Genomic DNA, 128,764 nt, shown 5'->3' with positions numbered 1-128,764 from the left:
GGACTCTGTCCGTCCTTCACAGGGAAAGCCCAGCGCGGCTGCCGGCTTTAGGGCTTTCTGTTCCTCCTCAGGGGTCGGCTTCCAGTGGTTTCTGCTGGGTCATTTAATTTTTAGAGATGGGATCTCACTCTGTCACCCAGGATGGATTGCAGTGGTGGGATCAGGGCTCAAGGCAGCCTCCACCTCCTGGGCTCAAGCGATCTTCCCACCTCTGCCTCCAGAGTAGCTGAAAGTGCAGTTGTGTGCCACCACACCCAACTAATTTATGTTTTATTTCTTAAGAAATGGTGTCTCACTCTTGCCGAGGCTGGTTGGAACTTCTGGTCTCAAGCAACCCTCAGGCCTTAGCCTCCCATAACACTGGGATTACCGGCGTGAGCCATCACATCGGGCCGCGGGGGTGTCCTTTTGAGCAGGCCTTGTGAGGGGGCCAGCTTCAGCTTCTGGGGGTTACAGGGACTTCTCCTTCCCTGTGGGGGCAGGGCCACCTCACCACACTCCCCAGGACTTCAGGGAACAGGCTCCTGAGACTTGGAAATGAAAAGGGCTCAGCCCCGGCCTGGAGGAACAGTGGCGCTGGCGTCCAAGCCTTGCCCCTTGCCTGCACTTCCACTGAAGATTTGAGACACGCTCAGTGGAAACCGACGGAGAAGCAGCCCGCCCCAGCCTAGCCTCAGCCACCGAAGTTCCCTCCCTCCATGTGGCGCACGGACTCACGGGATTTTCTCTGCCTGGGATCGTGCGTGTCGACACCTGCTGCCCGGGTACAATCGTGAGTCCCCTCGGTCTCTCCGCAGTGTCTCGGGGTGGACGATGAATTACAGTCACCCTCGTGTGAAGCCACGTGACGCCTGGTCCAAAGCAGAGAAGATCCGTCAGCATCACGTTGAATCCCAACCCTGCATCTCCGTGGGCTCCAGGACAATCCTATGAAAACGACACTGTTGGTTCACCGTTCACGTCGGGGAGAAGAATTCCGTCTGAAAATGAGCGTGACATCACTGACACCGTGTCCATGGCACAGCCCAGTGCTGAGCTCCACAGACCTACAGTCCACAGACTTCCCCTCGGAGTGGGCCACGGCTGCCGACAGCGTTGTCCAGGGAGGACACCCTGAGTCGACGAATGGAACAAACTGGAAACTCCAGAAACAAGCCCTTCTGTCCATTTCTGGTCTTTGGCTCTAGTGGAAGGTGGCAAGGCGAGGCAGTGGGGGGAAATGGAAGCATTTTTAATGAACGTGCTGCAGCAGCAGGATGACCAAACTCACACACACACAGCTCAGCTCCTCAGAAAACGGATGCAGAATCCATCACAGACCACATAGTAAGAGAGGATACCAACATTTCTAGAAAAATCATAGAACAGCCTCGGGACTTTCTGTTAGGGAATGTTGTCTTTGCTAGACCGTTAGGGAATGTTGTCTTTGATAGACCGTTAGGGAATGTTGTCTTTGATAGACCGTTAGGGAATGCTGTCTTTGCCGGACCGTTAGGGAATGTTGTCTTTGATAGACCGTTAGGGAATGTTGTCTTTGGTAGACCGTTAGGGAATGCTGTCTTTGCCGGACCGTTCGGGAATGCTGTCTTTGCCGGACCCTTCGGGAATGCTGTCTTTGCCGGACCGTTCGGGAATGCTGTCTTTGCTGGACCGTTCGGGAATGCTGTCTTTGCTGGACCGTTCGGGAATGTTGTCTTTGCTGGACCGTTAGGGAATGCTGTCTTTGCTGGACCGTTCGGGAATGCTGTCTTTGCTGGACCGTTCGGGAATGTTGTCTTTGCCGGACCGTTCGGGAATGTTGTCTTTGCCGGACCGTTCGGGAATGTTGTCTTTGCCGGACCGTTCGGGAATGCTGTCTTTGCCGGACCGTTCGGGAATGCTGTCTTTGCCGGACCGTTCGGGAATGCTGTCTTTGCCGGACCGTTCGGGAATGCTGTCTTTGCTGGACCGTTCGGGAATGTTGTCTTTGCTGGACCGTTCGGGAATGTTGTCTTTGCTGGACCGTTCGGGAATGCTGTCTTTGCTGGACCGTTCGGGAATGCTGTCTTTGCTGGACCGTTCGGGAATGCTGTCTTTGCTGGACCGTTCGGGAATGCTGTCTTTGCTGGACCGTTCGGGAATGTTGTCTTTGCTGGACCGTTCGGGAATGTTGTCTTTGCTGGACCGTTCGGGAATGCTGTCTTTGCTGGACCGTTCGGGAATGCTGTCTTTGCTGGACCGTTCGGGAATGTTGTCTTTGCTGGACCGTTCGGGAATGTTGTCTTTGCTGGACCGTTCGGGAATGCTGTCTTTGCTGGACCGTTCGGGAATGTTGTCTTTGCTGGACCGTTCGGGAATGTTGTCTTTGCTGGACCGTTCGGGAATGTTGTCTTTGCTGGACCGTTCGGGAATGCTGTCTTTGCTGGACCGTTCGGGAATGCTGTCTTTGCTGGACCGTTCGGGAATGCTGTCTTTGCTGGACCGTTCGGGAATGCTGTCTTTGCTGGACCGTTCGGGAATGCTGTCTTTGCTGGACCGTTCGGGAATGCTGTCTTTGCTGGACCGTTCGGGAATGCTGTCTTTGCTGGACCGTTCGGGAATGCTGTCTTTGCTGGACCGTTCGGGAATGCTGTCTTTGCTGGACCGTTCGGGAATGTTGTCTTTGCTGGACCGTTAGGGAATGTTGTCTTTGCTGGACCGTTCGGGAATGTCGTCTTTGCTGGACCGTTAGGGAATGTCGTCTTTGCTGGACCGTTAGGGAATGCTGTCTTTGCTGGACCGTTAGTTAATGTTGTCTTTGCTGGACCGTTAGGGAATGTTGTCTTTGCTGGACCGTTAGGGAATGTTGTCTTTGCTGGACCGTTAGGGAATGTTGTCTTTGCTGGACCGTTATTTAATGTTGTCTTTGCTGGACCGTTAGGGAATGCTGTCTTTGCTGGACCGTTAGGGAATGCTGTCTTTGCTGGACCGTTAGTTAATGTTGTCTTTGCTGGACCGTTAGGGAATGTCGTCTTTGCTGGACCGTTAGGGAATGTCGTCTTTGATAGCCCGTTAGGGAATGTCGTCTTTGATAGACCGTTAGGGAATGTTGTCTTTGATAGACTGTTAGGGAATGTTGTCTTTGCTAGATGCCTAAAACACTTTCAGAAAAAAATGACACATTGACTTTAAGTATTTAAAATTATTCCTTCAGTTGTCACCATGAAGAGAATGAAAATAGAAGCCACCAACTAAAATAAAATATTTGCCAGTCATATCGTTTTATCTGGAATATTTAAAGAATCGTGAAAACTCAGTAATTTTAAAAAACTCAGTTTTTCAATGGATGAAATATTGTAGCACAGTCTTCACCAGGGCAGCAATACTGACACCGGGTAACCCCAGGCCAACCACAGTAGAATGGCTGCAAGAATAAAATTATTAATGATACAATCCAGGCACAAGTTCACACCTGACATCCCAGAGCTTTGGGTGGCCCATGAGGGAGGAGGGTCCCTTGAGGCCAGGAGTTTGAGGCCAGTCTGGGCAACATAGCAAGACCCTGTCTCTAAAAAAAAAATTTAATAAAAGATGATCACTCTCGAGTGTTGGTGAAGAGAAGAGGCGGGAGCACTGGAAGTCTCATTCACTACTAATGGAGGTGAGAGATGATGGCACATCAGCAGTTGGGCAAAGCTTCAGATGCTGAGTGTACACTGATCATACGACCCAGCACTCCCACTCCCAGGTTCTTACCCAAGGGCACGGAAAACCACAGATCTGCATGGAGCAGGTGTTTTCCTTGCTAGAGCTTCTGCATAGGAACCAAACATGAAGGGCTGAAACAAGAAATGCATTTTCTCACATCCCCAGAGGCTGGAGGTCCCAGAGCATGGTGTCTGCAGGGTTGGTTTCTCCCGAGGCCTCTCTCCTCGGCTTGTAGATGGCCGCCTGCTCTCTGTGTCCTCCCACAGTCTTCCCTGTTTGTGTCTCTGTCGTAATCTCCCCTTATGAGGACACCAGTCACTCTGGATGAGGGCTCACCTGAGGCAGGAGAATTCCTTGAACCTGGGAGGCAGAGGTTGCAGTTAGCCAAGATCATGCCACTGCACTCCAGCCAGGGCAACAGGGTGAGACTCCACCTCAAAAAAAAAAGAAAGAAAGAAAAGAAAAGAAAAGAAAGAGTAAATAAAAAGTTGCCAAAAAAAAGTCCAGGAGGAATTCACAGCTGAATTCTAGCAGGCATTCAAAGAAGAATTGCTATTCGAAGAAGAATTCATACCAATCATATGAAAACTATTCCAAAGAAGGAATCCTCCCTAAATCATTCCATGAAGGCAGTAGTACCCTAATACCAAAACCAGAAAGGACATAACAAAAACAGAAAGCTATAGGCCGATATGTCCCATGAATATAGATACAAAAATCCTAAACAAGATACTAGCCAATGGAATCAAATAGCACAACAAAAAGATAATACACCATGACCAAGTGTGTTTCACACCAGGGATGCAAGAATGGTTTAACATATGCAAGTCAATAAATGTGATACTTCACATAAACAGAATTAAAAACAAAAATCATAGATTATCTCAATAGATGCAGAAAAATTATTTGAAAAATCCTGAAACTTAAGTTTCAGGATACAAAATTAGTGTACACAAATCAGTAACACTGCTATATGCCAAAGCTGAGAAGCAAAGAAGGCAATGCTTTTTGTAACGGCTGCAAAAAACAAACAAACAAACAAACAAAACACTTAGGAATATACCTAACCCAAAAGATAAAAGATCTCCACAAGGAAACTATAAAAGCAATCTATGAAATTCCCATCAAAATACCATCATCATTCTTCACAGAACCAGAAAAAACAATCCTAAAATTCATATGGAACCAGAAAAGACCTCACAAGCCAGTTAAGACTAATCAAAAACAACGAATCTGGAGGCTTCAAATTATTCAAATTCAAACTATACTACAAAGCTAGAGTTACCAAAACAACATGGTACTGATGCAGAAATCGGCATGTAGACCAATGGAACAGAATAGAAAACCCATAAATAAAGCCAAATACTTACCGCCAATTGATCCTCAACAAACCAAAAACACATCAAGTGGGGAAAGGACACCCTATTCAACACGTGGTGCTGGGATTACAGGCGTGAGCCACCGCTCCCGGCCTATTACTGTTTCAGTCTCACTATTTGGTGGTGTTGATCTGCTAAGAGTTTCTATTTCTTCCTGATTTAATCTAGGAGGGTTATGTGTTTCCGGATATTTATCCATCTCCTCTAGAATTTCTAGTTTGTGTGCATAAACGTGTTCACAGTAGCCTTAAATACTCTTCTGTATTTCTGTGGTGTCAGTTGTAGTATCTCCCATTTCCTTCCTGATTGAGCTTATTTGCATCTTCTCTCTTCCATTCTTGGTTAATCTCACTAATTGCTGTGTCCTGGAGGTTTTGATAAGTTGTGTCACGGTTATCATTTAGTTCAAATAATTTTTTAATTTCTCTCTTGATTTCATTGTTGACCCAAAGATCATTCACGTGCAGTTATTTAATTTCCATGTATTTGTGTAATGTTGTGGGTTCATTTTGGCGTTAATTACCAATTTGATTCCACTGTGATCTGAAAAGACACTTGATAGAATTTTGATTTTCTTAAATTCATTGAGATTTGTTTTGTGACCTATCATCTGCTCTACCTTGGAGAATGTTCCATGTACTGATGAAAAGAATGTAGATTCTGCAGTTGTTGGGCGGAATGTTCTGTAAATACCCATCAAGTCCATGTGTGCTAGGGTGGAGTTTAAGTCCACTGTTTCTCTGTTGAGCTTCTGTCTTGATGACCTGTCTAGTGCTGTCAGTGGAGTACTGAGTGCCTCACTATTATTGTGTTACCATCTGTCTCATTTCTTATGCCCAGTAATAATTGTTTTTGAATTTGGGAGCTTCCATGTTAGGTGCATTTATGTGTAGGATTGTGATATTTTCCCCTTGGAGTGATGCTTTTATCATTATAAGATGTCGCCATTTGTCTTTTTTAATTGTTGTTGCTTTAAAGTCTGTCTTGTCTGATATAAGAATAATTACTCCTGCTTGCTTTGCTTTTCATCTCCATTTTCATGGAATATCTTTTTCCACCCCTTTACCTTGAGTTTATATGAGTCCTTATGCATTAGGTGAGTCTCTTGAAAACAGAAGATACTTGGTTGGTGAATTTTTCTCCATTCTACCATTCTGTATCTTTTAAGTGGAGCATTTGGGCCATTTATCTTCAATGTTATTTTGAGATGTGAGCTACTATTTTATTGCCTGAATGCCTTGGTTTTTTTTCTTTGCGTTACTGTTTTATAAGCCCCGTAAGATTTACACTTTCAGGGGGTTCTATTTTGGTGCATTCTGAGGTTTAAGACTTAGAACTTTTTTTTTTTTTTTTTAGCACTTCTTATACTACTGGCTTGGTAGTATCTAGTTTTATCAGCATTTGTTTGAATTATTTCTCCTTCATTTACGAAGCTTAGTTTTGCTGAATACAAAATTCTTGGCTGTTAATTATTTTGTTTGAGGAGGTTAAAGATAGGATGCCAATCCCTTCTGGCTTGTAGGGTTTCTGCTGGGAAATCTGCTGCTAATCTGACAGGTTTTCCTTTATAAGTTACCTGATGCTTTTGCCTCACAGCTCTTAAGATTCCTTGCTTTGTCTTGACTTTAGATACCCTGATGGCTATGTGCCTGGGTGGTGATGCTTTTGCAATGAATTTCCCAGGTGTTCTTTGAGCTTCTCGTCTTTGGGTTTCTAGAACTCTGGCAAGGCCAGGGAAGGTTTCCTTCATTATTCCCTCTAATACGTTTTCCAAACTTGTAGATTTCTCTTTTTCCTCAGAAATACTCATTATTTTTAGGTCTGGCCATTTAGCATAATTCCAAATTTGGGGAGGCTTTGTTTTTAAATTATATTTTCTTGCTCTTTGTTTGACAGGGTTAATTCAAAAGCCCTGTTTCTAAGCTCTGAAATTCTTTCTTCTGGTTGTTCCGAGTGAATCAAAACCAAGGCAAGGCTCTGTGCTCATCCTCAGGGCACCACCCGGCTAGCCAAAACGTAGCACCTCACATTTTTTGAGGTCCCTGCTGCTCACTCTGACATCGGCTGCTCCAGGAATGTGGGTTGCTGGCCTTGTAGCACAGCAGGACTAAGAAATGGAGGTGGTAGCTGGCTCATGCACACCACGCACAGAAGACCAGCAGCTCCTCCCTCAAGCATTCTCCCAAACATGTCTGACCAGGTTCCAGAGCTTCAAAATAATTTATTGCAGTTGCTCTTTGTAGCTGAATGGTTCTCCAGTGGAAGGAGAGGCCTCTGTAGCTTTCTACAATACCATTTTGTCCTTAGGTAATGTCCATACTTAGGCACGCTTTTACAGCACAGCTGTCGGGCATCCTTTCCACACCGGCCTGTTTCACAGTCCGTCACACTTTGTCGTGTTTTTATTTTCATTTCAAATTAACTTTTTACTTTCTCCTTGCGCTCAGGAATTTGGGGTTCGTTTGGTGACACCTCACCTCTCCTTTGCTTACTGAGTCCTGTCACTTCCTTCTGTCCAGTTTTTCCTTGCACTTCGCTGTGTCTACCAAGACCACCGCTCCCACTGCAGGAATACGAAGGCAGATGCTCCCACTGTTGCCGACGGTGTGGGAAGTTTTGCAGCAGCAGGCACTGCCTGGTTGCTCAGCCCGCAAGTCCCCCAGCTGATAACCCATGAGGAGCCCCGCCCAGCTGAGCATCCACTGCCCCTCAGTGGCGATTCCTCCGTGGCCTTCTGCGTCGGCTCCCATTTGCATTCTTCCCTTCCAAGAGTCGTCCTTTCTGATCCAACAAAGGTTTCCTTCTTGTTTTCCTTTGATGTCCTGTCTTTACTCATTTATGGATCTGTTTATATCCTGATTATAATTTTTAAGGATTGGATCAGAGAAGGGAGACCGTAGCATGTGAGAGATATGCTGTTTTGATTTAGAAGCCTTCTAGTGACTTTTTTGGCTTGTGGGTCTTTCAAAACCTTTCAAAGAAAAATTTTGCACATTTCTCGTCTCTAATTCCTGATGCATTCAGCACTGCAAGTTAAGATAAGCCCAATCCCCAACCCTTTGGAAAGTCTGGGCAGCAATGCGGTCACCTCTCCCGCCAGCTGGCCAGCACGCATAAACAATAAAGTCATTGGTTGGCTGGGCTAGTGTAGCATCAGGGCAAAGAACAAAACACCTGTACTCAAGATGTGGGTATAAAAACACTTAAGGCTCCCTGGTAGCCAGAACTCACCACAGTCAAGCAAACGTGTGAGAAGAAGGTAGCAGATGGGGGCTGACCCCTTGCGTGCCCCACATTTCCCCACTTTTCATGCTGGAAATCCCCTCCTTGTCTGCCCCAAGACCCTGTTGTTCATCAGGGAAAGCACAGTTTCTCTCTGTATCGGTACACATGCAGCAGAAAACGGCAGCATTCTTTCAGCAGTGCGGTCACATTACTGTCTTCACAGAAATGAGCGTTCTGAAACTCAGAGACGTGAAGCGATTGCCCACGTGACAAGCTGATCTCTAAAGTGTACTCTGTTCACACATTTGGTCCCCTTTGGCCGCGTAACAAATATTACATCATCGTCCTCTGTGGCTTCTCTTTCCGAATATTGCAGAGACTGCAGCAAGAACCAAGCCAGGCTGTGAACACAGGCTGTGCTGGAAATTAAGGCCGAGGTTCAGGTAGGATACATGGCAGTATGGTCACGTTGAAATCTACCCAAGTTTCATTCTCTAGAGAGTGAAGTAGCTTCAGAAAAGTCACCAACGCAAACTCGAGGGCCAGGATGCTTGTCGTGTACTTGCCTCTTCGTGTCAGCAGTGACCCCAGAATGCCCTAGAATGTGGGCCATGTGTCCGTCTTTAGAAGTAGTGCGTTGCAGACGAGCTATGAAGGTATAAATTCATCTTTATTTTCCAGGCAGTGAACGATGTATAGATGTAGACCGCTCATCTTCATACTTGCCTTTAAGTCTAAACTTAGAATTCTTTTTACCCAATTGTACTGATCTAAGACCTTTTAATAACGAACACCTGCCATTCTAAGATGGCTTCTGGTTAGAAGCCTCTGACCCTACCAATCCTAGCTTTCTGCTCAAACATTTAGGATGATCCATAGAATGCAGTGAAATTTAACTGTGAAACAAATGATCATTTACTTCTAGAATCGGGGGAACGTTTACTCCCTAGAAGGCTGAAGGAATTTGCTGTCACACACACAGACACACACACGAGTTGGCAAACCGTCCAGCCGTGCTCCACCATCAAAACAGGAAGTCTGAGTATTTGACAACAGAGGGGCATGCTCCTCATCCCTCGACTCTCTCTTCTCCACTAAGAAGCGTGAGACAGGACTGGACCGGAAAAGACCTCAGCCCTTTCTCTAAGCTGTTACCTTGGCGTTCCCAGGCAAAGCAAGCTCCTTTGCACCCTGAACTCTACCATTCAGTACCTGTCTTCTCATAGGCTTCAGAGAGGCACCTCCCGAAAATCAGCTGGACAGGAAAAGGGTACAGGGTGCACTGTACCCTGAAAGGCATGACCCGTACGAGGGAAGCCCTGGTACCCTCAGAGTCCCTGTGCTCCAGGCAGCTTCCCACAGCCGCTGGGTGCCATCGAGCCCTGAGGCAGGTCACAGTCTCCCAGCAGCACCACCCTGACCAGCACCCTAGAGGAAAAGAGGATGGGACTGATGGCTCTCTGCATATCCGGTGCAAATTCTGCAGAACTGGGAATAGACGTCACCATCGAAGCCCAGAGAGACAGCAAACCTGGGGAAATTGTTCTCCAGAAGACAGTGTTTAAGATGCATAGCACAGGATTTCAACGAGGCAGGGAGCCGAAATCGTAAATGGAGACAAGCTGAGATGAGAAGACAGATCCACTGAGGTTAAAGGGGAGATCAGTGAGATACGGAAAGCTTGCAAGAAACTGACCATGGAATTGCAAAATTGAAGTCTTTCAAGGAAAGAAGTAAATGGTGCCGTAAAAAATTGTCCCAGTGATATGGAGGACAAGCTTAAGAAGCTACAACCTGAGCTCATGTAGAATGTCTCCAGAACGGCACCTGATTTCACGTGCTCCTCCCACCATTCCCTCTGTATGCAACAGTGAAATGGCTGAGGAGACGTAGCGGAGCCCAAGAAGTGGAGCCAGACGCTTGACTAAAGCATCAACTTGCAAATCATCTGCAAACAACGGACAGCTGCCGTGGACATCCTTGCCTGTGAGCGCCGCATGGAGCTGCGGACTCCCTGCTGTGAGCGGCGGTGGCTAACAGCGATGGACAGCTGCCGTGGACATCCTTGCGTGTGAGCGCCACATGGAGCTGCGGACTCCCTGCTGTGAGCGGTGGTGGCTAACAGCGGTGGACAGCTGCCGTGGACATCCTTGCCTGTGAGCGCCACATGGAGCTGCGGACTCCCTGCTGTGAGCGGTGGTGGCTAACAGCGGTGGACAGCTGCCATGGACATCCTTGCCTGTGAGCGCCACATGGAGCTGCGGACTCCCTGCTGTGAGCGGTGGTGGCTAACAGCGGTGGACAGCTGCCGTGGACATCCTTGCCTGTGAGCGCCATATGGAGCTGCGGACTCCCTGCTGTGAGCGGCGGTGGCTACAGAGGTGGACATGAGGAGTGTCTTCGTACAAAGGAGTTCTTAGTGTAAAAGAACACTTAAGCCTAGGTAATTTATAAAGAAAAAAGTATGTTTGGCTTATGATTCTGATGGCTGAAAAGTTCGATTGTGCTTTGCATCTGGCGAGGGTCTCAGGCTTAATAGCAGAAGGTGAAGGGGGCTGACGTGTGCAGAGTCAAGTGCAGAGAGAGGAGGTGAGGGGTGGAGGAGGCCCCAGACTCTTTGCAACAACAAGGTCTCATGGGTTGGTTAGAGCAAGAACTATTAGCGCGTGAACGGCGTTAATTCACTCATGGGGGATGTGCCTCCGTGACACAAACACCTCCTAGGAGGCCCCATCTCCAACACTGGAGATGCCGCTTCAACATGAGGTTAGAAGGGTCTGAACCATAGCAAAGGCGCAGTTCCCATGGCAGAGCTTGATTACTGATTGATGGTTCAAATACTGTCTGCTGAAGTTACAGAAAATCTCAGGTCACATTCTTTGTTGTATGCATGTTCTTTATCATCTGCGTGCTTTTTTGAATGAGGCTAAATCATTCCAGAAGCATCTGGTCTTCCCTGGGTGCTTTTGAAATTATTTAGCTTCATTCAAAAAAAAAATTCACCACTAAGCTTTTAAACAACAAGTATTTGCTCTGATAGCGTCTAACGGTTGTGAGTGACTGTGGAGCACATCACACACTTCTTCGGTATAAGAGGCCTACGGTGAAGGAATCAATCACTCCTATCCCTAGAAAAGGAGATGGTGGCTAAGACAGTTGTTTGATTTTTACATAATCCCAGAAAGGATTTAAGGTAGATATTAAAGATCTTAGAACACAGACCGATGGCGTAAAGGGAGGGGAAAAGAAGGAAGGTGGTGAGATGAAGCTGGGGGTTCCGGCCACGTGGCAGGTCACTTACCAGGATCAGACAGTGCTCTGAAAACCGAGCAACTTAGGGGGTGTGTGTGTGTGTGTGTGTGTGTGTGCGCGCGCGCGTGTGCGCACGTGCCTGTCCACGCCCATGTGAGTGCCAGCATTAAGAATTACTTAAGGAGCTACAGCCTGAGCTCATGTAGAATGTCTACAGAACAGCACCTGAAATTCTGACAGGACATAAGGAATTCTCAGGCCAGGGCTGAAGGCACAGAAGAACCCAAAGAAGAATCCAGAGGGGAGCACAGCTGGCCTTTGCCCTGAGGGCATTTGTGAAAAACCTGGTGAACTTCATTTTCAGCTTTACAAGAGGTACAAAGAGAAGATCCAGCTGAGAGCACAGCCAAACTGGCATGCCAATCAGTAGTCTCTTAAAGTTTGGACCCCTCCAGATGGTTGTACCCTCATTGTAGTGGCAAACTAGAAGCAACTCAGCCACTTGCAAAGGAATCAGGAGTGATCAGTCATCTCAAGCCCTGGAGCCGAAAGAAAAAAAGAAAAATCCCTGCTGAGTATTTGGAGCAACAGGTTGTCCCTAACTAGGTGGGTGACCAGAAATCCCCAAGCTGAGAATTTAATATAGAATGATTCTGAACTGATCATTCCCAGGTGCCCAGCATAATTCCTTCTGAGTAACAATTCTTCATCCTAAGCCTCAAAGATTTCTCACAAATAAAACTACAAAGCAAATTAGCAATTCTTTTTTTTTTTTTTTTTTTGAGACCAAGTTTCACTCTTGTTACCCAGGCTGGAGTGCAATGGCGCAATCTCGGCTCACCACAACCTCCGTCTCCTGGGTTCAGGCAATTCTCCTGCCTCAGCCTCCTGAGTAGTTGGGACTACAGGCATGCGCCACCATGCCCAGCTAAGCAAATTAGCAATTCTAAATGAAAAATAACTAACCACACATGAAAACACAACACTATGAGAGAGAAACAACAGAAACCATACTAGAAACAGACACACAAATACCTCAGTTGTTGAATTTGACAGACCAAAACATCAAGAAATAAAATGCAAAGTCAAAAATATCTGAAGAGAACAGAAAAATACCAAATAAAACGTATAGCTGTAGAAATGAGAAATATCCCTGATTTTTTCAAGAAAGTTAGTGGATGGATTTAACAACAAATTAGACACAATTGAAAAGTGAATTAGAGAACTAGAATCTAGAGCTGAACAAATTTCTGAAATAGACAAAGTGACAGAAACGTAAAATGTGAAAAAAATTAATAAGAATACAGTTTGGAGGCTGTGTTATGTTTAATTAGAGTCCAAGAAATAGGAAAGAGAGAAAGGTGGGAAGGATTTAAGGAGATTTAGCTGAGAATTTGCCAACATTGTTGGAAGAAACCAGCTCACAGATTCATAAATCAGTTCTTTGTCAGGCATGAGTTGCAAATATTTTTCCAATATTTGGTGTAACTTAACTTTTTAATAGTATTGTTTGATAGCCAGGCATTCTTAATTTTAATACAGTCTCATTCATGCATATCTTTTATAACTAGTGCCTTTTAAATAACTTAACAAACCCTTACATACCATGAGATCATAAAGCTGTCATCCAATATCATATTCTGAAAGTTTGTTTATGTGAATCCAAGAAGAGGAAATAAAATTCTAGACATGACATAATTCAATTGATAAATGCCTTAGACAAAGTGTTGCTTAAAATAGCTAGTGAAAAAAAAGATTATCTTTCAAAAATATTAATTAAGCTTCATGCAAATGGAAGCCAGAACAAAGTTGAATCATACCTTTAATGTGATGGAGGTGGGGGTGTAGATCTATGATCCTATTCCTAGATAATGTAACTTTTAGGAATAAGGATAAAATGGACATTTCTGCATATCAGTAAGAAATGTTAGAAAATGAAGAATATGCCATTTACATTAGCATTTTAAAAATGAGTTTCTTAGACATAAACCTAGTGAAGGATGTGCAAGACTTTTGTGGAAAAATATTATAGAACTTAGAGACATTTTAGAAAGACCTAAATAAATGAAGAGATATACAATGTTCATGGACTATAAGAGATGCAGTAAAGATAACACTTTCCCAAATAGAGTCAATATAATCTCAGTAAAAATCCTGACAGATTTTATGTTTGTGTATATGTGTGTTTGTGTATTTATGTGCATCACTTGAAAAGCTGATTACGAAATGTATACTGAATTTGAAAAGGTCAAGAATAACCAAGATATTCCTAAAGAAAAAAGCCTATGTAGGAAGACTTGCCTTACCAGATAGCGACACCTCCTACGAATCTTTATTAAAGACTGTGTGATACATGTGTAGAAATAGAGATCATTGAGATGGATTAGAGATGCCAAGAGAAAACCCATGATCATATGGATATTTAATTTTTGCTAGGATGTGATTGATGAGTTGGGATGGAAAGATTTTTAACTAATTGCTGCTGGAGCTGTTTACTTAAGACTAAAATTAAATTTTACTCATGTGAGAGAAACGTGAGTGAAATCAAACCCCTGTCTTGTACTATGTCCAAAAATCAGTTCCAGTTGGACTAAAGAAACAAATGTAAGGAAAAACTATAAAAACGTATAGAATATAATATTGGATAATAGCTTTATGTTCTCATGGTATATAAGGATTTGTTAAGTTATTTAAAAGGTACTAGCTATAAAAGAAAATACATATGAATTAGACTGTATAAAATTAAGAATGCCTGGCTATCAAACTATATTATTAAAAAGCTGAGTTACATCAAATATTGGAAAAATATATGCAACCCATAACTGATGAAGAACTGTTATCTAGAATTATATACAAAGAATTATGACTCACTAAGAATAAAACAGAAAAATGATTCAATGGGCACGTCACAAAAGAGGAAGCCCAGAAGACGGTGAACACAGCAAAGCGCCTAACTGTATTAGTAATCAGGGAGCTGCAAGTTACAACCCAATGTGATAGCATCATATGCCCGTCACGTGAGCAGCAATGCGAATCTTAACAGCACCACGTCCCGGCAAGGGTGGGAGCACTGGCCACCCTTTCTTGCCACTAGGGGTTTTGACTGGATACAGCCGCCTCGGGAACATGTTGGCATGACCTCATCCAGCCGAGGTGAGTCCACCTGGGCTCATCGGTTCCAACCTAGTTGTACATCTTAGGTTCTTGCCCAAGCACACCGAGAGACACAAAGATTGTTCGTGATAGCCCCACAATTAAAATGCCCGTCACAGAGGTCCGGACAAGAAACTGTAATACAGTCATACATGAAATACGACATCGTGTTAAAATGAGTGAACTGTAGCTTGACATGTCACTAACACAACAGCACATGGAGCAAAATAAGAAAGAGTAGTCTAATTTTATCTGTATAAAGTTAAAAATGGGCAGAATAAAACAGTATCTATTGTTGAGAGGTTCATGTCATGCCTACGTGGGCGTTCGTAAAAAGTGAGGGCATGTTTCCCACATGTGCATCTTGCAGCCACAGAGGTGAGGACGGAGGAAGTGATGTGACTACCTGGGGGAGGAGGGGAGGGATGAGAAGGCTACCAGGGAGTTGTTACATGGGCTTCCACTCTTGCGTTATTTAAAAAGGTGTACGTAAGTGTTCTATCCGCTGTTCTGCATGCAGGATCTATTTCCCAAGAAGAATAATGGAAAATTGCCTGTGTCAGCGGTGCACTGATCTCTCAGCTTTCTGGAAGGATGGGGAGTGCTGGAGCCTTCTTCAGGAGGACTCTCACTAGACCCAGCTGGGGACGGGCCCTGTGTCTAAGCCAAGGTGGTCCTCCCAGAAACCAGCCCGGCCTCTCCAGGAAAGAGAGTGGAGTAGAAGCCACTGGTGGATTTCCATCACAGGTAGAGCTCAGCTCCCTCCCTGGTGGCTGCTCGAAGAGTGACTTTGTTTTGCTCTGCAGGAGATGAGGTGCCCCCGTGTTCCAGGTCCTCTTCCCTGGAACCCTACCTCTCCATCAAGGTTCTGCCTGGGGAGTCTACCTTGTAAAGCCTCCTGCTTTTATACAGCCACCAAAGCCCATCATCTCAGAGACCCCGGATGTCCTTCGAATTTCCATGTTTTAGTGAATTCTGCATTTTTGCCTGTTTAGTAGCTATATTTTAAAGGATAATTATAGCTTTCTAAATATATCTGTAAGTTATTAAGTGCATCGGGCTCTTTTGTGTTTCTGTAAAGAAATACCTGAAGCTGGGTAATTTTAGGTTTAACTGGGTCACAGTTCTGCAGGCTGGAGAGGAAGCATGGTGCTGGCATCTGCTAGGCTTCTGCTGTGGTCTCAGGAAGCTTCCATCATGGCAGAAGGTGGTGAGAGCAGGAGCAAGAGACAGTGGCGGGGTTGGGGGCTGTGCCATCATTTTTAAATGACCAGATCTCAACTGAACTACCAGAGCAGTAACTCACTCATCACCAGGGGGATGGGACTGCGCTATTTATGAGGAGCCTGCTCCGGTGATTCTAACAGCGCCTGTGCTGTGCACCAGTGTCCCCTTCACCTACTCGGACAGTTTTCCTTGTCTGCTTTTAAAATTTCTGTTTATCGGAGGCCGGGCATGGTGGCTCACGCCTGTAATCCCAGCACTTTGGGAGGCCGAGGCGGGTGGATCACGAGGTCAAGAGATCGAGACCATCCTGGTCAACACGGTGAAACCTCGTCTCTACTAAAAAAATACAAAAAATTAGCTGGGCGTGGTGGCGCGTGCCTGTAATCCCAGCTACTCGGGAGGCTGAGGCGGGAGAATTGCCTGAACCCAGGAGGCGGAGGCTGCGGTGAGCCGAGATCACGGCATTGCACTCCAGCCTGGGTAACAAGAGCGAAACTCCGTCTCAAAAAAAAAAAAATTTCTATTTATCACTGGGATCGAGCAATTTGATTATAATGAGCCGTGATAAAATTTTCTTCAATGGCACTTGTGCTCGAGGTGCATTGAACTTCTTGCATCTGTAGATTCATAGCTTACATCAAATTTGGAAAAAAAGTTTGTCATTATTTTTCCAAACCCCTTTTTTAATGTAGTACCGCCATTCCCCGTGTTTTCTTCTCTCTTTCAAGGACTTCAGTTAAACATGTTATGAAGCCACTTGAAGCTGTCTCACAGATCACAGATAATCTGGCTTGTTTTTGAACCCTCTTTTCTTCTGGTTTCATGTTGGGCACTTTATCTGCTGTGGCTTCACAATCTGCCATTAATCCCATGCAGTGCAGTTCTTATTTTATACAATTGCAGCTTTCTCCTCTGGAACAGTGATCCAGAGTGCTGTTATATCTTCTGCGCCTCAGATTGGCTTTTACAGCGTGTGGAACAGGGTTGATGGTGTTTTGATGCCCTTGAGTGGTCAGTTCGGGGTCAGTTTGAATAGACTGAGTTGTCTGCTTCCGGCCCCTATTCCCCTACCTCTTTGTACGCCAAACATTTCTGGTTAGATGTCGAAAATCGTTGCCTTCCCTGGTGGCGGATATTTCTGTATTCCTATGAATATTCCTGAGGACTTCACAGAACTGACAAAGGCATGAATCCACAGGTACAGATGAGTCATTTATGACAAGCTGCATAAACAAAAAGAAGAAATGCACACCTCGGGAAATCATATTCTGGAACGCAGATAAGATAAAATCTTATTCTGAGATGCGGTTATTTAAGAACAGATGTTTAAAGTGTTTACAGATGTAAGAGGTGGAAGTGCCGACTTCTCCCATGCGTATATTGCTCGGTGGTGACTCCTGGGCTTTTAGGGTACCCATCACCTGAACATCGTACTGAATAAGTAATTTTTCCACCCTCACCCCCTTCCACGCTCCCACCTTTTGGAGTGTCCAGTGTCTATTATTCCACTCCATATGTCCATGTGTATTCATTGTTAACTCCCACTTATAAGTGAGAACGTGTGGTATTTAACTTTTGTTTCTGAGTTATTTCAGGATGTAGAATGGCCTTCCACCCGTGTCTCTCAAAAGATTTAATTTCATTCCTTGTTATGCATGGGTGGTGTTACGCTGTGTGTGTACGCTCCGTCTTCTCTAACCAGTCCTCCAGTGATGGACACTTAGATTTCACTCCTTGTTATACCTGGGTGGTGTTACGCTGTGTGTGTACGCTCCGTCTTCTCTAACCAGCCCTCCAGTGATGGACGCTTAGATTTCACTCCTTGTTATGCCTGGGTGGTGTTACGCTGTGTGTGTACGCTCCGTCTTCTCTAAGCAGCCCTCCAGTTATGGACGCTTAGATTTCATTCCTTGTTATGCATGGGTGGTGTTACGCTGTGTGTGTACGCTCCGTCTTCTCTAACCAGCCCTCCACTGATGGACACTTAGATTTCATTCCTTGTTATGCATGGGTGGTGTTACGCTGTGTGTGTACACTCCGTCTTCTCTAACCAGCCCTCCAGTGATGGACGCTTAGATTTCATTCCTTGTTATGCATGGGTGGTGTTACGCTGTGTGTGTACGCTCCGTCTTCTCTAACCAGCCCTCCAGTGATGGACGCTTAGATTTCACTCCTTGTTATACCTGGGTGGTGTTACGCTGTGTGTGTACGCTCCGTCTTCTCTAAGCAGCCCTCCATTGATGGACGCTTAGATTTCATTACTTGTTATGCATGGGTGGTGTTACGCTGTGTGTGTACGCTCCGTCTTCTCTAAGCAGCCCTCCAGTTATGGACGCTTAGATTTCACTCCTTGTTATACCTGGGTGGTGTTACGCTGTGTGTGTACGCTCCGTCTTCTCTAAGCAGCCCTCCAGTTATGGACGCTTAGATTTCATTCCTTGTTATGCATGGGTGGTGTTACGCTGTGTGTGTACGCTCCGTCTTCTCTAAGCAGCCCTCCACTGATGGACACTTAGATTTCATTCCTTGTTATACCTGGGTGGTGTTACGCTGTGTGTGTACGCTCCGTCTTCTCTAAGCAGCCCTCCAGTGATGGACACTTAGATTTCATTCCTTGTTATGCATGGGTGGTGTTACGCTGTGTGTGTACGCTCCGTCTTCTCTAACCAGCCCTCCAGTGATGGACGCTTAGATTTCATTCCTTGTTATGCATGGCTGGTGTTACGCTGTGTGTGTACGCTCCGTCATCTCTAACCAGTCCTCCAGTGATGGACACTTAGATTTCACTCACTGTTATGCCTGGGTGGTGTTACGCTGTGTGTGTACGCTCCGTCTTCTCTAAGCAGCCCTCCAGTTATGGACGCTTAGATTTCACTCCTTGTTATACCTGGGTGGTGTTACGCTGTGTGTGTACGCTCCGTCTTCTCTAAGCAGCCCTCCAGTTATGGACGCTTAGATTTCATTCCTTGTTATGCATGGGTGGTGTTACGCTGTGTGTGTACGCTCCGTCTTCTCTAACCAGTCCTCCAGTGATGGACACTTAGATTTCATTCCTTGTTATGCATGGGTGGTGTTACGCTGTGTGTGTACGCTCCGTCTTCTCTAACCAGCCCTCCAGTGATGGACGCTTAGATTTCACTCCTTGTTATACCTGGGTGGTGTTACGCTGTGTGTGTACGCTCCGTCTTCTCTAAGCAGCCCTCCATTGATGGACGCTTAGATTTCATTACTTGTTATGCATGGGTGGTGTTACGCTGTGTGTGTACGCTCCGTCTTCTCTAAGCAGCCCTCCAGTTATGGACGCTTAGATTTCACTCCTTGTTATACCTGGGTGGTGTTACGCTGTGTGTGTACGCTCCGTCTTCTCTAAGCAGCCCTCCAGTTATGGACGCTTAGATTTCATTCCTTGTTATGCATGGGTGGTGTTACGCTGTGTGTGTACGCTCCGTCTTCTCTAAGCAGCCCTCCACTGATGGACACTTAGATTTCATTCCTTGTTATACCTGGGTGGTGTTACGCTGTGTGTGTACGCTCCGTCTTCTCTAAGCAGCCCTCCAGTGATGGACACTTAGATTTCATTCCTTGTTATGCATGGGTGGTGTTACGCTGTGTGTGTACGCTCCGTCTTCTCTAACCAGCCCTCCAGTGATGGACGCTTAGATTTCATTCCTTGTTATGCATGGCTGGTGTTACGCTGTGTGTGTATGCTCCGTCATCTCTAACCAGTCCTCCAGTGATGGACACTTAGATTTCACTCACTGTTATGCCTGGGTGGTGTTACGCTGTGTGTGTACGCTCCGTCTTCTCTAAGCAGCCCTCCAGTTATGGACGCTTAGATTTCACTCCTTGTTATACCTGGGTGGTGTTACGCTGTGTGTGTACGCTCCGTCTTCTCTAAGCAGCCCTCCAGTTATGGACGCTTAGATTTCATTCCTTGTTATGCATGGGTGGTGTTACGCTGTGTGTGTACGCTCCGTCTTCTCTAACCAGTCCTCCAGTGATGGACACTTAGATTTCATTCCTTGTTATGCATGGGTGGTGTTACGCTGTGTGTGTACGCTCCGTCTTCTCTAACCAGCCCTCCAGTGATGGACGCTTAGATTTCATTCCTTGTTATGCATGGGTGGTGTTACGCTGTGTGTGTACGCTCCGTCTTCTCTAACCAGCCCTCCAGTGATGGACGCTTAGATTTCATTCCTTGTTATGCATGGGTGGTGTTACGCTGTGTGTGTACGCTCCGTCTTCTCTAACCAGCCCTCCAGTGATGGACGCTTAGATTTCATTCCTTGTTATGCATGGGTGGTGTTACGCTGTGTGTGTACGCTCCGTCTTCTCTAACCAGCCCTCCAGTGATGGACGCTTAGATTTCATTCCTTGTTATGCATGGGTGGTGTTACGCTGTGTGTGTACGCTCCGTCTTCTCTAACCAGCCCTCCAGTGATGGACGCTTAGATTTCATTCCTTGTTATGCATGGGTGGTGTTACGCTGTGTGTGTACGCTCCGTCTTCTCTAACCAGCCCTCCAGTGATGGACGCTTAGATTTCATTCCTTGTTATGCATGGCTGGTGTTACGCTGTGTGTGTACGCTCCGTCATCTCTAACCAGTCCTCCAGTGATGGACACTTAGATTTCACTCACTGTTATGCCTGGGTGGTGTTACGCTGTGTGTGTACGCTCCGTCTTCTCTAAGCAGCCCTCCAGTTATGGACGCTTAGATTTCACTCCTTGTTATACCTGGGTGGTGTTACGCTGTGTGTGTACGCTCCGTCTTCTCTAAGCAGCCCTCCAGTTATGGACGCTTAGATTTCATTCCTTGTTATGCATGGGTGGTGTTACGCTGTGTGTGTACGCTCCGTCTTCTCTAACCAGTCCTCCAGTGATGGACACTTAGATTTCATTCCTTGTTATGCATGGGTGGTGTTACGCTGTGTGTGTACGCTCTGTCTTCTCTAACCAGCCCTCCAGTGATGGACGCTTAGATTTCATTCCTTGTTATGCATGGGTGGTGTTACGCTGTGTGTGTACGCTCCGTCTTCTCTAACCAGCCCTCCAGTGATGGACGCTTAGATTTCATTCCTTGTTATGCATGGGTGGTGTTACGCTGTGTGTGTACGCTCCGTCTTCTCTAACCAGCCCTCCAGTGATGGACGCTTAGATTTCATTCCTTGTTATGCATGGCTGGTGTTACGCTGTGTGTGTACGCTCCGTCATCTCTAACCAGTCCTCCAGTGATGGACACTTAGATTTCACTCACTGTTATGCCTGGGTGGTGTTACGCTGTGTGTGTACGCTCCGTCTTCTCTAAGCAGCCCTCCAGTTATGGACGCTTAGATTTCACTCCTTGTTATACCTGGGTGGTGTTACGCTGTGTGTGTACGCTCCGTCTTCTCTAAGCAGCCCTCCAGTTATGGACGCTTAGATTTCATTCCTTGTTATGCATGGGTGGTGTTACGCTGTGTGTGTACGCTGCGTCTTCTCTAACCGGCCCTCCAGTGATGGACGCTTAGATTTCACTCCTTGTTATGCATGGGTGGTGTTACGCTGTGTGTGTACGCTGCGTCTTCTCTAACCAGCCCTCCAGTGATGGACGCTTAGATATCACTCCTTGTTATGCATGCGTGGTGTTACGCTGTGTGTGTACGCTCCGTCTTCTCTAAGCAGCCCTCCAGTTATGGACGCTTAGATTTCATTCCTTGTTATGCATGGGTGGTGTTACGCTGTGTGTGTACGCTGCGTCTTCTCTAACCGGCCCTCCAGTGATGGACGCTTAGATTTCACTCCTTGTTATGCATGGGTGGTGTTACGCTGTGTGTGTACGTTCCGTCTTCTCTAACCAGCCCTCCAGCGATGGACACTTAGATTTCACTCCTTGGCATGGGTGGTGTTACGCTGTGTGTGTACGCTCCGTCTTCTCTAAGCAGCCCTCCAGTTATGGACGCTTAGATTTCATTCCTTGTTATGCATGGGTGGTGTTACGCTGTGTGTGTACGCTCCGTCTTCTCTAACCAGCCCTCCAGTGATGGGCGCTTAGATTTCACTCACTGTTATGCCTGGGTGGTGTTACGCTGTGTGTGTACGCTCCGTCTTCTCTAGCCAGCCCTCCAGTGATGGGCGCTTAGATTTCACTCACTGTTATGCCTGGGTGGTGTTACGCTGTGTGTGTACGCTGCGTCTTCTCTAACCAGCCCTCCAGTGATGGACGCTTAGATTTCACTCCTTGTTATGCCTGGGTGGTGTTACGCTGTGTGTGTACGCTCCGTCTTCTCTAAGCAGCCCTCCAGTGATGGACACTTAGATTTCATTCCTTGTTATGCCTGGGTGGTGTTACGCTGTGTGTGTACGCTCCGTCTTCTCTAACCAGCCCTCCAGTGATGGACGCTTAGATTTCATTCCTTGTTATGCATGGGTGGTGTTACGCTGTGTGTGTACGCTCCGTCTTCTCTAACCAGCCCTCCAGTGATGGACGCTTAGATTTCATTACTTGTTATGCATGGGTGGTGTTACGCTGTGTGTGTACGCTCCGTCTTCTCTAACCAGCCCTCCAGTGATGGACGCTTAGATTTCACTCCTTGTTATGCATGGGTGGTGTTACGCTGTGTGTGTACGCTCCGTCTTCTCTAACCAGCCCTCCAGTGATGGACACTTAGGTTCATCCATTATCTTTTTTGTTGTGAATAGTCTTGTGATAAACATACCAGTGCAGGTGGTTTTTCATGTAAATTACTTCTTTTCCTTTGGGATTTACCCAGTAGTGCAGTTGCTGAATCAAATAGTAGTTCTAATTTTTGTTCTTTGAGAACTCTTCATGCTGTTTTCCATAAAGATTGCATTAATTTACATTCCCACCAACATGCATTCCCCTTTCTCCACGTCTTCACTGAAGTCGCTTGCTTTTAGACTTTAGTAATAGCCATTCTGACTGGTGGAAGATGGTGTCATATGGTGATTTTAATTTCCCTTTCTCTGATAATTAGTGGTGGTGAGCATTTTTTCATATGTTTTTTGACCACTTTTATGTCTTCTTTTTAAAAATGGCTGTTCGTATCCTTTGCCCTCTTTTTAATGGGCTTAAATGGTTTGAGTCACTTGTAGGTCTGGCTGTTAGCCCTTTGTCAGATGCATGGTTAGCAGTATCTTCCCTGTGCAGGTGGTCTGTTCACCCTGTTGATTGTTTTGATTGTTTGTTTCTGGCTGTGCAGAAGCTTTTTAGTTTAAGTTCCATTTGTCTGTTTTTGTTTTTGTTGGAATTGCTTTTGAGGACTTGGTCATAAATTCTTTGCCTAGGCCAATGTCCAGAAGAGTTTTTCCTAAGTTTTCTTCTAGGATTTTCAGTTTTTGGTCTTAATGTTTAGGTCTTCAATCCATCTCGAGTTAACTTTTGTATGTGGTGAGAGGTGTTGGTCCAGTGTCATTCTTCTGCACTTGCCAATCCCGTTTTCCCAGCACCATTTACTGAAAAGGGCGTCATTTCCTCTGTTACATTTTTATTGACCCTGAGTCTTTACTTCTGAGTCCTCTATTCTGTTCCATTCATCTGTATGTCTGTTTTTGTACTAGGATCGTGCTGTTCTGGCTACTATAGCCTTGTGGTATAAGTTGAGGTCAGGTAATGTGATGCCTCCAGCTTTGTTCTTTGAGCTTTGGATTGCTTTAGCTAGTTGGGCTCTTTTTGGGTTCCACGTGAATTTTAGGATTTTTTTGTTTAATTTGATAGAGATTGTGTTGGGTCTGTAGGTTGCTTTGAATAGTATGATAGTTTTTAACAATATTGATTCTTCCCATCCATGAACATGGGATGCTCTTCCATGTGTTCGTGTCGTATGATTTCTTTCATCAGTGTGTTGTAGTTCTCCTTGTAGAGATCTTTCACTTCCTTGGTTAAATAAATATCTGGGTAATTTTTGAAGCTATAATAAATGATATTGCCTTCCCGATTTGGTATTTGGCCAGATTGTTATTGATGTATAAGAATGCTATTGATTTCTGTACATTAATTTTGTATCCTGAAATGTTACTGAATTCATTTATCAAATCTAAGACCTTTTTGGTGGAGTCTTGATTCAGCTTGATTCAGTTTAGCTGTGTCCCCACCCAAATCTTATCTCGAATTGTAGCTCCCATAATTCCCACATGTTGTGGGAGGGACTCGGTAGGCGATAATTGAATCATGGGGCAGTTTTCGCCACGCCGTTCTCATGGTAGTGAGTAAGTCTCTTGAAATACGATGGTTGTATTAGGGGAAAACCCTTTCACTTGGCTCTCAGTCTCTCGCCTGCCACCATGGAAGATGTGCCTTTTACCTTCTGCCATGATTGTGGGGCCTCCCAGTCATGTGGGATCATACAGACATTTTTTTTTTTGTTTGTAAATTACCCAGTCTTGGGCATGTCTTTCCCAGCAGTGTGAAATGGACTAATACAAGTCTTTAGGGCTTTCTATAGAGAAGAAAGAGATAGTTTGGGCTCCCTCTTCTCCTTGTCTCTTGCCTGATTGCTCTGGCCGGGACTTTCAGGACCACGTTGAGTAAGCGTGGTGAAAGCAGGCATCCGTGTCTTACAGCAGTTCTTAGAGGGAATACTTTCAAGGTTTCCCCATTAAGTGTGATGTTGGCGTGGATTTGTCTTATAAGGCTTTTATTATGTTGAGGCATGTTTCTCTTATGCCTGTTTGTTGAAGGTTTTTATCATGAAGGGAGGCTAAATTTAATTGAATGCTTTTTAATCCTTAATTTCGTTCATGTGATGCATCACATTTATTGATTTGCATCCCTGGGATAAATCCCACCTGATTGGGGTGTGTTATCTTTTTGATGTGCGGTTGGATTCTATTTTCTAGTATTTTATTTTGTTGAGGATTTTTGCATCTATATTCACAGGGATATGGATCTGGAGGGTTTTTTTTTTTTGTCTTTAGTTTGGTACCAGAGTGGTACTGGCCTCATAGAATGAGTTAGAGAGAATCCACTTCTTCAATTTCTCTGATTGGTGTTAGTTCTCCATATGTTTGGTGGAATCTGGCTGTGAATCCATCTAGTCCTAGGCTGAGTGCGGGCGTCCGCACAAGTGAAGCCACTTCTGGCAGTGGGGAATCAACTGCAGGGACGGAAGCTGACCAGGCTCCTTGTGCCTCTGCTCGGAGCAGTCTCGGCTTTACAGAGCTCACTGCCCACTGCCTCTGACAGCCACACCCAGGGCCTCGGCCCCTGCCCCTGCCAGCTGGGTGTGTCCTCTCCACTGCAGACGTGAGTGCCTCCCTTCTCTGTGGCCCTCAGCTCTGCGACACCATCCTCTCTCTGGTCCTCCGTGTCTCTGCCAGCCATGGGCTCCTGTCCACATCTCCTGCCCAGCACACTGTCCTGCTGCCACGTCCCCACATCCTTCTTCCCTAATGTCAGCCATGGAACCGTGGTAGCAACGGCTGGCATATTAAGAACACGCTCCAAACAGCTCCGCCTAGGACTGAACACCCACCATGTGGCTTTCCCTCCTCATTAGCATCTGATCAATGACAGCACTGGGGCCACAAGGCTCAGCTGCCATTCTCTGGGTCACAAGTGAGTCATAGTGGAGCCAGAGTCACTCTCTGGTGACAAGACCCCGAGCCTGCACTTTAATTCCACGTTCTACAGCAATTCAAACCCCAAAATTGAACTTGGCTTCTTTAAATAACCAGATGCAGTAATAGCCCAGACACACAGAGGCACGTGCATACACACACACAAACACACGTGCACACACACACACACATGGGCACACAGGTCCAAACACACACACGCATATACACAGACAGGCATGTGCACACACACACAAACACACATGGGCAAACAGGTCCAAACACACACGCGCATATACACAGACAGGCATGTGCACACACACACACAAACACACGGGCACACAGGTCCAAACACACACATGCATATACACAGACAGGCATGTGCACACACACAAAGACATGGGCCACACACAGGTGCAAACATGCATATACACAGGCACATGCACACAGGTGCACACACATGCACACACACAAAGACATGAGCACGTGCAAACAGGTGCAAACACATGCATATACACAGACAGGCAGGTGCACACACACAGGTGCAAACATGCACACATACAAGTGCACACACAGGTGTGCACACACATGCACAGATACAGGCACGTGCACGCACACAGAGGCAAACCAAACACATGCACACACAGGCAGGTGCACACATGCAGGTGTGAACACATGCACACACATACAGAGACAGACATGCACACACACTTGCAAACACAAATACACAGCTGAACACATAACACACATATACTGGCATGCATACTCACACATGTACAGGTGCACATTCACCCACAGGAATGCACAAATGCATGCATGCCTCTGCACACACTCTCACATACTTACATGCACACACACATCCCGGCAGACATTTTGCCCAAGCTGCCAAGGTCCCCAGGTGTTGTAGCTTCAGCACCCCCATGAGCCTTCCCAGGCAGGCACATGGTTGCTGCGGTCGGCAGGTGTCACACTGACCACCCACTCTGACCCCATGCACCCAGGCTGTAGCTTGTCTCCAGCCCCGGGCCCACACAGGAACTACTTAGGGTCCCCAAGGGGTCCTGACTGCTCACCTGCTGTGGGCCACACCCCAACAGGGCCCAAAGAAGCCGTTCAGGCTGTCAAAGGACGTTCAGCTGTGAGGGGTGGGTTCAGCTCCCATGGGTCCTTCTGCAGGCCTGGTGGAAGCAGTCCTGCCTCAGCTGCTGGGACCCGGTATCCCCACACTTGGCCTCGGAGGCCTTTTCGTGTCCGCTGCTGTCCCCACAAAGCCACCTCTTCCCCTAGGCCCCCGTCCTCAGCACAGAGCCTCCCAATGAAGCTGGGCTCCAGCCCTGGTCTCCCACTGGAGACCCGGATGGCCGCAGCATCTCCCGGCATCCCTTCCACCCAGGCCTTCCAGGGCTACCCACCACACTGCCCTTCCCAACCTCCACTGTCAGCCTGAGCCTCTGCCCACAAAACCCAACCCCAGACCCAGGCAGGGGCGGGCAGAAGGTGCTGGGCAGCTGGGGCTTGTCCCTGAGAGCTGGCCTCCTCCTGTGTGACAGCTGCCAGGCCCGGTGCTCCCCACTGTGGACACAGAACCTGTGCAGAGGGCCACGGAGACAGCAGCAGGCAGACAAGCACCCCAGCGAAGGCTCCTGGTCACCGACACGGTGCCACGGGTGGAGCTGGGACAATCATCCGTGCTGGGGGGGGGAGGTTACCACCCAAAAAACTCACATGGACCCAGAACCTCAGAGTAAGACCTTACTTTAAAATAGGATCTTTGTAGATGTAATTCGATTAAAGATTGTGAGATCATCCCGGATCATCCCCGTGGCCCTTAAATCCAGTGACAGTTGTCCTGATAAGCAAAGGAGGAGACAGACACAAACTCGGGGGAGGAGGCCCCATGAGGACAGAGGCGGGGCGGGGCCGTGTGGCCACGCCCAGGGCCGCCTGGAGCCACGGGAGCTGGAAGACGTGGAACCTGCAGGCGCAGGCCTTGGCCTTGCACTTCCGGCCTCCTAGGCCCTGAGAGGAGACCTGTGTTCGGCCCTTTTGTAGTGATTTGCTGCGAACCCCAGGAAACAGCTTACAAGACGCTGCATGGACGACGTCACTGGGTGTGTGGGTCTTCAGTAACTGCAGGGTAAAAGGAGGCTGTCCAGGTCTGGGGCGGAGCAAGAGCTGGGGGCAGGGTCACCCCTGGAAGGGCCACTGGACAGGCAGCCACGGCCAGGTGAGGGGCCCGAGTCCTCGATCAGGATCCACCTGTCCCGGCTGAGCAAGATCCGGTGCCCTTTTCTGGTGATTCTGTAAGGGCCGACTGGGCCGACTGAACCGACTGTCACTATGAAATACACACCCATGACCCAAAACCCAGATTTTGCCCACAGACATGGAAACAGACTCATGAACACATGGATTCCCCACGGGAGAACCAGGGCCAGATGCACACCCAGCCCTGGTCACTCAGAGACCCGGCAGCCCCTCACTGTGTCTCCTGCGCAGAGGCCCAGGCAGCCCGGTCACTGAGTGTCCTGCATAGAGACCCCGGCAGCCCCAGTCACTGTGTCCTGCGCAGAGGCCCCGGCAGCCCCGGTCACTGTGTGTCCTGCATAGAGACCCCGGCAGCCCCGGTCACTGTGTGTCCTTCGCAGCGACCCCAGCAGCCCCGGTCACTGTGTGTCCTTCGCAGCGACCCCAGCAGCCCCGGTCACTGGTGTCCTGTACAGAGACCCCGGCAGCCCCGGTCACTGTGTGTCCTGTACAGAGAGCCCGGCAGCCCCGGTCACTGTGTGTCCTTCGCAGCGACCCCAGCAGCCCCGGTCACTGTGTGTCCTTCGCAGCGACCCCAGCAGCCCCGGTCACTGGTGTCCTGTACAGAGACCCCGGCAGCCCCGGTCACTGTGTGTCCTGTACAGAGACCCCGGCAGCCCCGGTCACTGTGTGTCCTGTACAGAGAGCCCGGCAGCCCCGGTCACTGTGTGTCCTGTACAGAGACCCCGGCAGCCCCGGTCACTGTGTGTCCTGCATAGAGACCCTGGCAGCCCCGGTCACTGTGTCTCCTTCGCAGCGACCCCGGCAGCCCCGGTCACTGTGTGTCCTGTACAGAGACCCCAGCAGCCCCGGTCACTGTGTGTCCTGTACAGAGACCCTGGCAGCCTCGGTCACTGTGTGTCCTGCGCAGAGGCCTGGGCAGCCCTGGTCACTATGGGTCCTGTGCTGACTCCCGGGCAGCCCCAGGCTCAGCTCTGTCCTCTTCTCATCATGGGGGTGGGGTTGCCAGAGCTCCCTCAAGCCCCTAGACCCACTGGCGCCCCTGCCTCACCTCTCCTCCCAAAGGCTCCGGGAAGATGTCTGACTCCGAAGCCTGCCATGACCTCCCACTGCGATTTTATTGTAAAACCACTGCATTTATGTCGAGAGAGTTTGCACAGGTTTTGAAAGATGCACTGACGGTCACCGTGTGCCTCATACGACAGTGCGAGCACAAGGAGAGGTCATCTCATGACTTCCACACCATGAGTACGAACTGCCGGAGGCGAAGGGGAGTCGCTCTGGGCTCTGTGGGACGAGGAGGCAGTGGAGCCCCACCCGAGCCGGAGAAAAGCGGGACCCCAGCGTGGCCGCCGCTCGGCTCCAGGTTCTCCGGACTTCCCTGCTCCGAGTGTGGAATTTCTCAGAAGAGGAATAGACAGAAACTAGAGGGGAGGAGGGGAAGTGCGGGGCGCGGGACCACCGTGGGGTGGGTGGGGTTCAAGGCGGGCTCCGAGACCTCAGCACCTGCTGCCCAGCGCCCAGCGCCCAGAACCCAGCACCCAGTACCCTCTACCTTCCCCTGCTGCCTCTGCAGGGGCCGGGGGTCTGCGGGACACCTGGTGCCGGGACAGAGGCGGGGCTGGGGGAGGTCAGCGTCACCGGAACACAGTCCAGCTGGAAGTCACCTAAGGCGCCCCTTCCTCCCGGGGGCTGCGCCTCGGCCTCCTCCAGGGAAGGGGCCCCTGCGCCCCTGGAGTCCCAGCACCTAGCACCACGGAGCCGCCCAGCCCGCCTGGCCCCAGAACCTCGTGCGGAGCCACCTCCTGCTGAGGCCCGGACCGCCCCGGGCCGAATGCGCCGTCCCGGCAGAGCCTAGCTGGGGGCGCCGGGCAGCAGGTGCCCGAGAAAGACGAGGCTAGAAGAGTGGCCGGGACTGCCGCGCCGCATGCCGGCGACCCGCAGGAAGAGCCAAGGCTGAGGCCGGGGAGAGGGGCGCGCCCTGCGGCTGCGCTCCTGCGGGAAGGGCTCGGGCAGCTGCGCTCGGCGCCCGGCACGGACCCGCTCCCCGCCCAGGCCGACCCCGGCCGCGGTGCCCCCACCTGCGAGCCCCGTCCCCAGCCTGCGCCCCGCCTTGAGGTCCGAGCACCCCCGCAGCCCGACCCTGCCCCTTCCCTGCACGGTCTGCGGCGCCCTAGAGAATGGGACGCGGTCTGGGGTCGCCCAGCACCGTCCCCGCGTCCCCGCCGCCAACCCGCCCCGCCCCAGGAGCCGCGGCCGCGCTCCTCCATCCCGCGCTGCCGCACCGTCCACGCGCGTCCTGCGGGGCGCAGAGATCGGGGTCCGGTCGTCCCCGGGGGGGCCAAGAGCCAGGTGAGGGGCGCCGCAGTCCCTTGCCCAGCGGTTCCCACGGCCCGGCGAGTCGGCCGCGCCCTGCGCCGAGAGGGCCCCGGGTGACCGGCTGGGCCTGCGCGGAGCCGGCCTTGTAAGGCAGAGGCCTCCGTGCGCCCCGCGCGCTCCCCGGGCCGGGTGGGGCGGCGGGGCGGGGCCGCCAATGAGCGCGCGGGGCGGGGCGGGGCGCGGGGAGGGCGCGGGACGCTGGGGGCCGGGGGCGGGCCGGGCCGGGGCGGGGCGGGGCCAGGCTGGCGCGGGGCGGCGGCGCGAGCGCTCCTCTGGGCACCGGGTCGCGCGCGTCCGAGTCGCGGAGGCGCCGCCGCTGCAGTTGCTGCGTCGCGAGGGTAAGTGGGCGCGGGGCTCGGTCCTGCGGGCGCGGCGCGGGGGACGCCTGGGGACGCAGACCCCGCCCGTCATCGCCAGCGGCCACCTGCGCCGCGGCCCCTGCTCCCCCCGCGCTCTCCCGAGCCCCTCGGTGGCCGCCCCGCGCGTCCGTGCGCCCCGCGCCCCCGGGATGCCCGGCGGTCCGCGCTGCGCGCTCGGTGCCCGGAGGCGGCGGGGAGGCTGCGCGGGGGCCGCGGGCGGGGGTCTCCGTCGGTCGCGCCAGGGACAGGTCTGCGCCCGGCGCTGTGGCCTTTCTCCTAGCCACTGACGCCCCTGCAGCCCCTCCCTCCAGGCCCTCCCCAGCCCGGGGCTGGAACCCTGTTTACCGGCTCCCAGGCCTAGGGGCCGCGGGTATGAGGCGTGGGAAATTGGGGCGTAGAGGGGCGGAATGCAGCCGCGACCCTGCGGCAGATCGTGCGAGATTCCTGGACACAGAAAGGGGCCAGAACCAGCCCTTGGCGAGACCGCGGCGCCGGTCTCGGGGTCCTGACACCACCGCGTCCTGGCAGGTGGGGCGGTCAGCCGGCCCCCCACAGAGACGCCGACTTCCCCGGGCCTTGGCTGCCCCCGCGGGCCTGTGGCGATGGAGAGGCGCCTCCAGGACACCTTCCCGCACCCCTGGGAGCAGTGCCCGGGGATCTGAGGAGCCCTTTATTCTGCGGTTTCGGTTACGTAAATGGAGCCGAGGGAGGTGAGAAGCGCGTCCCTCCCCGGCCTTGGCCGGGCTGCTGTTTTGATGAGGGCTGGGGTTGGGGGGCTGCTGTTTTGATGAGGGTTTGCGCCCCCATCAGTGTCACGGCTGACCCACCTGCCATGTTTATTGGCCCTTCTGGGTGCAGGGACCCTGGGGGAGGCGATAGAGGACTGGCCCCCGCCCACCCCCGCTCCGGACGCCCCTCCTGACCTCTCAGGGGTGCTTCCCTGCGCCCAGCAGGTGACCCTGCTCCCCGTGGCCCGGGACCACCTCCGGGGACGCGGACAGGGGCTGGACCGAGGCCGGGAAGGGGCAGGAAGTGGAGGGGAGCGAGGCAGCCGCAGCCTGATGCCTGCGCCGTAAACTGGGCTCCCGCGACCGTCAGCAGCGCGGTGCCAGCGCCTCGTCCCGCCACGTGATCCGCGGAGGGCCCTGGGGGAGGGGCGGGCTCCGGGAGCGGCTGCAGACCGCGCGCTCGGAGGGTGTGCGCGTTGTCCCGGGCGGGGGGGGGGGGTCGGGTCCGCCGCTTTCCTGGTTTCTAAAGCGGTCCCTGGTTCCGGAAGGCGCCCTAGTGTCAGTGCGTGAGGAGCGGGCCCTGCGTCTTCGCGGAGTGAAGTCATGGCGATCCGGCCGCGTGCGCGCGGGGGCAGCTCTGCGGGCCGCATTTCCATGGTCGGTCTTCCCGAAGTCCATGAAGTTGCAATAAATGTTTTAACGGTTATACAGGGTTATAAACGCTCATATAAATGGTCAAAGGCGGCTTCCTTTGGACACACCTCGCCCGAATTTCCCGAGCCTCACGCTGGCAGTGGCTGCGCTAGGCCTGGGAGTCAGTAAATAGGGTTCGAGCGCCGGGCTGGGAGGCTGGGCAGGGCAGGGCCTGGACGGAGGGGCTGCAGGGCCCTCCGTGGGCGAAAAGAAAGGCCCCAGCGCCACACGCAGGGCCCGGGAGGACTCCCTAAAGAATATTAGGGTCACCCATCGCAGATGGGGCCGGAGAGCTCTCCGGAGAGTCAGGCAGTCTGTCCCCTCCCAGCCTGTGGGAGCCACTCCCTGCAGAGGACGCAGAGAATTAAAAGCTTCCTCGGGAGAGGCCGTGCCAGCAGAGCCAAGTCTATTTATAGCCGGTGGTGAGACAGGAGGCTGTGTGAGAGGGATGCTGTCTGGGGCTTCGGGGCCCCCAGGCCAGTGCTGGTCAGCGCCCTGCAGTACCTGGCCCAGCCTGGTGCCCTCAGGCAAAAGCGCCTTCGGGAAGCACTCTGGGTGAGAAAGAGTCGCTCATCGCCTCTGCCTGGGCTGGGGGAGCCAGAAGGCTGCACCCAGGAGGGTCGAGAGCGGGTGTCAAGTCCATCTGAGCCCACAAACCCTCAGCCAGGAGCCGGAATCAGGCAGCAGAGTCTACACACACCCAGTTCCTACTGCTCGAGCAAAAGGTGTTTCCTGGGAAGGAAGGGGTGGAGCTGCCTGGGTCAGGCCCAGCCACATCTGGGGCTCAGACCTGGTCCCGGCACCCACGAGCCAAACCCCAAGCTGCTCCGCGCTGATCCTCCTAGGGAGACCGGCTTCCTCTCGGTGTGTGTGTGAGGAGGGAACAGGGGTGCCACAGGGCCGTAGACCCCCATATCCCCCCAGATGATCTCCCACCCAGGACAGCCCCTACCCAGATGATCCCCCACCCGGGGAAGCTCCCACCCAGGTGATCCCCCACCCAGTAGAACACCCACCCAGGGCAGCCCCCACTTGCTGCTTCTCCCACCCATGGTATCCTCCCCAAGATGATCTGTCACCCAGGTTTCCTTCCTAGGCATCCCCCCACAAGGGTTTCCTCCTAAGGCAACATACCCCTCCCAGGACATCCCCTCCCACAGGATCCCCCAGGTCATTCCTTCCCCAAGGCTCCACCACCCAGGACAGCCCCCACAGGGATTCCCTCACACACGGCATCTCCACCCAGGGTGTCCCTCTCTCCAGGGCCTCCCCCACCCAGGGAATGCCTCTCCCCAGGGAATCCCTCTGACCCAGGACTTCCCCCACCCAGGGCTTCCCCCCACCCAGGGCTCCCCCCACCCAGGGCTTCCCCCCACTCCCACCCAGGGCTCCCCCCACCCAGGGCTTCCCCCCACTCCCACCCAGGGCTTCCCCCCACCCAGGGCTTCCCCCACCCAGGGCTTCCCCCAACTCCCACCCAGGGCTCCCCCCACCCAGGGCTTCCCCCACACATATCATCTCCACCCAGGGCATTCCCCCCAACCCCGCCAGGGCCTCCAGGGCGCATCAGCTCATCAGCACCTCCTCAGTGAGGAACCACGGCCCCAGTGCTGCAGGTTGGTGCCTGCGAATGGCTTTGATTGGCCCTGCGGGGTCCCAGGCGGGGAAGGGAGGGCAGGTGCTGTGGCCTGCAGTCCCCTGGAATCACACCTCGGGGGGGCAGCGCCCCGCAGGAGAGTGGCTCGTGGTTCTCAGGAAAAAGAATAAACAGAAACGTCAGCTGTCCCTAAGTCTTGCTTCCTGATGCTCGAATTAAGACTATTCTGGGTTCCATGCTCCTCCTTTAACTGTGCAAGCACTACTTGTGAATTGCAATTTAACATCTAAATGTCCAAAGGCATGACTTTCTTTGGGGAAGCAAACAACAGCTTTCTGTCTGCGCCGCACCAGCTGCCTCCTGCAGCCCCATCCGCTCGGAAAGCCGGGCTCCTCTTCTCCGTCATGAAGGCTGAGCCTCTCCTCAGAGGGCCCCAGTCGCGCTGACGTTGTTTAAAAGTGAGGTTCTGGAAGGGAAGGGAGATTTCTTTCCTTTCCCTAAGCCCGGCAGTTACGGCCACCAGCAGCCCTTCCCCTGTTGGGTGGGGCTCAGGGAAGGGGTTGGTGCGTTCCTCCGGCATGTTTGGTCTCCCACGTCTGACTTCTTGGTGGCCATCCACGTGGGCTCCGAGTGATTGCTGAGCAAGCATGGGGTCGCAGACCACATTTCTCAGATCCTATAGCCTGTAACCTGACACACTCATTTGTTTACAAATGTCCGTGACCTCTGCCCAGAGAATGTCACCAACAGCCATACCTGCCAGGTGGCCTCACACACCTGCTGCCTCCCTCTGGCCATCAGTCAGTGGGGCCGGGAGCAGCCAGCACCCCATATGGGGCGTGGATGTGGCTTCAAACCCAGGCCTTGGCCCTAGTGCCCTCGCGTCCGACACAGGCGGGCTCCCAGCACCCTTTGCCTTGTCAGGAAGCGTGTGACACGCCCTCCTGGCTCACAGAGGTGCTCGAGCTGTGCTCACCTCACCGTGCCTGCGGCAGGCACTGTGTTCACCCGCTCACGCTGGCTCCCGCCCAGAAACAGACCAGGCCAGTCCCACCCCACTCAAAGTGCTGCTGGTGTCTGAGGGCCGGGGAGCCACGTCCAGGCCCCAGCCAGCCCGGGGGACAGACCCAGCCCCTCCCCCTGAGCCCAGGGCACCTGCCTCTCCCATCCATGGTATCTCACAGGTGACCTGCCCACCGTGGCTGCTTCTGGGGCGTCCACCTTCCCTGCGCACACCGGCCCCCGCTTCTCCTAAGGCTGCCCGAGTGCCGGTTTCCTCTGCCCCTCGTTGGGGTGGCACCGCTGCCTTGTCAGCTCCCGTCCCGCCGGCTGCTTGCTGCCCTCTCAGTGCCCGAGGAACCTGGGTCGTGGACGGAGCCTCTGGGGCGAAGCTCACGTCAGCCTCAGCTCCCAGCAGCCTTGTTCCCGCCGCCTTCCCCAGTGCTACGTGTCCCCAGGCCGCCTGCTGTGAGGGCCCCGCCTGGCACTCGTCACAGTCCATTTGTGGTTCTGGTGCCAGTCACTCTGGGCTGCCTTTTTGTGTTCCAGGAGTGGGACAGGGTCTCACTCACTGTCTCCGTTTTCCCATCGAAGCACAAACCCCTGAGCGCCGTGCTTTGACCTTGGCATTGCCTGTGTTTTTCACGTTTAACCGGCAGCCAGGCAGCAGGCGCTCTGCTGTGCCAGCTCACTGGGTCAGCAGTGTGTGTGAGGGACCCGTCCCCGCTGCATCGAGGAGCCGCATGCACTGGCGCTGAGCGCTGCTCACGCTCCTCTGGGAACGCCCACTGTCCCTCAGACCGCCGGACTGTCGGCAGGCTCCCTTGCTTGGCAACTAGGGACGAAGCTGTCGTGGGCGTTCCCGGGATGTTCTTTGGGGCACATGGGCAGGGGTCTCTGTTGGGTCAGTCTGGAAGTGGAGCCGTTGGGTCCGGGGTCCTCACTGTCCTTACACTCATTAGCTGATGCCAAGCAGCTTCCCAAGGGGTTGACGCCGTTCGCACAGCCCCGCGGTTTCCTGCTGACCCGCGTCCTGGCCGGCACGTGCCACTGTCAGCTTCTCAATGTCAGCCTTTTCTGAGGCTGTGTGGAAGCGTCTGATTTGCATTTCCCTGGTCACACTAACGAAGCTGAGTGCTCTCTGCTGAGCACGGGGCACTGGGATACCCCCGTCCTGAGGGGCCTGTTCAAGCTGGCTGCCATTTGTGTCTTCATTCTTGTTGATCTGTGGACATTCTTTATATTTTCTGAGACAAGCCCGGATCAGCTGTGTGCGGCAGACCTCCTTCCACCCTGGAGCTGGCTTTTCACTCTCTAGATCCTTCTTCAATGAGTGCAAGTGCTTTCTTTGATCTGGTGCCATCTAAGAATCTTTTCCTGCAGGGCAAGTCTTTCTGCGTCCTCGTAACGCGTGTTCCCCATGCCAAGGACTCGCGAAGCTCTTTTGCATCAGCTTCCGAGGCGTCTCGATCTGACCAGCAGGACAGCCCTGCAGCACGCAGCCGCGGCTGAACCTTCTCTTAAATCAACGGATTCCCGTCAAGCAACTTTTCCTCATGCCAGCTGCGTATGCAGCCTGTATTTTCTCCACGGACAAACGGGCATCCGGGGCCGGCTGGGGCTCAGAAGGCAGGTGCCGTCGGCAGCCGTGGCCGAACGCCGTCCTGGCCTAGGCGGACCCCCAGGCCTCTGGATCTCCGTGTGGCCTCAGTGCTACCCGCCGGCCTCCGCAGACTCCTCCCCGTGACGGGTGCTGAGCCTCTGGTCCTGCCCGCTGGGCCGCTGTGTCCAGAGAGAGGCCGCTGGCAGTTGTCACAGACCGGGGTCAACACAACAGGAATACATTCCCACACGGTCCTGGAGACGAAGCCCAGCGTCCAGGCCTCTCAGGGCCCAGTGTCCTTGGGAGGCTTGGGGACCCTCCCCGCGTCTTCCAGCTCCTGGTGGCTCCAGGCTCCTGGGCGTGTGACGGCGTCACCCCAGTCTCAGCCTCACGGCGATTGTCTTGGTCCGTGTGTGCTGGTGTAACTGCAGCACACGTGGTAATTTATGAAATGACGTGTTCACTTCTCACACTTCTGGAGGCTGGAGAGTGCCAGATCAAGGCGCCTGCAGGCTTGGCGTCTGACAAGGGCCCCTTCCCTGCTTCCGAGACAGGGCCCGGCTGCCGCGTCCTCACGCCCCTGCCCTCTGACCAGGCACTCCGTCACTTGCCGGAGCCTGGACCCCGTGGCTTGATCTCATTCCCCCGAGGCTGCAGCTCCCAGTGCCTCCACCACACGGTTAAGTTCCAGCGTGGATTTTGGAGGGGACAGATTCAGCTCATGGCACCGTCTCTTCCCTCTGTGTCTTCTCTCCTGCCTCTTGGAGGCAGAGAAACTTGCCGCTGGATTTAGGGCTCAGCTGTGGATGATCCGGGATGAGCTCACAGATCCTTTTCCAAACAAGGCCGCATTCGCTGCTTCTGGGGATTCAATGGGGCCCCATTTGGCCCAGAGCTGGCCTGGCCCAGCTGCCTGCAGGTGCCCGGGACCTGGAGCCTCAAGGGCGACCAAGGGCAGTGACTGGACTGGGGTGGGGCAGGGTCCTGCATCTGGCGCTCAGTGAAGCTGCAGTGGGTGGACTGGCCCCTGGTTCTGTGGTGGCCTGTAACCCGCTGTGCCCCCCCGTGAGACCCCCAGCTATGCCTTCCTGTAACCCGCTGTGCCCCCCCGTGAGACCCCCCGGCTGTGCCTTCCTGTAACCCGCTGTGCCCCCCCGTGAGACCCCCCGGCTGTGCCTTCCTGTAACCCGCTGTGCCCCCCCGTGAGACCCCCCGGCTGTGCCTTCCTGTAACCCGCTGTGCCCCCGTGAGTCCCCCCGGCTGTGCCTTCCTGTAACGTGCTGTGCCTCCCCGTGAGACCCCCCGGCTGTGCCTTCCTGTAACCCGCTGTGCCCCCCCGTGAGACCCCCCGGCTGTGCCTTCCTGTAACCCGCTGTGCCCCCCCGTGAGACCCCCCGGCTGTGCCTTCCTGTAACGTGCTGTGCCTCCCATTAGACCCCCCCTCTGTGTTCTCCTGTAACCCGCTGTGCCCCCCCGTGAGACCCCCCGGCTGTGCCTTCCTGTAACCCGCTGTGCCCCCCCATGAGACCCCCGGCTGTGCCTTCCTGTAACCCGCTGTGCCCCCCCGTGAGACCCCCCGGCTGTGCCTTCCTGTAACCCGCTGTGCCCCCCGTGAGACCCCCTGGCTGTGCCTTCCTGTAACCCGCTGTGCCCCCCGTGAGACCCCCCCTCTGTGTTCTCCTGTAACCCGCTGTGCCCCCCGAGACCCCGGCTGTCCCCATGGGAGGTGCCTGCAGTGGAAGCAGGTCCCACTGTGTCTGCAGCCACTGGGCGTCCGGCGTGGATGATGGCATGAGCCCGCTGGAATCTCTCTCATTCCCTCTGGGCTGCTCTGTTGGCAGAATGTCCTGTGTGGGGCTTTAGAGAAATGGTGTTGGCCCTGGGTGATGGCACCGCGGATGTGGTTTCGCACTCACGTGGACCTTGGCCAGTCTCTGAGCTGGTGAGTCTCCACTGCGGCGTCCTTTGCAGAGTCCGGGAGCCCCTTGTGCCTCCCTCCCTCCCACGGTAGAGTGGGTGCTCCCGGAGCCCCGGCGTCGGTGGCCTGGACAGTCAGCCTTAGTGCTCTGGAATGTTCCGTCCTCCCGTCTGCATCTCCCGGTCATCCTTAGACCTGAGTCTCCCACTCAGAAGGGATTTGCCGAGGGGACTGGGGCTTTTCTCTGTGGCTGCCCCGCCTTCTCATCCCTAGACCCGTGTGCAGATGGGCTCCGGTGGCTGCCCCCAAAGTGGCCGTGCTGAGAGCTGCGAGGGCCACCCCTGCAGGTGGGGGCAGGGGATGGGGCCAAGATGTGGTTCCCAGAGGCAGAGGACACCAGGTGCTGGGTGCTGGGCCGACCCCTGTTGACCTGAGAAGCCCCTGAGCATCCATCTCTGAGGGCGGAGGGAGGGTGGATGGAGGTGACCAGGGCTGTGCAGCAGCCTGTGTGTGGTCGGCACTTACGGGAAGGCTCCTTCTGCAGGGCCCCTCCCACCCCATGGGCCTTGGGAGAGTGTGAAGCCTGCCCTGTCCTGCCCAGGTCTGGGCCTCCTTCCCTCCTCACTTCCTTGGGGACTGCACTCGGCCTGGGCTTGGCTCTGGACCTCAAAGTCCCTGAAGAGCAGGAGCCCGACCTCAGGTCCTCTCTGGCAGGGCCTTTGCCCTGGCCTGGAGACCCTGTCCTGTTGATCTCTCAGGACCATGACCCCTCAGGACTGTGACCTCTCAGGACAGTGACCCCTCAGGACCGTGACCTCTCTGGACCGTGACCTCTCAGGACCGTGACCTCTCAGGACCGTGACCCCTCAGGACTGTGACCTCTCAGGACCGTGACCCCTCTGGACCGTGACCCCTCAGGACTGTGACCCCTCAGGACAGTGACCTCTCAGGGCCGTGACCTCTCTGGACCGTAACCCCTCAGGACCGTGACCTCTCAGGACCGTGACCCCTCAGGACCGTGACCTCTCTGGACGGTGACCTCTCAGGACCGTGACCCCTCAGGACAGTGACCTCTCAGGGCCGTGACCTCTCAGGACCGTGACCCCTCAGGGCCGTGACCCCTCAGGACCGTGACCTCTCAGGACTGTGACCTCTCAGGGCCGTGACCTCTCAGGGCTGTGACCTCTCTGAATGGTGACCCCTCAGGGCTGTGACCCCTCAGGACCGTGAACCCTCAGGGCTGTGAACCCTCAGGACCGTGACCCCTCAGGGCCGTGGCCTCTCAGGACCGTGACCCCTCAGGACCGTGAACCCTCAGGACTGTGACCTCTCAGGACCATGACCCCTCAGGACCGTGACCTCTCTGGACGCGCATGCTGGGGCGACCCTGGCTGAGTGTGCCTGCCTCGCCTCTGGGTGGGGTGTGCTCTCGAGGCTGTGACGGGGACTGTGCTGAGCTGACACTGGCTGGAGCGGCTCCTCATCCTGCTTCCTGCACTGCAGGGGACGCCTTGGACTCAGAAACTGCCAGCTTCGTCCTGCTTGGGAGCTCTGACCGCCTGACCGGCGGACTGGGCCGAGAAGAGCGGGGCCACTCACGTGGAGAGTGCCACGCGATGGTCGTCAGAAACAGGGACAGTCTGCCGAAGGGCTGCGCCGTGCTCAGATGCGCACTGAAATAGAGGGGCTGGCGGGGGCGGTGCAGGGCCCACCCTGGCATGGCAGGCCCTGAGCCGCCTCGTTCCCCAGCCCTGTTTGCTCGGGCAGCACCCCCTCGGCAGAAGGGGCCCGGTCCTAGGAGGAGCCTCGGTGGGACAGGGTGGGCGGGCGAGCTCCACAGGGCTCTGTCCACCCCTTCCCCTGTGAGGGCGGCTTTTCCTTCTGGGGCTTCGGGTCACTGTGGTCTTTGATGTCGCTGTTCCCTTGACCAGCGAGGGCCCCCGGAGCCGAGAGCCATCCAGGGTGAATGTCCGGTGGGCAGCATGAGGCCAGGACTGCCCTACGGGGGCCCAGCAGGCGCCTTGGAATAGAGGCTTTCCCCTCAGCCTGCGTGGGTCGCTGGCACCTGGCCCCCCTCGGGGCTCTGCCATGGCTGCGCTTCCGATTTACTGGGGGGGCTGCTCCCCCAGGTCCCCGACCCCCTCCCCTACCTCAGTCAACGTCCTGGAGCCAGGCTGTGATGGGGCACTGGGGCCTCCAGAGGGGTCATCCCGGGCCCTCGATGCCCAGGTGGGACGTGCGACTGTGGGACATTGGAGGGGCCATCAGGCCCCCAGGAGCGTTTCCACCTGCAGGCCCGAGAGCGTCCCCTGCCAGCCGCGGGGTCTGGCCCTGCCGTTTCCCAAACAGGAGTGGGGTTTAGCGACAGCCGTGTCCAGGGAATCTGGGAGGGCTGAAGGTGGTGGCGGCTGCCGGCCCGGGGTGGAGGGTGCGCCCCTGGACAGGACTTGGGCGTAAAGGTCCGGCAGCACCACACCCACCTGAGCCTGCAGAGGCTGGGCACCCGCATGGGAACGCACCATGGAGACAGGACCAGGGACCCCTGGGGTGCCTGGCACGCACTCCCACCCACAGGGCCTGAGGCGGCGCCTGTCACCAGCCCACAGATGCCGGAATCCTGCCGCGCACCGTGGGGCCCGCCCGCCTGTTTCCCAATCCGATGGCAGCATGGCGGCCCCTCACACTCCCTGGTGCCAGTGCCCTAAGAAGTGGATGCTTTGCCCTGAGAAGGAAGGGGTTGCTGAGAGGCATCCGAGCCAGCATGGCGCCTGCCAGGGACATCCTGTGGTCATAGCACGCTGGACACCTGGACAGCATCTCCAAGGGCTCAGAAGAGGGAGCGGCCCCCACCCAGACCCCCGGACCTCCAAATCACCAGGGAGGCTGTCGTCATCCACGAACTGGGAGTTCTCCGGGGCACAAGCGCCGGCTCCTGACAGGCGGAAGCACGCCAGGCGCCGGGGACCCGGGTTGCCAGAAGGTTTGGGTTGAGTGTGATGTGGGAGCCTGATACCCCGAGCTGGTCACTTCTGGAGGACTGCTCGCCTCTGGGTTCCGGTGCAGTCCACTCCCTGCCATCAGGAGCATCTATCTCCACGGAGACAGCTTCTCCCTCGGGCCGTGCCTGCACAAGGCCGTCTGGGTGCGAGGGAGATCAGGGGCCGCACCCCTTCAAGGATGAGAAGGCTGAGGCCCAGGCAGCTGACCCACCTTGGGCACCTGCCTGAGAGAGCTCTGGGGCTCAGGGGGTGCAGCCGGAGGCCCCTCTTGCTGGTGGAGCTGTCAGAGGTCACCCCCGGACTGGTCCAGCCCCGCACAGCCCAGGGGGCCTTCTGGAAACCTGTGGCCAGGACAGAGGTTCCTGGGGAGGGCGGGGCCTGAGCAGGGCCGAGGGCCAACTCTGGGGTCTCAGGCCCCAGGGAGGGGTGATGAGCTGAGAGGGCGGTGGCTCCTGCCTCCGCCCCTGACCTGGCACTCCTGCGGATGTGCACAGCCTGTCCACCAGCCTCCTCTGCCAGCAAGGCTCAGCCACCCTCCAGCCATCCACATGGAGAACGGTCGTGTGGACTCTGTCGGCGCTATCCCCACGTGGGCGTGGGCAGTGAACAAGGGGTTGTGGTGGGGGGTAAAGGGGAGGGAGTGAAGGAGGGAGGGGTCCTGGGACGGGAGGGGCATCTGGTCGCTGACAGGCATGGAGGGTTTGTTCCATGGGCATGGTCAGAATTCAGGCAGTGCCTGCAGGCAGAGCCCTGGATTAGAGGCAGAAGAAAAGGGCGGGCATGGTAAGCACCCAGGGAGGCTTTGGGGGAGCCAGGGAGGAAGGGAGCTAACTTGCAGGAGTGGCGGCACTCAGCCCACCTCCATCCTGCTCCGGAGACACCAGCAGAGCGCCACGGCAGTTGGCCCCAGTGAGAGACCCGAGGCCCCAGTGAGAGACCTGAGGCCCGAGTGAGAGACCCGAGGCCCCGGTGAGAGACCCGAGGCCCCAGTGAGAGACCCGAGGCCCTAGTGACAGAGCCCAGGTCCTAGTGACAGAGCCCAGGCCCTCGTGACTGACCCCAGCCCATAGTGACAGAGCCCAGGTTCTAGTGACAGAGCCCAGGCCCTCGTGACTGACCCCAGGCCGTAGTGACAGAACCCAGGCCCTCGTGACAGACCCCAGGCCCTAGTGACAGAGCCCAGGTCCTAGTGACAGAGCCCAGGCCCTCGTGACTGACCCCAGGCCGTAGTGACAGAGCCCAGGTCCTCGTGACAGAGCCCAGGCCCTCGTGACTGACCCCAGGCCCTAGTGACAGAGCCCAGGTCCTAGTGACAGAGCCCAGGCCCTCGTGACAGAGCCCAGGTCCTAGTGACAGAGCCCAGGCCCTAGTGACAGAGCCCAGGCCCTCGTGACTGACCCCAGGCCCTAGTGACAGAGCCCAGGCCCTCGTGACAGAGCCCAGGCCCTCGTGACTGACCCCAGGCCCTAGTGACAGAGCCCAGGCCCTCGTGACAGAGCCCAGGTCCTAGTGACAGAGCCCAGGCCCTCGTGACTGACCCCAGGCCCTCGTGACAGAGCCCAGGTCCTAGTGACAGAGCCCAGGCCCTCGTGACAGAGCCCAGGTCCTAGTGACAGAGCCCAGGCCCTCGTGACTGACCCCAGGCCCTAGTGACTGAGCCCAGGTCCTAGTGACAGAGCCCAGGCCCTCATGACTGACCCCAGGCCGTAGTGACAGAGCCCAGGTCCTAGTGACAGAGCCCAGGTCCTAGTGACAGAGCCCAGGCCCTCGTGACTGACTCCAGGCCCTAGTGACAGAGCCCAGGTCCTAGTGACAGAGCCCAGGCCCTCGTGACTGACCCCAGGCCCTAGTGACAGAGCCCAGGTCCTAGTGACAGAGCCCAGGCCCTCGTGACAGAGCCCAGGCCCTAGTGACAGAGCCCAGGCCCTAGTGACAGAGCCCAGGCCCTCGTGACTGACCCCAGGCCCTAGTGACAGAGCCCAGGCCCTCGTGACAGAGCCCAGGCCCTAGTGATAGAGCCCAGGCCCTCGTGACTGACCCCAGGCCCTCGTGACTGACTCCAGGCCCTAGTGACTGAGCCCAGGTCTTAGTGACAGACCCTAGGCCCTAGTGACAGAGCCCAGGCCCTCGTGACAGAGCCCAGGCCCTAGTGACTGACCCCAGGCCCTAGTGACAGAGCCCAGGTCCTAGTGACAGAGCCCAGGCCCTAGTGACTGAGCCCAGGCCCTAGTGACTGAGCCCAGGTCCTAGTGACAGAGCCCAGGCCCTAGTGACTGACCTCAGGCCCTAGTGACAGAGCCCAGGCCCTAGTGACTGAGCCCAGGCCCTAGTGACAGAGCCCAGGCCCTCGTGACTGACCCCAGGCCGTAGTGACAGAGCCCAGGTCCTAGTGACAGAGCCCAGGCCCTAGTGACTGACCCCAGGCCCTAGTGACAGAGCCCAGGCCCTAGTGACAGAGCCCAGGCCCTCGTGACTGACCCCAGGCCCTAGTGACAGAGCCCAGGTCCTAGTGGCAGACCCTAGGCCCTAGTGACTGAGTCCTGGTCCTGGTGACTGAGCCCTGGTCCTGGTGACAGAGCCCAGGCCCTAGTGACTGAGCCCAGGCCCTAGTGACAGAGCCCAGGCCCTAGTGACAGAGCCCAGGCCCTAGTGACTGAGCCCAGGCCCTAGTGACAGAGCCCAGGCCCTAGTGACTGAGCCCAGGCCCTAGTGACAGAGCCCAGGTCCTAGTGGCAGACCCTAGGCCCTAGTGACTGAGTCCTGGTCCTGGTGACTGAGCCCTGGTCCTGGTGACAGAGCCCAGGCCCTAGTGACTGAGCCCAGGCCCTAGTGACAGAGCCCAGGCCCTAGTGACAGAGCCCAGGCCCTAGTGACTGAGTCCTGGTCCTGGTGACTGAGCCCTGGTCCTGGTGACAGAGCCCAGGCCCTAGTGACTGAGCCCAGGCCCTAGTGACTGACCTCAGGCCCTAGTGACAGAGCCCAGGCCCTAGTGACTGAGCCCAGGCCCTAGTGACAGAGCCCAGGCCCTCGTGACTGACCCCAGGCCCTAGTGACAGAGCCCAGGTCCTAGTGGCAGACCCTAGGCCCTAGTGACTGAGTCCTGGTCCTGGTGACTGAGCCCTGGTCCTGGTGACAGAGCCCAGGCCCTAGTGACTGAGCCCAGGCCCTAGTGACAGAGCCCAGGCCCTAGTGACAGAGCCCAGGCCCTAGTGACAGAGCCCAGGCCCTAGTGACTGAGCCCAGGCCCTAGTGACAGAGCCCAGGCCCTAGTGACTGAGCCCAGGCCCTAGTGACAGAGCCCAGGTCCTAGTGGCAGACCCTAGGCCCTAGTGACTGAGCCCTGGTCCTGGTGACTGAGCCCTGGTCCTGGTGACAGAGCCCAGGCCCTAGTGACTGAGCCCAGGCCCTAGTGACAGAGCCCAGGCCCTAGTGACAGAGCCCAGGCCCTAGTGACTGAGTCCTGGTCCTGGTGACTGAGCCCTGGTCCTGGTGACAGAGCCCAGGCCCTAGTGACTGAGCCCAGGCCCTAGTGACAGAGCCCAGGCCCTAGTGACTGAGCCCTGGTCCTGGTGACAGAGCCCAGGCCCTAGTGACAGAGCCCAGGCCCTAGTGACTGAGCCCAGGCCCTAGTGACTGAGCCCAGGTCCTAGTGACAGAGCCCAGGCCCTAGTGACTGACCTCAGGCCCTAGTGACAGAGCCCAGGCCCTAGTGACTGAGCCCAGGCCCTAGTGACAGAGCCCAGGCCCTCGTGACTGACCCCAGGCCGTAGTGACAGAGCCCAGGTCCTAGTGACAGAGCCCAGGCCCTAGTGACTGACCCCAGGCCCTAGTGACAGAGCCCAGGTCCTAGTGACTGAGCCCAGGCCCTAGTGACAGAGCCCAGGCCCTAGTGACTGAGCCCAGGCCCTAGTGACAGAGCCCAGGCCCTAGTGACAGAGCCCAGGCCCTAGTGACAGAGCCCAGGCCCTAGTGACTGAGCCCAGGCCCTAGTGACAGAGCCCAGGCCCTAGTGACTGACCCCAGGCCCTAGTGACAGAGCCCAGGTCCTAGTGGCAGACCCTAGGCCCTAGTGACTGAGTCCTGGTCCTGGTGACTGAGCCCTGGTCCTGGTGACAGAGCCCAGGCCCTAGTGACTGAGCCCAGGCCCTAGTGACAGAGCCCAGGCCCTAGTGACAGAGCCCAGGCCCTAGTGACTGAGTCCTGGTCCTGGTGACTGAGCCCTGGTCCTGGTGACAGAGCCCAGGCCCTAGTGACTGAGCCCAGGCCCTAGTGACAGAGCCCAGGCCCTAGTGACTGGCCCCAGGCCCTAGTGAGAGACCCCAGGCCCTAGTGACAGAGCCCAGGCCCTAGTGACTGACCTCAGGCCCTAGTGACTGAGCCCAGGCCCTAGTGACAGAGCCCAGGCCCTAGTGACTGAGCCCTGGTCCTAGTGACAGAGCCCAGGCCCTAGTGACTGAGCCCAGGCCCTAGTGACTGGCCCCAGGCCCTAGTGAGAGACCCCAGGCCCTAGTGACAGACCCCAGGCCCTAGTGACTGGCCCCAGGCCCTAGTGAGAGACCCCAGGCCCTAGTGACAGACCCTAGGCCCTAGTGACTGAGCCCTGGTCCTAGTGACAGAGCCCAGGCCCTAGTGACAGAGCCCAGGCCCTAGTGACAGAGCCCAGGCCCTAGTGACAGGCCCCAGGCCCTAGTGAGAGACCCCAGGCCCTAGTGACAGACCCCAGGCCCTAGTGACTGGCCCCAGGCCCTAGTGAGAGACCCCAGGCCCTAGTGACAGACCCTAGGCCCTAGTGACTGAGCCCTGGTCCTAGTGACAGAGCCCAGGCCCTAGTGACAGAGCCCAGGCCCTAGTGACAGAGCCCAGGCCCTAGTGACAGGCCCCAGGCCCTAGTGAGAGACCCCAGGCCCTAGTGACAGAGCCCAGGCCCTAGTGACAGAGCCCAGGCCCTAGTGACAGGCCCCAGGCCCTAGTGAGAGACCCCAGGCCCTAGTGACAGACCCCAGGCCCTAGTGACTGAGCCCTGGTCCTAATGACAGAGCCCAGGCCCTAGTGACTGAGCCCAGGCCCTAGTGACAGGCCCCAGGCCCTAGTGAGAGACCCCAGGCCCTAGTGACTGAGCTCAGGCCCTAGTGACTGGCCCCAGGCCCTAGTGACAGACCCCAGGCCCTAGTGACAGACCCCAGGCCCTAGTGACTGAGCTCAGGCCCTAGCGACAGGCCCCAGGCCCTAGTGACAGACCCCAGGCCCTAGTGACAGAGCCCAGGCCCTAATGACTGGCCCCAGGCCCTCGTGACAGGCCCCAGGCCCTAGCGACAGAGCCTAGGCCCTAGTGACAGACCCCAGGCCCTGCTTGCTCACGCCCCGTTCCCCAGGGCAGCTGCCCTCTGGGGTCCACCTCTGCCTGCCCGGCTGTGAGGTCTGTGATGCTGCCTCTGCCCTCATCTTCTGCCCTCTCCAAGCCCGTTTTGAAAATGCCAGTCGGCAGCGCAGTCTGCCCCACACCTGGGTGAGCCCGTCGGTGCTGTCCTCCTGACTGCTCGGGGAGGCCCTGGGGGTTGCGGTGGGGGCGGGAGTGGGATGGGCTCAGCCTCCAAGCAGGTGCTGGCTGGGGCCCCAGCTCGTGCAAGTGCAGCCAGCCCCATTCGGGCTCCTATGGGGTCTGGCCAGGGAAGGGGCATGTGCTGTGAGCAGGAACCTGGGACAGGGCAGGGCGGGACACGTCCCTCCTACCAGGGAGACATCCAAGGCACCAGCCAGTGGGAGAGGGCGCAGGTGCACACCTGGATGCTAGCCACAGGCCTGGGAGTGCCGGGCACACCTGGATGCAAGCCACAGGCCTGGGAGTGCCGGGCACACCTGGATGCAAGCCACAGGCCTGGGAGTGCCGGGCACACCTGGATGCAAGCCACAGGCCTGGGAGTGCCGGGCACACCTGGATGCAAGCCACAGGCCTGGGAGTGCCGGGCACACCTGGGATGGTGGCTCAGGCCTGGGAGTGCCGGGCACATGTGGGATGTGGCTCAGGCCTGGGAGTGCCAGGCACACGTGGGATGTGGCTCAGGCCTGGGAGTGCAGGACACACGTGGGATGTGGCTCAGGCCTGGGAGTGCCAGGCACACGTGGGATGGTGGCTCAGGCCTGGGAGTGCCGGGCAGACGTGGGATGTGGCTCAGGCCTGGGAGTGCCGGGCACACGTGGGATGTGGCTCAGGCCTGGGAGTGCCGGGCACACATGGGATGGTGGCTCAGGCCTGGGAGTGCCAGGCACACGTGGGATGTGGCTCAGGCCTGGGAGTGCAGGACACACGTGGGATGTGGCTCAGGCCTAGGAGTGCTGGGCGATCTCCTGGGGCTCAGGGCACACACCTGGAGATGGTACCTGGGAGCTTGCCCTTTGACCCCTGGGTGAACAGCTTGTCTTCCTGGAGTCTGTTCTGCTACGTGACGTTCTTTCCCCTTACGGTGGAAGAGCAGCGCCTCCGGGGGAAACAGTGTGAGACCCGCACCCCAGGTCAGTGGTGCTGCGCCCGGAAAGCCCGGGAAAGTGGAGGGTGCCTGGCCTCTGCAGTCTGGGAGAAGCAGCCGCGCAGCCGCGTGCCACGCTCGCTGAAGAGCACCGAGGGTGAGGCGCCCGCCCAGGGTCATTGTCCAAGTTCTGACACCTCCACGTGCTTTTAAAATTAAATGTCTTCTTACTACTGTCATCATGGAAACCGCACATGGGTTTAATGAAGCGATCCAGACAGCGCGGCTCCGTCTCCTCCTCCTGCTCCGGTGTGTGGCCACGCGTCCTGCTCCACCAGACCCCGCGGCAGCCTGGCTCTCTTCCCACAGGGGCACAGCATGCCTAATTCGTTCTGTCATTTTTAGTTTAAAAACCTTTTAAAAATATTTTGTTAAGTGAATGCATGTTTGAGGTGAGCTGCCGGAGGAGCTCCGCTGTCCGTGGTGTGCTGGGGCCCGACCCCTCTGCAGCCCCCGAGGGGTGTTCCGAGCCCCTCCCCACCCACCCGCACCCTCCTGTCCAGACACCCAAGCCTGGGAGCCGGCTCCGAGGCAAGTCCCGTGTGAGAGCCCTCGGCACGCACCCCACGCAGAGCGGGGCTCCGGACGCGTTTCCAGCAGCTGGCGTCTGAGGTCGGCACTACCCCACCCCTCGGTGCAGAAAGGCCCCGGGCTGAGTTGAGATGGGTTCCGCTTTTCCCTCCAGAACCTCCCGGGCTGGCCCTCGGCCCGCCCAAGCGCCCGTGGCCTCACTCCCGCGTGGTGGCCGACCGTGGGTTCCTGCGTCTGCTCCTTCCTGTGGCTGTTGACGGCTGTCACCCGCCTCTTCCTGGGAAGCTGTCACCGCCAAGCACCTCAGCAGGGGGTGTGGCCGTGCCTCGGAGCTCACACGCACTGCGGGTGGCCTCGCTCCCCTCAGCCTGAGTGGGGACAGTCGACGCGGGGATCAGAGTCCCGGCTGGAAGCGACGGCCCGGCCCCCGTTCCCGTCTGCCCTCTTCCCCACGGCCCCACAGTGCTCTCGTGGGCCGTCTCACGCTGCTGGCTGTAATGGGAGGGATTGAGCCCAGCACAGGTGGCGCCTGCCCAGCAGGGACTCAGGGCCACATAGGCGCAGGGGCCGCGTGCCGGGCCGCTCTCGGGCGGCGCCTGCCCAGGTCTGTGCTCCCGTGCGTCCTCTTCCGCCGGCCTCCCTCTGACCTGCCTCAGTTTCTCCTCTTCACTGCCCGATGTTTCATCGCGTATTTGCTTATCACTTGTCCCAGCTGAAGGCCTCATGAGGACAGGACACTCTGTGTCCCGCTCAGCCCTCCAAGGCCAGTCTTCAAGTTTAGTTATTTATTTTTATTACACTTTAAGTTCTGGGGCACATGTGCAGATCACGCAGGATTGTTACATAGGTACGCACGTGCCATGGTGGTTTGCTGCATCCATCCCCCGTCACCTACATTAGGTATTTCTCCTAATGCTCTCCCTCCCCAATCCCCCCACACCCCGCTCTGCATTCCCTAGGCCCCGGTGTGTGATGCTCCCCTCCCTGTGTCCACGTGTTCTCATTGTGGACTCCGCCTATGAGTGAGAACATGTGGTGTTTGGTTTTCTGTTCTCGTGTCAGTTTGCTGAGAATGATGGTTTCCAGCTTCATCCATGTCCCTGCAAAGGACACGAACTCATCCTTTTTTATGGCTGCATAGTATTCCATGGTGTATATGTGCCACATTTTCCTTGTCCAGTCTGTCATCGACGGGCATTTGGGTTGGTTCCAAGTCTTTGCTATTGTAAATAGTGCCTCACTGAACAAACGTGCGTGTATCGTGCAAACCATGGGCTGATGGGCCGGGACGTCCTGCGTGAGCCCAGAAGGCAGCTCCGAGGGGCTCCCCTCATCCCTCTGCTCCCAGCCAGGACCCGCAGGGCAGGTTCTCAGATGACTCGCTGAGGTGTGTGAATATGGGTCTCTGTTCAGGCGCGTCCTCACAGATGAGAACACAGAATGCAGCCCTGAGTCTGAAGCATCTGGAAGGTTCTTTCTCTCTCACCCGCACGCCCACCGCAGTTCTGGGTGCTCACAAAGCCTGTCATCGCTCCCAGTAATTTCCCACTTGGTCCTCCTGCCCAGCGTCCCCTGCTGCTGGAAACACAGGTCAGGCCTGTGAGAAGCTCCTGTTTCAGACAAAGAAATGGTGTCAGCGATAAAACTGGAAACTGTTCCCGGCTTGACACCCGACCCAGCCCTTCCACCCCCGGGATCCTGCCCCCACACGGCCCTGCCCCACCCCCGGGATCCTGCCCCCACACGGCCCTGCCCCACCCCCGGGATCCTGCCCCCACACGGCCCTGCCCCTGACTCGGTCCTACCCTTATGCCCCCTCGGGGTTGGCATCTGCGTTTTCAGTGCCTTTCTGGGAAAGGGGTGAATGGGTGGGACCTGAGGTGCTGAAGGTCCTCGATGTAGGGAGTGCCCCGGGATTTTTTCCAGCTGTTTTGGGGGAATTTGTGGGATCTCAAGGTCATCAGGGGCCACCCACAGGACCCCCACGATGACGGAGCACGCTTTGGCCATGACTGGTGCTGAGAACTGCAGATCTGAGAGGGCATCGTGAGGCCCAGGGTTGGGACACGCACCTGTGTCCTCAGCACCGACCCTCCCACCTGCTGTGTGTGGAGTCCACATTCAGTTCTTGGCGTGGTGCTGACGGGTGACCTGGTGTCCAGGCCCCTCGGGGAAGCGGCTGTGGTGCCCTGGGTCTAATACCACACACTGGGTCCTTCGGGGCCTGACTGGGTCTCACCGGAGGCCACGCGTGGTGGGGAGGCGGCCTCGGCAGCCCACGACCACGCCGCTGCGTAGCCTTGCATCCCTGAGCCCTGCCTGGGCGGCGCCCCTGTCTTTTCAACCCCATGGCCCAGCCGCCTGCTTGGAGGTGGGTGCCTTGCAAAGTCCAGGGAGTGTCCCTGCACCACCCCCCCACCGCCTCAGCCCTGAACATTCACAGTCCCCTCCCCTGGCTGGGGCCACCTCGTGCTCAGCAGGCCCTGGGCTCCTGGGCAGAGCCTCCTCGGGCACCTCCAGGGCCACCATACACCCTCCCCAACCCAAAGCTCCGTCTCCAGTTAGAGGCTCTGCACTGTGGTGATGGCAGCTGTCACATGACTGCTGTGGACCCCCTGGAAGAGGGTGACCCATCATGGACCCTGGAGGAGGGCGTCCCCTCATGGATGCCAGGGAGAGTGTGACCCAAGGTGTCCCCCAGAGCTGCAGAGCTGGCGTCCACAGGAGGGGCAGTGGAACTGTGGCATGGGGGACCCGGAAAGGCAGTGAAACTGTGGCATGAGGACCCAGAAAGGCAGTGGAACTGTGGCATGGGGGACCCGGAAAGGCAGTGGAACTGTGGCATGGGGGACCCGGAAAGGCAGTGGAACTGTGGCATGGGGGACCCGGAAAGGCAGTGGAACTGTGGCATGGGGGACCCGGAAAGGCAGTGGAACTGTGGCATGGGGGACCCGGAAAGGCAGTGGAACTGTGGCATGGGGGACCCGGAAAGGCAGTGGAACTGTGGCATGGGGACCCGGAAAGGCAGTGGAACTGTGGCATGGGGGACCCGGAAAGGCAGTGGAACTGTGGCATGGGGACCCAGAAAGGCAGTGGAACTGTGGCTTGGGGGACCTGGGATAGGCTTTGATGCTGCCAGGTCACACCCTGAGCCTCCTTGGCCTGGAGCCCCTGGGCACCCAGCTCGGCTCCCACGCTGGGCTCTGCTGTGCTGCTGGCTTTATCTGGCTTAGGGGGTCCTTGACCCACTGACGGCGGCAGGCAGGGCCTCGCTCGGCTCAGCTCTGTCCGGCAGCTGGACAGACGTGCCCCAGTTCTGAGCATCTGAGGGGCCTCGCACCCAGCCCCAGGAGGGCCTGTCTGGCTCAGCCCTCGCCACATCCTGGTGGTCTTTGGCATGGTGGGTCTCCCGTGTGCCACCCGGGTCAGCCAGGACATGGCCTGGGTGACACCTTTCTCTTCTTCCTCCACAGCAACATGGCTGACAAGGCCAAGCCCGCCAAAGCTGCCAACAGGACGCCCCCCAAGTCCCCGGGGGACCCCTCGAAGGACAGGGCGGCCAAGAGGCTGTCGCTGGAGTCGGAGGGTGCCGGTGAGGGGGCGGCTGCAGCCCCCGAGCTCAGTGCCCTGGAGGAGGCCTTCCGGCGCTTCGCCGTGCACGGGGACACCAGGGCCACCGGGAGGGAGATGCATGGTAAGAACTGGTCGAAGCTGTGCAAGGACTGCCAGGTGATCGACGGCAGGAACGTGACCGTCACCGACGTGGACATCGTCTTCAGCAAGATCAAGTGAGTGCACTGGCCTTTCGAGGCCAAAACCTCGCTTATGGGGTCTGAGGCTCTCAGTCCCTGGGTGGGTTCTGTGGGGAGCGGGCCATGGGGAGGTGGAGGGGGTCATGCTTCAAGACCCCACCCTTCTCAGAAGTGGCCCAGACACAGGAGCCTGAACATGCCCTCTGGGCATCCGGGGAGCAGGGGTCCTGGCAGTGCTGGACCCCTGGGTGCCATGTCCCGAGCGGCAGCCCCAGCTCCTCCCAACCCCATGGTCTGTGGGGGCTGGGCATGGGAGGTGGCCTATGAGGGGCTGTCTGGCCTCGGAGACAACTTGGGATGAACACTGCACCCTGAAGTCAGGGAGCTGTGGCTGGGATCACTGGGCCACCCCAGGAATGGGGATAGGGCCTGCCTGGAGCCTGGAGAGGCAGGTGGCTGCTGGCGGGCGGAGATCCCGACCCTCCGCGGCTGGCTCAGGGGCTGAGTCTGTGGGGTTGGGCACTTGTGTCCCGTGCATGGAGCTGGCCTCTCGGGTGTCCCCAGCCCCTCCTACAGCTTTTGTGCCACTCTGCTGCTGCCCGGGGACTCCCACGGGCCCCAAAACAGAAAAGGGCACCAAGAGGGCGGCAGTGGCCACCACTGTGAAACCACATATGCTGCTGTGTCAAGCGTGTGCCTGTTTTCTCCTGGACGCTGGGAAGCATGCTGAGGCGCCCGGTGTGGTCGCGCCTGGAGAAAGAGCGGTTCCCCCGAGCCCCGGGTCCAGCCCCGTCCCGTCTCCTGGGTGGAAATGGCTTTATTTCCACGGTTCCCCTGAGCCCTGGGTCCAGCCTCGTCCCGTCTCCTGGGTGGAAACGGCTTTATTTCCACGGTTCCCGTGAGCCCCGGGTCCAGCCTCGTCCCGTCTCCTGGGTGGAAACGGCTTTATTTCCACGGTTCCCCCGAGCCCCGGGTCCAGCCCCGTCCCGTCTCCTGGGTGGAAACGGCTTTATTTCCACGGTTCCCCCGAGCCCCGGGTCCAGCCCCGTTCCGTCTCTTGGGTGGAAATGGCTTTATTTCATTTCGACAGCTTGCTCCTGCATCCACTGCAGCCAGTGTGATCCATCTCGGTTCCGCATCGCTGCAACCCCACCACCTGTTTCACCTCAGAGGTCCTGCCACCTTCCCATCAGCAACCTTGGCTTTTCGAGGGGCCGGGCCATCGGGCAGACACCCCGTGCTGAAGGCGGTGGGGCGGCTCACGTCTGCGGCACCAGCACCCCGTCTGCCAGCTCTGGGTGGGCCCTGTGGCCTTTGCAGCCGCGCCGTCTCTGCTGTGCTCCATGGCGATGTCACGTGTGTCCCCTGGGTCTCGGTTGTCTCCTGGGTCGCGTGTGTGTGTCCTGGTGAGCTTCCTGTTGTGTGTGGCACATTTGAGTGCATCCGAGGGCATTTGGGTTTGGAAAGTTATGCTTGCCAGGCATTGTGGCCCTTGCCTGTAGTCCCAGCTACTCGGGAGGCTGAGGGAGGAGGATCGCTTAAGCCCAGGAGTTCTGGGCTGTAGTGTGCTATGCCGAGCCGGTGTCCGTGCTAAGTTCAGCATCAATATGGTGACCTCCTGGGAGTTGCCTAAGGAAAGTTATGCTGGAAAAGCCATGAAACCACCAGAAGGATGCCTGAACCCAGACTCTCTCCAGCCAACTTACTGCCTTTCAGGCTGCCCCAGCTCTAGGGGATGGTGTGGGGCAGCCGGGGATGGCGTGGGGTGGCCAGACCAGCAAGTCCTGTTCGTCATCCTGATAGCCTGCAGCCTCAGTCCTGGAGAAGCTGGAGGAGAGGCTCCATCAGGGGCCCCAGGAGTGAGCTGGTCTCACCCTTGACCCTGTCCCGACCCAGTGCCCCCAGTTCCCTCCTTTGTGACTCCCCAGCCTCCACGTCCTCATGGCCTCAGGCATCGGCTGGTGTGAGAGGAGGCTGTGTCTGGAGCCTCTGGCAAGGTAGCCATGTGACCTCGCGCTCCCTGGCCTCTGACAGGGCTGCTGTTTGCTGATGCCACAGCGGTCAGAGCCCACGCCCACCCAGGACCACTCATCCCTGGGAACCCTGGAGACCAGGAGGGCACACAGAGCCTGCCCAAGCGAGGGGACCAGCACGGCCCTGACAAAGGCTGGGTCTCAGCCTGTGAGGGTCCATTCAACAGCCCACACCCCCTGTGCTGTGCCCCTGGCCACAGACTCTCCGTGGACCGTCTCGGGCTCGGGGCCCACTGTCCCTGCACCTCCCTCGGGTCTGTGGTGGAGGCGACTCTGCCGTCCAGACCCTGCTTGTGGGCTCCCTGGGGCTCGGCACATCACATGCAGGGCTCGCTGTGCCAGCCGGCACCTGGGGGACAGACCAGCCTGCTGTCCCCTGCTGGAAACCTGCAGCCTCCTGCAGCAGCAGGCCACGCAATGTGGGCTTGTGTGGACGGCCCCAGCCAGCAGCTGGCAGGTCCTGCTGACCAGGGCCACTCTGGTGGGTCAGCAGCCACGGGCAGGCAGCACTGACCTGCGCTGAGCCCGGGAGGTCGGGGGCCAGAGCCTCTGGCACTGGCATTGCCCTTGTCTTGAGCCCAGAACTCACTCTGCCAAGGGGATGTGTCCCGGGCACATGGACCAGGAGAGGGAAACTGGGTCGGCTATATTTAGTGTGTGCAGTGGCCGGCGGAGCTCTCGGGGCGGCCGCCGTGTCTGGAGCCTGCGTGGGCACGGGCAGGGCAGGCTCCTACCCTTGGCCGCCAGGGCCCTTGCTCCCCCCAGGGCTCCTCCTGCGCCCTCAGGTGTCCTTGCTTGGAGGGGCCAGCCCCTTCGCAGATCCCAGCCCATGCTCCCTGGCCCTGACAGCTGCCTCTCAGCAGGCCTGGGTGTGTGGGCGCGTCTAGGACCATTCCGGGCTGCCCTCTGTGCCGTCCAGTGTGTGCCCCAGGATACATAGGAGGGGACCCTGGGCGAAGCAGTGTGGAGGTGGTGCCCATGGATGAAGCTTCTAGGACTGGGCGGGAAGCAGGAAGAGCCTGTCCAGGAGCTGTCAGCCCTGCAGGGCCGCCTTGGCGTCGGCCAGGACACGCTGTACGATTACTTCTGCAGAAAGTTGCGGCACATGCGTGCACATGGTCATGCACGTGCACACACACACCTGCACACACACACCTGCATGCACATACAACTCACACGGCCCCACACGTGCGCACACATGCCTACACACACGCAGAAATCACATGGCTGCACATGTGCACACACATGCCTGCACACATGCACAACTCATCCAGCCCCACACATGCACACACGCCTACACACATGCAGAAATCACACAGCCCGACACCTGCACACACATGCAGAAATCACATGGCTGCACACGTGCACACACATGCCTGCAGACATGCAGAACTAACACAACACGTGCACACACATCTGCACACACAAATCACATGACCGCACACGTGCACACACACACACCTACACAGACATGCAGAACTCGCAGCTGCACACATGCACATACATGCCTACACGCAGAAATCACATGACCTCACACATGCACACACACCTGCACAGACGCAGAAATCACCTCACATGTGCACACACACCTGCACACATGCAGAAATCACATAACTGCACACATGCACACACACGCCTACAAAGACACGAACGAACACAACCACACACATGCACACACACGCCTGCACACGCAGAAATCACACAGCCATACACGTGCACACACACACCTACACACACACAGAACTCACACGGCCCTACACCTGCACACACATGCAGAACTCACACGGCCTCACACGTGCACACATGCAGAACTCACACGGCCCTACACCTGCACATACATGCAGAACTCACACGGCCTCACACGTGCACACACATGCAGAACTCACATGGCCTCACACGTGCACACACATGCAGAACTCACACGGCCTCACACGTGCACACACATGCAGAACTCACACGGCCCCACACGTGCACACACATGCAGAACTCACACAGCCCTACACGTGCACACACGCAGAACTCACACGGCCCTACACCTGCACATACATGCAGAACTCACATGGCCTCACACGTGCACACACGCAGAACTCACACGGCCCTACACCTGCACATACATGCAGAACTCACACGGCCTCACACGTGCACACACATGAACTCACACGGCCTCACACGTGCACACACGCAGAACTCACATGGCCTCACACGTGCACACACATGCAGAACTCACACGGCCTCACACGTGCACACACATGAACTCACATGGCCTCACACGTGCACACACGCAGAACTCACATGGCCTCACACGTGCATACACATGCAGAATTCACATGGCCTCACATGTGCACACACATGAACTCACACGGCCTCACACGTGCACACACATGAACTCACATGGCCTCACACGTGCACACACATGCAGAACTCACACGGCCTCACACGTGCACACACATGAACTCACACGGCCTCACACGTGCACACACGCAGAACTCACATGGCCTCACACGTGCATACACATGAACTCACATGGCCTCACACGTGCACACACATGCAGAACTCACACGGCCTCACACGTGCACACACATGAACTCACGGCCTCACACGTGCACACACACAGAACTCACATGGCCTCACACGTGCACACACATGAACTCACACGGCCTCACACGTGCACACACATGCAGAACTCACACGGCCTCACACGTGCACGCACATGCAGAACTCACACGGCCTCACACGTGCACGCACATGCAGAACTCACATGGCCTCACACGTGCACGCACATGAACTCACACGGCCTCACACGTGCACGCACATGCAGAACTCACATGGCCTCACACGTGCACACACATGAACTCACGGCCTCACACGTGCACACACATGCAGAACTCACACGGCCTCACACGTGCACACACATGAACTCACACGGCCTCACACGTGCACGCACATGCAGAATTCACACGACCTCACACGTGCACGCACATGCAGAACTCACACGGCCTCACACGTGCAAGCACATGCAGAACTCACACGGCGTCACACGTGCACACACATGCAGAACTCGCCCTGTGGTGCGTGGGGCCGTGCTGCTGTGGTTCACTTGGAGGATGATACGAGCCCTTTCCTGCTTGTGGGGGTGCTGGCACCGCAGGAGGCCGGAGGAGCCCCAGCCGGTCCAGGCTCGCTGCCAGAGTCAAGGCTGGAGCTGCCCAGGCACTTGGGAGCTGAGGCTAGGCCCCCCGACTCTAGCATGACCACTTTTCCACTGCAGAGCCCGGAACCAGCGTTGGGGTGTGCCGGTCTGGGCTGACCATGAGGGTCTGAGGCTGAGACCCAGTCCCAGGCAGCCTGGTGGGCGCCGTGGGTGGGCGCTGTGTGGGAGAGCGTCCTGCAGGCAGCAGCTCAGGTGACCCTGGCCTGAGGGGAGGCCAAGGGGTTCTGACTTCCTCGCCTCCCCATTCGCCTGCAGAGGCAGACCCCTGTGACCCCCCGGGGTTCCTCCAGGGCTGCTCCGCCTACTACCCTCCCCCACCCTCAAACTGTCTTTCCCTCCTGCAGCCTGCACTGCCCTCGGGGGTCCCTGTGATCCTGTCGGGTTCCTGACCTCCCAGCTGTGCAGGAGCAAGGGACCTGAACTCACACCCTTGTCTCAGGAAGACAGAGGGGGCGGGGCCACCAGGAGGGGGCGGGGCCACCAGGAGGGGTCTAGGACAACAGCGATTTTCCTTTGATTTCCGGGAAAAGCAAGCAGTGCTGGGGCGGCAGGCCTGAGGGGTGTTGGGGTGCTTTTGTTGTGCATTTCGGGGAGGGGAGGCCCCCTGTCACTTGTGGGAGCCCCCGCCTCCCTCAGGAGCCTGGGGACCGCGAGGAAGTGGCCTTAGGTGCCGCAGAAAGCTGCTGACTCTGACAGGGCTCGGTAGAGAGAAAGTCCAGCGATTGCTGTTTTCGGGGCAGGTTGCCATGGCTCCCCGGCGTGGCGCCAGCTCGGGGTATCTGCGAGCCTTTGTTTGGCGTTGTTGCCATGGCAGCGCTTGTTTGTTTTGATGTTACCATGTGTTAAATCTTAAACAAATTTCTTGCAGCCTGATGCCAGGTTTCTGTTGAAGACTCTACCGCTAACCCAGACAATGACTCCTCCTGCAAGGAGCACACAGGGGCCGCGTTAAAATACTAATTACTGGAGGCGTGGGATGCACAAGCAGGACCGGACCGTGGCGGTGGGAGTGGGGCCCTGCAGGGCCATGGACAGCAGGTCTCCCAGCGCCTCCACGAGCCTGGGGAGGGGCCCATGCCATGGGTGCCTCGGGACCCCTGGGGTCGGGCTCAGCCACTGCCTGCCCACCTGCACCAACCACCACCAGCTCCTGGGCGAGGGTCGGGAAGCCTTGCTCACGGGGCCCCCTGCGGGTCCATCTAGCCCAGGTGGGGGCATCCAGCTGATGAGGCAGAGGAAGGGGGGCTGGGCTGGGGTCTCGGCTCACTGGGAGCGCCGGCCTCCCGGAGGGCCCGCAAGTATGTGTTGGGTGTGGTGTGTTCTCCCAAGTAAATGCACTGATGTTTCCTGTAGCCACCTGACTGGCAGTGGCTTGGCTTGGGGGTTAAAGCTGCCTGGACGCAGATTAGGAGAAAGCCAGGGCCAGCGGGGGCCCAGAGGACAGCAGGGCCGGGCTCCCGGGGTCTGTGGTCACCCCAAGCGTGGAGAGCTGCTCAGAGCCTGGTACACCTGCCCAGCCACCAGGCGGGACACTTTGTCCTGAAGTGCGCGGACTGTTTCCAGCATGGAAGCCGACCCAGGAGCGAGACCCAGGTCTGGAGAGAATCCGGGTCACAGCGTGTTTGGAGGGCAGCCGCCGCAGGGCAGGGGAGGTCCTGAGCGCTGTGTGTGGCGTCCTCCTGTCTGTCCACCCCAGAAATGCAGGTGTCAGCTCCCTGGAAGGGGCCATTGCTCCCCTTTCCCTTTCCCTCCCCCGTGGTTCCCAGCCCTGGGGAAGGGTGGGCCGCGCTCCCTGTGCCTCCTCTGCGTGGGTGCCCACCCCGTCCAGCTGGAGCCCTGGGGCCAGTTCTGTCTTTGGGGAGCCTCTAGTGGCCGCCCCTGGCAGTGCAGGATGACCGCAGCTCCCACTGCGTGGAGCTTCTGGGGTCCTTTGGTGGTGGGCGCTTCTGTGGCTGAGGGTTCACGGGCTCGTGGCCCCACGGCCTCACGGTCAAGGCCTGAGGCTCCTGTGATCTGCGGGCCAGGCGGCACCAGCAGTGGTCCGCGCGCTTCATGGTGACAGGCGTGGTCTCGTCTGCTCTCTGCCAGCGCTGGGTGGGTCCCTGGCTGTCCACTCTGCCCCATGAGCCCCGGCAGGCAGTACAGGTCATTTAAGAGGGTGACCTCCAAACCCAGAAACTGACGGCTGGTGCATTGGCCCAAGCCCTGCCCAGGCTGAGACTAGGGTGGACAGAGGCAGCCCAGCCCCTGCGGCCCCCTAGAGAAGGCTGGGAACCCCTACATCAGCCCAGGGTCCTCTGGGCCCCAAGTCCACGTCCCACTAAGGGCCACCTTTTCTTGGTGACGTCCACAGGGTGGTGACCACACACACACCCCCACCCCTGCCCAGGAAAACAAAGGCTCGTGGCAACGCAAAATTAGGAGGTATCTTGGGGGCCTGCCCAGAGGGAAACAGTGGGTGGCTCACAGGCGGTCCCTCAGGCAGGGCGGGCGCTTCGGCAGCCAAGCCTCTGGAGCTCCAGCAGCCCGCCCCCTGGCTGTGTGGGGGCTTTGCGGTGGGCGTGCCTGGGGCTGGAGCCAGCGCAGCAATAGGAGGGCGCTGTGTCTCAGCTGCCCAGGGCCTGAGCTGCGCGGTCCAGTGGACGTCACCATGCAGCCGCTGAGCCCAAGTGGGGTGCAGGGAGGGCTCTGGTTTCCTGAGATGAGGGGAGAAGCCCTCCCAGGTGGCCAGACGTCACCTCACCTGCCCCAGGAGCTCAGCTGGTGGAGTCACCTGTGAGGGGAGGACGGGCAGGGCCTGGGGAGCTTGTCACTGGCCACCATTGGCCCCAGGAAAGGCTGCTCTAAGTCCTCTGTATCCTGCTGGGGCTCGGGGGAGGCAGGGGCAGCCAGCAGGCACTGGGGACCCAAAGCTGGGTCTTGCTGGACGGGACCACTAGACCCTCCCGGAGCACAAAAGCTGATGTGCAGGGTGGCGGTGCCAGACATGGCTCCCCTAAGGCCAGGTCCCTACTGGGCAGGAGCCTCCTGGAAGCCCCCACTCCCATCGCAGGCCCCACCAGCCAGGGGCTCCTTCCCAGCCTCCTCAAGTCTCAGGAGCTACTGGAAGATCCCAGAGGTTGGTGGCCCGGGGCAGCCACAGCCCCTCACTCCCAGGCTCGCCTCAGCACGTGGGGAGGGGCTGTTTCACAAGGATGTGGACGCACAGTTCCGAGCCCAGCGTGGCCTGTGACATCCGCCCCGGAGGAACAGGCCTTGGTCCTCTGAAGGCTGTGCCGGCCGGATCTCAGCTCCCGGAGGCCCCAGGCCTGGCCCCAGCGTCCCTGAGAGACGGAGCCAGGCCCAGAGGCCAGGGGACTGGAGCCTGGGAAGCAAGTGCAGGCCCCCATGGCATCCTGTGTGAGCCGCTGCCATGACCTGCTGGCTGGGAGCGCATGGGCAGTGAGGATGCCCCTCTAGCACCCTGGGCTCTGGAGAACAGGCGCACTCTGTGTCGAGAGAGCCGGGCAGCTGGACTAAGTGTCTCAGGAAGGGGCAGTCACGGCTGTCCCAGAACTCCTGAGGACTGCTCCAGGCAGGGGGCGCCCATGTCTCCTGGGGAGAGCTCCCCATGAGCACGGGGCAGAGACCCAGGCGCCCTTTCCCCAAGACACTGGGAGCACGGGCAGAGCAGGTGTCCTGCTCTGAATGTCGCCTCTGATGGGGGAACCCTCGGTCATCCCCCTCCCTGCCGAGTGACTCACGCTGGTGGTGCCTGGCTCCGAGGACGTCAGAAAGGGCTGCCTGCCCCGGCACTGGTCACCAGGCTGGCAGTCAGGCCTGGCATCCACATGTCAGCTTGTCAGAGTGTGAATAGAAGACAGGAGAGCCTTTGACGGCCCAGGACAGACAGGCCCTGAGGACCCTGGAGAGCCAACACCCCCGCAGGGCCTGGCGGGCACCGTCAGTTCCAGGCACTGCTGGGCTGAGGGCATGGCTGCTTGGGGTGGCCTGTCTCCTCCAGCCCCACAGGGAATGGTTCGGGTGTCCAGGCTGAGAGCGTCATGGGGCTAAACCCCCCCAGTGCTGTGCACCCCCAAGCCACCAGCCCTTCCTGGGGGACGCTGTTGGCCAGCAGCACCTACAACCGTGGTTCTGGAATGTTCCCTGCGTGGTTGTCCTCAGCAGTCCAGGCCCCTCCCTGGGGCTCTGTCTCCCCAGAGCCCGCCTCGGCACAGCACGAGGCCTCAGCTCCCCTCCCTGGGCCCCTGTGAGGTGTGAGGTCTGAGCTGTGGGCCGCCGAGCCCTTGGTGTTTCTGAGCGGGTTTCCTCTCCCCTGGCTCAGTGCTGTTCCTGCTGGTGCCGTGCTGTGTCTTCAGGACACGCGTGTAAAGTGTGAACCTCAGGTGCTGTTTCGACACAGCATACACCTTGGGGTCTGGGGACCTCCCCACGGCACCTCTGTGGCTGGCTCTGAGCCAGGCCACTCGGCGCCCACCACGTCGGGCACGTATCCCGGGCTTGTTTTCGAGGGTTGGGGTGCCGTCCACATGTGCACGCAGCACAGCACTGGTCTGGCCACTGCTGAGGGGCACTGGCTTGTCTGGGGTTTGGTGACTATGAACGGAGCAGCGGTGAACATTTGTGTTTATGTGTGAGCCTCCCTCATTTCTCTTGAGCAGGGACCCAGGAGCGGGACTGCTGGGCCTTTGGCTGTCCGCAGTGGCTCTGCCACGTTGCATGGCGGCTGTGGGTGGGCATGCCCGCCACCCGCAGCCTGCTCAGCTCGGAGTGCTGGCAGTTCGTTTATGTGATTGTCTGAGCCCCCTGGAGAGTGCACGGGGGCTTCTGTGGTTTCGTCCGCACTTCCCTGACGGCGCCAACGTGTCCGCCTCTCCGTGTGCCTGTCCGCGTGCACGCGTCTTCTCTGGTGGTGTCTGCTTCAAATATCCTGCCTGTCTTTTTACGTGGATTTTCCCTCACTGCTGAGCTGTAAGAGTCCTTCGGGTATCTCAGAGACGAGTCCTTTCTCGGGCGTGTCTCCCGGCTGCGGCCTGCCTTCTCGCTCTCTCGCTGGTGGCTTCTGAGAGCGCAGTTTCCAACGTCGTGATGAGGTCCGGTTCATCCATTTTTTCCATATAGATCATGTTTTGTTGCCATTTCTGAGAAATTGTTGCCTAACCCCTGGTCACAGAGATCTTCGTGCTTCAGAAGCTTTAGTTTCACACTTAGGACTGTCATCTATTTTGAGTTAGTTTTGCATAGAGTGAAGTGCAGGTCAAAGCGCATTGCATTTTGCACGGCGGTCAGCAGCCGCTCCAGCTCCGCTGTGGAAGAGGCAGTCCTTTCTCCCTGGCTTGGCTGTGCACCCGCCACCTCGGCAGGCAGCGTCCGTGTGCTGAGCCGGACTCCAGGCTGTGCGGCCCGCTGTGCGCCTGTGCCCACGCCGCCCCGCTTTGCAGTCAAGTCTTGGAGTTGGGCGGCCAGTGCTCTGTGTTCTCATTTCTCGAAATTGCTTTGGCTGTGCTAGGCCCTCGGCTCATTGAATTCTGCAAATCTTTGCTGGGGTTTTATGGGTCACTTGTCTCCTGAATCACGGTCACTGTGGATTCTGCAGCTGGGAGTGCCTGCGGAATGCTTGGCCTGCTGGGTGTAGCCTTCTCGTGCCGTTCCAGAGGCTTCTCTGGTCAAACGCAGGTGCCCTTTGCAGAGCTGAGCCTCATCCACAGGATCTCGTTTTAAACATTGGAAAACCTCACTTTGGGTCGGTTGTGGTAGATCTGATCAGAGGAGAAAATGTTTTCTAACTAAAATTATTAAAGACCAAGAGTCACTTTAGAACCTGTCTGAAATTGCCCGAATGGCCTGTGGTGGGAGGATGTTGTGGGGTGTGGAGGGTGTGCCCCTCCGGCTCACCAGGCTCTGCAGCTCTGAGGTGGGGGCAGTGCACAGGGGGCCACCTGGTGGGTTGTGGAGCCAGGAGGTCTGAGGTGGGGTCCTGTACCAATGCTGCCAAGTGTCCTGGGGCAGCAGCCCCTCCTAACCCTGTCCCTATGTGGGGGACACCTGCACCTAGGACCCCAACATGCACACACAGAGCTGGGGCCCCAGCAGGTCCCAGGACCCCCAACTGCCCCCACGGCTGGATGGGGCTGTGGTGGCCCTGGGAGGAGGAGGTAGGCGTCGCTCCCTCATGGCTCCCCCACCCTGCCCCAGCAGAGTGCAGCGTCCTGCAGGGCTGTGCCAGCATCCAGCTGTGTATAGAGGACCTGCTTCTGCAAAGCTTTCTTCCAAGACAGTTCGGATTTGCAGCGCTGCCAGGGCGGCTGTGGGTGACCCCCCATAGAGGCACCGAGGAATGAGAGCTAAGCAGAACCCTGGCACAGTTAGGGCCTGAGGAATATCTCACTTTATACTGTGACGACTCAGCTATTTCCTTTTATATAATCCTTTATACAATCATATATTAGTTTATAGAATTAGGGCTTGAAGAATCCCTTTGTATAATCCTCTACATATAATCATATAATAGTTGATAGTACGAGTGCCTAAAGAATATTTCCCTACATATATACCTATAATTATATCTTAGTTCATAATCGGAGGAATGCCTAGAGCAGACACAGTGCAGAGCATGATTTAAGAGAAAACAGTTACACCAGGACAAGAACCCATGGCCCAGGCGGCAGCGTTCAGTATCGTAAAGACACCCGCTGTACGGCAGGCTTGGGGCGAGAGCCACTCCTCCTGATAAAGGAGTTATAGGACCTTGCTCCAGTTCTTGTGGAAGGCTGCCCTCAGAACGGCAATCCACCTTGGTGACTGTGAACTTTATCAGCTCTTGCTACTGTGCTGCTTGAAAAGCATCTTCCCATAGAAGCCACTGGAAGCTGCCAGAAGGTGGCGGTAACTCTGACAGCTCTGTCACTGCTGTGTGACTTAAAGCATCCTCCCATAAATCTTCTTAGAAGTAGTTTGCCCATAGACAGAAGTATTGCACGCTGCACCCTCTTCACTGCGCACGACCCACCTTCAAGCCTCGGTGACCTAATGGGGTGGACCCCTTACTGCACACGGCCCTTGCCTTCATGGGAACCCACCCCTTGCTGCGCACTGTCCACCTCCTGGCCTAGGTGACCTAATGGGGGTGGACCCCATGTTTTATTGTTCACGACCCTATCACTATCCTTAAAGATGATTTCACTCACTGCCCTGCCCCCTAACCTATACACAATAAATACTCAGGCTTCTGGACATTCGGGGCCTCGCCTGACTCCGCTCATAGGTGGCGTGGCCCCCCGAGCCCAGCTGTTTTCCTTGTACTTCTGTGTCCTGTCTCTTTATTTCTCGGATCCTGCGCCTCAGCGCGGCATAAGGCTCACCCCACGACCCTGTGGGGCCCTCAGCCTTACAGGCGGCCGCCTGCGGGCAAAGCCTGTGGGCTGCTGTGCTGTGGCTGCCAGCTCTGCTCGGACCCGCGCGGGGAGGGCACCCTGAGCCGGCCCGGGCCCACCCTAAGTCACCCGTGTCGCTGCAGAGGGAAGTCTTGCCGGACCATCACCTTCGAGCAGTTCCAGGAGGCGCTGGAGGAGCTCGCCAAGAAGCGATTCAAAGATAAGAGCGGCGAGGAGGCGGTTCGCGAGGTGCACAGGCTCATCGAGGGCAAGGCGCCCATCATCTCAGGGGTGACGGTGAGCGGGGCGGGGACGGAAGGCAGGGCGTGGCGGGTGGGCGGTGCCTTGGGCGTGGTCAGGAGGGGGCATGGATTGGGGCGTGGTCTGATGAATGGGCGGTGCCTGTGGAGGCGTGGCCAGGAGGGACAGAGATTGGGGCGTGGCCTGGCGGTTCGTGGGGGGGCGTGGTCAGGAGGGCGTGGCCTGGGGAGGCGTGGTCAGAAGGGGCAAGGATTGGGGGCGTGGCCTGGAGGGTGGGGCCTGGCTGTCCTGACAGCCCCTTCCTTCCCTCCCTCTGAGGGTGCGGGCCATAGGGTCCTCAACCACATAAACAGGTGGAGCTGGGCAATTGTGAGGGCTGTGGCGTCTCACAGGCCCGAGGCTGCCCCAGGGCCAGGTGAAGTAAAAATAAAAATGAAAATTTAAAAGGGCGTAGATCACAGGGTCTATGCCCCTTGTCCACCACCCCGCCGCTGGCAGACCTGCTTAGGGCGCAGCCACCTCACCTGGCTCGCAACTCACCTGCCCACTCCCTCCCACTCCTCTTGCAGAAAGCCATCTCGTCGCCCACCGTGTCGAGGCTCACAGACACCACCAAGTTCACGGGCTCCCACAAGGAGCGCTTCGACCCCTCTGGCAAGGGCAAGGGCAAGGCCGGCCGCGTGGACCTGGTGGACGAGTCGGGCTACGTGTCCGGCTACAAGCACGCGGGCACCTACGACCAGAAGGTGCAAGGGGGCAAGTAGCCCCCCATGCCCGAGGCACTGCGGGTGTCCCCAGAGCAGGGACTCTGTCACCTCACACTTCATTACATTCCTGTGCTCACTCGGGCAGAACTCAAACCAGTGCCCCAGCAGGGGCTGTGGGGAGGCCAGGCCCAGGCCTCCCTCCTGCCCCTCCTCCTGCCAGATGCCCCCAGCACTCCCCTCTCAAACCAGGTTTGGACCCCAGTTCACTGACTCTCCTAATACACCGTCTCGTCCTCAGCTGGGAAGAGGACAGCTGTTTGCAACATGTCTCCCGGATCACGCCACGTTGGGCGCGTTTTGCAGGTCAAAGGGGTGTTTTAAAGGAGCAGGCTGTCGTGGCAACAGGAGGCCATGCTGACCTCCTGACCAGCAGACCCCTTCCAGGAGCTCTGAGGGCGGCAGGCGCTAACACCAACCAGCAGGCAACTAACACAAGTCGGCCCCACCCCAGATGGGGGAGGTGTCTGTGGGGCCGAGGCCTGTCCTGTGTGCAGCGGACACCACAGGGCCTGCCTGCTTTCCTGGGCAGAGGGGAGACTCGGCCCACCAGGCAGGCGAACTGGGCGCCTGGTGCAGGTGTAGGGAGGCTGGCCACACCGACACACATGTGCACACGTGCCTATGGGCCAGCTCTGTGCCCAGGGCGGCCTTGGTAAAAGGAAGGCTGTGGGGAACAGAGGGTGGCTTCCCAGCTGACCACAGTGCCCCAGAGTGTGAGGCTGGAGTCGGCTCCCTCTGCTTTCCAGAGAAGACGCAGTGGCTGCCTGTCATTCTCAGAGTGGGTCTGGGAAGATTCGGAATGTCTGATCCCGCGGGGTCACCAGGCAGGAGACACGAGGTGCCGAGACACTCCTCACCTCACATGTGGCAGGGCCTCTGCCCGGCCTCCCGCTCACCCGGCCTCGTCCTCACTAGCTGCGGTCTGCTTGCTCACAGACCTCTTACCCACAGCCCAAGCACCTCCTTCAGCTCTCCCTAAATGGCCCCACCTAACCTCTCCCAGCCCCTCGCCTCAGAGAGCAGGATACCAGGGAGGACCCCCAGGCCTGCAGCATCTGTGGGGGCTTCTCTGCTAGTGGGCGGCCCAGCAGAGCCTGTCCAGGACCCTCCGCACTGCCAGGACACACCCAGGCTGCCCACCCTTGCCCATCTGCACCTGGGGAGAACCCGGTGCTCCTGCTCCCTCCTGGGGCGGCTGACGGGCGTGGCCACCCACTGTCACAGCGGCCCCACTGCCACTGTCCCTTGGCACTCACACAGCCACAGCCTCTCGTGTGACCTGCTGGGCCGTGGGTCTGGAGCCCACCTGCGGAGGAGCCTGCGGTGGACTCAGGGAAACGCTTCGGAGCCTGTTTGTCCGTGGCCATGGTCGGGCTTTGGCCAAGGCCAGGCTCACAGTACAGGACAGCGAGGTCTCTCCCTCACTGCCATGGCATGCGTGAGCAGCACCCACCTCCCCACTCCCAAGAGTGGACCTGCTGCAGCCACCGCCCCACGGAAGACTCCCCCCACCTGAGCACGGCAGGAGCCCCAGGGCCTGAGCTCCCAGCCAGCATGGTCCGCTGAGACCTGGGGGGTCTCTGAGGCCCACTGGCAGGGAAGCCTGAACCTAGCACGGGGTCCTGGCAGGCAGCTTCCATGACAGGTCCTGGAAGTTCACGGTGCCTGGCAATAAAGACAGAGGAATAATGGATCTCAGGCTTCATGGCTGCTTTAGGACGTCACCTCGCCAGCCTGGGGAGGGCGGAGGGCGGAGGCGCACAAGCCCAGCCCTAAGCCGTCGCTGAACCCGGCCGGACCACGTGTGAAACGCAGAACTTGGGGGAAACGTTTGAAAACAACTCGGAATGTGCGAAGTGTGGAATCTCCCAATCGCAGCCCACCACACCCCAAAAGCCCTTGAAGAGGCCGAGGACAACTGGTCACTCAACAGGGCGGCTCCCCAGGTCCCGAAGCCTGAGACCCGGAGGACCTGGCACCCTCACCCCTCGTGCTCCTGCCCTCTTCAGCCTCCCTGGCCCCAGCGCAGCTCCACCCTGGGCTGCATCTCCTAGTCCGAGGCTGCGTTTCTTTTTCTTCTGTCCATGGGCAGCCCGGTCCCCACAGTCACAGCCAAGTCACGCAGAATGAACGTGACTCCAGAGGACCCCAGCGCTGGAGCGGAGGGCGCTGGGTCAGGACGGAGGGACAGGTGGGCCGTGGGTCCCCACACTGTGCGGCAGGCAGAGGCTCGCCGAGGCCCTGCTGCGGTCTGTGGGGACAGGGGACACTGAGAACAGGTGCTGGGCGCAGGACACTGCCTCCTGGTCCCTGGTTGGCCTTGAGAAAAGAGCTAAGCTGCCTCAGGAGCAACCAGAAACTGGACCTGAGCACGAGAAGTGCCTCCGCCCAGCCCAGGCACCACCAACCTCGCAGGGAGCAGGCCCTGTCACTGCCGGGCCACCTCGTCCACGCCGGGCCACCTCGTCCACGCACCAGCACCGACTCACCACAGCCCTCCCCAGACCTGGCCGCAGTGGCTGCAGCCGCGGGCCCATGGCGTCCATCTTGGCCCTGGAGGTGAGCTCCTTCACAGAAGTGGCCCCTTCACTCCAAGGGACATCGTGGCGTGTGTCCCAAACCCTTGGACACGCCTGTGGGTTCTGTGAAGGAAACCGAGGCTGCCGTGGCACCCTGCCCGTCCTACCTGGAGCACCCTGGGCTCTTGGAGGGAGAGGCCCTATGCCCCCGCTCTCCCTCCACACTCCCAGAGTTGGCGCCCACGAGTCAGAGGGGAGGCCTCCCTGGCGTCCCACCCTCCCCCTGCGCCCCCAGGCTGTCCTCAGACTTGCGGGAGCAAGGAGAGTGCCCTTCTCCACTCAGCTCCAAAGCAAACCTTTGAAAACACCTACCCTGCTCCTGTCTCTGTCACCTAACCAGGAGGGGTGGCAAAAATGAAGTCATGAGGACACAGTGGTCACCACTGTCAGTTAAAAATTGTCTGCGGAATCTGTGATTGTATCTGTCCGCTGCACAAGAGACCCGTGCATCTTCCTGTCGGTTTCTGAATATCGTGAATTCCAGGCAGATGTTTTTTCTCTTCTGCATGTTTTTTTGCACTGCCAATTAGCTTCTACTAACCATGGTTCAACAGAAAATACATGTGTATTTGTGATAAAAGAAACTGCACAGCCTGCAAACCAGGACAGAGGGACAGGTTCTGTCGGAGGTGACACCAGGAGAGAGGGACAGGTTCTGTCGGGGGTGACACCAGGAGAGAGGGACAGGTTCTGTCGGGGGTGACACCAGGAGACAGGGACAGGTTCTGTCGGGGGTGACACCAGGAGACAGGGACAGGTTCTGTCGGGGGTGACACCAGGAGAGAGGGACAGGTTCTGTCGGGGGTGACCCCAGGAGACAGGGACAGGTTCTGTCGGGGGGGGTGATGCCAGGAGACAGGTTCTGTGAGGGTGACACCAGGACACAGGGACAGGTTGTCGGGAGGACGGCACTGATGGCATCTCAGAATCAGGAAGGGAGAAAGGCGGAGAGTGTGTGGAGACTGGTCTCACCAGAGGACTTATTTATTTTTATTTACTGCCATAGGATAAGCAACTAGATAGTGTTCGTAACAGCTTTACCAAAATTAAAGTTCAAATTACATGTTTAAAATATTGTAGCAGAAGATATATATTTATACTGGACTATTTTTACACCTTCTAATATCCTGTCTCAAGTTTGGGCGCAGATGCTGGGACTGGGCGGGCATCATGCCCTGTGGCCTCCCCACCTGCCCATCGGTGCCGCTCCGTCCTGGGCCCCAGTGGTGCCAGCTCAGGGCCGGCCACAACCGCCCTGCGTGGGTGTCACCCCCACCCCGCCACAGGCTGCTTCTGCGAATGGTGTTTATGGGCAGGGGGCCTGTGTGTTCACACACTGCCTGTGGCTCTGTGGCTGGAGCGGGGAAGAGTTGAGACGGAGACGCCTCGGACCTGGACGCTTCTCTGTCCCTCCACGGGGAAAGCGGGCATGCTGGTCCAGCCACCTCCTCCTGCAGGCAGTCATGCGTGCACTGGCCACTCTCCCACCCTGCAGCCTACAGACGAGGGGACAGCACAGGTGACCATGAGGCTGGGCTGTGACATGCCAATAGGCTAGAATGTCTTTCTTTTTTTTTTTTTTTGAGACGGAGTTTCGCTCTTGTTACCCCGGCTGGAGTGCAATGGCGTGTTCTCGGCTCACCGCAACCTCCGCCTCCTGGGTTCAGGCAATTCTCCCGCTTCAGCCTCCTGAGTAGCTGGGATTACAGGCACGCGCCACCACGCCCAGCTAATTTTTTGTATTTTTAGTAGAGACGGGGTTTCACCATGTTGACCAGGATGGTCTCGATCTCTTGACCTCGTGATCCACCCGCCTCGGCCTCCCAAAGTGCTGGGATTACAGGTGTGAGCCACCGTGCCCGGCCGGCTAGAATGTCTGTCAAACACTGAGCCTGCTCCTTTCCCCCTCTTACTACTGAACGCTGTGTGGCCTCGGGTGGTTCAGGGCGTGGCGTTTGTCCGTGGGCTCGTGGCAGGGAGTCAAGGGCACTTGGAGATGCTTTACTTAACTCTTTCTTTCGACCTCTTAAAAAACTAAACCAAGCCAAACCACAAAGGAAACCTGCACAACTTAAGAGAAACTTGAAAGGGATGGTGTAACTACTAGTTTGTACTAAGTTTTTTCAAGAAAGGGAAACAAATTTATATATATATATATGCAATATATTTTTACACTGTCTGATTAACGCTGGGGAGTACTGAGCAAATCACTTTATCAGCGTGACGGGTGATGTCCACGTCCTGGGTGTTGTGGAAGGCACTTCTGCCGCCGTCTGACCCGCACTCACGGGGACGTCTGCGGGGTCCGTGGCCCTGCTGTCCCTCCTGCAGCGCGAGGTGTGGTGTCGCCTGCTGGACTTGCCGTGGAGCCTGGCTTGCAGACCCGTAGTGAAACAGCTCGTGTCTGTGTGCACACTGCCCCTGTGTGTCTGCTGTCGCTAACATTGTGTGTCACATTGGTCAAGTGACGAATAAATGTGTTAAAACATAGACTTCTCTGTTCCTCGGAGTGCATGGCGTCCGTAACAGATAGCGGGGAACGGGTACCAGAAGGGCTCAGGTGGGAGTGTGCAGAGCGCCTCCGCTGGGCTGAAGCTCACAGGGCTGAGAGCCGTGTGTCCCGTCGCCCAAGGGAGTCTCTCGCTTCCTCATTAGACAGGAGGACTGTGAAGAAGGAAAGGGCGGACCAGCCGCCTGTCAGGTATGAGGCCTGGTCTGGTGCAGCCGTGGGTGGGGTGTAGATTGAAGGGGAACGGATGTGAACACTCTGACCACCAACACCGTCGCCCCCAAAACAGGGCGATGTCACCACAGGCTGCTATAAAGACAAATGCCTGAAATACCACCCAGTGAACAGTTTTCCCAAATGAGGACACATAAAGGCATTCTTAGAGTGAAGGGAGGACTTGCCACCAGCAGTCGTTGAGAAATGCCAAATGCAGGAAGCAGAGGTGATCACAGACGGTGTGTCTGCTGTGTGGAGAGAGCGGAGCAAAGAGAATCAATAGGTAAAAACCCCAAGTCAACAGCGACTCTATCAGTACTTTGTGAGACTAAAATGTTCTGTGAAAATACATGGGAACCACCACAGGTAAGCAGAAGGGAGCACGGGGAGGGGCGTGCGCCTCGCGCGGGAGGAACCCGGGGTGGGTGAGAGCGTGGCCCGAACGCACACCTGGCGTAAGCATGGAACAGGCAGAGCACGGTCTCCAAACGAGCAGCGGGGGGCGTGCGGGACGGCAGGAGAGCATCTGAAAATGGCAAACGTGGAGAGGGAAGAACTCATGGAACAGAGCAAACGGCACGAAATGAGATGGCAGATTTAAACCAGTGAGACGCTGGATCAGTCACATTCGCTGGTAAAGCAACACAGAAACACAGAACAGGGACATTGATAAAATACTATTTTAACCCATACTTACTTGTCATTTCTGCCTGGCTAAAGATAGAAAGACCAGATCAGAACTCGAAACGAAACGAAAATGGAGGCAAAGGGTGGTTTTTTGAAAGGACCGAAGAGAAAGTTCAAACAACCAGTAAGAATGGCAAAGAACGGGCTGCGTCCCCGGGCGGCAGGTGCTGAGTTGTAGGGTCCAGCCCTACAGAGTCCTGTGAGCCCCTCTCTGCTGGCGTGGAGATGAGGAACCGTAGAGATAAGACACAAGACACAGAGACAGGGTCACTGCCAACCAAAGCGCGGAGTCCGGCTGTGGCCCGAGTGTCCACACGCACTGACTTTTATTCAGTACACAGCAGGGGGCAGGGTAGGTGGGGTGAGGTGATCGTGGTCAGTGGTAGGGGCAGGTACATCACGTGTCTTAGGGATGGGGGCCCAGGACTTTGGAGTAGCCGAGGTGACGTAAGGAGCATAATGGGTCAGCACTTCTTTCAGACTTGTCAAGAAAGAACAAAGACATTAAGATTTATGTTACTTTTACTGATTATGTCTTCTAAGAAAAAGAGGAACCAGGTGCAGAAGCGGAGCCTGAGAGTGGACAGGGAACGTGACCACTGAAGCACAGCATCACACAGACACAGTTACGCCCCCGATGTCTGCAGGTGTCCTTGACAGTCGTCAGGCCCACCTTAAGAGGTTGGAGGGCGGAGTTTCCTCCAAACTCCCCCAGGAAGGAGACCTCTCCTTCTGCAGCTGGCTAAACAGCAGGAGCTTTCCCAGTGCTGGGGCTGCCGCACAGCCAAGGCGTGCTCCAGCAGCCCTTACCCGGGCGTGACGGAGGGCTTACAGCACCTCGCGTTAGGGTCACTTCTTTCACAGTGTCACCTTAGGTTCACACTTCCCGACCTGAGAGGTATTAGTAAAAGATTATGCTGAGTATATATACATATCTTAATGGTCACCTATGAATAACTAAGATCCCCTGTGAACAACTAAGATCCCCTGTGAGCAACTAAGATCCCCTGTGAGCAACTAAGATCCCCTGTGAGCAACTAAGATCCCCTGTGAGCAACTAAGATCCCCTGTGAGCAACTAAGATCCCCTGTGAGCAACTAAGATCCCCTGTGAGCAACTAAGATCCCCTGTGAGCAACTAAGATCCCCTGTGAGCAACTAAGATCCCCTGTGAGCAACTAAGATCCCCTGTGAGCAACTAAGATCCCCTGTGAGCAACTAAGATCCCCTGTGAGCAACTAAGATCCCCTGTGAGCAACTAAGGTCCCCTGTGAGCAACTAAGGTCCCCTGTGAGCAACTAAGGTCCCCTGTGAGCAACTAAGGTCCCCTGTGAGCAACTAAGATCCCCTGTGAGCAACTAAGATCCCCTGTGAGCAACTAAGATCCCCTGTGAGCAACTAAGATCCCCTGTGAGCAACTAAGATCCCCTGTGAGCAACTAAGATCCCCTGTGAGCAACTAAGATCCCCTGTGAGCAACTAAGATCCCCTGTGAGCAACTAAGATCCCCTGTGAACAACTAAGATCCCCTGTGAACAACTAAGATCCCCTGTGAACAACTAAGATCCCCTCTGAACAACTAAGATCCCCTGTGAACAACTAAGATCCCTTGTGAATAACTAAGATTCCCTGTGAATAACTACTATGGTTCTATCTCTAGTTATTTTCTTCCTCATTATTTATATGGGAACAGGCTGAGGCTTCTGACTCCTGCCTCGGCACTTATGGGGTCTCCCCCCCACACTGAGTGGCCTTTGTCTCACCAGAGGCTCGCTGAACGGCACAGGGGAGGAGACAGGGTGGCCGGGGGGAGGTGGCCTGCTGGCTGGAGATGCCTGGTAGGGAGCCCCTGTGGCTCGCATTAGGGCTGGGCTCTGCTGCTCGGACCGGCTTCAGCTGCCTGGACGTGTGTCCTCAGCTCTGGAGCCCAGGCACAGCCGGACGGCATAGGTGGCTGGAGATGGTCTCTGACCCTGCACTCCTTGCTCTGGATGGCGAGAACTTGCTTGAAGGGACACAACTGTCCTTACATCTCTGCCACAGGAACACAACTTCAAATGCTGAAGCCATTCAAATGTCGTTAATGTGTATTATACCCCCCAAAACTGAAAATTAAGACGATATGGACCAAGTCTTAGAGACACATCACTTATAAAAACTGACTCCAAAAGAAATGGAATGCCTGCTCAGCCCTGTGACTCAGGGTAAGTCACTGCCAGCTACAGTGGAAACGCTGACACCCCAATGGCGGGGCACACAAAACTTACTACTCACAGCATGCCCAGCTTCAGGAGTAACAGGAGGTCTCTTCCAACGAAGACAAGCAGGCTTCCTAACCCTGCGACGCAGCTGCCCCGCCACTGTCAGGGAAGCTCTCCAAGTGGCGCCCCAGCTCCCCACCGCTCTGGCCCCGCGCACAGGCCGTAGCTCAGAAGCAGTCACACGGCCCCAACCCAGCTCAGGGACACGCAGGGCCAGTGAGGGGGACATAGGGATGGTCATGTGAATGGCTGTGACACGTCCGGGAACACTGAGTTCTACTGGATCCGCAGTCAGACCTCATGACACAGAAAGCTGCAGACACAAGTGACTCCACCAGCAAGATCCATCACACATCCATGGAAGGAATAATTATAATCTTAAGTAAACTCTCCTAGAGAATGCAGGAAGAACGCACAACCCAGCTCGTTTTACGGTGGTGCAAAGATGCGGAGCCTGGCAAGAACAGCGTTACGAAGGACAATCGCACGTCTCCGTCAGCCGTGCAGACAGCCACCCCACGCTTGGACGCGCCGAGGCCGTCCGAGACTTCCATTCGCGCCAACTCATTTCACCCTCACAGCAACCCTGTGAGGAAGGCACTATTCCCCGTGTCACAGACGAGGAAATCGGGGCCCAAACACAGGGGGTAAGTGGTACAGCCGGGCCACAAAATGCTAAGTATTCACAAACCAAATACACTAATATGTATGGAGAAGAAAATCCAAAATTACTAAGTTGGATTTATCTCAGAAATTCAAGGTTTTTTTTCACAACAGCAGTTATGGTTGTTAACCACACTGATATATTAAATGAGAAAAATCAGGCGGTATTCTCAATCACTGCAGAAAAAGTGATAAAACGCATCTATTCCTGATGCAAATTATTGATAGAAGCAGCTTTAAAATGACAACAAAAAAATCTATTACAAGTAGGCGGATGAATGGTGAGAATTTATCACCCCTTTGACTATCCGGAACATGATGCCTACTCTGCCACCTCTCATCGGCACTGCACTAGGGCTTCCGACCACTGCAGAAAAGCAACACACAAAACAAAAATAAAAACATAAAGTGAGAATCCAGAGTAGCAGGAAAGGGAAAGAAAACCTGTGGGTGACCCCCCATAGAGGCACCGAGGAATGAGAGCTAAGCAGACCCTGGCACAGTTAGGGCTTGAGGAACATCTCACTTTATAGTGTTACTACTCAGCTATCTCCTTTTATATAATCCTTTACATAATCATGTATTAGTTTATAGAACTAGGGCTTGAAGAATTCCTTTATATAATCCTCTCTATATAATCATATAACAGTTGATAGTATGAGTGCCTAAAGAATATTTCCCTACATATATACCTATAATTACACCTTAGTTCATAATCGGAGGAATGCCTAGAGCAGACACAGTGCAGAGCATGATTTAAGGGAAAACAGTTACACCAGGACAAGAACCCATGGCCGAGGCGGCAGCGTTCAGTATCGTAAAGACACCCGCTGTACGGCAGGCTTGGGGCGAGAGCCACTCCTCCCGATAAAGGAGTTGTAGGACCTTGCTCCAGTTCTTGTGGAAGGCTGCCCTCAGACCGGCAATCCACCTTGGTGACTGTGAACTTTATCAGCTCTTGCTACTGTGCTGCTTGAAAAGCATCTTCCCATAGAACCCACTGGAAGCTGCCAGAAGGTGGCGGTAACCCTGACAGCTCTGTCACTGCTGTGTGACTTAAAGCATCCTCCTATAAATCTTCTTAGAAGTAGTTTGCCCATAGACAGAAGTATTGCACACTGCACCCTCTTCACTGCACACGGCCCACCTTCAAGCCTCGGTGACCTAATGGAGGTGGACCCCTTACTGCACACGGCCCTTGCCTTCATGGGAACCCACCCCTTGCTGCGCACCGTCCACCTCCTGGCCTAGGTGACCCAATGGGGGTGGACCCCATGTTTTATTGTTCACGACCCTATCACTATCCTTAAAGATGACTTCACTCACTGCCCTGCCCCCTAACTATACACAATAAATACTCAGGCTTCTGGACATTCGGGGCCTCGCCTGACTCCGCTCATAGGTGGCGTGGCCCCCCGAGCCCAGCTGTTTTCCTTGTACTTCTGTGTCCTGTCTCTTTATTTCTCGGATCCTGCGCCTCAGCGCGGCATAAGGCTCACCCCACGACCCTGTGGGGCCCTCAGCCCTACAAAAACCATTACTCAAAGGAAACATGACTAATTACTAGACTGCTGGCTACAAACTAATACATGAAAATGGAATTTCCATGAAATGGTAACACATGATTAGGAAAATGAAATCCAAACACATTTTTAAAAACAGCATTGCAAAATAACAAGGACCTAGGATTAAATGTAACAAAAGACATAGCAGACCACTGTGAAAAGTATCCAGCTGTGCTAACATCCTTCCATCCGGGAGAGACCCTGTATTCACAGTCCATATTCACTGTCTGTACAACCCAGTGTCACAAGGGTGTCCATCACTGCCAAGCTGAGAGGCAGGTGCAACCCAAAAAAAAATCCCAGCTCAACCAGCTACTTCTAAAATGCATAAACCCCAAGGGTAAAAGCAGCGAAGACGTCCTAACTTCAGATGGAAGGACGCGCCCCAGAGCGTGGGACTGGCACAGAGACAGACGAGGAGGTGCAGAAACAGACACAGAAATCATCCTGACAGGCCGGGGGCCGTGGCTCACACCTGTAATCCCAGCACGTTGGGAGGCCGAGGTGGGTGGATCACGAGGTCAAGAGATCAAGACCATCCTGACTAACACAGTGAAACCCCGTCTCTACTAAAAAATACAAAAATTAGCTGGGCACGGTGGCGCGTGCCTGTGGTCCCAGCTACTGAGGAGGCTGAGGCAGAATTGCTTGAACTCAGGAGGCGGAGGTTGTGGTTGTAAGGCCGGCTGCCTTGCTGGGAGCTAAATGGACACACTGATCTCTCCCCGTGCCGGATAATGAAGTCATCATTCCAGACACATTACTCCTATCGAGCCTCTCCATGCAGGCTCCACACACCCACTCCTGCATTCCTCACTCGACCCCTTCAAAATTTAAAAAGCCGGCCAAAGATTTGTCCAACGGCAGCTTAACATTGATCTCCCCAGCGGTCAACCCACCAATAGCCCCGCCTGGCTACCAATGGCAGCTCGCCCCATCGGCACCTTGACTTCCCCTCACCAATAAAACTGTCTGCTCTTTGTTCCGCTAATAATCAATCAACCCCCCTCACCAATGAAACTGTTTGCTCTTTTTTCCTCTAATGACCAATCAATTACCTCCACTCCCTATAAAACCCCACGCCCTAAGAAGCCCAGCGCGACTTCTCTGGCCCCTTCCTGGACCACAGAACCTCGCCCGGGAACTGAATAAATTGGATTCTCATTTTCTCACACCGGCCTCAGTTTCCTCATTTTGACTCGGCAATATACCTTACAGCGGTGAGCCGAGATTGTGCCATTGCACTCCAGCCTGGGTAACAAGAGCGAAACTCTGTCTCAAAAAAAAATCATCCTGACGAAGGAGCCTTCGCCTGCCAGGCCTGGGAAGACTGGTCTACGTCCGGAACACCATGAAACGTGACCCTTCACCTTTACCACAGGCACAAAAATTAATTCTGGGTAGAATCTATATCTAAAATCCAAAATATGCAACAGAGCAGAATATCTTTATGACCAAGGCAGAGTAAAGATTATTAAAAATTAGGATCCAAAATGCTTTAATCATAAAAGAAAATATTGATACATTGGGCCACATTGTTTAAAATTTCTCTTCACTAAAAGACACCATTAAAGTAAAAGGAAAAGCTATTTGCAAATGTAACTCACAAAGCACTACTCCCCAGAAGCATAAATAACACCTGCCAATAAATGAGACAGACCATCCAATAGACAAAGAGAGAAAATCCCTGCAAGGCACCAACAGGAAATCCCAGTGAGCCACGGACCCGGGGGAAGGTGCCGGGCAGGGAGAGGCCAGGAGGAGGCCCAGCCCACACCCTCCGGAGCAAGGCGCCAACGCCTCGGCGACGGGTGCGGAAAACACGGGCCAGCAGACGGGATCACACACGACTAGCAGTCGGGCCTGCTGGTGCAACTTACACCTGTGACAGACCCATGGGGGTCTGTGGCCTTTATCCTGGAAGGGGCAGAGCTTGGCTACACATATGACCAGACTGTACATTAACCCAGGTGAGGTGTGGCAGCCTCAGCCGGAGGGGGAGGGACGGAGGGGGGAATGGGGAGGAACAGGAGAGAGAATGGGAGGGGGAAAGGGAGGGAAAAGAAAGGAGAGTGGGGGAAAGGGGGTGAAGGGGGAGGGGGAGGAACCGACCACAGACCAGCCTTCCCTGCTTAGGCCACAGGAACAGGGGTTCACACAACAGCACCCACAAAACCGCCCAGAGCAACCTGTCCTCGCCTCCTCCAGCAGCTCCTCTTCCTCACCGCACCCAGCCTTCAACCACTTCCCAACACACAATTCTTTGAATACAAACTAAGATTCCGCCTTGAGGAACCCCTCACACCCAGCCTCCTTCTCACTACCCTACTGTAGCCAGGGAGTAAAGGTGACATCTCCAAGTTTCTAACTGAACACGAACTGAAGTGAGGAGAAGCAGAGCTGCAGGAGTGCGGCCCAGGGAACCAGGATGTCCCGCCACGCCCAGCCATCTCCACGTGCCTGTCTCCCCGGTCACACTGCAGGCAGAGTCACGCCGCACTGTCCACGCCTCACAGTCCATGCCTCAGTCACACCTCACAGCCCACACCTCACAGTCATACCTCAGTCACCTCACAGTCCACGCCTCATGGTCCACGCCTCACAGTCCACGCCTCAGTCACACCTCACAGTCACATCTCACAGTCCACGCCTCACAGTCACACATCACAGTCCATACCTCACAGTCACACCTCATAATCCACACCTCACAGTCCACACCTCAGTCACACTTAACAGTCCACGCCTCAGTCACACCTCACAGCCCACACCTCACAGTCATACCACAGTCACCTCTCACAGTCCATGCCTCATGGTCCACGCCTCACAGTCCACGCCTCAGTCACACCTCACAGCCCACACCTCACAGTCATACCTCAGTCACATCTCACAGTCCACGCCTCAGTCACACCTCACAGTCACACCTCACAGCCCACATCTCACAGTCCACGCCTCACAGTCACACATCACAGTCCATACCTCACAGTCACACCTCATAATCCACACCTCACAGTCCACACCTCAGTCACACTTAACAGTCACACCTCAGTCACACCTCACAGCCCACACCTCACAGTCATACCACAGTCACCTCTCACAGTCCATGCCTCATGGTCCACGCCTCACAGTCCACGCCTCAGTCACACCTCACAGCCCACACCTCACAGTCACACCTCAGTCACCTCTCACAGTCCACGCCTCATGGTCCACGCCTCACAGTCCACACCTCAGTCACACCTCACAGTCACATCTCACAGTCCACGCCTCACAGTCACACCTCACAGTCCACACCTCACAGTCATACCTCAGTCACATCTCACAGCCCACACCTCACAGTCCACGTCTCACAGTCACACATCACAGTCCACACCTCAGTTACACCTCAGTCACACCTCACAGTCCACACCTCAGTCACACTTAACAGTCACACCTCAGTCATACCTCAGTCACACCTCACAGTCCACACCTCACAGTCCACACCTCAGTCACACTTCAGCCACACCTCAGTCACACCTCACAGTCCACACCTCAGTCACACCTCAGTCACACCTCACAGTCCACACCTCACAGTCCACACCTCAGTTACACCTGTCACACCTCAGTCACACCTCACAGTCCACACCTCAGTTACACCTCAGTCACACCTCACAGTCACACCTCAGTTACACCTCAGTCACACCTCACAGTCCACACCTCAGTCACACCTCACAGTCCACACCTCAGTCACACCTCACAGTCCACACCTCAGTCACACCTCACAGTCCACATCTCACAGTCATACTTCACAGTCATGCCTCATGGTTGACACCTCATGACCCACTCCCCAAGGTCACATACCTCACAGTCCCACCTCCCGGTCCACACTTCACTGTCCATGCCTGATAGTCATGCCTCATGGTCAGACCTCACATCCACACCTCGCGGTCACACTTATTGGGTCACACTTCCTGATCCACACCTCATACCTGCTAGAGCAGGAAAGACCTCAGTTTTCAGAGGAACGTTTATGGAAGTTTCAAGTCAGCAGGGGTCCTGGGTGCCATCCACCAACGCTCATGAACAGCTACTCCTGGTGCCCTCTGGTGCAACCCAGGCCAGCCCCAGCCTCCCTGTGCCTCAGCCTCCTCCCAAGGCCCCGCCAGGCCTCCCGGTGGCACCTGTGGCTCTCCTGCAGCATCTGCGTGAGCTCCTGGATCTTGTCATAGTGGTCCACGTGCTGCTTCAGCTCCACAATCTCACCACACAGCCTCGTCACACTTGTTTGAAGTCCTGAAAAAGAAAAGAAAGTGCTACTTTTTAGTAAAACTCATCCATACATTTGAAAATGAAAACAATTCTAGATTTAAACTGGATCTCGGTTACCAGAAGAAGAATATAGCGGGAAAAGGTCAGTTTTAATGAGACTCAAAGACAGGGTGAGCATGAATGCCACGTCCCCACCTGTGCTGTTTCTACCCCCGCCCTCCCAGGGCTGAAGCTGTGTGGTCTGCCCTCCACAGGCCCCCATGGAGCCACACCCGTGTGAGGGCAGGGGGAGCCGGCACCGGCCGGAGGCCCCGCCACTGGGCCTGTCTGCTGGCTTCTCCTCCGCCAGGAAGCATGCTCTGCCCCTCGCGGGAGAGCCCGTGGGTTTCGGGAAAAGCACCAAGCGGCCGACAGTGGCCACAGGTCTCCCCAGTGCCCTCTGCCTCTGCATCCATCAGCGGCAAAACACACAGCTGGTTTCCATCTACAAACCCCTGCCTGCTTCTGGATTTCCAACGCGAGAGGAGAAGAGAGATATTCCTTAGTGGCTTCCCAAATCCACACATGGGATACAAATAAACGCACATACAGACCCACTCTTACAGAACCACATGGTGACCGAGGCAGTGAGAAAGCCGGGGGGGGAGGAAGGTGGCAGGCAAAGGGTGACAGTGACACCTTCAGCAGGCTCTCCTCACCCACAAGGCAGAGGCGCTGCAGGAGCAGCCACAGTGTTAATGAAGGCCTTACCACACCATGCCATGTGGAGTCCACGTCGACGTATATGTTGACGGAGTGCATGAGTGAAGGAAATGCAGGGCGGCACCATTTTGGGACATTTCACAGTCCACATGGTGATCAGACCAAGAGTCCTTAGATGGCAAAACCATGTAAGCTACAGCAACCTAGAAACAACATGACAGCACCCCAGGGACACTACAGCACCCCAGAAATAACACTACAGCACCCCAGAGACAACACTACAGCACCCCAGAAACACTACAGCACCCCAGGGACATCACTACAGCACCCCAGAAACAACACTACAGCACCCCAGGGACATCACTACAGCACCCCAGGGACATCACTACAGCACCCCAGAAACACTACAGCACCCCAGGGACATCACTACAGCACCCCAGAAACAACACTACAGCACCCCAGGGACATCACTACAGCACCCCAGGGACATCACTACAGCACCCCAGAAACACTACAGCACCCCAGGGACATCACTACAGCACCCCAGAAACAACACTACAGCACCCCAGAAACACTACAGCACCCCAGGGACGTCACTACAGCACCCCAGAAACAACACTACAGCACCCCAGAGACACTACAGCACCCCAGGGACATCACTACAGCACCCCAGAAACACTACAGCACCCCAGGGACATCACTACAGCACCCCAGAAACAACACTACAGCACCCCAGAGACACTACAGCACCCCAGGGACATCACTACAGCACCCCAGAAACACTACAGCACCCCAGGGACATCACTACAGCACCCCAGAAACAACACTACAGCACCCCAGAAACACTACAGCACCCCAGGGACGTCACTACAGCACCCCAGGGACGTCACTACAGCACCCCAGGGACAACACTACAGCACCCCAGAGACAACACTACAGCACCCCAGGGACATCACTACAGCACCCCAGGGACATCACTACAGCACCCCAGGGACATCACTACAGCACCCCAGGGACATCACTACAGCACCCCAGAAACACTACAGCACCCCAGGGACATCACTACAGCACCCCAGAAACACTACAGCACCCCAGGGACAACACTACAGCACCCCAGGGACGTCACTACAGCACCCCAGGGACATCACTACAGCACCCCAGAAACACTACAGCACCCCAGGGACATCACTACAGCACCCCAGGGACATCACTACAGCACCCCAGAAACACTACAGCACCCCAGGGACATCACTACAGCACCCCAGAAACACTACAGCACCCCAGGGACATCACTACAGCACCCCAGGGACGTCACTACAGCACCCCAGGGACATCACTACAGCACCCCAGAAACACTACAGCACCCCAGAAACACTACAGCACCCCAGGGACATCACTACAGCACCCCAGGGACATCACTACAGCACCCCAGAAACACTACAGCACCCCAGGGACAACACTATGGCACCCCAGAAACAACACTACAGCACCCCAGGGACAACACTACAGCACCCCAGGGACGTCACTACAGCACCCCAGGGACATCACTACAGCACCCCAGAAACACTACAGCACCCCAGGGACATCACTACAGCACCCCAGGGACGTCACTACAGCACCCCAGGGACATCACTACAGCACCCCAGAAACACTACAGCACCCCAGAAACACTACAGCACCCCAGGGACATCACTACAGCACCCCAGGGACATCACTACAGCACCCCAGAAACACTACAGCACCCCAGGGACAACACTATGGCACCCCAGAAACAACACTACAGCACCCCAGGGACAACACTACAGCACCCCAGGGACGTCACTACAGCACCCCAGGGACATCACTACAGCACCCCAGAAACACTACAGCACCCCAGGGACATCACTACAGCACCCCAGGGACATCACTACAGCACCCCAGAAACACTACAGCACCCCAGGGACATCACTACAGCACCCCAGGGACGTCACTACAGCACCCCAGGGACATCACTACAGCACCCCAGAAACACTACAGCACCCCAGAAACACTACAGCACCCCAGGGACATCACTACAGCACCCCAGGGACATCACTACAGCACCCCAGAAACACTACAGCACCCCAGGGACAACACTACAGCACCCCAGAAACAACACTACAGCACCCCAGGGACAACACTACAGCACCCCAGAAACAAGGAAGCCTTGGGACCCCAAACACAAGCGCTGGGACAAACCCCCAGCAGCCACATGTCACACACCATGTCCACCTCTGCAGGGGTGAGGCCGCTGTCAGCAGTGGGTAGCTGACAGCTCCCAAGTGTCCTTGCTCCCTTGGGAAACCCAGTGGGCCAACTAGGGAACCACATCCCTGCCCCCCAACCCAAGATGGTGAGGCCAGGGAGCCCCATGTGGTGTGGAAGAGCTGGTGCAGCCCTGTTATCCCTCCAAGCTGACCCACCTGGTCCCTCATAGAACAGAGCCTGCACCAAGAGGAACAGTGTGGGGTCAGGGTCAGGGTCAAGGTCAGGGTCAGGGTCAAGCAGATGACCGCATCAGAGAAGGGTGGAGGAGCGAGCAGGGCCTGAGAATCCCCAGAAGGAGGCTGCCCTGGCCTCAATCCAAGAGGTCAGAACACTGTCCTGACCCTGCCTCCTCCTTGAAGTTCAGAATAAATTTCATGTAAAAAGGAGGAGAAAGTACTGAAGCCAAATCCCACAGTCTCTGTGAGACAAAGGGTCTTACAGAGGGCACAAGAACATCACACGACAAGCCACACCCACAGAATGAACCCACAGAATGAACCCACTTCAAAATGAGCAAAACGCAAAAAGGAAATGACAGAAGAGATGAAAAAACGATGATGGAAACGTCAGAAAAGAGATGCCTGAACTCAGGGAAGAATTAGCAATAAAAGAAAAAATTCACACCGGAAGGAAGCTTAAGGAGCAAAGACAGAGTCCAGAAAGCCCTCGCTCCCCACCGATGGTTCCCAGAAACGGCCACGAAGCAAAGCAACCGCCGTGTAACGAAGCCGACTTCAGCGTCCACACAGGGCGCCCACGGGAGCCAGAGCGACGCTCCCACAGCGTGTAACGAAGCCACCTTCACCGTCCACACAGGGCGCCCACGGGAGCCAGAGCGACGCTCCCACAGCGTGTAACGAAGCCACCTTCACCGTCCACACAGGGCGCCCACGGGAGCCAGAGCGACGCTCCCACAGCGTGTAACGAAGCCACCTTCACCGTCCACACAGGCTGACAGGAGCCAGAGTGACATTCCCACAGCATATAATGAAGCCAACTTCACCGTCCACACAGGCCACCACGCCACATCCACGCCAAGACCTCCCCGACACGTGTCTGTGGCATAAACTCCGGCAGAGGCAGGGGCTCGGCTCTGCACTTACCAACTGCGTCTGTGGCTGCTCCCTCTCTCAGTAAGAATTTAAACAGGTCTACGCAGGCACATCCGAACACTGACATCTCACAACGTTGTCTTACCAAACAAACTTACCAGCGAGCTGCAGATTTAAGGTAGCTGCAGCGTCTGCATTTTTCACCTCCTTTTTCATACTGAACAAAAGCGATTTTAAGCCACTATTCTCTTCCGAAGATGTATCTAAATGTTGTCTCAAATCATTCTGGGGACACAGAAAACACACTTAAAATGCGGAAGTCAAATTCAGTAAAATGCATAAAGAAAACAGAACTGAACCTTTTGAAAATCCCAGAGGGTTCCTTTCACGTAGTCACAATGTGAAGGCAACGATTCCGTTTCTGGCAAAGCTCCCTGCTCCCAGCCCTGAGCCCTGCGCAGCCCCACAGCACCCTTGGGAAGGGGCGGGAAGAGAGGAGGGGACGGAAAGGGGCGCCCCAGCCTGTGAGAGCCCCACTTCCGAGTCTCCCCACACTTCCAGCAGTAAGATATTCTTCAGGCACTAGCTGTTCCGACTATAAACTAATATATGATTATATATACAGGATTATATAAAGAAATAACCGAGCAGTAACACTGTAAGATACTCGTCAGGCACTAATTGTTCCGACTATAAACTAACACATTACTATATATACAGGATTATATAAAGAAATAACTGAGCAGTAAGAAATTCCTCAGGCACTAGCTGTTCCAACTATAAACTAATGTAAGATTATATATAAGAGATTATGTATAAAAGGAAGTAACTGAGTAATAACACTGTAAGCTAAGATATTCTTCAGGCACTCATTGTGCGGGAGATCTGCTTAGCTCTCCTTCCTCAGTGCCCAGAAGAGGGGTTACCCACGGCCCCGCACCCTCCCACCCCGCCTTCACCCGCCCCGCACTAACACACAGCTCACTGTCCACCAAGACTTTGCTGTGCTCCCAAGTCAGTTCCAAATCCCGTTCTCCAAGAACACTTCTCTGGACTGTTCTGTAAATTCTAATGCAGCATGTCCAAAGCCAACCGCAAACTCACCTTCTCCCCAAGCTCACCCCCTCCTGCCAGCGCAGTCTACCCAAACGCTGGCTTCTCCCCAAACGCTGGTTTCACCCCACATGCAGGCCCTTGCTATCTGCCTCCTCCACCACCAAGGCCTTTCCATGACCCACGCATAGCCGAGGACTGAGCCCCTCCGGGAGGCACCATTCAGGCAGCAGGCCATCCCTGGGACCCAGCAGCTCCACGGCTCCGTGGCGCCTCTGAGGCGGGAAGACCCTCACGTTCCTTTTCTGTAAAAACACTAAGATTCTGAATCTAAAACTTGGATGACAGAGGTGACGATTTAGAACTGAAGATTCCAAAAATTACCCATAATAAGGACTGCAGCTTCTGAAACAGAGCCAAACTCAACTGTTAAGGAGTTATTTGGCTAACCAGCCAAATAAACATTACAAAACAGGCACTTATTCCTTGAAAGCCTCTTATAATTGAACAGCAAAATCCTAACTGGGTTTGGAAACAGAGAGTGTCTTGGGGGGTCCATTATTAACGCCCACGGCCCCACCCCAGGGGGAAGAGAGTTGGACCAGCAGCCAGGCTCTCAGGAGGCCAGCGACACGCATGCTCCCAAGGAGGCTCTCCTCGCTGCCAAGAGCCGCAGCGCAGAGCTCTATCCACACTGGTCAGGCTCCGGAAGGCCAGCAGCAGTGCCCAGCACTCGCCGCATGAGTGGGAAAGCCAGGGTCTTCCCTGACAGTGATGCTGGGAGCTGGGTCTCACTCTGGCCACACAGACACCCTGAGTGCCTCCCAGGCCTTGCACAGCAGCGAATGCACCCCAATTGCTGCCCTCCCGCCCGACGCTCCTGTCCCGCCACTCGCCAGCCCCAGTGCCCAGTGCAGCTGAGCTCTTGCAAAGGCAAAGCCCACCGGGAGGCAGGCCTCCCATCAGCTCCTCTAGCCACTTTCAGAAGGTTAGAGAAAAACTGTTTTGATTGTTAGTTACTAAAAAATGGTCAAACTGCGGCAGACTGGGGCATTCTTACAAGAGGACTCCTTTAAACAGATTTCAATCCACACCACTACACCTACACTGTGACCAACGGGGAACGGAGGTGTTGACAGACAGCTCTTTCCAGCATCTCCAGAAACTTCTCCAAGTGGCAAAACAGTGCAGTTTAAAATGTTAGAATCTGGCCAGGCACAGCAGCCCACGCCTGTGGTCCCAGCACTTTGGGAGGTCAGGGCAGACGGATCGCTCAAGGTCAGGAGTTCGAGACCAGTCTGGCCAGCACGACAAAACCCCATCTCTACTAAAACTACAAAAATTAGCTGGGCGTGGTAGCGCACGCCTGTAGTCCCAGCTACTTGGGAGGCCAAGGTAGGAGTAATACTTGAACCTGGGAGGTGGAGGTTGCAGTGGGCCAAGATCACCGCACTGCACTCCAGCCTGGGTGGCAGAGTAAGACTCTGTATCAAATAAAATAAAATAAAAGTGTTAAAATTCCATTTACAAACTCGTGGGTGGTCCCATCATGGTCAGGACATTCCGGTCCTGCCTGTGACGAGGCGACGTCGCCCCGTGTCGCTCCACGATGGCCCCAGACAGCCGGGCCCAGTCCACTCGCCGAGGCCCTCAGAGGCTCATCCACCCGCTTTCCCACCTCCCGCGTGCGGCTTCGCTGACGTCACGTCACGCGGACGTCACAGGGCTGAAGGGCGAGGTCTGCCGGGCGTTCATCTGCTGGGCAGCAAAACCCCGGAGGGTCCTCAGTCCCGACAGTCAGTCCCCGGGGCCAGACACATCACCCGCCGATGTGCTTCCACTGCAGGACCTCCTTCAGCTGCTATTTACTTGAACCTGACATATCAATCTCAACCCTCTGAAAGAACCGACTGCTCCTCACAGCCGTGGAAGCATCTTGTTCAGGGCACTCACGGTGGGGAAAGGGTTCTGTCCTCTGTTGATTCTGCTGGCCTTTTTTTCTAACAAGATAGTCGGGACTCTGTGATTCTGGTTTTGATAATGTCCTAGGTTCAGAAGGAGGGGCAGGTTTTGGACAGCGGCGCATGATAGGTCCGACCCTAACAGCAGAAATAGCCAGTGATGGCCATGCTGGGCAGCCCGGGAGCTTACAGATGTTAACTAGGGTCTCCCCACCACATGTCAACACAGCATTCGTATCCCCCACTTCACACGGGAGGACTGAGGTAAGAGGCCCGCACCCTCTCCTTCCCCCACAGACTCTGGTCAGTGTGCTCCTGGGTTGAGGCCCCAGCTCTCTCTACTGGAGCTGTGACTCAGGGCAGGATCAGCAGAGACACCGCCAGGTGCTCACAGCGACAACGCCTCCGGAGAGGCAGGAGACCGGCGGGAAGGTGACCTGCGGCTGCTCCAACCCAGGGACCCTCCCTGCTGGGCACAGCTGAGGGCCTACAGGACTGCCACGGAAACCTTCTCTTTCAGGATCGTGACCTGAAGGTCACTGCGCCTCATCCCCTCCCGACCCTGTCCCCGTGGCAGGGTGTGGGGGACAAAGAGCTGCCTATCCTGTGTGCTTACAAGTGGGGACAACCAGCCTGCGCCCTGCTGCTTAGCTGCGCCTGAGGTGATGCCCGGTGGCTAGGACGGAAGATGTTCAGGGACGTGCCCACATCCAACAGCCACGCCACAGAGTGCCGGAAAAGGACGGAGCAGCCTGGCCGGGGCTGCACTCCCACAGCCACGGCCCTGCACCCTCCCAGGCCGCTCTCCTCCCAGCCCCATCCTGTACAGACACAGGGCCGCTGGAGCTGTGCGTCTGCAGGGACTCAAGCCATCGGTGTAGAAGATCAACTCCCTGTTCCAGAAGGAATCAAGTGTGTGACGCTGAGAACACAGATGCCACTACCAGTCCCGCGGGGGCGAGCACGGGCGAGGCCCGCCTGACGCCTACCCGGCCGCCGGAGCCTGGGGAGCAGGTGCACGACAAAATGGCGGTAGTCAGACTCGGCCTTCACCACGGGGTTCAGCCGCAAGTCCACGTCCACAAGCTCGGTCAGGGAGTGGGGCCGAAACACTTCTGCCAGCGAGGAGATGCAGCTGTGGTAGAGATTGAGGCTCTCCAGGGCAGTCAGGTACTGAATACCCTGTTAACAGGAAGACACTGAATTTGTTCACACTTTAAACCAACCAACTAATAAACACGTTTGCAATAAATACATGCGTTACCAGGAAAAGCGGTAAAATGAGACGTTCTCATTTGCGAAGTTCTCTGGGCCCCACGCGGTGAGATGACCGTTTAGGGAAGCCCCGTGTGCCGCAGCGTGACGCGACTGGGCACAGCCGGTACCTACTGAGGCCTCTGTGTGCACCACGCTGAGTGATTCACACACACAATTTCACTTAATCCACACACCGCCCTAGCGGGTGAGAACCGTCAGGGTCCCACTTCGCAGATGAGAAAGCTGAGGCCTGGGAAGGGGAATGATGAGGCAGCGCTGGGTGCAGCCCAGCGGCCCACGTCTGACCTGGAGCAGACTCCCGAGCTGGTGTCAGACACAGCCTCCATAATGTTCAGGCCCCACGCTCGGGGCAGGCACCTCCCACAGTCCTGTCAAGGCCAATCAGGCCACGGGCAGGGTGTGCACAGCTCCCCTCACCATCACCTAGGCGTCTCCCACCAGGGCGACCCCGCCAGGGGCCCAGCAGCAGCCCCAGACCCACTGCGCTGCCACTTAGTAAGTCTCTGGGGTCTCATTTCATTTCCTTTAAATACACAACCTTCGTCAGTAGAGGGCTACAACACAATGTAACGTGCTGTGTATGAAATCCAGCCCACGGCAAACACAACCAAACACCACACAGAGAGTCCACTTTACAGGTATAAGCACAGTCACAAAACAGACTCCGTGTCCACTGTAAATGTGCTTTCCACTGATGTTGACGGTTACGAATTTGCTTTTTAGAAAGAGACCTGAAACTCACCTCCAGGCTAACCAAGGAGTTGCGTGAGAGATCGAGAGATTTCAGACCCGTTAAACGCATCAGAGAATGTCCCAGGTGGGTGATCTCTTGGTAAGTTCCAGGGATAGACAATGACCGAAGCTCGGCTAAGAATACAAAAAAATTATGAGACTTTAATCTTTTCTTTTGAAAACAATGATTACAATACAAGTGAGGTCCTTGGTGTTTGGAATACAGTGGATACTGACACAGTCCTGCTTTGACTGAACCTTACTCCAGCTCCTGAATCTCCTCCTAGGCCCTCTGTCCCTTCCTTGTAAGGTCCAGTCCAGCGCAGCCAGAACCCCCACCCTCAGTGTCTGATCAGGTTCCTCATCCCCCAGGTCCCACAGGTGATGCCGGCTCCCCAGCCTGTCTTTCGCAACAGCCCCCTGGGTCGGTTTAGCTAAAATTCCCCTGGCTCCTCCTGTTTGCTCTCAGTCATTTTCCACCCACTGCCCCACCCTGATCCTCGACTATAAACTGCCCTCGGCCCCCACCTCACCTGCAGCTGAGCCCCATCTCTCTCCCCCACGGCAAAATCCCAGCACAGTGGCCCCAGGCCCGCCTCCATGGCTCTGAACAAAGCCTTCCCCACCGTGCCTGGCAAGGGTCATTCAATACATTCCTTCCTCTAACAATACACGTAAAAAGACTGAAAGACAAACGTTAACACACGTGTCCTACTGTGGAATAAATCCCTCTATTATCCCCCTTACACATTTCTGTATTTCCAACTTTTCTTAGATATAGGACCCTCATCATCTGAAAGAGGCACCGAGAAACCCAGTGCGACTCATTCGGAGTTGGAATGTCAGCACTGAGGAGCAGGGACCGTCCCTGGGGTTTTAGCTTGTTATTTCCACAGTACCTCCAAGCCCACGCCCTTCCTTCCACCTTTACTGCCTCTCCCTCCCAAACCGTCTCTCACCAGGAACACCTCACTCATTCACCTCCCGCTTCCACTCTGGCTGCTCAGTTCCGTCACCCCTCGCAGCCATCACCGTCTGAAAGCACCAGCCGGGAAACCTGCCTGCTCTGTCCTCCCCCCACACCTCGGCGGGGCCGTGCGAGCTCTGTGCACCGTGCCTGCCTCCATTAGAGCAACGTCAACTATGAGACGGAAGTCTCCACAGCCAAAAAGAAGGTTAGATCTGAATACGTCAATACAGCAATACTTTCCCAGGAAAATTTAAATGTTAAAATATGTTTTTTTTGTTTTTTGGTGGTTTTTTTTGGAGACAGAGTCTCACTCTGTTGCCCAGGCTGGAGTGCAGTGGTTTGATCTCAGCTCACTGCAACCTCCACCTTCCGGGTACAAGTGATTCTCCCGTCTCAGTCTCTTGAGTAGCTGGGATTACAGGTGCCTGCCACCACATCCAGCTAATTTTTGTATTTTTAGTACAGACCAGGTTTCACCATGTTGGTCGGGCTGGTCTCAAACTCCTGACCTAAAGTGATCCATCTGCCTTGACCTTCCAAAGTACAAGGACTACAGGCGTGAGCCACTGCGCCCGGCCAGAATATGTTTTGATTAAGTTCAAAATTGGGTTGGAGCTCTTCCGATTCCAGGCAAGATGGAGGAGATAAATTTCATCCTACTCCTCCCACATATTAGACCCACCACCCTGGAGGAAAGTATACAAAACAAGCATCGGGAGACTGAAAGGTGGGAACAGACGGCCAACCGGCCAGGGACCTCGGCACTCGAGAAATAACCCAGCACTGAGTCCCTGGGTTGGCTCTGGGGTTTTGTTTATGCCGGTCTACTACACGTCCCACTCCGGGTGCCACACGAGCGAGCACCCCAGACACACCAATGGACCAAAGCCCTCAGCCTGCTCTCCATGGTCAAAGGACCAGGAGGGCCCTTGCAGGCCCCTTCACATAGGCTCTCTTCACATCATCAGCCCTACTGCGACCAAACCACGCACCCACACCCACCCCCTATTGCAGCCAAACCACACACACACACACACACACACACAACCTACTGCAAGCAAGCCTCCCCCCCGCACCCACACGCACCCCCTTCATCCACCTGGCCTCGTGCAGCAGCAAGCACCGGGGTGTGAGAATGGACCCTGACTACTGGCCTGGCCTGGCTGGAACGACGCGGTGCCCTTCACCCTCCCAGCCAGCAGGGTGCGCCAGAGGCCATGGATGACGCAGGAGCCCCACGACCGCCCAGGCAGAGGCGGCACCCAGCAGGCGAGAGTGAGGAGTCCGGTCAAGTAAGGGGATTTAAACACGAAGCAGAGTCTCATGACGTCACACCCAGCATGTCCACAACACGATTTACAAAATGACCGAGAACCAGAGAAACGGCAATTTGAATGAGAAAACAGTCAATCAACAGACATCACCAAGAGGACACAGAAGTCAAGTCTAACAAGGACTATAAAGTGACTGTCATAAAAATACTTCTGTGTGCAATTACAAACCCTTGACACCAAAAACAAATGTCAGCGGCGCTAGTTCAAGATGGCGGCGCCCGTGGCAGCAGGAGCGACGCGGAGGAGCCGGCCCGGGGCTCGGAGCGAAGGCCGCACGGGGCGGTGAAGCCAACGGCCGGCCCTCAGCGGATCCTGTTGACTCCATCCTGAAAGTGCGTCTCTCTGGAGTCCCCGCTTCTCACCAGCTCGATTACTGCAGCCGACCGCGTGCTCCTGCCTTTGCCCCGACAGTCCCGCGCCGCACGGCAGCCAGAGATGTCCTGTGAAAACCCAGGCGCTGCAAACAGCCGGCTGCGACCCTCCCCACCGAGCCCCAAAGGCGGATGAACGCGAGCAAGAGGGCAACGAGCTTCAGCCAGCCCCGAATTCCGGGCCCGCGAAGCCAAGAGGCTGGGAGCGCTGCTGGGCAGCTTCACTACCACCTCGGAAGCAGCAAAGGAGCCAGCGAAAGCTCAGGTACAAAGTCGCTTCAGAGGACGATGCTTTCCGCCTTTTCTCCACGTCTGTCCCTGGAGGCCGTGAGAAGGAAGCGCCCGCCCTGCAGCCGCAGCACTGAGGACGGCAAGGAGGAGAGGCGGCGGTGCCGGGGGTGCCGGGAGGCGGCTGTGTCGGCGTGGGACACCCTGCGGGAGCCAGCCATCCACGGCGCTGGCACGGGGAGGAGGAGGCGCAGAAGAAAAGGAAGTTGAAAAAGAAAGCCAAGCAGGTGGCTACAGTCGCCACCACCCCACCAGCGCGGACACGGTCCGGAAGCAGAAGCCAGGTGAGCTCACCAGGGACCAGGTGTCGCTTGGAACCAAAAAGAAGAAAAAGGCAAAGGCGGCCAGTGAGGCCTCTCCATTCCCACCGGCGAAGAGTGCCACAGCGGGGCCTGCAAACAACCTAGCTCTGCGCACGGGGCTCAGCTCCAACGGCGGCGTGCCCCGGGGACAAGGCATTTCCAAGCCCACCTCCCTCTCCAAGTTCAAGGACTGCGCTGGCAAGTCTAGACTGCCCATAAGACCCTGATGGCGACGAGGGCTTGCCTGAGAGTCGGGCCAAAGAAGTGGCTGTGGGTGAGAAGCCCAAGCACGGCCTGCCCGTCTGCGCTCCCATGGGGGACTGGGGGCCTGTGGTTCCAGAACATCGCATGGCCTCAGGAAAAGGAGCGTTCTGATTGAGACTAGCGGCCAAGTGGTGAAACCTCTATCTCCCTAGAACTGTCTGAGGTGGGCAGGGGAAGGGAGGCCTCCTCAGCCTGGCGTGAGAAACCGTTTTTAGAAAATGAGAGAAGGGATCCCAAGATGCCAAGGCCCAGAGAAACCTCTGTTCTTCTCCCCTTAGCCCGCATAGACGTCACAGCAGTGTCTGAGAAAGGAGAGATTTTTTTCACCCCCAGCTTTCTAGAATTTCCGGAGAGTGAGTTGGATATCGCCTCTGTCGGTGCTGAACCTTACGACGCTTTGAATAAACATCCTCCTCCTCTCTCCACCCCACTCAAGACTTCAGGAAGTGCCACGGCACTCGTGGACTGGGCTTCCTGTGACAGAGGTATTCTGCAAGAAGTAGAAGCTCGCTGCCAAGCGCAGTGGCTCACGCCTGAATTCCCAGCACTTTGGGAGGCCAAGGAGGGTGGATCAATTGAGGCCAAGAGTGAGACCAGTCTGGCCAACGTGGGGAGACCCCGCCTCTACTAAAAATACAAAAATTAGCTGGGCATGTTGGCACACGCCTGTAATCCCAGCTACTTGGGAGGCTGAGGCAGGAGAATCATTTGAACCCAGGAGGTGGAGGTTGCAGTGAGCCGAGATTGCACCACTGCACTCCAGCCTGGGCAACAAAGTGAGATGAGACCCTGTCTCAAAAAAAAAAAGAAGAAGAAGTAGAAGCTCACAGCCACTCACAGCCAGACACTGGCTCACACCTGTAATCCCAGCACCTTGGGAGGCAGAAGCAGGGGGATCACTTGAGGCCAGGAGTTCCAGACCCACCTGGATAACATGGTGAAACCCTGTCTCTATTTAAAAAATTCAAAAATTAAAAAACAAAAAAGTCTTAGCAAAGAAACAGAAGATAAAAAGAAGAAAAATAGAATTTCAAAGAAAATACAGTAACAAAAAATCACAAGAGCAGTTTAATAGCAGAATGGAGATGACAGATGAAAACTATAAAACTATAAAGAAAAACTAAGAGAGCCGGTCACAAGCAGACCTGCCCTGAGACAATCGCTGAAGAAAGTTCTTCAAACGTAAAGACCAAAGAAGCCTGGAACATGGTGGAATGAAGAACAAAGAACAGAGCAGGTAAGCATGCGGATAAATATGTCTCCTCCTGAGTTATTTAAAAGGCTAGGTAGTTTTAAAACTCACATGATTAATATGGTTCTCGAGGTATGCAGAGGAAATGCTTAAGACCACTGAAGTGTAAAGGGGACAGGACAGAGACTAAGTGGTGGTAAGGTTTCGACGTTTCGCTCAGAAGCGGTAAAGTGTCTGTAAAAGTGAACTGTGCTGAATTACATACACATGTTGTGATTTGTGAAGCCCCCACTATGAAAACCATACAAGGAGATACACATCAAAACATAACAGATAAACCAAAATGAGATGCTAAAAATATCTGACTACGTCACAGGAGGCAGGAAAAGGGAAACAGAAGAAAAAACACAGGAAACAATTAAAAAATAAAATGGCGCACTTAAGTCCTAATATTTAACAATTAGATTAAATGTAAATGGCCTAAAACACTACTACAAGACAGAGATTAGCAGAGTGAATAAAAATAATGAACCAAGAAACTAATTTCAAATGTAAAATACAAGTAGGTTAAAAGTTCAAAGTAAATGGATAGCAAAAGATACACCACGCAAAAACCAATCAGAGGACAGCAGCAGCTACTCATATCAAACAAGACACATGTCTCAACAAAGAAAATTACCAGGAATAAATGAGGAACAAGGGCTGGGCACGGTGGCTCCCGCCTGGAATCCCAGCACTTTGGGAGGCTGAGGCGGGTGGATCATCTGAGGTCAGGAGTTTGAGAGTAGCCTGGACAACATGGTGAAACCCTGTCTCTACTAAAAATACAAACATTAGCTGGGTGTGGTGGCGGGGTGCCTGTAATCGTAGCTACTAGGGAGGCTGAGGCAGGAGAGTCGTGTGAACCCAGGAGGCAGAGGTTGCAGTGAGTCCACTTCACGCCACTGCACTCCAGCCTGGGCAACAAGAGCAAAAGTCTGTCTCAAAAAAAAAAAAAAAAAAAAAAAAAAAAAAGAGGAAGACTACATCTATTAAAAGGGTCAGTTCATTAAGAAGACATACAAATTCTAGATATGTAATTCAACAAATAACAGCTTCAAAACACATAAAGTGAAAAAAGAAATAGACAAATCTACAATTATAGTGAAGGGTTCAAGACCCCTCTCTCAGCAAGGATACAGAAGAATTGAACAATACCATCAACCAACAGGATCTAATTGATATTTATGTATTCACATAACACTCCACTCAACAACAGAATACACGTTCAAGTGCACCTGGGGCATTCAAAAATATAGCCCAGATGCTGGACCATAAAGCAAATCTTGACAAATTTAAAAGAATTAAGATCATACAGATTATGTTCTGGCCATAATGGAATCACACAGAAAAATAGCAGGAAAATCTCCAAACGCACGGAAGCTTAAAAACATACTCCTTCAAAATCCACAGGTCAAAGAGGAAGTCTCAAGGGAAATTCTTAAAATATTCTGAACTGGATGAAAATTAAAATACAACATAACAAAACTTGTGAATACAGTGAAAGTAGTGTTTAGGGGGAAATTTGTGGCACTATTTATATTAGAAAAGAAGAAAGTCTCAAATCAATGATCTACATTTTTGCCTCAAGAATCTAGAAAAAGCATAACATAAATGCAAAGCAAGCAGAAAAGGAAATAAAAAGCAGAAATCAGTGAAATTTGAAACTAGAAAAACACTGGAGAAAAACTGATCAAACCCAAAGTTGGTTCTTTGAAAAGATCAGTAACATTAACAAACCTCTAGCAAGACTGAAAAAGAAGACACAGATCATCCATATCAGGAACAGAAGAGGGATATCCCTGGAAACGCTGCAGCACCAAGCAGGGAAGAAGGGGGCTCAGGGCATCCCGAGGTCAGCTGCCCTCTCACTGGATTCCTCAGAGCCCTGTGGCACCTTAGGATCACTCAGACTCTGTCACGAGGTTACAGTTCCCCTTAACTACTCTGTGTATAGTAACGTGGACATTATAAAAAGGTTAAGTTTTCCATTTGAGATATTCTTTCAGGACCTGGGGACTGATGCCAGCTGGTCTAAGGACCCCACAAACAGATTCACCAAAGAATGCAGTTTCCACAGGATGTAACTGATCCTAGATCCATATTGTTGAATGTTCCAGGTGGACTTGATCAATGCAGTTTCCACAGGATCTAATCATCCCGATGATTCCGTGCCCTTTACCGCCAACAACTGACAACCCCAATTTTCCAGCCCCTCACGATTCTGTTCCTTAAAAAAACCGCAGCTCAGATCTCCCTGGGGAGATGGACTGAGGCCTCCTTCCACCTCCCTGCTGGGTTCCTGCCAGGATTAAACTGTTTCTCTGCTGCAAACCGGTCCCCCACCCCCATGTCTCAGTGTATTGGCCTGTGGCCCTGCAGCACCTGACTGAACCTGTCGGCCCAGTAACACCTGCAGACCACACACAGACATCAACAGGCTCATAACAGAACACCAGGAACAACTCTACACACATTCTCGACAAGTCAGCTCAAATGAGCCAACTCCACAAAATCACACACAGGCAAGACTCAAGGTGAACTGATAATATGAACAGTTTCCTAACAACCGGATATAGAATTTGTCATTTAAAAGCTTCAAAAACAGAAATTTACGTGCCCATGTGGTTTCACTGGAAAATTCCAAGAAACATTCAAAGCACACACTCATCAGCACAAACTCTACAAAACCTCTTCTAAATGTCAGAAGAGAAGGCAACACTTCTCAACAGTAAACTCAGCTTCACCCTGACGTCAACACCAGGCGAAAGCAGCCAGGAAGAAGGAGACCGGCCGAGGCCGACATCACCACGGGGTGGGCCCAGGAGAAGCAGGAGAGGGTCCCCGGCGGGACGGCGGGCAGCTCCAGGACAGCAAGGCCGGCTGCCTCTTCTCCGCGACGTAACCCCGTGACGAGCCACAACCACCCGACAGGCGGGCAGGAGCCGGACTCCGGGACACGGACGCGGGCAGGGGCCGCACGTGGGCACGCGGGGGCTGCGCCTGGGCACGCGGGGGCTGCGCCTGGGCACGGGGGGGGTGGGGTCCTCGCCTGGGCACAGCCGCCCCGGGAAGCTCGGCACCCACCCCCCGCCACCCTCGCGCTTGCACCCCCGCCCGCCCGTCCGCCGGCGCACCCAGGTTGCGCTGAGGCCCCAGGCCACTCTTCGACCGGATCGCTTCCTCACTCAGCACCAGCCACGGGGCAGCCCGCGCCATGTTTCAAACGGAGCGCTCACCACGGCGCCTGCGCGGCGGGGCGGGGTGGAGCCTGCGCGACGGGTGGGGCGGGGAGAGGGGCGGGGCCTTGCGGCGGCGGGCGGGGAAGGGGCGGGGCCTGTGCGGACGGAACCCAGAGGATCCTAAGTGGGCGGTTCACCCCTGTACACACCTGGCAGTGACATACCAGGGACGTTGCCAGCGAGCTGGTCTACTCTGCAGTGATGGTATCTGGGTGCCCCTAGTCACCAGGAGGAAGGCGGGGAGAGGACACCCCTGGGGCTCTGGGCTCCGTCCACCAGGTGCTGGGCCACAGTGACACAGTGACACAGTGACACAGCGGATGTCCTGAGCGGGACTGAAGTCTTCCCGCTCAACAGGCTGAACTCTGTCTTCCTTGAAAGCTCTGTGGAAGGACCTCACAGGGTAAACGCAGGGAGACCCTCCAGGGCACAGCCAGCCATGAGCCACGGTGCTGGGCCTGTTCTGGGGTGTGTGCAGGGGGTGTGCAGAGGATGCCACAGGGTCTGTGCAGGGAGGACGTACAGGGGGTGTACACAGGAAGTGTGCAGGGGTTTATACAGGGTGTGTCTGCCAGGGTTAATACAGGGGGTGTGTGCAGGGGTGTGTGCAGAGGATGCCACAGGGTCTGTGCAGGGAGTACGTACAGGGGGTGTATATTGGGAGTATGCAGGAGTTTATACAGGGTATGTGTGCAGGGGTGTGTGCAGGCGGTCTACGGAGGGCGGTGGCAGATGGTGGGTGCGGGGGGTCTACGGGGGCGGTGGCAGATGGTGGGTGCGGGGGGTCTACGGGGGGCGGTAGCAGATGGTGGATGCAGGGCTGCATCTGGTCAGCCCAGGACGGTCTCTTGACCCGCTGGTGTTAGAGTACATTTGGCCGGATTCCCCTCATCTGATATTTGACAAGCTGCAAACCCAAGGGCTTGCTGGTGTTGGAGGGCGCCTCTGTGCTGACCTCAGTGTGTGCAGCAAGAGCCCGGGCACCGTGGCCCGCCTGTCTCAGGCAGTGCTCTGTGGGAGAATGGGTGTCTCCACCGACAACCCAGGGAGGACAGCAGGAGGAGCCCTGAGTTGGGCTCAAGAGCTGTGGGAGCAGATGGCCCTTCTGGTCTCTGCCACAGCCTTAGGCCGTGAGACCCACAGCGCCGTATTTGATCACCGTGTATGGGGACTGCCGAGCACTCAGCATTCCTGAGTGCAGATTGTCAGGTAGCTTTCCAAAACTTGCAAACCCAGAAACAGCTCCACGACCCCTCCTACAAGACGGTTAAGGGGTTCAGGACACAGCGGAGCCTCACACCCCCAGCCCCGCCACTGCCCCGGGTGTGCACTGAGGGAGCGAACAGCATCCCGCTCTTCAGAAGGACACGACAGCAGATAGAAGGCCTCATGGGCCCTCGCCCAACAGCAGTGGCTTTTCTGGCATAACACTGAGCCCCTTCCTCCTGGGCAGGTGCCCACTGGCCAGACAGGGCAGGGCAGAGGCGAGTAGGACCTGAGTGGGCAGCCGGTCCAGGGCAGAGCCACAGGGATGTGACGGAAGTGCCAACAGGAGCTTTGAAAGCAATGCCTCATCTCACCAGCGTATCGCAGCTTCGCTGTGGAAAATATACACACTACAGAAGGGAGCCCAGACGAGAGGTGCCGCCCTGCTGAGAAAACCCGCCGCAGCGTGCCCACGGTCCCGCCAGTGTTCCCTCAGCTCTGTGCGCATTCAGTCATGAGGTTATGCTAAGCATTGCCACGCTTCTGCCACGAAGTAGTCTTTCGTGTCACTTACTAAACAGCATTTTAATGGTCACGTTAGATCAGAAACCAAACCCACTTTATTATCCCGTCTTCAGCAGCTGAACATCGTGTCTGTCTCCACTTTCTCATGGCGGTCACTCTGTTTGGCCACATCGTGAAGATCCGTGGAGGCGTGGCAGCCTTCCAGCCTGGAGGAGGACTGCGAAAGCGCAGAGCGTCGGAGAAGCTGGGAAAGCAGAGGCAGGGGGTGAGGTGCCTGTGGCAGAGGCTCCCACCATGACCCCTCCCCATCCCAGCACACGCTCCCACCATGACCCCTCCCCATCCCAGCACACGCTCCCACCATGACCCCTCCCCATCCCAGCACACGCTCCCACCATGGCCCCTCCCCATCCCAGCACACGCTCCCACCATGACCCCTCCCCATCCCAGCACACGCTCCCACCATGACCCCTCCCCATCCCAGCACAGGCTCCCACCATGACCCCTCCCCATCCCAGCACAGGCTCCCACCATGACCCCTCCCCATCCCAGCACAGGCTCCCACCATGACCCCTCCCCATCCCAGCACAGGCTCCCACCATGACCCCTCCCCATCCCAGCACAGGCTCCCACCATGACCCCTCCCCATCCCAGCACACGCTCCCACCATGACCCCTCCCCATCCCAGCACACGCTCCCACCATGACCCCTCCCCATCCCAGCACACGCTCCCACCATGACCCCTCCCCATCCCAGCACACGCTCCCACCATGACCCCTCCCCATCCCAGCACACGCTCCCACCATGACCCCTCCCCATCCCAGCACACGCTCCCACCATGACCCCTCCCCATCCCAGCACAGGCTCCCACCATGACCCCTCCCCATCCCAGCACAGGCTCCCACCATGACCCCTCCCCATCCCAGCACAGGCTCCCACCATGACCCCTCCCCATCCCAGCACACGCTCCCACCATGACCCCTCCCCATCCCAGCACACGCTCCCACCATGACAACTCCCCATCCCAGCACACGCTCCCACCATGACAACTCCCCATCCCAGCACAGGCTCCCACCATGACCCCTCCCCATCCCAGCACAGGCTCCCACCATGACCCCTCCCCATCCCAGCACACGCTCCCACCATGACCCCTCCCCATCCCAGCACACGCTCCCACCATGACCCCTCCCCATCCCAGCACACGCTCCCACCATGACCCCTCCCCATCCCAGCACACGCTCCCACCATGACCCCTCCCCATCCCAGCACACGCTCCCACCATGACCCCTCCCCATCCCAGCACACGCTCCCACCATGACCCCTCCCCATCCCAGCACAGGCTCCCACCATGACCCCTCCCCATCCCAGCACAGGCTCCCACCATGACCCCTCCCCATCCCAGCACAGGCTCCCACCATGACCCCTCCCCATCCCAGCACAGGCTCCCACCATGACCCCTCCCCATCCCAGCACAGGCTCCCACCATGACCCCTCCCCATCCCAGCACACGCTCCCACCATGACCCCTCCCCATCCCAGCACACGCTCCCACCATGACCCCTCCCCATCCCAGCACACGCTCCCACCATGACCACTCCCCATCCCAGCACACGCTCCCACCATGACCCCTCCCCATCCCAGCACACGCTCCCACCATGACCCCTCCCCATCCCAGCACACGCTCCCACCATGGCCCCTCCCCATCCCAGCACACGCTCCCACCATGACCCCTCCCCATCCCAGCACACGCTCCCACCATGACCCCTCCCCATCCCAGCACACGCTCCCACCATGACCCCTCCCCATCCCAGCACACGCTCCCACCATGACAACTCCCCATCCCAGCACACGCTCCCACCATGACCCCTCCCCATCCCAGCACACGCTCCCACCATGACCCCTCCCCATCCCAGCACACGCTCCCACCATGACCCCTCCCCATCCCAGCACACGCTCCCACCATGACCCCTCCCCATCCCAGCACACGCTCCCACCATGACCCCTCCCCATCCCAGCACACGCTCCCACCATGACCCCTCCCCATCCCAGCACACGCTCCCACCATGACCCCTCCCCATCCCAGCACACGCTCCCACCATGACCCCTCCCCATCCCAGCACACGCTCCCACCATGACCCCTCCCCATCCCAGCACACGCTCCCACCATGACCCCTCCCCATCCCAGCACACGCTCCCACCATGACAACTCCCCATCCCAGCACACGCTCCCACCATGACAACTCCCCATCCCAGCACACGCTCCCACCATGACCCCTCCCCATCCCAGCACACGCTCCCACCATGACCCCTCCCCATCCCAGCACACGCTCCCACCATGACCCCTCCCCATCCCAGCACACGCTCCCACCATGACCCCTCCCCATCCCAGCACACGCTCCCACCATGACCCCTCCCCATCCCAGCACACGCTCCCACCATGACCCCTCCCCATCCCAGCACACGCTCCCACCATGACAACTCCCCATCCCAGCACACGCTCCCACCATGACAACTCCCCATCCCAGCACACGCTCCCACCATGACCCCTCCCCATCCCAGCACACGCTCCCACCATGACCCCTCCCCATCCCAGCACACGCTCCCACCATGACCCCTCCCCATCCCAGCACACGCTCCCACCATGACCCCTCCCCATCCCAGCACACGCTCCCACCATGACCCCTCCCCATCCCAGCACAGGCTCCCACCATGACCCCTCCCCATCCCAGCACACGCTCCCACCATGACCCCTCCCCATCCCAGCACACGCTCCCACCATGACCCCTCCCCATCCCAGCACACGCTCCCACCATGACCCCTCCCCATCCCAGCACACGCTCCCACCATGACAACTCCCCATCCCAGCACACGCTCCCACCATGACAACTCCCCATCCCAGCACACGCTCCCACCATGACCCCTCCCCATCCCAGCACACGCTCCCACCATGACCCCTCCCCATCCCAGCACACGCTCCCACCATGACCCCTCCCCATCCCAGCACACGCTCCCACCATGACAACTCCCCATCCCAGCACACGCTCCCACCATGACAACTCCCCATCCCAGCACACGCTCCCACCATGACCCCTCCCCATCCCAGCACACGCTCCCACCATGACCCCTCCCCATCCCAGCACACGCTCCCACCATGACCCCTCCCCATCCCAGCACACGCTCCCACCATGACCCCTCCCCATCCCAGCACACGCTCCCACCATGACCCCTCCCCATCCCAGCACAGGCTCCCACCATGACCCCTCCCCATCCCAGCACAGGCTCCCACCATGACCCCTCCCCATCCCAGCACAGGCTCCCACCATGACCCCTCCCCATCCCAGCACACGCTCCCACCATGACAACTCCCCATCCCAGCACACGCTCCCACCATGACCCCTCCCCATCCCAGCACACGCTCCCACCATGACAACTCCCCATCCCAGCACACGCTCCCACCATGACAACTCCCCATCCCAGCACTGGATCGCAGGATGAGCTGTGATCCTGATGACCGCATGATTAATCCCAGTACTGCGGCTCCCAAGGACCAGCAGAGGCCTCCATCCCCAGGTTCTATCCAGGGTTCCTCACAGGGCACCAGCCCTCAGGCCGAGTTGACATCTGGAGCGGCACTTTAGGCCCACAGGTCCAGGTCGCTGTGGCAGGATCCGGGTGGGAGAGGCTCCCCATTTGCTGTCTCTCCAACAGGTGCACCTCCATAGCTTTCTAGAACATTCCAGGGAGGCTCCCAGTCCCCGAGTCTCCATCCTCAAGCCTGTGGGCCCTAGACTGCAGGCTCAGTGGGCCCTAAAGGGACCAGACAGAAGGAGATGGGGAGACCCCACGGTCGGAGAGGAGAGCTGGGGGAGCAGCTGAGGGAGCTCTGGGCTTTCTCTAAATGGAGTAGGGGTGGGAGGAGGCTGCGATGTGCAGTAAGGGGGCTTGAGAGGGAAATGGGGGTCTCCACCCACCCCAGGGAAAGGCACTCACCCTAAGCCCACCCGGCTCGCAGCATCGAGACCAGGGCTACGCAGAGCAGCGACACCCAAGCCCAACTCCAGCTGTGTCCTGAGCTCGCTCAGAGACCTGTCCTGCGTCGTCCTCTGTCCGTCCTGTGTTTGAGAAGAAGGAGACACAGGCATCCAGCGCAGCCGGGCTGGAAATCCACAGCCTAGCAGTGCGACCTCACCTGCACTCGTGGCCAGTGGGACTCACCTTCGCACACTCACGCTCAGCTCACGTGTACAGGCTCACAAGCACAGGACACGGTCCACGTTTGTGCTCTTCACTCACCTTCACTCACGCTCAGCTCACGTGCACACACTCACAAGCACAGCACACGGTCCACATTCGTGCCCTTCACTCACATGCACACCTGTTCACACTAAAACCACATACATACACAGTTGTATGTGCACGTGCACACTCATGGACATGCTTGCACACCCACACACAGTCTCCAATACCGGCCCCTATCACACACCCACACATGGACTCCCATCCAGCACCAGACCCATCACACACACCACACATGGACCCCCATCACACACACCACACGTGGACCTGCATCACACACCACACGTGGACCCCCATCCAGCACCGGACCCATCACACACACCACACATGGACCCCCATCACACACACCACATGTGGACCCCCATCCAGCACCGGACCCATCACACGCAACACACGTGGACCCCCATCACACACACCACATGTGGACCTGAATCACACACTCACACGTCGACCCCCATCCAGCACCAGACCCATCACACACACCACACGTGGACCCCCCATCACACACCCACATGTGGACCCGCATCACACACACCACACGTGGACCCCCATCACACACCCACACGTGGACCCGCATCACACACCCACATGTGGATCCCCATCCAGCACTAGCACCCATCACACACCCCCACGTGGACCTCCCCCTTCCCCGGGTGGCAGGAGCCCAGCGGGCAGTGCAGAGGCACGGATGAGGGTGGAGGGGGTGGGTGGCATGAGCCACCTGGAGACCCGTCCTGAGTGCGCCAGGCTGCTGCCCACATCCTTCTGGATTGGAAAGCAGGCGCCAGCCGCCCTCCCCCAGCTGCTTGGCAAGGCCACATCTGGTCCAGGGCCAGCCACCCCTTTGCTGGTTTCGGTTCCTCCTTTATCCATTCATAAACGTTGAACAAAAGCGCTCTTTTCCCCACGGTATCTCCAGCCGTTAAGGTCAACATCAATCTTTGAGAACCGTCAGTACCGCATTTTACCCACTAACCTTCCCGAGTGTGGATGGGAAGGCGTGCGTGGCCCTTGCGGGGCTGTTTCTAGTGAACACAGTTGAGGGAAGGCTTGGGGATTCCCTGCATCGCAACATCTTAGAGGGTGCAACATCCCGCCGCCGTGCCCGAGTAGCAGGCCGTGTGTGCTGTTCAGTCTGCACAGCGGAGGAGAGGAGTGTGAGGGCAGCCGGTGGGTGGGCCGCTGTGTCCTGCTCTCTGTCCCGCTGTGTGGCTCGGAGGGAGCGTGCTGCCGGGTGTGGGTTGAAACACCGTCCCCAGCATCTTTGGGGGACACTGCCACTGCCCGTGACTCCGGCTGTCGTGTCTGGAAAGGGGAGGCTTCGGAGTGAGTGGCCCACGGCCTTCCCGTTGCAGGAGCTGGTGTGGGAAGGGGCATCCCCGTGGCTCTGGGCTGGAATCCTGTAGCGATGGGACGTTTCAGCGCCCTCAGAGGCGTTTCCCTGGAGCAGGTGTAGTCTGTCCGCCTGGGTGTGGTCCGTCCCGGGAGCTTGGGAACTGCTCTGTGCTGCTGCTGGGCTGCATTGGCTGCATGCACGGACGCAGCAGTGAATGGCGTGGCCGCGGGAGACGCCCTGGAAACCAGAGGCGGGGTGGGCAGCTCTGCAGTCCCAGGACTGGGCCAGGACAGCTCAGCGCTCGTGGTCCTCGGCCACGTGCCACCCATTCTGCAAGGAACCCAGAGGGCTCCCCCAGGCCTGCGGGCCAGTGCCAGGCCCCACATCCCTGAGCCACTCCCAGGCAGGGGCCAGGCCTCAGCTGCGGGGCACAGCATTAGGTGACGTGAGAGGTGTCCCAGGCATGTGGCCTGCAGGGGTTTTGTCCAAAACCAATTCTGTCCTGGACCCTGAAGGGAAATAGAGGCCAGGCTGTTTCCTACCCTTTCCAACACCGGAAAGCACAGACGTCTCAGGGAATCTTGGCTTCCAGCTTTTCCGAAAGCACCTGACGGGCGGGCATGCACCCCTCTCAGGCGAGCCCCCGGCCCCTCAGGCGCTGAGCCGTGACCTTCTCCCTAGCAAGGACAGGGCCAGGATACTGCCACCACCGGGAGCCGTGTCTTCAGCCGGCAGCGGGAGCTGCGCCTGCACGTGGCGCCCGTCAGCTCCGGCGTCTTCCTCTGTCCTCCCAGGCACTTAGCGTCTTCTGGGGCTGCTGCCTTCTGGGCCTGCCCGATATTGTTCGGACGTTTGTCCCCACAAATCTCATATTGAAATGTAATCGCCAGTGTGGGAGATGGGACCTGGTGGGAGGTGTCTGGATCACGGGGTGGGTCCCTCATGAATGGTGTGGGCCATCCCCCTGGTAATGAGTGAGTTCTCACTCTGGTAGATCTGGTCGTTTAAGACTGTGTGGTGGCCGGCGCAGTAGTTCACAACTCTAATCCCAGAACTTTGAGTGACTGAGGCGGGTGGATCACTTGAGGTCAGGAGTTTGAGACCAGCCTAGCCAACATGACGAAACCCCGTCTCCTCTAAAAATACAAAAATAATTAGCTGGGTGTGGTGGCATGTGCCTGTTATCCCAGCTACTCAGGAGGCTGAGGCAGGGGAATTGCTTGAACCCAGGAAGTGGAGGTTGCAGTGAGCTGAAATCATTCCACTGCACTCCAGCCCCAGTGACAGAGCAAGACTCTGTCTCAATTTTTTTTTTTAAGTGTGAGGTGCCTCCTCCCTCTGACTCGCCCCCCCCACAATGTGAGGCGCCTCCCCGCTCTGGCTTGCTCCCCTCACAGTGCCACGCACCTGCTCCCCCTTTGCCTTCCACCATGATTGGAAGCTCCCTGAGGCCTCATCAGAAGCAGATCCTGGCACTGCACTTCATGGACGGCTCCAGAACCATGAGCATTAAACCTCTTTTCTTTATAAATTATCCAGTCTCAGGTTTCCTTTATAGCACCCAAGAACGGCCTAGTACGCCACGCAGCCTGTCTTCCCGCCATGTGCTGTTACGCAGACTGATCAGGACCAGGGCCAGCATCAGATATCACCTGGCGGCCGTCCTCTGCCAAGTCCCGGGCTTACCCCACTATGGCCTGGGGACCTGCGGCCACCTACTCCTCTCCTCTGAGGCTTCGGGGAGCCCAGAGCTCAGCGTCCCTGAGGGCCAGGGCAGAGTGTGGCCTGGGGCCACCAGCTTCAGGAAGCTCGAGGCCTCCTCCAAGCGGGAGTTCACTGAAAGCCAGAGCCACCCCCTCCACGTGGCCCAGTGGCCATCACTCAAAGCTCACCTTCTCCTTGAGCCTCTGGTCAGCTGGCAGTCCTGACTGCTCCCTGGCCGCTTGCCATGCCTCCCGCCACCCATGCTGACCAAGCTCCACCACCTCAACCCCACAGGCTCTAGCCACCCGCTGCCACCACCTGCATTCCATTGGACAGAGCTTTGTTGCACGAGGCCGGGGCCCAGTGTCACCGCCTCTGTGTTGTGTCCAGCAGGCAGTGTGCATGGTGGGTCCCCACTGTGAGGAACCCAGGCTCTGGGGGCCCAGGCGCACGTTTCTGGCCAGGCCCACACTGGGGCGAGCAGCTCCCTGCCGTGTCCCCACTGTGAGGAACTCAGGCTCTGGGGACCCAGGTGCACGTTTCTGGCCGGGCCCACACTGGGGCAAGCAGCTCCCTGCCGTGTGGCCATGAAGAAGCTGATCTCTGAACTCCACTTTTCTCATCTTGAAAAAATAAAAATAAGAGGGTCCTCGGGGACTGGGGGTTCCAGCGCTCTCGGGCCCCGCCATTTCCGGCACAGAGGATGGAGCCGTCTCTCACAGCTCGGACTGGTGAGAAGCAAGCACGAGGCTATGGTGGCATTTCCGGGTAAAGCTTAGATTTTTCAGAAGCAGCAGCAAGTGTGAAGGGTACGTACCATGCCCCTCTTCTCCTCTGCCCTGAACAGAGCTGTGATGTCTGGAACTGCAGCAGTGGCCTTGGGATGATGAAAGGGAAAGAAAGTTGGCATCACCGGCGTGCCCAACCTGGGCTCCAAACCAAGGCCACTCCTGCTAGGCCTAGACTGCAGCTGAGAGAAAGAGGGCACAAGCGTTGAGTGACTGCTGCTGTGCCTGGCGCCTTCCCATGGACCCTGGCATCTCCCGACGTGCTGGGCGCAGCGTAGGTGGCACAGGCTTGTGTGCAGGTGCCCGTACCAAGGCCTGGAAGGAGGCTGTGCCCGCCCAGCGGAGCGGCCCCCTTTCTCCATGGGGAGATAGAGCCCCGGGAGGGCAGGAGCAGGAGCATGGGAGTGGCTGGGGCTGCGGAGGGGAGCTCTGGAGGACCCCGCCTGCCCAGGGCTCGGACAGAGGGAGCCAGCTGCTGGGGACGTTCCTCTGTCTGTCCAGCATCCAGCCTGGCCCAAGTCCAGGTCTGAGCAGTCTGTGTGGATGGAGGAGTGGGTCGGGGCAGGGAACAAAAGCCTGAGATGTAATCAGCCGACTTTGCAGCTCTGGCAAGCGAGCGGGCCTCCTGCACCCCGTAGTCAGCACCGAGGCTGCTGGAGCGGGCCTTGTCCTTAGAGGCAGCACTGGGAGAATAAAGTGCGGTGAGAGGGGACCTTTGCAGCCCAGAAGCACACGGTCTGCTGGACAGTGTGGCCATAAAAATGCTGGGTTTTGGGCCAGGTGCAGTGGCTCATGCCTGTAATCCCAGCACTTCGGGAGGCTGAGGCAGGTGGATCACAAGGTCAGGAGTTCAAGACCAGCCTGGCAAACATGGTGAAATGCTGTCTCTACTAAAAATACAAAAATTAGCCAGGCATGGTGGCGCGTGCCTGTAATCCAAGCTACTTAGGAGGCTGAGGCAGGAGAATTGCTTTGAACCCGGGTGGTGGAGGTTTCAGTGAGCCAAGATTATGCCACTGGACTCCAGCCTGGGCAACAGAGCAAGACTCCATCTCAAAAAAAAAAAAAAAAAAAAAAAAAAGCTGGTTTGTGAAAACTTTTTTGAAACCAGAAACTGCCCGGTGAGGGCTACGGGTCTGTGCTGCTGCAGGAGTCTCGGGTGGAAGCCCCAACCCAGGGCTGTGGTGTTTGGAGGCGGGTCCTCCTGCTGGGATCAGTGCCCTCCCCTCTCTCTTCCCATGCACCAGGGAGCCGGGAAGAGCCCTCACCAGTAGGCCAGTCGGCCGGCGCCCGGATCTCCGGCTTCCACCCCAGAGCCTCTGCCGCTCAGGTGGCCCGTGCCTGGTTTTCTGCTGCGGCCACCTGAGCTCACCAAGACCTCCCCCAGAATCCACGCAAAATCCCAGCGTTTTGAATGTCACTTATGAGGCAAAAGCAGTGATTAACTTAGGGATCCTGAGAGGCGCTTTTCCTGGGTTATGGGGGGGGCTAAATGCAATCACTCCTGTCCTTCTAAGACACAGAAGACGTGGAGAGGAGAGACAGAAGGACCCCAGGGCGCCTGGAGCCGCAGAAGCCGGAGGCGGCGGGAGGATCCTGTCCCGGAGCCTCCAGATGGAGCGAGAGTCCCGTGTGTTGTTCCGAGCCGAGGCTGGGGTAACTGTCACAGCGGTCATGGGAGACAGATGTCCCACACATAGCAGCGTGAGAGGACAGGACTGAGACATCATCTCTGTCACACCCCGACACTCGGAGATGGACACTTGTGGGTGCTGTGCGTCTCACCCGGAGCTCCAAAGGCGTTAGCTGTTCTCTGTTCTGACCTGAGGCCTGAGGCGCTGCAGCCTGGTCCAGAACTGTCCGTAGTCCCCGTCCTTACTCCCCTCGGGAGCTGTGCGCTGGCCTGCGCCTGGACAGAGCGAGAGGCACCAGGGCCCCTGCCAGGAAGGCGCAGAGTCCTCAGGGACCGAGAGGCAGGACACAGCCCCTCCCCAGGGTCTTCGGGACCTCTGTGCGTCGTCGGCTCCCCCAGCCCCGAGGCGCCATCCAGGAGGAAGCCGTGTAGCGGCCACAGACTGGGGACACAGCCCCAGGAACTCAGAACCTTGTGGGTTTTTGGAGACGCAGAAGCAGCAAGGTCCCAATGCCTGCAGGGAAATGTGTGGGGAGCTGTGCTAGGAAGGGGCACGGCAGACCTGGCACCCAAAGCTGGCGCAGGCCATTTGTCCCCACGTGCTGACGCCTGTGAAACGCCCCGAGGCTTCTCAGAGCGGATCGGGCAGTGCTCTCCAGAGACAGGAGCTGCAGGAGCTCAGCGTGGCAAGCAGGCAGGTCCTGGCAGGCACCCCAGGGCACGATCTTGACTGAGAACCACCAGGTGTCCACGAGGGGCTCGCTCTGTGTCCATCTCACAAGGAGTGGGGGAGGCAGAGGGAGCCCCGGACTCACTGGGTTCTGACCCAGATGCTTCTCTTCTGCAGGGCAGAGGCCTCCTCCCAGAGAGCCCCGGCCTGCCTGTGGGAGACCCAGGGCCGCACAGAGCCACCGCCTGCCCATCTCTGGGGCTCCCAGTGGAGATGCCATGCGGTGCCCAGTGTCCTCCCACTGGACCCTCCAGCCTGCGAGGGTGTCCGCGTCCACAGCACCGCAAAGAAGAGACTGGGCTGTCTTCGGTGGGGGCTCTGCTATTTTCCGTCCTTATTTCACCTAGAATGGCCAGTTCCAAACTCGATCCCTGCAAATGATTTTTTTCAAAGGCCCCTTGTCAGTATCAAGGAGCAGGAAGCAATATCTTTTAAAAAGCGACCGGCCACACATTTCTGCTCATTAAATAAATATTTTTACATTGGACCTGATTGATTTTTCAGACACACGGAACAATGGGCCTGACTCACCCGTGTGCAGCTGGGAGCCTCCTTCCTCCCTGGGGGCCTTTGAAGTCCCAGCGAGGCGGCCACACCCGGGGCACAGGTGGGGCCCAGCCGATAGGCACCTGAATTCTCAGCAGCTTCACAGGGTGTTTGGAAATGGGCTCCCGCTCGGCTGACACGGCCCCTTCCTGTATGCCTAGGGTGGGATGCACAGTGTGGCAGTCGCTGGAGAGAAGAGCGCCGAAGGGTGAAAACCGGTGGAGAGGGTCGGGAAAGGCTGCCCCACAGGCAGGTCAAAGAGAGAACCGAGGTCCCACCACACCCGCCAGCCCCTCCCAGGCACTCTCCCCGCACCAGTGTCTCAGCCTCAGCCTCTGGCACCCAGAGGGAGCCCGGGACTCAGGGAGGGCTACACGGTTCGCTCCTGGTTCAGTTAGTCAGTATTCATCAAACATGAACCCAGAGCCACCCACACTGCAGGTCCCGTCCTAGGTGCTGGTCACGGAGCAGATGAAGCTCGAGGACCTTCGTGTCTACTGAGGGGCAGATGACAAGCCAGGAGCTTGAGTCTTAGCACACGCCGGTGCAGCTGCCGGGAGCTGGGCAGGGCCGAGCCAGGCACAGGGGGCAGGCGGCCGCAGCCTTAACGCAGTGGTGGGTGCCACAGATCTCCTTGGAAGGTGTCTGAGCAGAGACGAGGGAGCGAGGAGTGAGCACCCGACTCTGGAGAAGCGCACTCTGCCGTGGGACCCTCAGGTGGGGCTGGGGTCGGGCACGGTGGCAGGTGGCACGCAGGGCTCGGGGTGGGTCACCGTGGTGGCAGGTCCACACAAAGCCTTGCTGCAGGTGGGACGTGTCTGTGCGAGCCCACACCTCCCACGGCCGCGGCGCGGATGAGCCCTGCTGGTTCACTTCCTACCATTCATTTCTTCTCGCTTGGAATTATTTTTCTGCCGTGGAAACAATGGCGGCTCTTACACAAACATTTATCCAACTTAGTTTTTAGTTTTTTAAAAAATAAGTGTCATATGTAGTAACATTTATGTGGTCTCACAATCATATAGACCAATAGAACAGAATAGAAAACTCAGACAGGAAGCCACACACCTACAGCCCTCTGATCTTTGACAAGACCAACAAAACCAGGCGTGGGGAAGGACTCCCTGTCGGATAAATGGCGCTGGGATAGCCAGCTCAGTCACAGGCACGGGAAGGAAACTGCACCCTCACCCTCACCCACGACAAAAATCAACTCTAGGTGGATTAAAGACTCAAAAGCAAGATGTCAGACTCTAACCGGCCTGGAAGACGCCCTGGGAAACGCGCTTCTTGATGTTGGTGTTGGCAAAGAACTGGCTGCATCCCCAACAGCAACTGCAGCAGAAACAAAAGTGGACTAGTGCGAACTGATGAAACTGAAGAGCTTCTGCACAGCAGAGGAGACTGCCAGCAGAGGACGCAGGTACCCCACAGAACGGCAGAGGACGCAGGTACCCCGCAGAACGGCAGAGGACGCAGGTACCCCACAGAACGGCAGGGGACGCAGGTACCCCGCAGAAGGGCAGGGGACGCAGGTAACCCGCAGAAGGGCAGGGGACGCAGGTAACCCGCAGAAGGGCAGGGGACGCAGGTACCCCGCAGAAGGGCAGGGGACGCAGGTACCCCGCAGAACGGCAGGGGACGCAGGTACCCCGCAGAACGGCAGGGGACGCAGGTACCCCGCAGAACGGCAGGGGACGCAGGTACCCCGCAGAACGGCAGGGGACGCAGGTACCCCGCAGAACGGCAGGGGACGCAGGTACCCCTCAGAACGGCAGGGGACGCAGGTACCCCACAGAACGGCAGGGGACGCAGGTACCCCGCAGAAAGACAGGGGACGCAGGTACCCCGCAGAACGGCAGGGGACGCAGGTACCCCGCAGAAAGACAGGGGACGCAGGTACCCCTCAGAACGGCAGGGGACGCAGGTAACCCACAGAAGGGCAGGGGACGCAGGTAACCCACAGAAGGGCAGGGGACGCAGGTAACCCACAGAAGGGCAGGGGACGCAGGTAACCCACAGAAGGGCAGGGGACGCAGGTACCCCGCAGAACGGCAGGGGACGCAGGTACCCCGCAGAACGGCACGGGACGCAGGTACCCCGCAGAACGGCAGGGGACGCAGGTACCCCGCAGAACGGCAGGGGACGCAGGTACCCCGCAGAACGACAGGGGACGCAGGTACCCCGCAGAACGGCAGGGGACGCAGGTACCCCGCAGAAAGACAGGGGACGCAGGTACCCCGCAGAACGGCAGGGGACGCAGGTACCCCGCAGAAAGACAGGGGACGCAGGTACCCCTCAGAACGGCAGGGGACGCAGGTAACCCACAGAAGGGCAGGGGACGCAGGTAACCCACAGAAGGGCAGGGGACGCAGGTAACCCACAGAAGGGCAGGGGACGCAGGTACCCCGCAGAACGGCAGGGGACGCAGGTAACCCGCAGAAGGGCAGGGGACGCAGGTAACCCGCAGAAGGGCAGGGGACGCAGGTACCCCGCAGAACGGCAGGGGACGCAGGTACCCCGCAGAACGGCAGGGGACGCAGGTACCCCGCAGAACGGCAGGGGACGCAGGTACCCCGCAGAACGGCAGGGGACGCAGGTACCCCGCAGAACGGCAGGGGACGCAGGTACCCCGCAGAAAGACAGGGGACGCAGGTACCCCGCAGAACGGCAGGGGACGCAGGTACCCCGCAGAACGGCAGGGGACGCAGGTACCCCGCAGAACGGCAGGGGACGCAGGTACCCCGCAGAACGGCAGGGGACGCAGGTACCCCGCAGAACGGCAGGGGACGCAGGTACCCCGCAGAACGGCAGGGGACGCAGGTAACCCGCAGAACGGCAGGGGACGCAGGTACCCCACAGAAGGGCAGGGGACGCAGGTACCCCACAGAACGGCAGAGGACGCAGGTACCCCACAGAACGGCAGAGGATGCATCCGACCAAGTCCAATGTCCAGTGTCTAGAGGGAACTTACACAAATCAACAAGCAAAAAACAACCCCATTTAAAAAACAGGGCAAAGCACATGAACAGGCACTTCTCAAAAGAAGTCATACGAATGACCAACACGTGTAAGAAAAAATTCTCACGATCAGAGAAACGCAAATCAACACCGCAACGAGATACCAGCTCAGCAGTCAGAAAGGTGATGACGGCCAAGTTCAAAACCAGCAGAAGCGGTGAAGCTGAAGGAGACGGTGATGCTCACACACTGCTGATGGGAACGTAAATTAGCCCAGCCCATCTCTCTTTTTCCTCCTCCTCTTCCGGATTCTCACCCCCCAACAAACACACTCGACCCAGCAATCCCATTACTTGGCATGTACCCAAAAGAAAAGAAAAGATTCTACTAAAAGGACACGTGTGTTCGACTCAGCGTTATTCATAACAGCCAGACATGGGATCAAGCCAGGTGGCCATCAGTGGTAGACCACATAACAAAAACGTGGTGGCCAGGCGCAGTGGCTCACGCCTGTAATCCCAACACTTTGGGAGGCTGAGGCAGGTGGAACCCGAGGTCAGGAGATCGAGACTATCCTGGCTAACACAGTGAAACCCCAGCTCTACTAAAAATACAAAAACTTAGCCGTGCATGGTGGTGCATGCCTGTAGTCCCAGCTACTCAGGAGGCTCAGGCAGAAGAATCACTTGAACCCAGGAGGCGGAAGTTACAGTGAGCCGAGATCACGTCACTGCACTGCAGCCTGAGCGACAGAGCAAGACTCTGTCTTAAAAAAATTAATTAAATTTAATTAAATTTAAAAAAGAAAATGTAGTACATACACCATGGAATACTATGCAGCCATGGAAAGAATGAAATTGTGTCCTTTGCAGCAATGTGGATGCAGCTGGAGGCCATTCTCCTAAGCAAATTAATGCAGGAACAGAAAACCAAGCGCTGCGTGTTCTCACTTACAAGTGGGAGATAAACACTGAGGACATGTGGACAAAAATATGGGAACAAAAGACACTGGGGCCTCCTGGAGGGTTGGGGGATGAGAAGCCTGCCTGTGGAGTGCGATGTTTGCCGTCTGGGTGACGGGACCCGTACTCCAAACCTCAGCCTCGCGCAGCGTTCCCATGTCACAAATCTGCACGTGTGCCAGCTGAGTCTAAAAGAAAAGTTGAAATTCTAAAAGGGAAATAAGATAAATGGCACGCCAGTTATTTGCTCAGTCAAATGTTTCACTCGATACCTTAAGCAGAAATAGTCATGGGGATTGGAAGGGAAATCCACAGAGGAAAAATGGGCAAACAGTTAACACGTGTCCGCAGGTACTTTCTATTTTTAGTACATCCCAATGTTGTTGTTCACACGTTTGTCGGTGGATTCGTTGTTTTTGGTGAATATTCGTTAGATTCACGTAAGGGGTTCCTTTTCTAATTCCTGGACCGAAGCCGCTATAAACAGCCATGTGTGGATTTCCCTGTGAAATAAACTTTCATTTCTCCAGAGTACACGTGCAGGCGGGGGAAGGCTGGATCCCCAGGTGGGCGTAGATACGATGTTAAATGCGCCGACACCTCGTCTGCCACGGTCAAGCCCCAGCAGCAGCGCGGGAGACTCTGCGTGTGGCCGCGGTTCGCTCTGTGTGTCGTGGTTCCACGTGCGAGCCGCGTGCTTTCTCACTCCCTCGTGCTGACAGCGCTGAGCCTCGGTCCCGTGCTCCCGTCCGCCATCCGGACACCTTTGGTGAAGAAGCTGTTCAATCTCTGGCCCGTTATTCATCGACCCGCGTGTGTTAAGTGGTTCCTCTTTGACGGGGCTTCGGTGGGGCTGAGGCGTAAACTCCAGCTCCCACGTGTTCACCGTTGTTGGATAAAAACACCTTTGACACGTGTGTGCTGCTCCCATGTCCTGCGACACTGCCGGACTCACGGACCAGTTACAGCTGGGCTTTTACGTCTTTTTTGGTAAATTCCTTGGAGTTTTCTACATCAACAATCATGCTCTGTAAATAGAGACGGTTTTCTTTCTTCCTTTCTTGCCAGAATGTCCTTTATTTCCTTCTCTTGCACTAGCTGGGACTTTCAGAATGATGTCGGCAAGACGGAAGTGGGGACCACCTCTCCTCATTCCAGATTTTAGGGAGGAAGTATCCAGTTATCACCAGCACGTGCGACGTCCCCTGTGGATTTTAATGGGTACGCTCCATCGGGTGAAGGAAGTTCCCCGCTGTCCCTGGTTTGCTGAGCGCTTTTCCATGAATGATTTTGACTTTTGTCACTGTTTTCCTGTGTGATTTGAGCCGATCATGGGCATCTTCTTCCTCGGTCTGTCGATACAGGGGAGAGGGCTGACTGAATCCAGCTGTTCAGCGGCCTTGCCTGCTGCTGTCACGCCCGTGCTTCTTACACAGAACTTACCTTGACTTGCATCCCCGTTCGTGAGAGCTGTTCGTGTGTAGTTCTGCTTCTTGTGCTGTCATTTCTCTGGCTCTGGCGTTGGAGTGGCGCTGTTTTCATAACGACGAGGGAGCGTTTCTCTTCTGTTTTCTGGAGGAGACTGTGCAGAATTGGCAGTATTCCCTCATTCCGTGTTCATAAAATCCGCTAATGAAACCGTCTCTGTCTGGAACTTGCATTTGCAGAAAGTTTTTGCACTGTGAATTCGATTACTTTAATACAAAAGGACTCTTCCTTCAGGCCATCTGTTTCGTGTTGAGTGAGTTTTTGCAGTCTGTGGCTTTTAAAGAATTGGCTTGTTTCTTTGAAGTTGTCAGATGTAGGTGCACAGCATAGCTTGAAATGTTCGCGTGTTGCCCTCTTCATGTCTGGGGATCAATACTGATATCTCCTCTTTCATTCCTGATACTGGCAATTTCTCTCTTTCTCCCCCTCTAATCAGTCTGGTTAAACGTTTATCAACTTTACCCATCTTTTCAAAGGACCAGCTTCTCGTTTATGGATTTTTGTGTCTTTCTGTTTTCGATTTCATCGGTTTCTCTTATCTTCATTCTTTCCTTCCTTCTGCCTGCTTTCAGTTTAATTTGCTCCTAGTTTTGTGATTTCTTAAGGTGGTCTCTAAGCACTATTTCATTCCGGTATGTTGTATTTGCATTTTCATTCAGTTCAATGATTTCTAGCTTTTCTGAACCATCCTCCTCGACACCTACATTATCTAAGGAGTGTGTTGTTTAATTTCGACTTATCTGGAGTTTTCTAGGTATTTCATGTTATTGACTTCTAGTTTAACTCCATTGTAGGTTTTTTGGTTACTTTAAATTTGTTCACGTGCATTTTATGACCAAAAAGAAGGAGCCTGTAGATGTCGTGTGGCCGAGCGTTTTATTAGTCAGGTCCGGCTGGTTTCTGGAGCTGGTCAGTTCTTCCACATCCCTGCTGGTTTACTGTCCACTTCTCAACGGTGTCCCACAAAGTTCACACATTGAAGCCCTAACCCCCAACGTAACTGTGTTTAGAGACGGAGCCTGTAAGGAGGTGATTAAGGGTGCAAGAGGTCATATGGGGGAGGCTGATGCGACAGGACTTGTGTCCTTATAAGACGAAAAGACACAAGGAATCGTTCACTCTCCACACCAGCACGAAAAGGGACCACGTGAGAACACTGAGAAGCCAACCCCAGCCCCTTCATCTTGGCGTTCCAGCCTCAGAGTGTGAGAAAACAGACTTTTAAGGCCCCAGCGTGTGGCGTTGTGACATGGCAGCCCTGGCAGACTGAGACGGGATGTTGGGGCTCCAGTGTGGAGCTGCCCGTTCCCTGTGAGGCCTGTCGCCTTTGCCTCGTGCGTTTGGAAGCGCTGTTGTTAGGTGCGTAGGGATTTAGGATGACTGGGTCTTCCTGGGATTCGCCTTTGCATCCTGCACCGGCCCTCTTTACTCTTGGCAGTTCTCCCTGCTCTGACATCTGCTTTGTCACTCCAGTTTTTTTAATCGGTGTTTGCTCGGCACGCCTTTTTCTATCCTTTTACTTTTAACCTGCCTCTATTTTGTATTTAAAGAGGGTTTTTGTAGACAGCCCGTAGGTAGGACTTGTTGCCTTTATCCAGTCTGATAATTTCTGTCTTTAATCAGCATGTGCGGGTAATCTACATGTATATTCATTACAGGTGCGTCTGAATTTAGGTCCAGCATTTCCTGTGCGTCCTCTATTTGGCCGCTCTGATGTTCCCCCTTTTCCCCTTTGCGTGCCTTCTTTTGGATTCTTGGGATATTTTGTGGTATTTCATTTTGATTTATCTGATGTTTCTTGAATTCTGTCTCCACGCATTGTCATACATTCTAACGCCTTCTCACCTTTCCAGTCTCTGCAGAACTAATATTTTCCCACTTCAGGCTGTAACGCTGGGTCCTCGTCCCCACCAAGGCCCCTTTGCTGCACGCTTCGTCGGAGTCATTGCATGGCATCTGCACGTGTTGAAAATTCCACCATGCCGCTCTCAACCATCATATGTACTTAAAGACTCATCTGCGAGAAACCCATTTTAAATGTAGTGATACAGCTGTTTCACAGTAAAAGGATGGGAAAGACCTGCCAGGCCAACGTCGGTTACACAGACATCCTCAAACAGCTCTTTCAGGTTAGACAAAATAGGCTCAGAGCAAGAAAAGTCACTGGGGGTGAAGAGGGCAGCAACAGCGTGCTGGGTTTGCTTGGACTGTCCCTGCTTGTCACGCCCTTTCCTCCGTGTTGGGGTTGTGGGTTTTCCTCTGGTGTCTTCCCGCAGCCTGAAGAACTCGCTTTAGCATCCTTTAAAGCAGGTGTCCTGGCTACAGATTTGCTTAGTGCGTCCTCACTGGAGAACGTGGATTTTGCCTCCATTTCTGAAGGGTATCGTTGCGGATACACAGCTCCGGCTGGGTGCTCCACATCCCGGTCTCCATGGCGTCCGGTGAGAAATTGCAACCTGGATTATTGTGCCCGGTAGGGAATGCGTCATTTATGTCTGACTGCTTCTCCGGAGCTAATTAAATAAGTTAAAGCGATGTTTTTCTCCAGGAAGCACTTGGACACCTGTCCTTCGTCACCTACTTGTCACGGTGGGAAACTGAGCTCTCAGCCTGGAGGTAAAGCACATGCTGACAGGTGGCTGGAAATCAGTCGCCCTCCCTGGTTCACATGAGCCCTGGGGAGCATGTTGACTGATCAATGACCTTTGGAGAAGGAGCGGCATCAGGTCCAGAGAGAACCATCCCCGGCTTGTGCAAAACAGGAGGCAGTTGTTGTGGGTACGACTGTGTCCACCGCAAATGTGTGTCCGATCCCAGCACCCGGTGCCCCATTTAGAAATTAGGTCTTTGCAGGTGTCATTTAGTAAGATGAGGTCACACTGGACCGGAGTGAGCCTAATGATGACACCCTTATAAGAAGGGAGAAATGTGGGCACGCAGACACACACGGAAGGAAGACCACCAGAGTGTGGTGTTGTCACAAGCCAGACAACCCAGGACTGTGGCCCACACCAGAAAGGGAAGGAGACAAGGAAGGTTCCCCGCTGGAGCCTTTGGGGGTGCCTGGTCCTGCGGACACCTTGAATTGTACCTGTAGTCTCCGCAACAGTGACAGAACACACTTCCACGGATTCCAGCGGTGCGGTGTGCGGTGACTTGTCGTGCAAGCCCTAGGAAACGCGCACACGCACCTTTACATTGTGTGTTTGGCCTCTTTGTCCTTAAATCCCATCGGCTGCTTTGGCCAAAGGTGCAGGTTCCCGCTTGGCCATGAAGAGCTCTCTCTGGCCTGGCCACATTGCTTTCTGGTTCGGCCTCATTGCTGATTTAGGGACAGCAGGAACTTATCCCCAGGAGAGGTTCTGAGGGAAGCAAACGGCTCTGCAGCCTCTCGCCGGGAGCCTGGGGTCTTCAGCGTGGACAGAACTAGACCTGACGAATGTCTGCTCCTGAGTCCTGCCGGCTAGATGAGGGGCCGGGCTTCGCTTTCCGCTCCACGTGTGAACACAGCAGCCAGGCTCCCCATTATGGCACAGGGTGGCGCATGGACAGGGCGGTGCCTCTTCCACAGGGACATCAGCAGGCCACGTTCTGAGGCCATAAGGTGGCTCCCGTGGTCAGCAAAGATCTGGCCTGGGCAATGTGTGGGTCTCGTGGGACGTGTCACAGAACAGTGTCTACACGCTGGGCTGTGCCTTCTGCCCCTGGCCAGGGACACACACAGTTGTGTTTGTTGTCTTTTTGCTGTTGTTGTGTTTGAGACGGAGCCTCACTGTCACCCAGGCTGGAGTGCAGCGGTGCAATCTCAGGTCACTGCAAACTCCACCTCCCCAGTTCAAGCAATTCTCCTGCCTCGGCGTCCTCAGTGGCTGGGATTACAGGCGCTGCCACCACTCTCAGCCAATTTTTGTATTTTTAGAAGAGACAGGTTTGGCCATGTTGGCCAGACTGGTCTCAAACTCCTGACCTCAGGCGATCCAACTGCCTCAGCCTCCCGAAGTGCTGGGATTACAAGTGTGAGCCAACGCACCTGGCCCACAGTGTACCTTTAAATATTAAACTGGAAAACAAACCAACCCAGGAAGTTCAACTTCCAAGAATGGAAGTCAGGTCATCTATCCCACCCAGATGCCGAGGACAGCTGGAAAACCTGGACAAAATAGAACCACGTCTGCTTGAAGGCATCGCAAGCCAGCCACCAAGAGAAATGTAACTGTAGGTGGGTGAGCCTGGGTCCTGGGGATAAGTCTTCTGTGGGCCATGTCGACTCCAGGAGCAGCGGCTAAAAGTCAGCGCCATCCTTTTGGAAGTACTTTGGGGTCAGGGGGCAAGTGTTAGCACAAGGAGCCAGGAGGAATGGAGTTTCTGCTCTGTATCCCGTGCTTGGGAAGAGAACCTGTATAGCTCTTCCTGGGGATAAAAGGTAAACTGAGGTAAGCGAGCCTGCCAGGGGCTGCAGCCCAACTCCAAGTCATCTGGGAGCTCCAGGATATCCCTGATCTTGGGTCTCAGTGTTCCCAGAGTGATGGTGTGTCCAGGTGAGGAGACACGAAACCTTACAGCCCTGTTTGCTTTCTCAGCGGGGAGGCGGGTAGCCTGGGGCAGGATCACAGGCCTGCTCACCCTGTGCCTGGAAACAGACTTGGTGCTGTTGGGGGTGGGGGAACAGCAGGAGTTAGGCCAGGCTTGCTGGCTGCATGGGAGCGGGGTGAGGCCTGTAACTGCCAGCTTCCCCCAGTTCCCTGGAGACCTGTATGCCACAGTGGAGGCAGCCACAGTCCCCCTGGGAACTAACTCCATTGACCAGGGAACCACCCCCACCCCCACAGCAGCTGCTGCAAGCCCCGCCCAAGGACAGGCTAAGCTGAGACACGCCTCGCCCGGCCCCACCTGATGGTCCTTCTCTACCTGTCCTGGTAGCTGGAGACAAAGGACAGAATCTCCTGGGAGCACTAGGCCAAGCTTGTGTCTGTCCTATAAAACCACAGCAGACCCTCTCTTGAAAGCACCACCTCCTGGCTGGAGGCCAACCTATGCAAAACCAGCACACTTAACAAACCTACAACCAAGGACCGTCAGAGTCCACCTGACTTCCGTGGCACCTGCACCAGGGCAGGTGCTGGCATCGCGGCTGAGGGACCTGAAGACAGGGCACGTCGCGGGACTCTGTGCAGACACCCTGTACCGGCCCAGAGTCCAGTCGCTGCCCTGGGTGGGTAGACCAACAAGAGCAAAGCAGTCACTTCAGTTCGGCTCTCGGGACCCCATCGGTAGGGGAAGGGGAGGGCACCCCCTCACAGGGACACCCTGTGCGTCCAAAGAATCTGAACAACAGCCCTTGAGCCCCAGATCTTCCCTCTGACGTAGTCTACCAAATGAGAAGGAACCAGAAAAACAGTTCTAGTAATACGACAACAAAACAAGGGTCTCGTTTTTTGGTTTTTTTTTTTTGAGACAGAGTTTTGCTCTTGTTGCCCAGGCTGGAGTACAATGGCACAATCCTGGCTCACTGCAACCTCTGCCTCCCGGGTTCAAGAGATTCTCCTGCCTCAGCCTCTCAAGTAGCTGGGATTACAGGCATGTGCCACCATGCCTGGCTAATTCTTTTCTATTTTTAGTAGAGACAGGGTTTCTCCGTGTTGGTCAGGCTGGTCTCAAACTCCCGACTTCAGGTGATCTGCCCACGTCGGCGTCCCAAAGTGAGAGATTACAGACGTGAGCCACCACACCTGGCCCAAAACAAGATTCTTTAACTCCCCCAAAAGCTCACACCAGCTCACCAGCAATGGGTGCAAACCAGTAAGAAATCCTTGAAGTGTCAAAAAGGAACTCAGGTCTGGTATTAAGCTAATCAAGGAGGTACTAGAGAAAGGTGAAGTCCAACTTAATGAAAAATTTTTTTAAATGATACAAGATGTGAAGGGGAAAATCTCCGGTGAAATAGAATAAATAGAAATCCACACATTCGATAAACACTATAGTGAACTACAAAAAAACAAAACAAAGATAAACATCATAAAAGCAACCAGTATACAAAGTAAGATCACTTTATAAGGAGCAAAAATCTGATAGACTTCCAACTTCTCAGCAGAAACAATGGAAGCCAGAGGACAATGGAATAAAATCTTTAAATGCCGTGAGAAAGAGAAAATAGCTCCCAGCCTAGGATATTACACCCAGGAAAAATATCATTCAAAAACGAAGTTAAAGTAAAGCTATTTTTGTAGCAAAGACAAAGCAAAACTGAGGGAGCTACAAGCCGCGGGCACAGTAGCTTCCTCGCGCCGGCTCCGCCTTCAAGATACTTTTAGTTACCTGGTAAACTCCAAGTCTAGTTAGCGGTCCTTCATTGCAGTTTTTGGTGTTCGAATAATTGCTGTGGTTTCTGCCTCCTGATTGTGCCCTCACTGATATGTGAGGTTCATGACAACCTGTTATTGACTAAAATGGTCATCTATATTTTCCAATATAAATAATATATTCATGACAACACATCAAAATTCTTAATAAGAAAATTCTTCTAGGATATTAGGGGAACATATTTAATTATACTGAACACTCCCTTGTTTGTTACAGTAAACTCTGAAATTCTATGACCATGATTCATTAACGTATTTTAAAAACATTTTTCATCCTAAGAATATTTTCAGACTTTTAAAGGCAAGGATTGTGCTTTTTTATTTGAAATTTTGTGGGCTAAAATAGAAAAGATAATTAGAGACAAAAATTTTGAAACCAACTCTATTACTAGCTAATTGTGTCTTGTATCTTGGGCAAGTCTCTGTCCCTCTCATTAAGGCAAGTTCCTTCTGCAGCAAAATTGGAAAATTAAACAGTATAATTGTTCAGGTCTTGTCGGATATGTGACTTTTTGCTACAGCTTTCAACACATTAGAAATACATGAGGCAGCCCGTAAATATTCAGAACAGAGGTGATATGGTTTGGCTGTGTCCCTACCCAAATCTAACCTTAAATTGTAGTGCCCATAATCCCCATGTGTCATGGGTGGGACCCAGCGGGAAGTCATTAAATCATGGGGGCGGTTACCCTTATGCTGTTCCCATGATAGTGAGTGAGTTCTTACAAGAGCTGTTGGTTTTATAGGGGACTTCCCCCAGCTTTGCACCAGACTTCTTCTTGCTGCTACCATGTGAAGGACATGTTTGCTTCCCCCTCCATCATGATTGTAAGTTTCCTGATGCCTCCCCATCCCTGTGGAACAGTGAGTCAATTAAACCTCTTTGCTTTATAAATTACTGAGTCATGGACAGTTCTTTATAGCGGCATGAGAATGGATTAATACAGTAAATTTGTACCAGGAGTGGGGTGCTGCTATAAAGATACCCAAAAATGTGGAAGTGATTTTGAGACTGGGTGACAGGCAGAGTTTAGATCAGTTTGGAGATCTCGAAAAAAGACCGGAAGATGTGGGAAAGTTTGGAACTTCCTAGAGGCTTGTTGAATGTCTTTGACCAAAATGCTGATAGTGATATGGAAAAGAAAGTCCAGGCTGAGGTGGTCTCAAATGAAGATGAGGAACTTGTTGGGAACTGGAGTAAAGGTCACTCTTGGAAGCAAAGAGACTGGCAGCATTTTGTCCCTTCTCCAGAGCTCTGCGGAACTTTGAACTTGAGAAAGATGATTTAGGGCATATGGCAGAATAATTTTTTTTGAGATGGAGTCTCTGTCACCCAGGCAGGAGGGCAATGGTGGGATCTCAGCTCCCTGAATAAAAGTCTGGAAATGTGAAGCCTGACAATGCAATATAAAAGAAAAACCTATTTTCTGGGGAGAAATTCAAGCCGGATGCAGAAATTTGCATAAGTAACAAGGAGCCAAATGTTAATCATGAAGACAATGGGGAAAATATCTCCAGGGCATGTCAGAGGCCTTGATGGCACCCCCTCTTATCACAGGCCTGGAGGCCTAGGAGGGAAAAATGGTTTCCTGGGCCAGTCCAGGGCTCCCCTGCTGTGTGCAGCCTTGGGACTTTGTGCCCTGTGTCCCAGCCATTCCAGCCATGGCTAAAAGGGGCCATGGCTTTAAAGGGTGTAAGCCCCAAGCCTTAGTAGTTTCCATGTGGTGTTTAGCCTGTGGGTGCACAAAAGCCAATGATTGAAGTTTGGAAACCTCTGCCTAGATTTCAGAGGATGTTTGGAAATTCCTGGATGTCCAGGCAGAAGTGTGATGCAGGGATGGAACCCTCATGGATAACCTCTGCTAGGGCAGTCTAGAAGGAAAATGCAGGTTTGGAGCCCCCACACAGAGTCCCCACTGGGGAGCTGCCTAGTGAAGCTATGAGAAGAGGGCCACTGTCCTCCAGACCCCAGAGTGGTAGATCCACCAACAGTTTGCACTGTGCACTTGGAAAAGCCACAGACACTCAACACCAGCCTGTGAAAACAGCCAGGATGGGGGCTGTGGCCTGCAAAGCCACAGGGGTGGAGCTGCCCAAGACTGGGAGCCCGCCTCTTGCATCAGCATAACCTGGATGTGAGACATGGAGTCAAAGGAGATTATTTTTGGAACTTTAAGTTTTAATGACTGCCCTGTTAGATTTCAGAGGTGCATAGGGCCTGTAGCCCCTTTGTTTTGGCCAATTTCTCCTATTTGGAATGGCTGTATTTGCCCAATGCCTGTATCCCCACTGTATCTAGGACGTAACTAGCTTGTTTTTTTATTTTACAGACTCATATGCAGAAGGGACTTGCCTTGTCTTAGATGAGACTTTGGACTTGGACTTTTGGGTTTAATGCTGGAATGGGTTAAGACTGTGGGGACTGTTGGATGGGCATGATTGTGTTTTGAAATGTTAGGACATGAGATTTGGGAGAGGCTGGGGCAGAATGATATGGTTTACCTGTGTCCCCACACAAATCTCATCTTGTGTCATGGGAGGAACCCAGTGGAAGGTAATTGAATCATGGAGGTGGTTGCCCTCATGCTGTTCTCATGACAGTGAGTGATTTTTCACAAGATCTGATGGTTTTACAGAGGGCTTCCTTCCTTCTCCCTGCACTTCTTCTTGCTGCTTCCATGTGAAGAAGGATATGTTTGCTTCCCCTTCTGCCGTGATTTTAAGTTTCCTGAGGCCTCCCCAACCCTGTGAAACTGTGAGTCAATTAAACCTCTTTCCTTCACAAATTACCAAGTCTCAGGCAGTTCTTTATAGCAGTATGAGAACAAACCACTGCAAGAGGAAGTGCATCTGAATCTGCCCACTCTGTGCCATGATGCACAACCTGACCCACCTCCTTTGCCCACTCTGTGCCAGCAGCCTCCATGATGCCACAAACTGACCCACCTCCTTTGCTCACTCTGTGCCAGCAGCCTCCGTGATGCACAACCTGACCCACCTCCTGGCATTCATTTCTCATCACACCAGGTTGGACCCATGCCAAGTGACAGTGGCAGATGTGACGGGTGTCACTTCTGAGATCAGGCTGTGGAAGACCATGGCTCCGTTCCAAGCGTTCACTCTCAGATCACTGGCTCTGGGAGATGCTTAAGGAGAGAAACTATTATGTTGGTGCAAAAGTAATTGCAGTTTTTGCCATTGCTTCCAGTATTTTAATAGTACCTCCTGCCAAACTCATTTGAGAGACCTCGAAAGCAGATCTGCAGCCCCAGTCGAGCCTTCGAATGACCACAGCCCCAGGCATGAGCTTCACTGCAGTCAGGTGAGAGCCCCTGAAACAGAAACACCCAACGACACCACTCCCAGCTTCTTCACCCACAGAAACCGTGAGATGATGAGTGCTTGTTGCTCGAGCTGCTAGGCTGTGGGGATCTGTGACACCGCCATGGGTAACGGACACGCCTCTCAGTGAGATGGTCAGGGTGCAGCTGAGGTGGAGGTGTGAGCTACGCAGCTGGCTGATGCCTTCCTCACCCTGTTACGCATCAATGATGGCTCGGGAGCTGTCTTCGAAGCCAAAATGTGCTCCCAGTCACGTTATTTATGGTTTAGCAAGGCAGTGGTGTGACCGCAAGACAAGGACATAGATCACGGTGTCCTGAAATCGAGAAATCGCCTGGCTCGAATTCATGGTTGAGCAAGCAGCATCGCTGAACCGGACACTCTTGAGGACACACCCTGGAGCCTTCACTGTCAGACAGTGTGGAGTCACGCTCTCCCTCTTTCTGGGGCAGAAAACTCCAGAGCTGTGAGCTGCAGGATGACTCCCTGCAATGTGCTGACTGTTGTGTGCATGGTGGGTGCTGAGAATAACACACGCCCTCTGCATTCCAGCCTGGACGGGCTGTGGGTCCACCACCACCCCAGGGCTGCTGCTGAGAGAATGACTCACGGCCTGGGCTCCATTCTGGACCTGTGCAGGGAGGCCCTGGGGTATTCTGTGGATTTGGAGATAGGTATGATTCCTTATTTATTTATTTTTTTTCTGAGGTGGGGTTTTGCTCTTCTTGCCCAGGCTGGAGTGCAATGGCACGATCTCGGCTCACCACAACCTCCGCCTCCCAGGTTCAAGTGATTCTCTTACCTCAGCTTCCCAAGTAGCTGGGATTACAGGCATGTGTCACCATGCCCAGTTAATTTATTTTTATTTTTATTTTTAATTTTTAGTAGAGACAGGGTTTCTCCATGTTGATCAGGCTGGTCTGGAACTCCTGACCTCAGGTGATCTGCCCGCCTCAGCCTCGCAAAGTGCTGAGATTGCAGGTGTGAGCCCCCGCACCTGGCCAATTTCTTGTTCATTTTTGTTTCAAGGTTGTAGACTGAAAACATCATCATGGTTTCTGACCTCAATGCCAACAAACATTTCGTAGTGAACAGACCTCAGGTCATGGAGCAGTCTGCATGGTTTCCACTCTTTGCCCACAAAATTATAGGGACGACAATGGAGACTTCTTCCAAAGGAAGAGGTGGGCGGGGGCGTCTGGGGATGGTGAAACGTGGGCGCACGGCCTGCTCAGGCCCCTCTGGAATGGCGCACACACCCAGGGTGTCCTGCGGCAAAGAGACAGCAGCAGCTTTGCTGAATCTGAACCCGGCCGACGCAGAACTCCTCCCTCCCAGATGCCGGTGGCCACCGAGTTCGGCAGGAAAGGAAATCGGGTAGTGCTATGGAAATGAGTGTGTCCATTTTTTTCTAGCACCCGGTTAACCAGCTTCGAGAAAAGCCTGAAGCAGTTTCCTTTCAAGGGAACGAATAAAAGCAGAGAAAGACACAGCAGGAAGAGTCCAGGTTTCAGGCAGCCTGTGAGGCGTCATCTCGCCTTTGTCTGGTTCCTCCTCTCACCTCTAGCTCTGACCGCAGGAAACCAGGGGCTGAGGAGCCTTGCGTTTCCTGAGAACACTCTGACTCTGTCACCGTCAAGGCTGAGCTGGAAGGGCCGAGCCTCCGAGGCTGGACGGGGCGGGCTGGTCAGCCCAGGGCCCGGCGAGAGGGCGGTGCTGGCCGGTGAGACTCTGGGCCGCCGTGCATGGGAGCAGCCTTGGCCTCTCTGCAGGCCACGTCCCGTGCAGCCTCGTGGCATCGCGCGTGTGCTGCAGGGTGGACGAGTGAGAGTGGGCAGCCCTCAGCAGAGCCCGGCGGGCAACACGCACGCCGGCTACGCTTTCTCCTCTTAAGACTGCTCCAAACTACGGCTTCCTCTCAAAAGTAAGTCTGAGCACAATACCGAAGCTGAGGCCACACGGAGAGGATGGGCAGGGCCCGCGCAGGGCGCCCGGCATGGCTGCAGGCCTCGGCGTCCGTCCCTGGGCTGCGTGTTGTTTCATGCCTGTGGTGACGTCCGACCCGAGAGCTGCCCTGAGTTGAGGGTCGCCTTTTCTCACCTTGGAAGTTCCGACTTCCTTTCTCCCTGTGCCCCAACAGCGGGCCCCTCGGGAGCCGGCAGAGACAGCAGCGGTCACCAGGCACCCAGGACGGTGCAGGAAAGCTAGTAACACTGTTGAGGAAGTGCCGGAAGAGCTCCGTTCCTGGCAGAGAGAGAAAGCAGGACAGGAGCACTCGTGCAGGGGTGTGTGTGTGTGCGCGCGCGCGAGTGTGCGTGTATACATGTGCACGTGTAGTATGCATTTGCCTGTGTGTGCTATGTGTGCATATGTGGTGTGTGTGTATGTGTGTGTTTGCCTGTCCGTGCGTGTGTGTGGTGTGTGTTTGCCTGTGTGTGTGTGCATGCTTGTGGTATGTGTTTGCCTGTGTGTGTGTGTGCCTGCCTGTGTGTCTGTGTCTGGTGTGTCTGTGCCTGTGTGTTTAAGTGTGTGCATGCATGTGGTGTGTTTGCCTGTGCACATGTGTGTGTGGTGTGTGTTTGCCTGTGTGTGTGTGTGCCTGTGTGTCTGTATGTGTCTGTGTGGTGTGTGTGTGCCTGTGTGTGTATGTGTGTGCATGCATGTGGTGTTTGCCTGTGCACATGTGTGTGTGGTGTGTGTTTGCCTGTGTGTGTGTGTGTGTGTGTAATTGTGCATTGTGAATATAAAACCCCGTGTGCTGCTCCTGACTGTCTGCTACATCTGGAGCCTGTTGTGGGCACTTGACTCAACAGCTCAGTTGCCTCTCAGAGCACATATGTGTCTCCCATATCCTAGTGACACAGGACCCTATTTTTTATTCTTACCCAGAAAGTCCCCTGAATCTGTGGTCAGGAGCCTTCGACAGACGCAGAAGACCTCACAGCTGTGCCCTCCTGCGAAGCTTTCAGAGAAAACACCAACAGAGCACCCTGTCAGCACTTCATTTCCACCCGCACAGCATATCAGCGTGGCACAGAAACAGCACAGCACCGGCAGGTGTTTGGCAGGGGGACACATGTGTGAATGACATGGCCATGAAGACAATGCAAGACAGTTGGCGAAGCAATAGTCAGCACCAGGAGGCCTGGCTGGCAGGGAAAGGCGTAAACCCAGGCTAGAATCTCAGCTGCACGCACAGCTGTGCCCCGGCGCAAACCACGGAGCGTGTTCTCCACCAAATGCGACAGCGTGAGACCATCACTGCACACGGTGGCTGCGAGGCCGCGCCTCCATCTTTTCCGTAACATCTGTGTCTGCTGCCTGTCAAATGTTGGAAGGACAGACAGGCGGAGACAGGCGGGCTCTGTGCCGCAACCCAACTCCCACCCTCTTGATAATTCCAGGGCCAGGGTCTCAGAGAAGACTGGATGAGCTGACCAGCAAGAGGTGCTCCTGAGTTTCTGTGTGAACCGTGCAGCGCTCTGCATGCAAGACCAGGTATGGAATATGCCACCTCCATGCATGGAACACACAACCTCCACGTATGCAACACTCCACCTCCACACACAAAACACTCCACCTCCATGTATAGAACACACCACCTCCCCACATGGAACACCCCACCTCCGCGCTTGGAACACACCACCTCCCCG

The 128,764-nt window shown here is 55.8% G+C and overlaps 2 protein-coding genes, 1 long non-coding RNA gene and 1 pseudogene across 3 annotated transcripts; 2 read left to right on the top strand and 2 right to left on the bottom strand.

Moving 5' to 3' along the window:
• The first annotated feature begins 30,417 nt into the window (after nt 1-30,417).
• On the top strand, nt 30,418-70,521 carry TPPP (tubulin polymerization promoting protein). Its single transcript, XM_021675356.2, has 4 exons — nt 30,418-30,440; nt 51,527-51,841; nt 64,566-64,719; nt 65,253-70,521. The coding sequence occupies exons 2-4, from the start codon at nt 51,531-51,533 to the stop codon at nt 65,445-65,447; spliced, it is 660 nt and encodes a 219-aa protein (XP_021531031.1). The 5' UTR covers nt 30,418-30,440; nt 51,527-51,530; the 3' UTR covers nt 65,448-70,521.
• A 7,181-nt stretch (nt 70,522-77,702) lies between these two features.
• Nucleotides 77,703-79,992, bottom strand: LOC135274852 (uncharacterized). Its single transcript, XR_010342561.1, has 3 exons — nt 79,630-79,992; nt 79,559-79,582; nt 77,703-79,502 (listed from the first exon to the last, which is right to left on the bottom strand). It is a non-coding gene; the product is annotated as an uncharacterized LOC135274852 (long non-coding RNA).
• A 112-nt stretch (nt 79,993-80,104) lies between these two features.
• Nucleotides 80,105-97,220, bottom strand: CEP72 (centrosomal protein 72). The gene is made up of 5 exons (XM_064375829.1): nt 97,132-97,220; nt 89,245-89,369; nt 88,214-88,406; nt 84,369-84,495; nt 80,105-80,194 (listed from the first exon to the last, which is right to left on the bottom strand). Exons 1-4 carry the CDS (start codon nt 97,211-97,213, stop codon nt 84,491-84,493), a joined length of 405 nt encoding a protein of 134 aa, XP_064231899.1. The 5' UTR covers nt 97,214-97,220; the 3' UTR covers nt 80,105-80,194; nt 84,369-84,490.
• LOC105732946 (protein CUSTOS-like) lies at nt 91,974-96,899 on the top strand (annotated as a pseudogene).
• Nucleotides 97,221-128,764: the final 31,544 nt, after the last annotated feature.

The sequence above is a fragment of the Aotus nancymaae genome, unplaced genomic scaffold (genome assembly GCF_030222135.1).
Source record: "Aotus nancymaae isolate 86718 unplaced genomic scaffold, 86718_ANA_hifiasm-v0.15.2.pri h1tg000014l, whole genome shotgun sequence".
NCBI classification, from domain to species: Eukaryota; Metazoa; Chordata; class Mammalia; order Primates; family Aotidae; genus Aotus; species Aotus nancymaae.
Note: the sequence above shows the minus strand (reverse complement) of the source record. Positions and strands in the feature narration are given on the sequence as shown.

Coding starts and splice junctions, on each gene's coding strand:
- TPPP (XM_021675356.2), top strand. CDS start 51,531: ATGGCTGACAAGGCCAAGCCCGCCAAAGCTGCCAACAGGACGCCCCCC. Junction 51,842..64,565: donor ATCGTCTTCAGCAAGATCAA/GTGAGTGCACTG, acceptor GTGTCGCTGCAG/AGGGAAGTCTTGCCGGACCA. Junction 64,720..65,252: donor CCATCATCTCAGGGGTGACG/GTGAGCGGGGCG, acceptor CTCCTCTTGCAG/AAAGCCATCTCGTCGCCCAC.
- CEP72 (XM_064375829.1), bottom strand. CDS start 97,213: ATGGCGCGGGCTGCCCCGTGGCTGGTGCTGAGTGAGGAAGCGATCCGG. Junction 89,370..97,131: donor GGGGCCTCAGCGCAACCTGG/GTGCGCCGGCGG, acceptor TTGTATTCTTAG/CCGAGCTTCGGTCATTGTCT. Junction 88,407..89,244: donor ACTCCTTGGTTAGCCTGGAG/GTGAGTTTCAGG, acceptor TCCTGTTAACAG/GGTATTCAGTACCTGACTGC.